Here is a 144,179-nt window from a genome sequence, read left to right on the forward strand (position 1 = left end):
AAATAATTAAAGGGGGTCATATGATGATACTCCATTTTCAAAATATGAGTACTGTTTTGTATGAGCTTGTAATTTTTTTGAACTAATAGAGCATCTTTCACAGATAATATAATTAAAACAGACTATAGGAGCATTGGCAATGTACTTTCAAATACCAATTCTGCAGCGAGATGCTTTATTTGTCAAGTTACACTAAAAGAAATGAATTTTAAAAAAGTTGCTGAAAAATCGCCTGATCCTAATCATTATCTTTTTGGACTATCTACCCTGCACTGCTGGATACGATTTCTTCAATGCCTCCTCCATATATCGTATAGAATTCCAATAATCCATATGATAGTTTTGTTTGAAAATAACAACAAGGTGAATTTAAAAACCGTCTGGGTCTCATTGTAGATAGAGTTAAATAAGGGTATGGAACGACTAATGATGGGAATACCGCTAGGCGGTTTTTCAGCAATAGTGAAGTCAGTTCAGATATAACAAATGTTGACATTACAATTTAATACAAAAATTTTATATTATTTTAAGGATTTTATCGTGTGGCAAAAAAGTTATTTTTGAAAATTTCGGCGTTTTACTTGAGGAAACCTTTAACATATGACTTTATATATTAAAGTCATGCATTAAACTGATCAAATTAGTATACAAATCTCTGGTGGAATCATTGCTGCGGTACGGCCTTAGTAGTATGGAAGGGTACATACAAAAGTAATTTACAGCCATTACGGGTAATACAAAACTCCATATTAAAGATTATTTTTAGGAAAGATAGGCGATATCCAACTAAATCATTGTATAACGCGACATCTGCAGCCTAGACTGTTTATACATACATTATATTTGTACCTATATATATAAAAAAGAAACACTAAAAAAATTGGTAAACCATCATCATCATCAAACAAGAGCAAATGTTAATAGACACTTAATTATGCCAGCAAATAAAAAAACTATAAATTTAAAATTTGCAAATTATTTAGCACCAAAATTTTGCAACTTAATACGAAATAAAATTAAAACTATAAATAGAATTAACATTTTTAATGAGAGGTGTAAGGACATTATTGGAAATAATTATGAAACTTTTTCTAAACTTATGTCATAGGGTAGAAAAATAGGATTTCATTTCACACTTGTAAATAAATAGGAAAATGAATGAATATATGATACATTTACATTTTTAGGAAATAGTATATAAGTAATATTTCAGTGCACATATGATTTTTAAATAAAAAATTTGATTTGATATATAGGTCTTTATAGTTGGTACTATTTACGAAGTGTGAGGTAATAATTTTTTTTTATTTACCAATAGGTCTTTTTTCTGAAGAAGCTCTAGAAGCTACACACAAAATAATACGACAAAATAGATTATGTCATACCCGTAAAACAAGTCGTAAAGATACAAATAAAGATCTAATGAATTCTCTACTCCTTCCATCTGATCCATCATTTTCTACAAATATATGATATATACCTGTATGAAAAGTATAAAGTATGCTACACAGTGGTATAGATATATGTGATATCAGAGTCATTTTATCACATATTTAAAGTATAGTAATTAAAGACTATAGATATGTAAATCCCTTGTTAATTTTTTAAATGCCTAAAATTTCTCACATTTCTAAACAGAATCGTATATTGTGTACGTATATGTGCGCCTATAATTTTCTTAGCAATCTTATCAATCTTCTTAGATAAAGTAAGCATCCACAACATACCAGTAAGAAATTGTTTCCAAAAATCATTGTTTTCCACAGTAATTACCATGTACATTTACTGTAGGGTAAATAAATCGATTGTACAATATTTATGTATTTTATTTCATTTAAGGTATTTAATTTAAAGGCATTATTTTTTAGGTTCAATAATTTGGGCTTAGTTTAATATTTTAACTTGTAATAAATAAAATATCTTAGACTTAAGAATACATGAACAACCTAACAGGCTCATTACTTTGTCAAGTAAACCTATTTTGTAATTAGGTATTATATGTCAAATTTGACATCGAATGACTTTTTCGTTATACTCTGGAGACCCTACAAGAACTTTTAAGGCACTTTTACGTGAAAAAAGAGATAGAAGGAGGAGATTACTTTAACAGCGTTTTTTGTACTGAACATTTGAATGCCATTGAGAACGTCAGAATGATTATAAACTTTTTCGAATGTTTAAACCGCCCGCCTCATCGTTCACCCCATCATTCCCAACCCCCCGCTAATCCATCAGATAATTCTAAAACCGAAGTTGAGGATCAAACAATATAACCACATTGGATATCTCTCGCACGAGTGGTCATTCAAAAATCATCCCCCTAAACAAAACGCTCCGTGGGTGGTATACGTTTGTAATTGTTTCGTCTTTTAATGGTTTTTAATATCGCTTAGATTTTTTCCTCATATCCGGTTTGATTCTATCCAATTGATCGTATCTTAAGGAAAATATACAGGGTAATCGCTTTTCGCGTTCATAACTTTTTAATATAAAACAGGTAATTTGGGGCAAACATTCGACGTTTCGTTCTTGATATGTCAGTATTTTTATTGATATGTCAGTATTTTTGCCATAAGTGTGTTTCGCTTCAACAATTTTTTTTATAAGAACAATTTAGGTTCCATCAATTTGTATAAGATGATGCATTGAGTTAAAGGTGGACATATGGAGAGAATAGTGGATTAAAGAGGGATGTGATTAAAGCACTTTTAACGTAAAATGTGAAATAGCTCATAAAATAAACGGTTAATATAGAAGTATTAATATGTTTACCAAGTCCTTATTTAAAAAAGTAAACTTGATAATATACGCCTAAAAACGAAACGTCGATTCCTATATTTGATATGGCCATGAAGCGCCCAGAAAAAAAATAAAAACGGAATTATTCGGAACTTTTCACATATCTTGATGCTAAAATTTATACGCACACGTTATATATCTTAGGGTTAAACTACGTAAAACTGACACCCTGTATATGTAATATTATTAGCAAATCCATGTAATTATAATCCCCCGACCCGTAATCTTTTAATTGGTATATTAAAGCCTGCTCAAATGTGTATCGAAAACTGGGGGCAGTTGTTGGCTACGGCCGATCGCTTTTTTCACGCATTTTTATAATACAAGTTTTACCGGAGACGCGAGACGTCGTATTAACGTTAATTAGAAATTCAAAAAAGTGCACCTGCACAACCTCGAAGAGGATAAGTTTTGATTTGATCGATCTCCTGTTATCTGTTGATATTGGTCGCATTTAAGTCAGTTTTTAAGCAATGTCCATCTGTATGTCTAACAACGTAACAAGTATCTCTAGTTTTTGCTGCTAATCGAATTATGATGGACTTAAAGTCTTACGGTAATCCATCATCGGTGGCCTTGAGCGGGTAAAAACCATGTCAATAAGCATGAATATGTTTTGTTGGTTGCTTACGCAACGTTGCACAAAGTATAGGCAACCAGCAATGTACCACCCGTACACAATTTAAATTATCAAGTAATTTTAAGGTTGGGTATTAGAAATTGACTGAAAAAACTCTTTAGTTGCTTATTAGGTCTGCAAGGATGGCAAAAAACCTGGAAAATGTAAATAAACAAGAAAAATACAAATAAATATGACATATATTTACAGTTTAGTGGTCTAGATTTAATCAAGCAATCCATTGTTTTTCGATTTAAGAAAGTCTTGAACGTCTTCAAAATGTTCATACTTTATCTGTAATCCATCGTGTTCTTTAAAAGCAGTAATAATATTATAATTAAAAGACGAAGAAAGTATTAATTTTTTTCGAGAACCTGGCAGTTTGAAAAAATTTTTCCGGTTAAGACCCTGAGCAACCCAACATGTAAGAATTGTTGCATAGATTAATACTTCGTAGATAGGAAACTCCCCAATAGAACACTGAATGTGCGCCCTCTGAATGTCTAAGCATTGTACGAACCAGAATGCATTTGTGACGTGTGAATGAATAGCGGAAAATTTGAAATTTAATTGTGGCGCCAAGTTTAAATTTAACCGTGCGCTTAAAATTAGTGGGAAATATATGGTTTGTTTGGAAATGACAGTAGGCAGATTGAAAAAGTGTTAAAATGGGACTTTTTTTGTCTCAATATTGAAAAGTCCTCCGTTTATTATTCTTTCTATTTGTCTACTATAATTTGTGAAAGATCCATACATTTTCTACTAGATACGTAGGTCTGGGTTTCAGAAATTAAACAAAAATATTCACAAAATGTATTACTATATTATAAAAAGAGTTTATAGCAAAAAATTCCCAAGCTATACAATTGCAAAAATTGAAACACAAAAAAAGTCTTTGAGTGCCTGGAAATTTCTTGAAATTTTTTTTATAAATAAAATAGAAATTCATAAGAATTAATGGGGTACCTGAAAAGGTTGAATAATCCTTCGGAAGAGAAGTAGACACTGCAGGAAAAATAAAAAATAAACTTTAGGTCACTCTAAAGTAAGGAAAATACGACTGTACCTGCCTGGAACAAGTTTAAAAAAAAATCCTTGACTGCCTAGAAATTCCTTGAAAAACTTTGTTTTTTAAATTACTAGAAGTGCTTGCAAAAATTAACGAATTGTCACTGTAGGAACTGCCTCAAAAAGTTAATAAATAACCTAAGCCTTTAAAAAATAGCCTCAACTACCTGGGAGAATTTTAAAAAAGCCTTTGACGGCCTGGAAAGGTATAACAGTTAAACAGTATGTAACCATAAATTTCTTAATTTGTTCTATACATTTAGACCGACAAACAACAAGGTTTTGTTGTAAAAAGCCGGGACTAAGTATTTGTTTATTTTTCTTATATTCTTATGAACATAACAGTTTTCACTATACCACCTAAATTTAAAATATCGAGTTACTTTATTTTATTAAATAATTTAATAAAGGAATCTTGCATTTCCAATGATCTACTTTTCTTTTTCAAAATTATTCAGGGAAAATGCAGGCAGCCTATAAGTTTTGCTCTAAAATGAATACTAACGAGTGGGTTACCACAAGAAAAAATGGTAACAAGATGTTTTAATCTATGTTGAGGCAAGGAAACTTCATAGCTTTCGCATAACATGGACAGTATCCTCGTACAGCGACATTATTATTTCGTAGCTTTCCGTATTAGGTAAAAAAATAAAATCTCACAATATTCATAAGATTTTTAACTGTTAGCAATGGTCACAATGGTTACATGGGCGCTTTGCCACTGGTTAAGTCAAAGATTACTCATCCACACTCAAAGCAGATAAATGTGAAATTAGCCACGCATGGAAAATAGAGAAGCAAGGAGGGCAATAAATTAAGAATTAAGTAAGAATTCGCGGTGTAGCGATACTAGCGCAGCCACTATACAAAAGGATAGCGCAGCCACTATACAATTGATCCACTTTCAGGGCCCTGGCTACTTTTCAAATTCTCTATTAAATCAGGCAACTTCCTTGTCGGTCACGTGTCAATTCTCCCCCTGTCCCCTCCAATTAACCCCAAAAAAAAGGAAACCGAAAAAAACGGTTCTCGATCGATAAATCGACCAGAAATCACCAATAACAAACACGCACGCCCCCCATATAACAACCGAAAGTTCAAAGCCAATGGTGGGCGAGCCGCCGACGATCCTCGCTCGTCTAACACCTGAAAATCGCGGGGGTGGCAACCACGTGCCGCCCCAAATCCGATTGGACATCACCGTGTTAGAAACGCGGTGGTGGGGCGGAATCGTGGGGCGGCGCTAGTCTTACTACGTTTATGAGCAACTGTGCCTTCGGTCGCCCCTAACCATAAACAGTTAGTTACCTTTAGAGTTGTCTAGGAGACGGTTGTGTGTTAGGGAGTTAGCAGAGAAGTTTCAATTCTACTTACGCGAGTTTTCTTTTCGTCTCATTTTGGACTGTTTCAATCACATTGTGATGTGTCTTTAAGGATAATTTTGTGAAAAACGTGGTGCCTGTATTCATTTATCCGTTTTAGGAAGATATGGTAATTCTGTAAGTATTTGACTGTTGAAGTCTTTTGGTGTGTGGTTTTAATTAATCCTGATTAAGAAAGCATTTCCTTCGTACTTGACTGTTGATGTTTTTTTTAATAAGCGGAGCCTCATGCTGCTGCAATAAATTTAATGTAATATTTTTAAGGGTTTTGTACCTGTTATATTACAATATCCTAAAAGCAACTTTTAGTTTTGATTCCAATTTTTTCAACGATTTTGTAGTCATTGCCTGTTAATGTCTTACAATCTAAATGCCTTGTACGTATGTATATTTTTGATAAATATAATTTGGTGCTATTTTATTTTTTTCTAGTAATTTCCGAAATGATTTAGCTTAGAGAGATTAAAATGTTTAACTTATTCGGAGGTTTCAACCGACATTTGCAAAAAAATTAGAAATGTTAACATTTCAATTACCATCAAATCGAATTTAGTTAGAACTAAGGTCTCCTGCAGATGAATTTCTTATAAACCTAATAAAAACGACCCTTAATCAATTATTGGGGATATTTTTATAAACTCTTCTGCGAAAAATTAGGGTCTAAATTTGATTTTTTAAATTACATCAAGTCGAGTTTATATGGGAACGAGTTTTAATACAACCGAATGATTGACTAAAAAACATCGCCAATGAATTGGCCCAGAAAGACATCAGGGAAAATTAGACTTGAACTATGAAAATTAAAAAAATAAATAAATCAAGTTAAATTAGTAGGGAAGTACGGAAGATTTATTGTCATAGAGAAGTTTTTCTAGTTTTAAATCAGTATACGCTGAATATGCGCTCTGCGTTGACGCGTCAAAGTCGGAGTAAGCCATACTAAATAATTTTTTTAAGGTCGTAATTATAAATTTATAAATTCTAAAAAATTGTGGGGTATTTAGAACACTTTAGAGAATTTGTGCGTGTCAGATCCTTTACTTAAAGTTAATTTTTCCACAAAACGGACAACTGTTAATTAACAAAATTTTTCCGAATTTGCTTTTTTATAATAAATTAAAAAATACAATTAGCGGAAAATTATTTTACTTCGTGGAGCCTTCTTATATAGATATTTAACAAGATTACATCATAAAAGTTAAAAAAAATTAAAATTACTTTGTTTATATAATTTTTCAACTTTTAGTCAAACCTCTCATAAAATGATTAAATGACCAACAAACACATTTTACATAGCTTTTGAATTTAATTATATGAAGGAAGGAAGGCAAGTAATAAAAAATAAAATACATATAAATATATAATTCTAGCTGTAAAAAATAAAAAAATTACAAAAGTAACAGAAACAAAAGCAATTGAGGTAAAAAGCAAATCCTAATCCCTTAAACGCCATTGCCAACAGGGTCAACATTTTAATTCAAGATAATTAATCAAAGAAATGCTTTTGTATTTGATGCTGTTTGCAATAAAGTATATTAACAAAACTCATTGCGTTTTAGCTCGAGAGATTCAAATCTCTGTGGGTAAGTATTAAAAAGCGCAAACTTCTGCACCTTTTCAATAAGATCTATATTAAGTTCTACCTGTGGTGCCTATATTACATCAAGCATCGAAATAAAGTCTTACCAAAAAGTTATACAATCCGACCTGTTTAAAATACTTTGTGTTCCTAATTTTAATCTCAAAATTATATAGGCTTTACTTGTTTGCATGAAAGACGTTTACACTTCTAGTTTCTGAACAATTCATCGTGATGACTTAGTAAATTTTTTTGATGAATAGTAAATTTTATTTCCTGTAAATGTCATAACAGAACACTTATTAAAATTGAGCAACATTTTATTTACCTGAAACACTGCATATAATAGGTCCAGCTGTAATAAGTAAGAATCGTTCTGGTGTTCAATTACCTTGAGAATCATCATGGAGACCGCAAGTCAATTGGGATATTTTTTTTTTTAAGTGCGAAAAATTAGCATTTTAAAATTGAAAATCTATAAAACAAATTAAACCAAGACGAATTATATGGAAACAAATTCTTATAAATTAATTTGAAAAAAGTCAATTGGTCAACTTGCGACATCTTTGATGCAATGATGCCAAATGTTTATGTAGAAATGGAAAAAAACCCTTCATAGTATCATAAAAATTAGTCACTTATTTCGACAGGCATAAAACAATACTACTGTTCCTCTTTAATAAAATAGGATAAGATACTTTAAAAAGAAGTCAATACTCAAGGTTAAATAAACGCAGATAACGTATATTAGAGAAAAAAAGCAACAACATTGCAACGCCGCTCTATCGCATTATTGATTCCACCGACACAAGGAATCTTTACCAGTGACGTCGTCAAAAAATATTTACATGATAAATATTTATTAATAATAGATTATGCTTTAAATTATAAACAATATTACTTCATTAGAGGAGGTACCTATCCAATAAAAAGCATGTTTATGGAAATTACATATTTTATAATTATTATAGATTTCTTAATAATAAGTTTTTAATATTCTACGTTTATGATCGACGGTATAATGATGTTATGACAGTATCTGTATTTACTTGTGAAAAAATCGGCTTGAATCGCCTTTTTTCTATGGTATCTATTTAAACTTTTTATTTTTAATCCAAAATCAAATATTATATGCGTTGAACTATAGCTGAGAATTTACTCTTTTTAAAAATGTGTGTAAACTTGACAACAGAGAATCGATGAATGTGTTTATAAACAAAACACCTCCCTTGCCTTTTTGAACTTAAACAAAGTTGTTGTTTACTAATTCTAGTGTTTCGATGTTCGAAACTTAGACATGTTTAATTTTTTTTTGTTCTTGGTGAGAACAAAAAAAATCAAATAGATCTAAAAAATTCACAAAATTAACAATTTAATTTTTTTAAATATTTACATACAATTTAGAAAAAAACTTAAAAAAATAAGCTATAGTCAGACAATTAGACATTCTTTTTTTAAAATTTTAAAAGTATATATTTAATGTATAATTTAAATGAATATGATTTTGTGGTTTCATCTTCTCAATTTAATTTTAATTGATTTCATTATTAATAGGAATTTAATGCATAACTTAAATGTATATTCTGTTTTCTAATTTTATACAGTTTTTAATACAAATTGCTGTTTTTCAATATTTTGATCGTTAAATAATTGTTTGTAAGAAAATAATTAACATTTTGGATTTTTTTTAATATAAGTAATTAAGTAAATTAAATGCACAATTTAAATATATATTATGTCCCTGTTATTAATATTTTATTTAAATACATGCATAACTTAAATGAATATAATTTAAGAAAAAATAAATAGAATAATAATTTATTAATTTCCAAAATTTCCGTGACGTTGTTAAGCCTGTTCTATCGTATGTGTAGTACAGGCTTACCTGGAAGTAGTACAAGTAACTGGAAATGTAATTCTTGGTAATTATATATATAAACTGACTCACGTAAAAAAAGTGTTTTTTTTTGCATACATTAAAATGTATGCAAATATAGTCTCCAATAAAAATTAGGACGCGGAAAGCATTTTTTTTTTATTAAAAACAACAAAAAACATTGAGAATTTTTTTTTCAGTTTTTTGAAGGATTTGATAGGCAGTGTGTGGAGGGAGGGCTGTTAGGTTAAGGGTTAAGGAAAGTTTGGATTAATCCAATCCAACCCCCATAAGGGTAAATTTAATAGGAAATCCTGCAAAAAATCCATTTTTTTATTTAAGTTTTTTGTTGTTTTTAATATATAAAAACTACTTTTTCTACTACCGTGCGTAAAGTGCACACTTTACACACTTCCCAATGTAAAATGGGTGTGTAAAATTTCACTTTTTATGCACTAGTGCCGAAAAATGTATTTGAAGTTTATTTCAGTGCGCAAAAAGTAATTTGACGTTTACTTTATAATTTGTCAAATTACTTTTTTTTAATGTTTTCTTCGGTAGTAGAAAAAATTTTTGTATGTGACACGTGTGTAAAATCCCCTTTTTTTATTCATCAAAAAAGGCTCATTTTACACACATTTGTTATATAAATAATTATTTTGCATCCTAATTTTTACTGAAGACTTCATATTTCATGGTTTTTTAACGTTTGCATAAAAAAACTCTGTTTTTTTAAATTAAACCATTTTTGTAGGTATATATAATTACCGTCAAGCTATAATCTGAACGATCTGTGAAATCAACTTCCAGAGCCCGATTAGAAATTTTACCTGCATTGCAAAATATTAAGTAGGTACGATTAATGGCAAAAAATGTACAAGTAAAGTCGAATATTCGAAGAAATAATACTAGTGACAGTAACAGAAGGTAGAATAAATTATTAAACAGAAAAAAGGCAACTTAATCAAACTCTTAAAAACGTTGGACCTGGCACAATGGGGCTTAATGGTCTAATTAATTTATGGTAATAGGAGTCAACGGTATATTCAAATTCAAAACATTTTATTCATCATATTTGTATAATTACAATCTTGTAGTACAAATAAATAATATAATAAGGATTTGATCAATGATGAACGCGAACAGTACAGCGTTTACCTAAAGCCGATGGCAGTGCCAGCCGTATGTTGCACTGACGCACTTTTTATAGCCTAATTTTGGTTAATATACACTATAAACGTATTTATAAAATTATAACAAAAAAAAACAATAAATTATTAGTTCTACAGCAAGTCAAAGAAGGAAAAAAACAACCAATCCACCAGGGCATCAAGCAATTTGAACAATGTTTCAGTTAGGCACCCATTAACTAAGATTGTTGGACAAGCAACATAGTTTTAATGTATCTTAAGAATTTATTCAGCCCCAAATTCTGAACCTATTTTAGTAATTTATTCCAATAGTAAGATGCGATATATTCGAAAGATTTTTGATTAGAGGCCGATTTATGTTTGGCTACCTTTACTTAGAGTTTGACATATTTCGAGTGTTGTAATTATGACAAAAAGTGTAAATTTTTTTTTTAAATATGTTATGGCTTTTTCTACGGTTTTTATAGAATTATGATTTAAATAAGGGGTAACATGTTCTGTAATTTCTGTATTTTATGAGAGAGATTTAGCGTAACTGAGTTTACGTACACCTGTCTGCCAAACCCACGAATGTGTTCTTCTTTAATTTTTCACGGGAGCCATTTAAAGAGTAATAGGAAATTCATATTTTAATTTATATTGGTTTTTATTGGAAATTTTTGTTAAAAGCTTAGTATACCAATATATAATTTTAACTTCTGATGCTTAAGATATACATTTATGAAAAACATTTTTTTTATCTTAAAAAGCACATTCATGATTTTGGCAGATCAAATATTTTATGAAAAAACTAATTCGCGATCGTGGTATGAAAAAATACTTTATTTTTTGTTTATACAAAAATATACTTAATAAAAAAACAAAGCTTTTTTTACTTATAGTCATCAAAGTTGGGTTCCGGTAACCAATCTCTCATTTTATTAACAGTCTTTAAACTTCTATAAAAGGGATGATAAATAGCAGGAATGGTTCCGTCTTTGCAAATTTTTTCTAAGTCCGCATATTTGAATTTCGTAATTGGCAAATTACCTTGGTAAGCTTTTCTTAGCAGTAGTTTTTTTTTTCGGTAACGTCTCTTGCTTCTTTTAGCAGCTTCCTCCAAGAAAGAGGACTCTTTGAAGCTGGTTTTATAGAAAATCTTTTGAGGCTCTTTTTTCTCATTATGAAGCCAGCAAATACTTCGCCAAGGAATTTTTAACTTTGTTTTTAAAAGGGAATATGACAGAAAATCCTCAAACATAAAGTTTATTACATTAAAGGGCCTTGGATTTATTCGTGTGTCTCTTATGAGATGTGCTCAACCTTCAGGCACATAACCAGATACAAATTTTATTTTTTTTTAAATTTTAGAATGGATTGAATCGTATTCCATCTCCGAATGCCCTGTCTCAAAAATTTATGATTTAGCGTTTGAAGGGTTTGATGTTTTAATACATGTAAACATAAATATGAACATAACATAGCGTTAAATCGCGAATGTTGAAAATCGAAAGGACCGGAAACGCCACAATCACCAATGAGCCATTTTGTGTATCAAGAAGTAACATGTCTTCACATTAGCGAAAATATGATGTTGTGTTACCGGTTTATTTATTATGCAAGCACATTCGTGATTTTAGCAGATTAAAATAATTTTTATTTTGAATTATTTTGTATGGAAAACGAGAAATCGAAAAAATTTCACATTTGTTGTTTTGGCAGACTTTCATACAAATTGTATTTAATTTTAGATGACAAAAAACGTTTAAGACTTTTCAATCTCATATATGCCAAGTGATTTTTCATTTATTGATAATGTTGTAATATCGCGTTAATTGTTCCTTGGTTTTTATATTAGTTTTTGTGTGGTATCGTGGTTTGTTAATCAGTAATATGGAACATTTAAAAAATAAGGCTTTGAAGGCCAGACTCGTGAGGTTATTGCAAATGTAATAAGAATTGGTGATAAAGAAAGTGCCAATAATGCTTTTAAGCTACCCTTAAAAAATAAAACAAAATAAGCATCTATGTATTGTGGAGTAGGACGAAAAGAAGACCAACATCGACGTGAGTTTGACCCTACAGAGCCTTTATCGACTCCAGGAAAAAACACGTGAAAGATTATCAGTACTGGAAAATATTGACGATGCTAATTTTGGCGTAATAAGAAGAATTATTGATACATTTTATACAGAATGTAAAGTAATACCAACTTTAGGAAAGATGCTGGCGAAAATTAAGGAGGAAATTGAATTTCTATATGAAAAAGACTCGCTGCGAAGATTATTAAAAAAATGATGTCAAAACCGGAGCAAAATTTTAATGCAATATTCGGAATAACAAAAAACATTAGTTGGAGTGGTCGCTACATTTTAGTATATGCCGGAAACGAAAATGGATTTGTTGAGGGTGCCTCTCTAATTTTTAAAGCTCACTTTCTATTGGGGATTATGAACGAAATGAATAGAAGAAAAACTGTTGCCAAATATTCCAGAACAGACTGTTGTTATTATGGACAACGCCCCCTATCCTATCATTTGTATTAGCAAGTAGTGTCCACAAAATCCACGACAAAAAGTGTAATAGTAAATTGGCTCAAAGACAACAAAATTAATTTTGACGAATCAAAAAGAAAATTTGAGCTTTACAATTTATTATGTGCACATAAGGCTAATACGACCATTAAAAATTATAAAATAGACCACTTAGTGAAAGAACATGGACATATTCTACTAAGAACACCACCCCACATGTGCGAATTTGTTCAATTTTTTTATTTTATTATGAAAATAATTTGCTTTAAATCGTTTTAAGAAAAAAATGAAATGTGTTAAGAAGATGGAATTTTCTGAGTCCATTAATATCATCAATCGCTTTTATTGTTGGTTGTAAAAATAAAAAACCAGATAAGTAGAAAATAAAAAGGTAAAATATCGAATATTTTTTTAATTGACAGTGTGCGCCACTGAAAATTCCTCGAGACCAAGTTCGAATTGTGTTTTTTACAGTATTTATGGCCTTCTTCCCCCTTTCGTCGCGGTTACAGTTAACGCAGATGAATAGTATAGTATTAGTATCTAGGGCTAAATCTTTATCTTTGAGTACACTATATAAGACAATTTGAGACTATAATAGTGGCATAATTACTCATTAATTTTGTGTTGTTGGCTTGATGGGACGCTGCTGATGCACCCCTAAACTAAAACAAACCAAAGCAAGAAAATCCTACCGTAACAAAATCGCGTGGGCGAGACCGCGATCCGACGTTCAAGATTACCCTAGAATTAACCGAAGTTTAACCCGAGGGAGCGAGTGTTATTTATGTCGGTTTGACTACGCGAACGGTTTTCATTAACTTTATAACCCTTACCTTTGAATTGAATACCGAAATTCCATTCTTGTATAAAGTGAAAGAAAAAATACTGTAATAAGAGGTAACGGTAAAGCTGCGTTATTCATAAAGCAAAAGAGAGAGCGATTGAAGAAGAGGCGAGGTGCTCCCCCCCGAGGGCCCCGTCGACCTTAAACAATTATTGTAATTCATTAAAGTTGTCGCGGTCCAGGTTGTAATTATCTCCAGCTGATTAATTGTCAGTTAAAGATAACGATCGGACTCGGATGAGAGATAAGTTTGGCGTGGTTCAGGGACATCGGGGCAGGGTTGCGTAAATAATCATCGCGTACCTCCCTAGAATTGTTTAACAAAAAAATAACGCGAATAAAACTTATACTGCATACACCGTGTCTCATTTTAATTGTTTTTACAGGGTAACTCACTTAACATTAAAGAGTTGTAACTTGTGCCAGTTTTTTATCATTTTTTTTTATATCCACCCTCTTTTGTGCTATTGCTCCTCTCTCACACTTTTCCTAGACTTCCTTGTACAATAAACTCCTAAATGGTATTTGTCAGGGTAGCAATTTAATTTGAGGGGCTTGAGGCGACAAGGTACATTTTACTGAAAATCCAGATTTCTTGAAAAAAAGTCACAAGCCATTTTTAAAGTAATTTATTAAAATCCAAATTATTTTCTTGTCTATGCTGAATATATTGGATATTTTCACTCCACAACAAAGCGTTCAGACAATTTGTCTAAAAGTCATTTTTGTTCAAATAAGTATTATAGCAAACAGAGATTACTATGTAACTGATAGTGACCTTAAATGACTACCTGAATCTAAAATAACGATAACCAAACAAAATTGTGTCTTAAAAAATCTCAAAAAGAATTTTTTGGGTGTCCAATAACCAATTTGTATAAAAACAGTAAAATTTAACTTAGGAGAAGCAGTTACCAGTTTAACAGTTACATCCAGTTATTGGAGAGAAACTTGTAAAAATAAAGAATTATAATTAATCAATAACAATTTATTACTTTAATAACCCTTTAATTATACTTGGATTAAATGAAATTTGAATGGAGGGATGGGTAATAACAGGGAGGAAAAAGGAGAGTAAAGGTATGGGAAGTGAGGGTTAGAAAATGGGTACAAGGGAACCAATGGAAGGAGGGAGACTTACTATAGACTATAGAGACAGCTCAGGGGATCTTCTCAAAGGGAAGCCGACTAGCACTAACCACTTTGGTAGAGTGGCGTGGATTCAACAAGAGATCAATAAAATATAAGCGCCACCTGTTTTATCCCAGATGGATAAGAAAATCCCGATGACCAAGAAAACAGGAAATTACTAAAAGCACTATACCTATAAACCTGAAAGAAAATCTTACAAGGAAGAACAGAGAGTTTTAAGTGAATCTATACTAAAAGAAAAATTAATAATCAAACTTATTATTTTAAAAACAAGTTATGTTCCCTTCCTAAATATAGTGTTTATATCAAGACTAAAATCTTATATTATGTTGTTTGGGGCTAAAAGTTCGCGTGAGTACTTTCGAAATAGGCCTATTTATCCAGTTTACAAGATCTATACGGTCGATTTCAATAAAATAACTAATATGCACCTAGTTATTATGAAACTATTCAAAACAATGATGTGGTAGTAAAATCTAATAATGAGAGTGTACTACAGTAAAGCTAATGAATGTTGATGGGACTTTGGTTTACTGGTTAGGTTGTTTTACTGATTGCATGGTTCACTATACGTCACAAACATTGATCAAACCGGGCTCCAAAAGGGCTGCATGATTGCGATGGGGGACCTGGGTGGATCGGTTTAACAGTGAATGTCAATGTAGATGTTGTGGACGTTATTGGAGTAGATGAGTGGAGATTTCTACTTCTTATAATAGTGGATAAAGACCATACCGGGGGATAAAAAAAAAGCCTGAAAGTGGAAGAATACCCAGATTGAGGAATCGCAAATAGAGTAAGTAGATATAAGCATTGATGGTTAAACTTAACGGTATGCGTGAGTCTACTTATATAAAATTACATGTGTAATATGTAGATTATCATAAACCAAGATGCCAAAAGAAAATATTAGGACTTACCAATGGAATTGGCCTTTTCTCGGGAACACAAAACTGGGCACTTAAACAAAGAACCTTGAAAAAGTTGGGATTTAACTACACCACTTATAATCCTGCACTATTGCAGTATGGCCGCATTTAGTATCCACAAACGAAAATACCCAAACGATGAGTTTTCAACTTTTCATTGGAGTAAAATCGGCAAAAATACCAAGAAACAACCTTCTTCAAACGCTTGTTCTTCAAGATTCCTAGAGGTCAAAGATTTTCGCGCCAGAAATGGTTTAAGTAGGGGTATAGGAGAATGAGCTGGGATCTTATTGGCTAGGATATGACTTCTTAATGGTATGATTAATAATTTGAGTTTCATCATAAGGGTTGAAAATTATTGATATCAAAAATAGAATTAATACTGAAATGATAACTGTTTATTTTATTAATTTTAGCACCAGAATAACTTAGAAATTGCCTCTTAAAGTTCTATAATCGAGCTATGCTTTCGCTACCATTTTAGATTCATTTTATTTTCTTATTCTTTATGTATCTGACGAAAATAAACTGTAACAAACTTGTTGCCATCTAAAAAGATTTAAATATTGGATTGTCCTTCCCGATCACCTGATTTGCACCCTATGGAGAATTTTTGGCCAATTTTGGAAAACCAAAAAACATTGGCCCAGTAAGAAATTCTTTTGAAAAATAACCGTTAAAGTACCATTCAAAAAGATTGATTTGATAAAAACTATACAAAGCTTTCCATGCTGTGTATAAGTAATTAAAAATAAAGAATATTACAAATTATAATTAATTTTCTGTAACCTGAGAGTAAATTATTAAATAAATATTTTTTTCTTTTAAGGCAATTATTTTATGCAATAAAAACATTTTTCATCGACACTACCCTTACACCCCCCACCCACCCCAAAAAACTTATCAGTAAAAAATTCTTCTGCAAAATCCCTGTTTTTAAACATGATCCGTATGGACCAGAGAAATTCTTGTTTTATTTTATACATTAGATTTTTTTCATACTATAAATGTTAATGTAATTTTGACTGAACGTTTAAAATTTTAATTGGTAGATAAGCTTCTTAAAATAAGCCTATAGAAACATTTTGACACCCTGCATGTTACAAATTTAAAAAAACTAGACTAGTTTAAAGTCTTTCTTGAAAAAATGACTAAAATCCATTCATAGAAAGTCAAGATAATAGAATTCTTATTCCAGGAGTGCCTATAAGAAACAAAATAATTTGTCTTTTATTTCCAAGCAACACGTCATATAATATTATCGTTAAATATAGATTTATTTAATGATTTTTAGTGAATTTTTGGTTATGGTATATGATTTACATATCTAGTTTTTAAACTCGATTACTACACATCAAATATTTGATTAAATTCTTCTAAAAAATCACTGCTATTTTTATACTAATAAATTTTTGTTCATCAAGTCTTTATACCAGAAAAGAAATTGAACAAACATTATTAGCAGAAGCCATTAGTATTGAAGTTATAATTGAAGTAAATAAAGTTGACCTGTCAATGGTGCAAGTATCAACAACTAACATATAAAAAGAGAACATTTCTTTACGTAGGAGTTAAATACGAAATGTTTGATTATGACAAAAAAATGTTAGAAATCCTCGAAAGTTATATGTTTATGTAACTGTTTTTACATCGGTTAGTGCAGGAAGTTAGAACTCATATATAGTTTATAGTTATTACATTTATAACTTTAATTAAAATTTATTTCAGAACAATTTATAATAACCCAAAGAATTCTACTGTTCAGGCAAAACTAGAGTGTTGGCAATAAGGGATGAAAACCATCCATACATTCTGAGTATGGTAAAAGTCTGAGAGAGAAAGGTTTAGATTGAAAATCTATGTGTCCAATAAAATTTATAGAAAGTTTAAAGAAAGTTGATAAAAAAATTGAGACAAAATTGAAGAAAGAGAACTATTTCAGTTACTGGTAAAGGTAGTGAAATAAGCGTAGATGAAAGTATTTAAAAAATATCATAATATATGTAATGATTTTTTTCGTTCTTAGTATTGTATACTTAGACTTTAATTTTTTTTAAATATTTGGCTATTTTTTCATTATTTTTACAAGAAATTTAAAACATATTATAAATAATTAGTATAATTACTAATATCATCGAATTAAATTCCTATTTATTCGAATATATTCTTTTTGTTCTCTTTTGATAAGAAAATTATTTAATATTTTTATGACACTCCGATATACAAGTCCATTAAGAATGAAATAAGTCTATATAGATGTTGTCAATTTTACAGTGTTTTTTACAAAAGAAGTAACTCTGCTAAAAGATTTCTATGTTAGCACTTCTAGGACACAATAAATAATACAGGAATAAAATATATAGGATTATTCACTTGAAATAAGAAAGCGAATGTCTTGTCATCTACTTAGTACCTGGCACCATCAGAGCTACTTTCAAAATATTTTAGACAAGTTCTTATCATATTAGTAAACGGTCAAATTTTCATGATTTTGATACTAATCCATCATTTTGAATAGAACAAAAATACATACACGTACCAACCTAAATATGAAACCGTGATATCCTATTAACAAGGGAAACGTGTCTAAATTCTATTACAGTTTCATCGACAAAATGCTCCTTATCTATTATAGATTCATTATATATATATATTATAGCAACACTGTGCTTTCTATAGGTAGGATATTTTGGAGTCTATACAACATTGCCGATCTGCGTTTGTGCTCCCTATGAAACGTATATATAAGAACACAGATTGTAAAGATAAATAACTTTCCAGTGACTTCTGGGGTTCCTCAGGGTGCCCCTTTTTTATTTAACCTTTTTATTAATAATGTTGTTCATTTTTTTGATTATTGTAATGTGTTACTTTTTTCTGATGATGTTAAGATTTTTAAGACAGTAACTTGGCACATCATGAACTTTGTTCTGATCTTCACAAATTTGAATTATGGTGCAAGAACAATAGAATGGTCCTAAATGCTAAAAAATGCAAATATATTGAATTTCCCAGGAGTTTTAGTACACCATTCCATCAGTACCATCTAATGGGTTCACTTATTGAGAAGGTATCAGAGATACGTGATCTTGGGGTGCTTTTTGATTGCAGACTAACTTTTTCAAAAAATATTGAAAACTTGTGTAATAAGGCTTACAAAATGTTGGGTTTTATTAAGAGGCACACTCATGATTTCAGCAGTATTGATTCCATCAAACAAGCGATAAGATACAATGATGCGATCAATTCATAAGATAAATTGCTTACAAGCTTAATATTCCTTGTATTGATATTAATTACAATGAAATGTATAGATTGCTGAACATTCAAAAGTTAACGTAACTCGACGTAAATACTGCAATATTGTCACAACATACAAGATTCTTAACAATGTATTACAGTCTCCTGTATTACATTCTTGAGTCAGCTGTGTCAGCTTAATTTAAATATTCCTCCTACTACAGTGCTCAGACAGACAAGATTATTCTACCTTGAACAACATCGTACACTGTATGGTGAAAACTGTGCAATGGATAGAATGATGATTAACTCGAATAGTGTCAGTATAGATTTGTTTTAATGTTCTCTGAGTTCACTTCAACGATTTTTAAAATCTGCTTCGGTGCAATATAATTTTATATCTTGACTTTGCTTAAAGTGTGTCTTCTTTTCTATTGTAGTTACTCTGTTTTAAACTATTGTTGTCCTTATATTTTATTAAATATTTTTTATACTTACTATATTAATTTTGTAAATTGGTTAATTACGGTAATATACTGAATTGAATTGAAAACATATAATGTCTAAAAAAAATTATGTGTTTTATATATTTTGTGATATCCCAGTTACAAAATTTGGACACCTGGGAATTTTTCTTCTTTTTTAGAGCTAGATTTATAAGTGTATTTTATTCCTTGTTACTATTGCCATCCTTTCTGCTCGTAATTACATTTATACGCTATGTAAAATGCGTTTGTTGTAAATAAATAAATAAAATAAATTATATTAAAAAATATATATAAATTGTTTACAGGCATACGCCCTCCCTTTCGCCTGGCATGTCTTGCCGGGCCTCGTACAACAGTGGCGGAGGCCACGGGGATTGGGACATTAACGACAGTGCCGTACCGAGGATACACGACTTCGATCCGTTTTCCGAATGGGCGGACGGACATTGTCGCCTTGTTTATAGGTAAGCAAGGTTATTTGTTTAATTTTTTTAAAACGAAGACTTTATTATAAAATATATTACTCTGAGTGACTTTATAGTTATAAGGATTATGTTTATAAAATTATTTTATTACACTCTTTAAAATATTATTGATAAAGTATTTATAAAATTAATTGTTTAAAAAGGTATATATAATTTTTTGAAGACTAACCTCTAAATTTCAACAACAAGAAACAACAAGAAAAACATGGTATCTATAATTTTTTTACAAAAACCAGAATACCGAGAAACCGATCACATACAAAAAATAGAAAAACAAAAATTTTCAATTTACAAACATTAATAATATAAGATATGGAACAGATGTACATAATGTTAATATCCGTAGATTAAACCTTCTAACAATATTTGTTCGTGGAACTGAAACATTTAAAGAATCATTTGCCCATGTCATATACATAAATATAAGTTTTGGATTTCTCCTTGTCAGTCTCTAGTTGTAAAAAAAGAATTAAAGATATGTTGCTTCTAAACACCTGAAGTATATCTTGCTGAATTATCTGTCTTTTTTAAAGTTTAAATTCTCTCTTCTCTTTTCTGCTCTTCCCTGTGTTCGACCATTCTTACTATACCATTATATGATTATAAATCCATTTTTTAGTTTAACCCTGCTCTTATTATAAGATTTTATAAAAATATTCGTAGTTACCACAATAATTTTTCTCACACTTTCTCAGCTCTGGCAGCTGCTTCATCCGAAGCAAGCTGATGCAGCCTTTTATTTTATTATAGATTTTAAGGTGAAATGTATAAGTATTGTAATATTTTTATATAAAATAAAGAAACCGTTTATTATTATTCTTATTATTATTATTAATTATTCAACCCTCCGGTATATTTAAAAATGAAATTAAATGTTCGTTTGAAGGGCCGACAACGAGGAAGCGAAGAGACACTCTTCGGGTTGGGCGATGCGTAACACGAACAACCATAACGTCCACATATTGAAGAAGAGCTGCTTGGGGGTGCTGGTGTGCTCGTTGAGGTGCACCCTACCTAATGGGGAAAAGGTGCATCTCAGGCCTGCGATCTGTGATAAAGCCAGGAAAAAGCAACAGGGTGAGTTAGAAGAGGATTTGTTTAAAACTTTAAGGGTTTTCAGAAGCTATTATTAGCCAGGTAAACGTGGTATAAGCAGTAAAAAACTTGAATCTTTTTTGATCTATACGACGTTGTTCGCCATGGCAGTCTTATTCATACTGGTTGACGAACTTGTCACTTATTTTTTACTCACAAAAATAGCCTCCTGTTTAATTAACCTATAAGTATTATTAGTACCTACCTACCAACAAAACATAGTAGGTCAGTCCCAAGATCTCATTAAAACGATTTTTAGGAATGAAGTCTAATTTTTTTTATTAATAAAAAATAAATAAATTGTAATAGATTCACGTTAAATTATGTTTCAAAGAAATACTGCTATTTGCACAGGGTCTTTCCCCATATATTAACCCCCTCTACAGGGGTTAGGTGAAAATTCCGAAAAGAAAAAATTATACAAACATTTTGAACTTTTACTTAGAATTTTTGAATCCGATGTCAATTTTTTTTTCTCTTTTAGAAATGTCAAATTTTGGGAGTTTAGTTTTTTTGATTGAACATCCTGTATAAAACTTCATAGTTAAAAAAAGAGGAATCTTCTGATTTCAAAGATATTTGGTTTGCCTAATTTTAATTAAACCGTTTTGGAAATATCGGGCTCCAAATTTTAAAAAAATAATAAATATTGAAAATCTTGGTAGACGGTGCATTGTTATTGTTTGATATTTACTAGGAAACACATAATTTTATTATAAACTATATTAACCAAAATCATAGACAATTTATAATTAATACGATACAAAAAATTGAACAAGAGTATATAAATTGTATCTAATAATGGTCATATAGAGCAATCATAATTATTGGGATTTAATTTAAAATTAAACAACTATTAAAACAATTTATTTTTGTCAAAAAAAACACTAAATATCGCTTAATAAATAATAAATGTTATCGGCAATAATTTCTTATGAATTATTTGTTTTCTAATAAACATCAAATACTAACGATGGACAGCCTACCAAGATCTTCAATATGTAATTTTTTTAAAGTTTGGAGCCCGATATTTCCAGAACGGTTTAATTAAAAGTGGTTAAACTATATACAATACTTGAAATCAGAAAATTCGGCTCTTTTAAACTATGAGGTGATATATATAGAGTGTTCCATAAGAAAAAACTAACCACCTGTCCAAATTTCACATTTCTAAAAGAAAAAAAATTTGACATCGGATTCGAAAATTTAAAGTTTTGTACAATTTGTACAATTTTTTTAAATTTTTACCTAACCTTTGTAGAGGGAGGGTCAATCTATGGGGAAAGACCCTGTGCATACCAAGATAACACCAAACATTTCAAAACATGCCATTTTGGTACCATTTATGTCGGAATGTTTTCGACATAAATGGCACATTGCATCGATAGTTCTAAAGAATCATATTACTATAGTTGAATGATTTGTTCATTATTTTTCAGAAACATTTGTAGGTTTTTAAAATATCGTTATAATAGTTTAAGGCTCCTTCATAATAATTCAATATAATTTTCAAAAAATTATAATAGAATATTGTATTACCTTGAATAAGAAATTACTTACACCATCTTGTTTCAGTAATTAATATAAAAAATGTTTTATAACCAAAATAAATTTAAAATAGAAGTACATAAATTACGTACAAAATTTCTTGTGTATATCGATTTCGTATTTCTGTATATCGGTTAATTAATTACCGAATTATTAATTATTTTCTATTTACTTTTTAATTGATTACAAACCAAAACATCCCAAATTTAAATTGGTAGCAGTAAAAACCATCAAATGTCAACAGCTTTGTTTACTAAAAAGGGTTTACTAAAAACCCCTGCGTTGCAAATTTGCGAGATATTTTTGTCTTTATAAAATTCCTTCAAATAAAAAAATACAACTAAACTGTAAATTAAAGAAGTTTTAGTTTCGCTTGTCTGTTCTGTACATTGCAGTTCAGTACCTTTTAAGCCTATAAAATAATTGAATCCTCATAAAAGGAAAAACCAATAATAACTCAAAAAGATATAGGTATAAAGGCTAAACTGAAAAATCAAGGTGTTAAATAATCACAACACCAGTTAGATAATATTAACAGGATTACTGGTGCCAACCCTTTTTACCCTGTCTAAGTCGAGTTATTAATAATTAAGATAATTAGAAAATTTGCTTTCAATTAGGTTGATCAATAATATTCTTTCTTTACCAAATATACCTACTAACAAGTACAATTTTCTTAAATTTTAGGAACTATAAAGATGATACACAAATTCATATAAATACTTCTATTGATATAATTCCCACAGTGACAGAAGGTGTACCATAATATATGTGAATAGCAATCTACAAAAAACAAACATATAAGTGAAAAATGTTGGTTGGTGTTGTCTGTTTTAAATGTCTATTCATGTTATATCATACGGCAACTAACAACTTAATGGTTTTCAAATAAACCACAACACTACTAGCTTTACTTCAGGTATCTGATGACATTTTTAAGGCTTGGGATGCAAACTGCCTTATTTTTTTGGATTTTCGTAAAGCGTTTGATACCATAGAACAGCAACTTCTATATATATTATTTAAATTAAAATGCCGCTCTACGATTCTTTAAACGTCAACTTATTATAATAGAAAACAAACTATGGTATACAATGACTTAAAATCATAATACTTTCATAGATCATAGACTCTTCCTTAATGAAAGCAAAAATCATTAATTTTGTTTGGTATGTTATTTCTTAGGCCCAACAGAGAGTTGCAAGAATTTGGGTCTTTATACCGATTAAGATTCTCGAGTCATATATCATCAGTTATACAGAAAACTTTTGGAAAACTTAGATTATTGTATATGCATGGAGAGGCCTTTGTACTCAACTCATTAGTACTATCCCATTTGAATTACTGTACTATTCTCTATATGCCTTGTTTAACTCAGCATGATCATTTGTCTCTGAAGGAAATTCAGAATGCTTGCCTGAGGTTTAGTTATGGTGTTCGTAAGTTTGATTGGCATTTGGTATCGCCACATCTAAAAGAATCTGGCTAGCTTGCTATAAGAGAAAGATATCAGTTACATATTTTTTTGTTTATTGTTAAACTTTTTTTTTAAAGTCCCTAATAATTAATGTTAAAAGAAGTGACGTAGTCGCTGCCAAAAAACATTTTTGGTACATCTGTGCGAAAATACCCGTCATTGTTAGAATGTTTCTATTGTCGCGAGAGGATGTTTCTTCTGTGTTATTAGGGCACATAAGATCATTTAAACACCCAGACTATGCCGCTCAGACCATAGAAAGTTAATAAAAGAAAGAAAGATGATATTAAATGCACTGTGACCCAAACTTAATTGAGTTTAATAATAACCTATTAAGTGTAGCACACATGATGAAAATAATCGCATAATAATATCACCCTGTAGATTTTATCCCAAATCGCTCAAGTATATACGGATGGACCCAATTTATAACTTATACGTTTCTCTTAAAGGTAAACCATGTCCAAACCGTCAATGTACCGGCCGTTTAGAAATCCTGGCGTGCAGAGGACACTGCGGTTATCCAGTTACTCACTTCTGGAGACACACCGAACATGCGATTTTCTTCCAAGCGAAGGGGATCCACGACCACCCGCGCCCCGAAGCGAAAAGCACCAGCGAAGCCCGACGGTCCCTCGGCAGTGGCAGGAGGGTGCGTGGATTAGCGGTACTCCTCGCCAAAGAATCCTTAGGAAATAAGGTAATTATCAACTAAAAATTATAAAAAAAAAAAAAATCCCCATATCTTCTCCTTTGTTTCCCAGTACGGTATCGCACGAAGCATCTCATCGCTTTCCGCGTTCGATTCGTATCGCCGATTATAATACGCGAACCGTTTTGATATTTCAAAAAGGAAAAATCGCAACTTAATCAGAATTCAGGACTTATCCGATTATTGCATCAATCGTATTGTTAGTTGTTGCCCCGCCTTAAGCCGTATCTTTCTCTCTCCGAGAAATTCCCCGGCTCTGTTATTACTTGAATACATATTGTAATTATCGTGGTCGGAGGTATCTCTTTTACCATTGCGAGGAGTAATGTGATAAATGAACCATCGATGTTTTTTTTTAGTTTATTTAAATATTTTTACTTCCCGAATAAATTGTCATTCAATAATTGCATATTGAAATAAAACCTTCTTCTTTTTTACAGCTAATGTCACTGAGAGAACCAAAACGGTCCTGCAAAGAAGTACTAAAAGCCAGTAACACCCCTCTAGTCACCTCACAAGAAAAAGGTACTATAATTATTAAATATAATATTACATATTACACATATTAGTAGCTCTCTTGAACATGGGCATTTCACTTACCTCTGGAAACAATTCCTCGTCAGTTTATCGCCTAAAAAACCTGATGCTGCCAGTTTTACTGATTTCAGATCTTTTAAGATACAATCAAAGATTTATGTTTTAAGAATTACGTTTTATGAATAAACAAGTGTCTTGTTTTGAAACAACACACAACTCAAATTTACGTTTTTAAGATTTTAAAAAACCGATTTGTTGAATTTTTTGATTTAGGTTTTAGAATTCCACCAACGAGAACATCGTCATTTGACATATGACTTTTTTGGGGCCCTAAAACTCTAATGTCGATAATTAAAAGGTTTAGGTTTATTAAAATGAAGGAGTATAATTATTTTAGATATAATTACTCTGCTTCTTCCCCCCAATTTTCTAATATTTCATGCCATTGAATAATTCAGAATGTATAAATTCAGATCAACTAATATTAATTCAGTTAGTAAGAGAATATCTCTTCTTATATCAGAAAGAGAATCGGGATCTTAAGGATTCTTTAAAAAATATATGCCTGGAAATAAATTGCCAGTTTAATGAATTTACATGGTAATAGTTGTCTGCCTTTACTTCTCTGAGAGTGATTTATTGTTTCACTTACCTATTTGTGTTTTTTTTGTTTAAGTTAGAATATTGCAATAGGTGGGGAAGTCTTCGCCAGTATTTCATAAAAAAAAGGAGATAACAACTGGTGCGGTTATTTTAAAGAGAAAAAGAAATCAATTAATATACTATTCTTTGCATAGCATATTATTGAAATACCATATAATTTTAATTTTTTCGTGTTTTTTTTTGTAGTAAAAAAGTTACTACAAAAAAAAACTACTTTAACTACTTGAAACAAAAGTGACTATTCCAGGCAGTCGAAATTTCTTCCAAGCAATTCCCTGGAAGACATTGATGCCTTCAACTACCTGAAAGTGCCCAAAAATGACTCTTAAAACTTTCAATTATCTGAATGTATCAAAAAATTACTTTCATTACTTCAAAATTGCCTTAAATGCATTGAAAAGTTGCTTTAACTACTTGACACTCAAGTGACTATTCCAGGCAGTTGAAACTTTTTCCAGGCAATTCCCGGGAAAACATTGATGCTTTCAACTACCTGAAAGTGGCGGACAATGACTCTTAAAACTTTCAATTATCTGAATGTATCAAAAAATTACTTCCATTACTTCAAAATTGCCTCAAATGCCTTGAAAAGTTGCTTTAACTACTTGACACTCAAGTGACTATTCCAGGCAGTTGAAACTTTCTCCAGGTAATTCACTGGAAGACATTGATGCTTTAAACTACCTGAAAGTGCCCAAAAATGACTCGTAAAAGTGTCAATTGTCTGGACGTATCAAAAAATTACTTTCATTACTTCAAAATTGCCTTAAATGCCTTGAAAAGTTGCTTTAACTACTTGAAACTCAAGTGATTATTCCAGGCAGTTGAAACATCCTCCAGGTAATTCCCTGGAAGACATTGATGCTTTCAACTGCCTGAAAATTACTCTTAAAAGTGTTAGTTGTCTGGACGTATCAAAAAATTACTTTCATTACGTCAAAATTGCCTTAAATGCCTTGAAGAGTTGCTTTAACTACTTGAAACTCGAGTGACTATTCCAGGCAGTTGAAACTTCCTCCAGGCAATTCCCTGGAACATATTGATGCCTTTAACTACCTGAAAGTGCTGAAAAATGACTCTTAAAAGTTTTAGTTGTCTGGACCTATCAAAAAATTACTTTCATAACTTCAAAATTGCCTCAAATAGTTGCTTTAACTAGTTGATACTCAAGTGACTATTCCAAGCAGTTGAAACTTTTTTCAGGCAATTCCCTGGAAGACATTGATGCTTTCAACTACCTGAAAGTGTCCAAAAATGACTCTTAAAAGTGTCAATTGTCTGGACGTATCAAAAAATGACTTTCATTACTTCAAAATTGCCTCAAATGCCTTGAAAAGTTGCTGTAACTACCTAAAACTCAAGTGACTATTCCAGGCAGTTAAAACTTTTTCAAGGAAATTCCCTGGAAGACACTGATGCTTTCAACTGCCTGAAAGTGCCAGAAAATGACTCTTAAAAGTGTCAATTGTCTGAACGTATCAAAAAATTACTTCCATTACTTCAAAATCGCCTCAAATGCCTTGAAAAGTTGCTTTAACTACTTGACACTCAAGTGACTATTCCGGGCAGTTGAAACTTCCAATTGAGATAAAATATTGTAACTATTGATAAATTATGTATTTTTTAACATTTGTTCTTATATAAAACACCAATATACTAACACATAAATAAATAGTACAAAATAGGAATAAATACAATTAATAGTAGCTCCACCAGGCTTAGGTATTAGTTTGGAGGCCATGTACTCCAGTCAAACCCCAAGAATTCTTTTATGTTATATGGACTTATGTGAAGCAAGATTTTTTTTATTGTGAATTTAAATTTATTAGAGGATAAACTTTTTATTTCATCTGGCAGGCAAATTTCTTTAAATTAAAATGAGTCTATGTTGGGGAATCACAGCTTGATTTCTGTTTCTTTGTATAATGAATATTTATTGATTGGTGAGTAAACATGGTAGCAATATTACGTTTTACACATTGGAGTGCTTATTATATGTATGTTGTAGGGAAGGTTAATATTTGTAAATTTTTAAAGTGTGGTCGACCTGAGTCCGTATATTTAGAACTTGTTAGGATTCTTGTAGCTTTTTTTGTTGTATAAATATGGAATGCCAGTGTATACATTGAGCCCATCCCAAGACACTATACATCATTAGACTCTGGAACATGCCCACGTACGCAGTTCTACCAATGTCTGTTGTTGTGTATAGCATTTATTTTTCTTAGTAAGAAGTTGACACTTGTTATTTAATGATAATATATGCGGTTTAAAAGAGAACTCCTTATCCAATATAATTCCTAAAAATGTTGTTTCGTTTTCATTACTTGATACTTGTTTTTTTAAAGAAAATTGTTCTGTTAAGAGATAAAGAATTTGAGTCAAAACAATTTTTCCACATGGATGCTTTGTTGTGAATTTCGCTTAAAATGGATGCATTTTCCAGACTCTAGACAGAATCGAAAATCTTTGACTTGATGATGAATAAAATTGGTCCAAGTATCGACCCTGATAGTACCGTTTTTGTTGTTGACTGTAATCCATTTGTTTCCGTCAGTTGTTGTCTTTTATAGAGTTATGATTCCAGAAGGTTGTAGGGAGCTCCCCTGACCCCATAAGCCTCGATTTATCAAGTAGTAGTAAGTGTGTCAACTTAAAATATAAAAAGTGACCTATAAAAATGCGTGTACCCTATAATGTACGTATGTAATTATTTTTACAGATTCACCAAAGCAGCATTTCTAACAAAAACATTTTTAATTCCAGGTTACTGTTCTTGCCCGCCATTTGAATGCATTTGCAACTACCAACCCTCTATACCCCAATCAATGCAACAATTTCCCACCTCTCCCCAGTCCTACCAACCCACACCCCACCCTGAAACCAATTACTGGAACCAAGAACCACCGTACGCGCAAGCTTACCCCACCGAAATCACTTCGATGGACACCAACTACGACTTTTCCAGCGACCTATTTCAACCCAACGACATTTTCCAACTGGACCAACCGATTAAACCGGATTACGTGTACATTTCCGGTGCGGCAGAGGTGAGAAGCGAAATTCCACGCTCCCCGCCTACCTTGTTGGATTTGGGCAGCGGTACCATACACAGAGAACCAAAGACTGAAGATTATTGGCCCCAAACCGGAGGGGTCGGTTTTTTAAATGAAGACTCCAGCACTAGTTGTAATAGCAGATTTAATGTGCCCAGCCCGGATGTTCCTAAGATGCTCAATAATAATAACTTTGTCGACCAGAATTTGTTTTCTAATGTGATGCCTCAGAAAGCAACATCGTCGGGTGCCATTTATGATCAGAGCGCCCTTCTTGGGGTCACCGAGTTCAAAACTGAAGCCCCTCAGTTCGATTTAAGCTTAGAAGACAATAAATTGCCCGAGTACTTTACAAACACAGAAAACTTTCATCAGAACTTTCAACATTATCAAGTTAAGCCAGCAGCAAAGTCCAACTTTCAAGAGTATATCGATGTGGCTCAGTACAGTGACTACGCGAATTTTTTGAATGTTTATAATGAGAATAAAGTGGGTCATACCAGTGAACAGTGTAATAATGTATTCAGTGACTTAGATTTTCGAATTGCTGGTAGCTCATTTGCTGATACATTGGTGGATTATAGTGGTGGACATCATAGTTATGATGTACCTACCACCCACTAAAATATTACCAAATTCTGTACTCTCTTATCAGTGAAATGTATAAAAATGTTCCTTCAGTCAAAATAATTTGTCACTTAATGTTTGTTATTTTTTTAAAAGTTACATTTGTGCCTTATGTAATATAAATAAAAAAAAACATTTGTCATGTTTCAAATATTAGCTGCTTATTGTAAATATTGTGTACAGTAAAACATGTGATCTCATAACTATCAGCATTTTATTTACCTCTAAGAGAGTTAACAAATTAAAACCTATTTACTCCTGACTGTTCCTCGTGTAATAACTCTATCAACTTCATGCTCCTTAACAATTCCTCGCAGTCCATCATCTATTCCTCTCCTTTTAGCAACATCTGCTAAAGCTTTAAAAGAATGTGGTTCCCAAATTGCTAAGTCAGCCAAGCATTTCCTATTCAACATAATATCGCAACGGGATAAGGCTTCTCTAAAAGTACCATATTCTATATTGTGTTGATTACAAGCTGCGGTAACTCTTGTATCCCATAACTATAACAAGAATTTCAGTTATAACTTTTATAAGCTTTTAATCAACAGGGTACTTTCAAGACCTAAATATGAAACAAGTCCACACTTACATTGATCATATCGGTTTTTTTGAGATGTCTTCCTTTAGTTACATATACCAAGGCTCTGTGGACAGACCGAACGGCAATACTATAACAGTTACGTCTCCGGCCGACATAGTGCTACAAAGAAAATAGGGAATTTTAAACAAACTTAATGAGATAGAATTTACTTACAGCAGCCAATTTGAGAATCCTACGTTTTCTCCAAATTTCGTCCGGTCCTCGGGCCCTTATGAAATTTATTGCTGTAGTAAAAACCATTTTGTTCACTTAGCTCTAAGCTTGGAGATATATATTTACACTAATTAACAAAATACTATTTTTTCAAAGAAAAGAACAAGGGGGCCTAAGAAAACTAGGTTATGTCATCTATAAATGTCAAAGTATGTGGGTGAAGTTAGCGTCCGATCAATCCAGGAACGCAGCATACCAAATTATAGTCCGCGCTTGCTGTTATTTAATCAGTATAATGCCCATATCTCCTGAAAATTCAAAGGGATTTTAATCATTTTTATGTCCAGATGTTAAAAATGAATATCTAAATCGAACTACTCTCAAATCTGTACAAACTAAGATTTCATTGTGAAAATAAATTAAAAAGTCAAATGTTATAGAAATGAAAAATGCTCTAACACCCAAAGAATTTAAATAAAACTTTTTTATGTAATAAATGATAAATATCTAAACCGATTTTAGATAGTCGCAAATCTTTACAAACAGAATTTTATGAATTATTGAGTTTTATCCAAATTTTATAGGTTTTGGTCACCATAATTCGATTTAGATATTTATTGTTAATATCTGGACAAGAAATTATTAAAATCCCTTGGGAATTTCAGGAGATATGGGCATTATTAAGATTAAATAGGAGCGAGCGCGGACTATAAATTGGTCGCTGGCAACCGACATATGCTGCGTTCTCGATCTGGTTGCTGGATATCGATCGGACGCTAACTTCACCCATATTGTCAAAGTGACAACTTTGACGTTACTAATTAGTTGCTGTTTAAAATTGCCGCCAGAACACAATCTCTATCTCAAACTAAATATTTCCTTCTCTAGTATACAACAATAAATTATTACCAATAAATAATTATTTTCCATTAAATGCGGACATTAAAGCCAATCTTGAACACACAACCCAAATAACAGAAGAAAAATTGCACTTTATTTGACCTTAGCCACTATCTATTCTCTAACTGTTTACAATCCTTTAACCTTATATTTATTAGAGTACTATATTTGTTTTTAGAATACTATATTTTATACTTAATATAAGACACATATTTCAAAGCAGCGTAAACATACATGGTAAGCTTAGACACACTAATTTAAAATTCCATCCTAAATCCCTTTAATTTAGAGCGACATAACTTCACTTAAAAGTCACCCCACAGAGTGACAAAATGGGGATCCGAGGCCTCACAACTTTTATAAACAACCGAGCCCACTTGTACCTCCAAGACTACGAGCTGCACCACACCAATGTCGTTATAGACGGTAACGGGGTGGCCTCCCATTTGTACAAATGGCACTGTCGAAGCAATGATTGTTTTGGGGGTGATTATGATAAGTTTGCCGCTGTTATCCATGGGTTTTTTAACATGCTGGCACAGTGTAGCATCATACCTTATGTTATCTTAGATGGAGGTTATGAGAAGAGAAAACTTAATACTGTTCTCAGTAGAATGAGGAATAAGGTTATAGCAGCCGAAGGACTGAATGCTGTTACTGAAGGGAGTGAATCAGTGTTTCCATTATTTCTTAGAGAGGTTTTTGTGGATATCGTGCTCAGTTTAGGTGTAAAGGTTGCTAGGTGTGATTTTGAAGGAGATATGGAGGTGGCTGGGATTGCCAGGGCTCTGGACTGTCCGGTGATAAGTTATGATTCAGATTTTTATATTTTTGGATGTTTGTACATACCGTTTTCAACTATTGAGCTTGTGGTTAAAAGGGGGAAAGATGCTACAAGAACTGCATATTCTTATCTCCCTTGTAAGATTTACAGGGTAGAAAATTTCTTGCAAGCATTTGGGGGACTGGATAAGAATAATTTGCCACTTTTAGCTGTTTTACTTGGCAATGACTATATAAAAAGAAGTCTTTTTACACCTTTTTTTAGGAATTTAAAAATTCAAAAGTGCAGCGGTGTTGTGAGTGACCAACAAAAAAGGATTAAAAGTGTTATAGTTTGGCTGCAAAATGAAGAGAACATTGAGGAGGCAATTAAGAAGGTCTTAAGTAGATTTAAGGATGGCAGAAGGAAAGTTGTTTTAAGGAAAATCCAAGAGGCAATGAAGTGCTATTATGAGATGAATTGTGAACTTTTAAATTATCTTGGAATTAACAAGGGACCAATTTCATGTGTTGATGTCAATTTTGATAAGTTAGAAGCCGCTGAGTATAATGAGGATGATATCAGTGATACTGGTGCAAGTAATGACGATAGTGAAATTGAAGCAAATAAAGATGTTGAACTAGAAGATGTACTCAATAAAGATACTCCTAATCCAAGCAGTTTTCTATCAGAAATTTTCAAGAAAAACTATAGAAACTGTCAATATCCAGCAAGTTTTATGGATATGGTAACAATGAGTAGATACTACTGTGTACCACAAGTAGAAGTGAGCAGTTTCAAACATTCTCACACAATTTCCCTGGATATTTTAAACATTATTTTTAAAATACTTACCCCTGAATGTGAAAAAAGGTTAAAAATTGTCTACAGAGCTGGAAAGATTAGGGTGCATTTTACTGCCCTAAACAGACCCAATGTTTTTGTGCCTTCCCTAGAACAGATTCAGAAATACAACCAAGAGGAAAGACAGTTGCTTCTATTGGAATTACTTTCCATAGATAAAAAGTTTTTTGAAGTTTTTAATAGTTTTCCGGTAGAATGGCATCTCTTATTAATAAGCCTTAAATATTACATTGAAAAAACTTCTATAGACAAGGCATTAATATACTCTTGTCTCATGTGCTTTATAATTTTACAATACATTGACAAAAAGATCGGTTTTCATAGAGTCTCAAAGACATTTGACAAGAAATTCACTGAAAAGTTGGAAAAAGCTAAAACCAACAACCAGTTTACTAACTTTGAAGCCTTCTCGTTCGACGACTGTTTAGTTTTTATGAATAAAATGATTAGTTCTTTCCAAATGGATGCCAAACTTAAAGGAAACTATAGACTATATGATAAGACTTTGGTCCACTCAACGTCAGAACTTCAAAGTGTCTTATTACATGTGAAATATTTAAATTCCCTCTTAAACAATCCATTTCCAATACTGGAGATTCACCAAATTTTTGATGGGACATTCATTTATAACATGACAATAAATTTGAGGAAAAGGACTGATATCATTGATTATTTAACATTATTCCTCAAAGAATGCCCTTGCATGCTTGAGTGCATAAAAAATGTAATAAGTAAAGTTGAGGACGATTTTGATTGTGGCACCTACCTTGTAGGCAATATAAAGAAACCTAGGAAAAAGAAGAAGAAAAAGTCAGTGACTTTAGAGCATATTGATATGGATAAAGATGAGGATTTGGAAGCAGACATTGATGGTCTGGTTGATCCTAATAATCCCTATTCAATTTTGGCTGTTTTATAGGAACAAAGGGATTCAGGCTTATGTCATAAAAAAAGAATGTGTTATTTTTAAAAATCTTGTTCCATTATATTACATTGTTAACCTTAATACATACAATTTTGGTATTGTTTTTACTATCCTGTTTACACCTTACTGCTTCCTTGATTCCCCTTCTTTGTGCTTAAAATAATTGACACAATTTATATTGCTCCCTTACAAAATAATTTCATTTTTTATACTCCTGGATAACTCCTTATTAGGAAGGACAATAGAATTCAATAAAATAGTTTCAGATGGAACACTTACAGAACATCCTAGAATAGTTATAGAAGGATTTAATCTGCCATCAGTGTTAAACAGTCTTGGATTTTCCATTTTGGCAAAAGGCTTATTAGGATCTGGGTCACAAGGGGTTCCTTCCACCCGAGCCCATTTTCCCACCCTGGAATTTCTTCCAATTATGCTATGGATTATCAGGCTTCTCTCTTCAATCACAGCTGTGTCAAGGATGATACTTTCTCTTATTCTTACCCCTGCACCAATTTGGGCCCCAGCTCCAATAGAAACATTTGGACCAATGACTGCTGTAGGATGGATTACTGCTGTTGGGTCAATATGTACATCTGGTATAATTGTGCATGTTTCAGTCATTTTTCCTGTTGCTAATCGTTCCGGATGTTTCTCCCTGTAAAGTTCCAAGTAGTGTCTATTTGCATAAATGGCGGAACTAGCAGTTTTCAATTGGGACCACCACTTTGAGGTTTGTAAGGCAAACATTTTACCACTGCCTGCCAAGGGTGTTAAAATGTCTTGTTCCAGTTGTAAATAGCCTGTGTCCTTATTAGGATTACCATTGCCATTTTTATAATATTCTTCTTGTTTTGAATTAAAGGCTTCTCCAATAATATTAAAAATTTTTAAAGAGAATACATAGATCCCACAATTTATAAGAGTTGATACATAAGAACTTGGTTTTTCTACATAATGGGTGATTTCATTTGTGTTCTTATCTGTCACCATACAACCAAAGTTAAGCGACTGTGGTCTCGTTGCCTCAGTAGACATCACTGCAACTAAACATTCCGCAGACCTTTCATCAAAGAAATCATATAATTCCCTTAAGGGAAAGTCAGCGCAAACATCCCCGTTAAGCACAAAAAAAGCCTTCGGGCTACCGGACCTGATTTGGTCTCGGAAGTGGTATAAGCCCCCTGCAGTTCCCAAAGCAGTAAACTCTTGCAAATATTTTATTGTGACATTGTACTGTAACTGCATATCATTCACAAACTGCTGCAGTTGGCTTACCGGATAGGAACCAATGATTAAAATCTCCTTTAATTCCTTGATAGAAGAACAGGCCTCGATATGATGCTGGATCACCGGTAAGCCGGCAACGGGGAATAGAGGTTTTGGGATGTCCAAAGACAACGGGCGGAACCTTGTGCCTTTTAGGGGGCCCCCTATAAGAATTACGGATTTTAACATTAAGACGGTACGATATGGGGTACGTGTAGGGACGAATTCTAACGCTTATGTGGCAAAAGCAAGTTATCACTGATAAAAATATTGATAACACAACAAAAAAAATTGACAGATGTAAACAAATCATCCGTAACCTCAATGTCTTCTTCTTCATCTGCAAGGGAATTGGCGGAACCTCAATGTCTTCTTCCTGTTGGGCCGAAGGAGATTTACTGTTAGTAGAGCTGCGCTAAAAAATCGATATTTTTTATTTGCGAACGGCTAATACATTGTGGGACACCAGCCTATTTAATTAAATATTAATTATCTAATATAAGCAAATAAATACTAGACTACGAACTATTATAATCAGGGAGTGTCTAATAACCATCCTGAATATAGCAAAATATCACTATCATACACGTGCAGACAGCATATCATACCGCGGTGCTGCTGTTTATAATTAAGTAGGTAGTGGCAACGTCGCGGATCCTCATGCTGTTTACACGCTTCCCTATATATACTACACAACTAATTTAAGGACAATATTTATTGAATTACAGAATATTTACTTTAATAAATAAAGTAAAGTAAATGTATTTAATGAACAAATATAGAAGTTACAATAAATATAAAATAATTAGTTTTTAAGCCTGACAACTATGGCAACATTGTGGTACGCGATGCTGTCTACACGGCAGCCGTAATATTCATTATTTATACAAGAATGTTGATGGGATTGTTGAAATGATAAGAATTGTTTATTGAGCAAGAAATCTATTTACATTTATTTATTTTTATTTGCCCACCGCTTCATATAAACATAATGGACGTGTTTCCAGGTATAAATAAACTATAAAACTATTTGCAGGATTCAATATTTTTAGTTTAATATTACTGTGCCCCCCAAGACGCCCCTTTAGTTGAGTCTACACAATGGGTACGTTTTTTCTTTATTTTTCAATAGTTTTAACATAAATTTGCTTTATTTTGCAACTTATTAAAAATGCCACTTCAGAGGAGTCAATGACCACCTCATATGGTAGTTTTGCTATATACAGAATTCAAATACTCATAGTGCCTATTCATTTGTGCAACTCTACCATCTGTTAAGTAGCAAGTTTTAAGCCACTTGTAACATAGATTTAATCAATGAATGCTTTGAGTATTTTAAAAACTCTAGTAGTAATACACCTTCCAGATAAAATTTGTGGAATTTAAGACCTACAAAAAAAAGCTTTACTATATTATCTTAAGACAGTCCCAAAATATTTTTATTACAGAAACAAACCTATCAATGAAAAAGGGGCCAGGACTCTATGAGTTCTTAGTTGAAGCAGAACTGCAGCATTATTTCAATAGCTTTAAGTAAGTCCTAGTATCCGCACTTTGTGATAAAATGACCATTATGTTTAATATTTCCTTATTTTGCAGAAACACCTTGAAAATCAACCACCCCTCTCAGCTCAAATTTACAACAGAAAGTGACCTAATGGATATTGGAATGTCAAAACCGGAAATGAGAAGACTGAGGAAGTATTATGAAAAACATTTTCCACATAACTATTTGTCTAAATTTAAGAAACTTTTGAGTCATAGGAAACAGGAAAATACTGGTAATTAAACCCCATTATAGGTATTCACTAAAACTCATAATTATTTTCTAGTTTCAGAGGCAAATCTTTTATTAAACACCGACACTCTTCCCATAACAAAAACCCCAAAAGTGTCAAGTAAACATATAATACCTGCGGCAAGTATAACAATAAACAAGGAACTCGGTATGGGAGAGTTTGGGGTGGTACAGCAAGGAGTCTGGTGTAATGAAGGCGAAAGGATACAAGTGGCAATCAAATGTCTCTCGAGAGACCGCATGCAAAGTAATATGGTGGAATTTTTAAAAGAAGCATCTATAATGCACAACATTGACCACCCTAATATTGTCAGGTTCTTTGGGGTAGTTTTGCCCAATATTGAAGGCAGTTTAATGTTGGTTACTGAACTAGCACCATTAAGGTAGGAACCTGTAAATTATTGTGAACATATAATCCTAATGTTTTACTAATTCATTTTTAAGGTCTTTATTGGAATGCTTAAAAGAACCTTCATTGAGGTCAAGTTTTCCTGTGTTGACTTTGTGCGATTTCGCTTATCAAATATGTGACGGAATGCAATATTTGGAGGCAAATAGACTGATTCATAGGTAAGTGGGAATCTTGAAATATTATTTGTTTAATGAATGTTGTAATTTTTTGCCAGCTGATTAAATAAAAAAAGTATATATAGTACATCAGCAACTGCAGGAAGAACAATTTTATTTTTAGTGTTTTGTAAATTTGGATATCATATTAAAATTTAACATACATGTTTTTAAATAATAATAAATAGTATATTTATTTATGAACTTGGCATTTACAGAAATTCTGAAGCTAACCATTGCAATTTTAAACTGAAATTGTTGAATCAACATTGAATTCTGCTTAGGGGGTTGATTGATTTGCATGGTGTTGAAGGTCTACACTAATAAAGCATTACTGTTACACTATAAAAAGCTTTTGTCATCAGCAAAAAACATTGAGTTTCCTTGGTTTATATTGTGGGTGTACAAGCAAAACCGTATAAGTCCATAAAAGTGAATTGTGAGAAAAATGGCAAAAAAGATTTTAATTTGCCTGTAAAAGTTGTTTTTGAATATGTGATATTTTAAAGCTGTAAACATGATTTGTTAGCTTTTTTTTAATGATAATTTATCAGTAAAACACCTATATCATCTAAGTTTTTTTTTTATTTTACGTTTTTTACATACAGGTTGGACTTACATTTTTTTTCTGATAAATTTATTTATTTTGTTGGACATAAGTGATTAATGGTAAATCATCGTCATCATCACTACTGTCTGATTCGACCAAGTGTTCTGGTGTTTCTTCAACATTTGTGGATGTTGGCAAAGAATTGTACCATCCATGGAATTCGGCCGGTATTATATTGTTATGTCACAGTTTTAGAAGATCCTCTTTCTTCTTTTCAGTGATTGGCAGTTGCTTGCTGTATAATGGTTTTTAAGACCTTCGGAAAAGTTGGGGTTTTCCCCCTTCCAAAAACATTAATATACTTATAAGGGTCAGAATGCATGTACTTAAATTCAATTATGCCTGGCTTGTCTTTTGAGTAACATAATGATTTGATTAGTAAACAATTGACTGTGTTTCCTTTTGTATCTTTACTCTTATTTCGAAGTATTTTTACAGACAAAGCCTTTAGATCATAGAAGTCATTAAATTTTAGTTCTTGGACATTATATGGTTGACTTTTTTTGTTTTTATTTCTGTTTGATCTGGCGAGTCTAAAAATATTAAGCCAATCTTGAATTGTGTAAACTGGTACATATTTCTTTGCATGTTCAATTGAGCTATGCATGGAGTCCACCTCCAGGTAGGAATGCCCACTTTCCATAAAATTATGTTGAATAACTTGAAGGTGCGTAACCTGCACTAAATAAAGCAGTAAAGCTACAACATGTTGGTTGCGGTTCTGTCCTCCACATTTATCGGACCAGAGTGACACCCGATTTACATGCAGAGGCAGGTGTGTTAAGTATTCAAACAAACAAGTGCCTATTTCTGAACTTCCTCGTTTTCTGTTAATCTCAGTCCAGCAATAACGGTTGGCATCATTAGGAGGGGCCGAGTTATAAATAGTAAGGTTGAAAACACATAGTTTTCTTGAGTAGTACATGGGGCTTACGTCGGAGCAGGGTATTTGAAGGACTGACTGCAAATCAAAAGTTGCTGAAATAAATGTCGGGTCGTTAAGAGCGCATATTTTGTCCTTTTCTTTGGCAGAGTAGCAATCCCTTTTACGACTTTCATGTCTTTCAAATTTTTCAATATCGGTCTGACTCTCATCACCTGTCTTATTTCACAAGTTTGACAAAGGTCTTTTTTAGGGTGAAAAAAGGATAAATTAAATTTGGAACCAAAATACCTTTTATACGTTATGAACGATACAGCTTCTTTTTTTTCTGTTTTACATTTTTCCTCATAAAGGTTGTACATCTTAGCTATTGATAATTTGCTGTCCAAGTATTCCTTTTTAGTTGACTTTCGGGAATAATGGGATGGTACGGTCGGAAAACTTTGAATGTGCCTTTCTACATCGGCAAGAAGTTCTGGCCTGGTTTTGTTCTTGGGTATCGATTTGCCACGTCTGTCTTCACCGACATAGACGCCAGAAGAGCCTTTATAACAAAATGCATTTTTTACAACATCAGCACTTATATTAAGAGTTTTCAAAAAAAAGCCTGACAAACTCTTAGTTTGTTTTTATCTTTTGTAAAATAGTACTGTTTAGAATTACTTCTAGGAGCCTTATTTCCATTTCTCTGTCTTCTTCTCTCTGGAGAAGAGCTTGTGACATTTGCAAGAATAAAATCTTTTTGTCGTGTAAAATTATTCATTCTCCAATACATTAAACACAAAGTTGGCCTTTCCTCTTCTAAAAATTTTTTCTGACATTTAAAACGACACTTTTCACAGTTAATGGCTTGAGGTTTCTTGGCTGGCCGCTGTTTGTTGTTAGTCACATAATCAAGTCCCTCGCTTCTTCTTTTTTTCGCCACAGCTCTTTTCCACTTTTTAGGTTGACTTTCTTTCCATCTTTTAAGCTGTGTGTCATTTCCAAGCTCTACAAAAAAATAGAAGTAAGGCAATTAAGGCATTTTCTAATTTTTCTGTGACAACTAAAAATCTTACCGTCATTTGAATCATCTGTTTCATTAAAGTCTGGATCTAGGATCGAGTCATCACTATCTTCAATTAAGGCTAAATCGTCTTCATTGAAGGAATGCTGAGACACGTGATCAACAGACGGTTCTGATACATTTAAATTTCCCACCTCAGACCCTCTTTCAATTTCTATATTTTTATCTAAAATTTAGAAAAAAACTTAAGTCCCTTAAGCTACTAGTACCACAAACAGAAAAAAAACTGAAGTCCCTGCACAGTTTAAAACTAGCGAATAAAAATGAAACAGATAATAATTTGCTGTAACTGTAAAATGCATTTATCTCTAAATATCCAAAATTTAAGAAGTTTTATCTACTTACCTTTCGGTGTAGCATCGCGCTGTTCCCCAACCCTTTCATAAAACCTGGACACGTTAGAGCCTATTATTCTATTATAACTAATAGAGTTTTCATCACTACTATTTCTCTGGTTTAGTGTATTATTATTACACGCCATAAACACAAGTTTTTTCCCTCTGGAAGACATACTGACCAACCGCCACAAACAATAAAATAATGTAAACTGCCGGCAAATAAAATAACACAAGTACGCGTAAATATTTACTTAAATGGACTTACAGGTTTTTTCCTGCTTAAACTTGTCTTATGTTCCTAATAAAAATCGCTTAAGTGCACATAACTGATTTTTTTTGTTCAAAATTAAAATATTTTGGACTTATATATGAACCTCTTAAAAATAAAATAAAATAAAATAATCTTTATTGTATGCAACAAATAAATTACATCTATTCTATACATACAAAGGTGGAAAGTACCACTAGGCGTGTTTTAATGACCACACAATAAATAATAAAAGGACATAGTACAATTTTCATAAAAATTAAAATTTGAACAAAAATTATTCAGATGAGAACCATATCAGATTCAAAGTTACACCCATATTAAAATATCAGCAGTCTCTAAAAATTTGTTTAATTTAGACTTAAAAGAGGCCATGCCTAAATCTTTAATTTTTGCAGGTAGGCCATTGTAAATACAGGCAGAAGTATATATGAAAGAGCTTTTCAGAAATTCAGTCTCATGCTGGGGGATTGCCAGTGTGGTTTTATAGCGAATACTTACATTATGTGTATCTCCCCTTTGAATAAGGAATTCTCACCAAAAATCTTCTTTGGGCCATATTAAGACTATAGACCTGCTTTATATGCTCACTCACATGAACCCTCCGAGGCAAATTTCTAGTAAATCTTACACAGCAATTTTGAATTTTCTGGATTTTATATTTATTTTGTTAAAAAAGGACCATAAACAATATTTAAGTATCCAGCAATACTAAGTACTAAACTCTCTGTAAGGATTTTTTTGTTCAGCAGGAAAATATCCTTAAATTCATATAATGACTTTAATTTATAATATGACTGTTGACAGATCTTGTTTACATGTGCATTAAATGACATTCAATTATCCATACAAAGGCCCAGGTTTTTTACTTGATCTAATTTATTTGGTGCTCCAGTATTCAAGGTACTTTCATTTCTTGAGAACAGGATTGCCTGTGTTTTACCAGAATTTATAAAAAGTGAGTTTTTGTCAGCCCAATCAGAGATCCTCTGTTGTAAGTTAGCATTAATTAAGCATAACTGTATATTTTAAAACAGCACTTTATATCTCAATTTTCAAATCATTAACGATAATCAATAATCAATTCATTATTGTCAGTCTGTATATTGTAGAGACCTTGCTGCAAGAAACATCTTAGTGTTCTCCAAAAACAAAGTAAAAATCTCAGATTTTGGTCTAAGTCGTGCCTTAGGACAGGGAAAAGACTACTATCAGACTAACTTTAACGTCAATTTAAAATTGCCTATAGGTAATATATAAACACACATAAAACCCGCTTAACAAAAAAAAAAAAAACTAATGATTTTAAGCCTGGTGTGCACCAGAATGCATCAGTTACTTAAGATTCACCACTGCCAGTGACGTATGGGCTTTCGGGGTGACCCTATGGGAAATGTTTTCTTACGGATTTCAACCGTGGGCAGCCCTAACAGGTAAACTGTACCTCTAGACCAAGGAGTCTTTATGTAGACTTTAGTTCCAGTCTCCTTGCACTTGATTAAAAACCAATTTAAATAACGTAATCTAAAACCAGGCCAGCAGATTTTGGAAGCGATAGACGAGCCGAATTTCCAAAGGTTAGAGCAGCCCGACTGTTGTCCCCTGGAACATTACAATTTAATGTTGGATTGTTGGAGACACGAGCCCGCCCAAAGACCGCGTTTCTCCGATATCGGGCCGATATTGGCCGAAAGTAGGCCGGAACAAGTGCAGGCGAAAGTAACGACGAACGAGGGACCGCACATGTTAAGTTTTAGGGTCGGAGACGTGATCGCTGTTTTAGATAAAAAGTAAGTCAATTCTAAACAAATGTACTTATCATTAAAATACAAACATTAACAATTTACAATAAATAATCGTAGCAAAGAAAAAAAATTGTAAATTAACTGAAAAAATGTCTTCTATCTATCTATCTTGTCTGACAAATCTGTAACCTGGTACCCTAAAGATATTAACGTCATCATTCGATGTTAACCATATCTCTGATAGCCCTATCTTAGTCATAATCAAGAATATTTAAATGTGGTGCTGCTAATGAAATGATCAATTACAGGAGTGTGTGCGTACAGTCTGCCATTCCAAAACTTCTGGACAGTCTTATTTATGACCAAATTAATTTTTATTGCAAAGAACTTCTGTTAAGTGAACAGCATTCCTTCAGTTGTGGCAAGTCTGCTATTACAAACTTGTTGTTGTATCAGGGTGCTCTGTTTTCAGATCAGTGGCGGCTCGTGGGAATTATTAATGGGTGGGCAGATGAAAATTTTTTGTTTTTGCCAAAGATTTATATTCAGGTGATCAATTCAGATCAAGACATGGTTCTGTTGCAAGATGATCTGAATAGATTGTGTGAATAGTTTGGCTTTAAATGTGAGTAAATGCACTTACATTAGTTTCTACAAAAGAAACAAACAGGTAATTTTCTCCTATACTATTGATAATGTTAACCTTAGGTACACTGAAGTATTAAAAGTATCTTTTTGATGAACAATTAAATTTTAATACCCACGTGAATATTATTATAACTAAAGCAATCTAAGGTCCTTGGTTTTGTCCTGCGCAAAAAGACCTGTCGGTTAAAACTTGCAAAGGGTTGTACATATCACTTGTTGTCTCTTTATTGGAGTATGGATCAATAATTTGGTCTCCTCTTTACATGAATAATTGTATGGCACTGGAGAGAGTTCAAAATAAATTTTTACGTTCTTTCTACATTTTTAAGTTCGTAATGACCATTGATATGATGAAGCAATGAACTAGTAGCGAAGTTTACTTAAGAGACGCACTGAGAATGATTTAATGTTTATTTATAAACTTTTGATTGGCCTTGTGATTTGTCCCGAGCTATTTATTAAAATTTCATTTAATATTCCACACCGTAATCTGAGGGTAAATCGATTGTTTTCTTTGCCTCATCATCGTACCAACTATGCTATGCACTCGCCTGTCAAAAGAACCTTGAGGCTAGTAAACTCTACTGGAATTGAAGTTTTGAGAATTTCCTTATTGCATTTTACGAGTCTTATTAAGAGTTTGTAGGATTTTGTTTTTTTGAAATAATTTTGCTCCATGATTACTAATTTGAAGTACATTTGATCATTGTCATTGATAATAATATACTTTGTTTTTTCTTAGCGAATTTTACATTGTTAATAGTTCAGATTTCGAGAGACTATTATTACTACTTTTAAAACAGTTTCATTATCCTTGGTATTAAGATTACGTCGGATAATTATTGTTAATTAGTAATTAGTGGTTAGATAGTCAAGCTTTAATTTCTTTTTCGGAAATATTTATATTTTTTGTAATGAGGTTGATCCTGTGTATTGATTAAATAAATAAATAAAGAATATAATGAATGAATTCTTCAAAATTGGTGCTCATCCAGTGGATGTAAGAGTAAACCCTCATATATTTTTGAATAATTAATTTATTTAAAACTTATCTCACCATCATGCACGTCCATCTATATCAATCTATCATCTACAGGCAAAAATATAACTTTACATATAAGGCCAAAATTTAGTACACAACAAAATTAAGGTATATTTCATAACAAAGTTTTTAAGACCCATTTCATAGACATTTAATGCTATTTTTAAATCTTGAATGCAAATGTAATAATAGCTTTTTCCTATTTTAATTGCCTGGTAAAATTGTCAAGTATATTATACTGTTTTCCAGGCAGCTATTGACATTCATGTGTGTCTATGCAATTAGTCTAATAATTTTCTTCTTCCAGGCAATTTGAATTAATAGTGATTTTTCCTCTTTCAACTGCCTGGAAGAACTGGCTAAGGCAACTCTTATGTATCAGTGGGTCAACCCAATTAAATAACCTACAAACAAACCAAAATTCATATTGAAAGAACTCGTCCATTATCTCAAAGAGACTTACGTAACTAGAGAAAAAAAATGAAAACTCCAAGTCTCAAATTCATATCCCAATATTTTAAGGCAAAAACTATAATGCAGATGCTGCCAAAGTAATATAAAATGCCGGAATATACCTTATTGTCAGAATATAGTAAGAGCACATATTCAATATCATTTTTTTAGCAACCAATATACATTATATATCTTTACTTTTAGTAAACCTTTTAAATGTATATAATTTCAACCTTTTAAAAGTCCATCAGTAAAACATGCAAAACTAAAAATTACTGATACACCCTAGGTTTGATCACCGTCTATAGATTACAACAAGTCAGACCACTTCCTATACCGCCCGTGTTAAAGCAAAATTGACCTTGAATCCCGCTGTTTGCTGCGTACGAGCGTTTACCAGGGTTTATCGTAAATATCGATGAAAGCAAATTCTGAGGAGCGCTGATTATTTTTATACGAGGAGTATTCATAAGAAGTATTTTAAGTCATAAAATAAGAACTTTTTTTATAGGACTGGAATAGAATGTGTTTATATGACAGTGTTTCTTAATTATTAACGTTTTTACACATTTTTTATATTAGCTTTACTTCTTTGCCTTTATGTAGCAATGTTTGCATGTATCTAAGAATTCTATTTAAACTATAACTTCTACTTGTCAGATTGTTTTCAAATTTTGTAGGTGCTTGGCTTTCGATAACAAGGACAGTTTTTAAAATGTTTTTGAGTTTCCCTTTTCTAAAATTGGTGTATCTAGAATTTTTGATCAGTTCAATGAATTTGAACTTTTAAATAAATTGGAAGCGTTTAATATGGCGGATTCAAAATGGCTGCTTTTTAAGTCAAATATAATATATAAAAAGTGAATTTGAAAAAAAACCTTACTTGTTGAATTGTTTAAATTTGCTACATTTTTAGGAGTCTTATCAAAAAATACAAGTTTTTACTTAATATTTGTTGAAATTTTAGAGATGAATATTCAAAAAATTAATCTAAAGTTAAAATAAATAAACAATTAAAAAACACACTAAAAAATATAAAATAATTTTAATACGGTATGTACAGTACAGTAGTTTTGTAAATTATATACTTTGTATTCATTTGTGGATACAGTAAATATATATAAAATATGTTAAAATATCAAAATTTACCGGGTCTTAAACGCCGACATTGGTGGCCGACAAAAAGAAGTGGGGTGTGTTGGTTTGGGATAATAGGTTGTAAAATGGGCTAAAACTATTCCAGTAACATTAGGGGGAGAAAATAAATAATAAACTATTAAAATAGGAAAAGGGTAAAACCAAGGGTAAAAAAGAGGATAAAAAAAAGATTGTAATGCTTTTATGTAAAACACAAAATACAGAACAAAATATTTAACATATAGGGATGAAATACATACTACTTTATTATTGGGTAATTATATTTACGTAAGTAGTATGTAACCAAATTATTGTCTAAAACGCTACAAGCAAAAACTCTCTCGCGAAACGGATGCACACAAGTTAACGTACTTGCGAAAACTAAACCTGGGTTCTACCCAGCCGATGCATGGCGAGGTGAGGAACGGGGGGTGGGGCAACCGATTTTAAGGCCGCTCGAGTGGTCTGACTTGTTGTAATCGATAGACGGTGGTTTGGTATCCCACTATTAGAGAATTAAAAACAAACTTATGGTACATTTTTAAACTCACTTAGATCACTCTATCTATAGTGTCAATGGTAAATAATCTGAATATAACTTACTGCCTTGCCAGGACTCACAATCCTTTATGGAAAGGGTCGACGGCGAGCGGAAAAACCGGCCTGTTTGACCCCATTAATGTGGTCGCCTACTTGGGCGCAGACCTGCCGAGCTCTTCGTTTCTACGAGGCGGAATGGACAGCACCCGCTCATCGGCTCGTAGGAAACTTCGGAGCGAAATGATTAGCGCACCCCAAGGCGATTTTAAACATACCGGACACGTTGGTTTGGACGGTGCCTATTTTGGGGATCTTAGTTTTTTGGGCGGATCTAAAGGCAATGTAAGTGACTTAACAGGAAAAATAAGATGTGAACTTTTTCATTAATTTATTAATGATATATCAAGTTGTTCACCTGAGGACTGTCTTGCACTTCAGGATCACCTCAATAAACTGACACTTTGATTAACGTCTCCAAATGCAAACTCATCAAATTTTCTAAGGCTAAACAATCATGTAACTTTATTTCTATAATCTAAAGATTACTTCTTCAAAGTGTGTTTGCAACAGATAAGAGACTTGGGACTGCTATTTGATTCCAACTTAGACTTATGAATTAGATTATTAATAGATCTCTAAAGTTGCTAGAAATCATTAAAGGTAGTACCAGAAATTTTAACTACAGTACCTCCATTAAAACACTGTGATTTGTCTTTGTCAGAGTTCACTTGGAGTATGTCTCCTCTGTCTAAAGCCTAAATTATATATTTAATATCCACACACTGGAAAAAGTTGAGCGTAAATTTTACAGATACATTCACTACTGGTTTTACAATGATCAAGAATTTCATTATGAGACTGCCTGTTCAATATTTGATCTTGAAACCTTATTAGCTAGAAGAAAGCAGAAAGATTTAAAAAATGTCTATATTTATATTAATCCATTTAACCATAGATTGTCCATATCTCACTTTACATGTACCATCTCGCAATACACGGTTCATCCAACTTTCTTTCAACTTTTAAAGCTTTTTCTAGGAGCTTTATCTGACCTTTATTTTTAACCTAAGTTAATTGTCAACGAATCTTAAATCCTTTTCTTATTTTTCGTTATTTAATTTTGATTTATGGTGTACTTGAGCTTGTATTAAGTTGACACGTTAATACATAATAAATTTTTCTCGTTTAGTATAATAGCGTTCCAACTCAAGTAGTGGCCCCCTATAGGCCTCATAAGGATCTCGAGGCTGCGCCCCTTTTGGAAGGTGATTGTGTGCCGGCACCTGCTCCACTACAAAACCACGAATACCACGAGATTAGTGACGAGGAGGCTAATAATAGTCCTCATTTGGATTTAGGTAAGAATTATTGTAATTAAGAGAACTTAGAGATGCCACTGGAGTTATTCTTGCCTTGTGTTTAGTTATAACAGTGATACTGTTTTGAGGCTTTTTCTGGTTGAAAGAATTTTATTTAATTAAATTAATTGCGAAATAAAAAAGGCCAAAAAAGAATATATATCTTCATAAATAAATAAAAGTAAAGATAATAGTAAGATCCTATGGAAAAAAGAGTCTATGTTTCTGTTTTTGACCGATCAGCAAGAAGTTGAAAAAACAATACAGCAACTAAAAAATAATAAACCAGGGCATGACAATCTTCAATCAGAGACTTTGAAAAAAGTTTCCAAATATATATTTTACAGCCTTATGTCTAATAACAAATTTATGCTTTAGTACACGTGTTTTTCCGGATGTTCTAAAAATGGACACTGTTATACCACTTCATAAATCGGGGTGGTTGGATGATGTAAATAATTTTAGACCAGTTTCCCAATGTATCCAAGATAATTGAAACGGTTTTGAACAAAACCCTTGACACGGTTAACCACTCAATACTTTTAAAAAAATTAAGAAGTTGCGGCATTCGGGGCGTAGCCAATAAAGTTATTTGGCAGGTAGGAAATAAGTGGTAAAAGTTAACAACACTTATAGCGAAATGAGATATATCAAATGTGGAATATCCCAAGGCATTGTAATGGGACCACTTTTATTTATTATATATATAAATAGTCTTTTTTCTATAAGAACTGTGGGAAGAAGTTTCGCTGACGACACAGTTGTTATCTACACAGGAGAGACCTGCCAAGCCCTAAAACAAACAGCTGAAAATGATTTTCAATTAATTAAAAGCAAACTAACATTAAATGGGCAAAAAACAAAATATATTAGTTTTACTTCTTACACCAGAAATCTTTCCCGAATAGGTGCTTTAGAAATAAATCAATCGTTGTCAATTCCTGCATCACCGTCCATAAAATATTTAGGTATTATTGCAGACCAACATCTTAAATGAAAAGTACAATTAAAGCAGTTGACCAATAAAATTAGAGGTTTAGTTTCAACTTTTAAATATTTAAAACAATATCTAAGTATCAAGAACCTTACCATAATATACTATTCGTTGGTTCAATCTCATTTGACATATGGATTGATCGGGTGGGGTGGTATCCGGGATGCATATTCCTAAATAACCGTCAATCCGTCCATTCGGGTACAGCCGAAGCGAGACTGCTAAATAACAGACTATTCGTCCGGACCTGCTGCTCATACGTCGGTTATACAAACAACTTACAGGAATAAAATGGTTTTTAACTTTTGCTATAGGTTTAAGTTTATTTAAGGTTTATTAGCAGTTTTTTAAACAAATAATATAATCACTAAAATACATTCTTCTGCTCAGCACATGAAATACACATACAGTATTGGACAAAATTAGAGAGATTCGACTACTTACGTCTTTTATGTAAGATAAAAACGATTAAATTCCTCTTTTTGTGCTGAAGGATGTTATGTTTTGAAGTAGTTTAAAAAGGCACTAAAATAAATTTAAAATAAAAAAACATTTCTCAAGATTTATTAGGAAAAATAAAAAAATGCAAAAAATTCTGTGCGACAAAATTAGAGAGACTTATCCTTAAAGTACATTTGTACCCTATACTAATGAAACTAACCTAATACTTTGTCCAGTACCCTTTATTCTGGATAACTTTTTCACCATAATCTATTCGGCATCGATCCAAGGAGATTCGAAATTACAGCCGGATCCATTGATTTCCAGGCATTCTCGATTTCTTCAAATAATTGAGCACGATTCCCGATGTTTTTAGTGCGAATCTTTTTCTCTATAATCTCCCAAAGATTTTCAATTGGGTTCAAGTCCGGCGATTGCGGTGGCCATTTTAAAACTTGAATTTTGTTAGCCAAAAACCATTCCTTCACAAGTTTGGCCGTATGTTTGGGGTCGTTATCGTGTTGGAACGTGAATCTTAGCGGCATTTCCCATTCGGCGTAAGGCAACATTACATCTTCCAGTATAGTCCGATACATAAATCTATCCATAGTGCCCTCAATTTTGTGGATAGGACCCATTCCATAACCCGAAAAACAACCCCAAACCATTAAATTGCCACCTCCGTGCTTCACAGTACCATAAACATATTTTGGATCAAGCCTTTTGTTTGCTGGGCGATGTACGAACTGCGCTCCATCACTTCCAAAAATATTATATTTAGACTCGTCACTAAACAAAACCTTATTCCAGTCCTTAGCTGTCCAGTAACGGTGACGTGTTGCAAATAACATTCTAGCAGCTACATTTTTTTTTTTTGATAGATGGGGTTTTTTTGCTGGTCTCCTTCCAGGAAGCCCCGCCTCCACTAATCGCCGCCGCACAGGCCTGGATGAAACCCCAGGCGCCTCCAATTCAGCCAAAATCTGTGTTGAAGATAGACGCGGATTATTCTGACTTAGTCGTTTAATTCTCCTGTCCAGCAGTACTGAGGTTTTTCTCTTGCGGCTCCCTCTTTTAAGGTTTGTCACTCTTCCACGGAGCTGATAATTTTTTATTGTTCTGGAAACCATTTGTTTACTGACGTTGAATTGCTCTTTTATTAATTTTTGTGAGCGACCTGAGTTATAGGCTTCTATAATTTTTTCTCTTAGGTCTATGGAATAATGTTTACCACGAGGCATTGCTAATGATATTCTCAAACTAATAAACAGAAATTAAACGAATCGCGACTTCAGCGAAACTAAATACAAAATGAGTCTCTTTAATTCTGTCGCAGTAATTTTTTATCAATGTTAAAAACATTCTTTAAATAAATGTAAACATGAGCTACAAAAATGAATTGTTGATAATAGAATTCTTGTCAACTCCGGTATACACTGCTTAACAAATATTAATATTATTTCAAGTACAAAAAATTGGAGTTGGCAAATAGAGAAGTCTCTCTAATTTTGTCCGATACTGTAGGTAACACTAATTTTGAAGTAGGAAAGTGTTTTTGTAGAATTTTTCTTTCATTCAGATCATTATCGGTCATTATTACTAATGGCTCCAATTTAACAGTAATAATACTAATTAATGCTTCCACAGCTGCCCCAAAAATATTTGATTTTTGAGTGTTGCTAATAATAGTTGCCAAAATAATAGACCTTGTGATCTTGAGTATCCCAGTTTGCAGTGGCATCTACAAATATTACTTCGGACGCCTGTGATATTTTTTTATCTCTTTGCATTAGTTTTGTACTTATAACGACACCATATTGACTTTTGACTTGTACTATTTTAAAAATAACCCCTTTTTCTGAGGCCAAAATTTCTTCCAGTGTTTGCAACATGTTAGGCCCAATACGTTTTCCATAAAGTTCTTTAAATTTTTTCCTATATATTGGACAGATCTTTTTTTGTTGGAAACTCTGTGCTCAAATATTACCTCGTTATATTTAGAATTCAGTTCTGACACTTCTTCCATATAATAAGTATGATATGCTGATGAAGCAGAGTAGCCTTTTAACAAACTAATAATTTTTTGTTTTACCCCTACGCCTAAAGGTCGTTCTCTAAGAGCTTCTACTACATTGTGTCTATGATTGTGTTGTCCGTTAAAACTGTGCATGGATAATCTTTATCAACCGGTATTTTAGCCTTGGACTTCTCAAAGAAACGATGCATTGTAATTATTAACCTAGCTGGACAACTTAAATTTCTGAATTTCTTCTTTTTTACATTTTCCTGATTTTGAATATCTTGTAGAAAAGTGGCAATAGTAGTGTCTTTTAAAAATATTTCTACACCTAGCGGTACATTTAGATGCTTTATTTATGCTCCATGTTATTTTGCTTAAATCTTCAAATTCTTAAATCCATTTCTGAAATTAAAATATTATATAAGAATATTTAATAGGAATCACTTGACTTCAACTGAAATAATTTTTACATTCTTATTTTAGTTTTTAAAAATTTATGCCACAATCAAAATTAATAATTTACATAAACTAGCAAGTTTATTAGGTGTTTTTTTCATATACCATTATAAAATAGAGCTTACCTTACGTAATTCGAATAATAAAGTGGGTATCATAATATTATCTTCCTTAAACTATACAGGATGTTACAAATTCGGGTATATGCATGGGGATCTTGCAAACTGTAAGAGATGCAAGGTAGATTAAATTAGGGCAGTTAACTTTATCACAGATATATTTTGAGTGCATGTTATGTTTCGATTTAAATACAAATACATGAACATTATACGCGATTTTTTGCTTAACTGACAACACATTTTATATGTATGCCTAAAATACGTTTTATTATTCTAAACATTTGTTGTTGTGAACAGAGCTATATGAAACAAAAAAAACAAAAGTAGGTGAGAGCAAACAACAAAAAATATATGAAATATACATACAAATAACAATTAAAATGAAATAAAACAAAGTGCTGTTAAAACCTAAAGCTAAAAAAACAGACAATCAAACTTATAATAGTAGGAACTAAATACATTAAAAGGTATCAATTTTAAAATAGGATCTTACAACAAGCAATTTCCTGACTTCCTTTTTAAATCTATAAGCTTAACGACAAATCCTGAATCAAACTGCCACCATATTTCTTGTGTATTAAAGATACTGTTTCAAGTATATAGAGACAGGGCAATGTTCAAGTTGTTCGCTACAAAGAGAGCCTTACATGAATCTGTAAGCTTTGGCTTTATTAATGTACCTATTTGTCGTTTTTTTGCGATACAAATAATGTATGCATTAAGCGTTTAAAACAAGAAGCCCAAAGACATTGCCATTAGGGATTCAATTAATGCAAAATATACCTGTTTAGTCATACCTTTATCTAACTCATTGGAGATTATCCTAAATGCAAAGCAGTTAGATGCAAGTTTTCTACCCAGTTGTTTAATATGTTATTGAAATTATAGTTTATTATGTATTTGAACTTAGAACATTGAAAGGCTAGAAGTAGCATGTCGTGGAACTATGGGCGGGTTTGTTTGCTTGCAACATCTCTGATGCAATGATGCCAAATGTTCATAGAGAAATGGCAAAAATCACTTTATAATATCATAAAAATCTTCAGTTGTTTCCGAAGGCTCAAAACAATACTACTGCTCCCCTTTAATAAAATATCAAGCATTTTTTTGAAATAAATTTGATAAGATACTCTATATCGAAGTCAATATACGTTAAATAAATGAAAATAAAGTACGAAGCAACGAGAAAACGGTTATGGCATCGCAACGCCGCTCGATCGCATTGTTGATCCCACCGATACAAGCACTCTCTACCAGTGACGTCGTCAACAAATATTTACCTGATAAATTTTTATTAATTTTTATAGAGTTTGAGTATAAGTAATATTACCATTTACGAGCTATTTATGTGTTTTTTTAACGGACTTCGTTAGAGGAAGGTCCTAATAAAAGGCAGCATTTTTGTCAAAGCATTTTTATGGAAATTAAATATTTTATTAATATAATATTATAGATTGCTTAATAAATCATGTTTTAAGACACAAATTTTTATTATTTTGCATAATTTTATTGTTATTGTTATATTGAACAAAACTCAGTTTTACATCACTTACTTTATATCACATAATATATACTTCTATGGTGCTTACTTTTTCAAAGGGACAGTATTGCTTCAGCGGAAAGACTTAAAACTACAAGAATGTTCAAATTGTGAAGGAGTTGCAGGTTTTTAATAGGTTATAAGATTTTTATTATGAGTATTTAGCCTGTACAATGGTTTTGAGACATTTAACAGTGACCTATATAATACCTAATACCAATTATTATATCATATTAATTTATACTAAAAAACAAAGCTTACCTAAGAATAAAGACTATGTACAATAGATTAGATTAGAAAGTTTATTAGTAGTAATATACAAACAAGTATTTTTACAAGTCAAATAAAATATGTAGTATGTTGGGATTTTTGGAAAATCATGTTATTATTTCTTAAGTATTTTAATAATGACTTGAGAAATCTAATTCAATTTCTTTGGCGCAAATTTGTTTGTTGCAATCTTTGAATTTTAATTTTTTGTTCTTTATTTTTTTTCCATAATTTGGTGACAAGTGATTTAGCTTTTGAAACGGTGGAATCATCAGTGCTTAGGTCCTCAGGATATCATTTTGATTTTACCCTAGAATAATATACATAAAAATATAGTAATACCAAAATTAAAAAAATGTATTATGACAATCCAATTGACCAATAAAATGTATGTTATTATAAAGAATCTTTGTAATATCATACATTTGATTAATTGCATTTAATTAAACAAATATAACACAATAAAATACTGTATCACTTTTAAATAAGATATATAGAATAGGATGATACATGGCATAAAACTAGTAGTCTATTCTGAGTGTATTTTTACCTTTTCCTTGGCTGAGTCAGGGAATGTGTAGCAGTTAAACAAAAACGGCTCGGATGAGAAATAGTAATTGTTGACCTAGACCCCATGGTAACTATTAATCTCAGATGCAGTTATTGTTGATGATGAATGATCAGATCTGTAATTATACAAAATTTGGTATATCAAGAATATTAATCTATTTTAGTTATCCATACTTGTCTATATTAGCTTCACTGTTTGTACTATATACCATTTTGGAAGCTAAAGAAGTTTTTGCACTCTTCAGGAAAACTACCCCTGCAGCTTTGAAGGGTAAATCACTTGGTAAATTAACTGAATTATCGGCTGCTGTGTTTTTAACTAGTGCATCAGAAATCCTAGTAACAAAATAGTTTTGCACACATACCTAATTTAATAAGTGTTAGGTATAAATAAAGCTTATATGAGTAACACTAATACTTTTTGTGACGATTTTTTTGTACTAGAAAAATATATTTAAAAAAAAATACCTTTGAGGTAGAGCTGATTTTTTTAATAGTCTGCCTACTGATAATATTATCTTCCTTATATAAGAAATCACTTCTAAGGATGTGATCTGAACAAACAAATACCTATGTTCTTTTTAATTGTGTTGATTTCCATTAATGAAATCCATTGTTCCCTTTGGGCATATATTAGGCAATCTATAATAAGTATTTGATATTTAATCAAAAAGCAAAAAAAATTACAGTAATAAATTAATATGTGGTGCCAATTACTATATGTATTATTGTAAGTTGCAATATGGTAAAACAAATAAGAAATTATCGACCAAATTTTAGGGAAAGACAAAATTAACTTTATACATAGATATCTACCTAATGTCTATATTAAAAAAACATAACTATATATAGATAGGTACATTTAAAAATATAAATATTTTGGTATTTTACGCACACTTTCACATTCAAGTTTTTATTAGGTTTATATCTATAAGATCCCCTATTCTACGTTTATGATGATGGTTACCCCATGATGTGATGTTATGAAAGTATGGGTACTTACTTGTGAAAAGATCGGCTGGAATCACCTTTTAATCATGATGCGGCACAAACGACACAAGTTTTTGCCATCCTAGCAATTTAAAAAAACACTAAAATATGGCCTTTTTCCTTTTTAACCCAAAAATGAATGAAAATACCCTAATGCCGAAAATAAACAAAGAGGCCGTTTGACAGATGACACTACGCGTATGGCTCAGGCGCTTAAGCTCCGGTGTTGTCGCTTCAAATTTTTTAGAAGCAGTTTTAGGGATAAGAATGTTAATAATTTTGTTTTTTTTTGCTTAAGGATAATATATTTATTCTTAAAATAGGTTAATTGTAGTATTTATACTTTTTATTTTAAATTTTCCTATAAAATACAACACAAATAAGTTAAATTAACATTATAATGGTTGTTAAAATATAGCTAAAAATTTCCTCCGCTGGAAATTTGCGTCGACTTGACAACAGAGAATCGGCAAATATGTTTGTAAACAAAACACCCCTCTTGCCCCTGTGCACATGTTGGACTCAAACAAAGTTGTTGTTTACTAATTCTAGCCTTTCAATGTTCTAAGTATTTGAATGCCTTCAGGTCTCCAATTCTAATCTCATTTGAGGCGTTTTGGGCGCATGTGCTTTGAATTCCACATTTCTTTTTTTTTTTTTTATTTCACATTTACCTACATTTCTTTTAGGTCCATCCTTGATGGCTGAAATGGAAATGATGTTTAGCAGCTTAGGAACTCAAAGTTTGGATCATGAAGGGTAAGAAAACTTTCTTTTTAATCACAGAACATTATTTTCTCAACTAAGTAAGAATCGTATACTTAAAACCTTTATACTAAAAGCATTTACTTATCGTTGACAGATAATGGAAGTGTTCCTCAGAAATGCTAATATTTTACTTTTGTGATCTGTGATTAAGGACCCTCTTTCTGAAATTCTTATTATTTGAATAGTATATAAGTTAAAATTGTTTAAATCCAAGTAGTCTTCCAAATGTAGTCATTTATTCGAACTTTGAAAGGTTTCTTTACTTTTGTCAATTTATAATTCTATCATAAAACTTGCCACTTATTTCGGAAAATTTTCCAGTTCTAACCGAAGCAACGAGCTCCGCGAAAAACTAAACACAAAACCCAAAAAACAGGCGACCGTCAAACCAATTTCGGCTCACGACAAGAAAACTTTAGACACTGCCATAGCGTTAGCCAATGAAATCACTAGCAGGTACGTGGGTACCAAAAAAAAAACTACGAACAATAAAAACCAAATAATTTAGGTCACTTTCTGCTACCACCCCCACGACCCCGGTTTCTCCCAACAAGAAGAAGAGCTCGTTCAGTTTCAAATTTCCGTCGATGCACGACACGGAAAAACCTCAAGAAGCGCGAAGAAATTTCTCGCAAGAGGCCTTGTCCACTGCAGATTTACAGGTAATAACTTTTTTTCACTTTGGTACACATCATACTAACACGATTTTCTCGCCTCTTTTTTCCCCCTCCCTATGATTTTATGTTTTAATCCTAAATATTAGAAATTCATGAGTTCTCATTCCTCCCTCGAAGATCCCATTTCGACCCTACGGCTCCCGCTATGGGACAAAGCGTCCGCGGAATTTTATTTCGCGAAATCGCGAGAGTTACTGTCACGCCCGTTTCCCTCCTCCGTAAGGAGGATGCCTCACAGTTCATGCAGAAATCTCGTGTCTAATAACCGAGATGAGAAGTACGAAACCTGTTTTTTAAACGGTAACAGGATGACTCCCACCATAGACACCCGATTGCATAGTTTCGACGATAACTATGGCAGATCTGTGGATTATAGTGTAGAAAATGTGGCTCACAACAGAGATCTGACTAAGTCCGAGGGGGTTACTAGGAAAACTTACGCGAATGTGGGCCCCTTTAGGCGAGACACTAGGGAATCTCAAAGTTTCAGGGAAGGAAATCACTCCTATCGCAGACCGTTTCACTTGAACACTTCTCAATATTTTGAGACGTCTTATGTGTATTACAAAAGGGATTCGTTTGATGAACCTTTGATGACCGTAGCAGCCGAAGAGAATCACATATACGAACGCCCGAGGATTTTATCCTTTAGCGATGTACAAGAAAACATTCCGATAAGCAGAAGGAACAGCAAAAGCGTCAAGGAGCGCAACCGCAGACGTCAATCGTACAATCCGCAGGCCTACGAGTCGAGTTCGAGCGACAGCGACTGCATCTCGGTCGGTTCGGTGGATTTCGATTGGCGCAGACGTAGACGCCTGTCGAAATTTTCCAATTCGAACGCGAGCATTCGCTCGGAAATGGTGCAAAAGTCGACGAATCCCTTTTTGAAGCCGCAGTTCAGTTTGAAGCTGATTGGAAGGTCGCCGCCGCCCTCGAGCAGTGCCCTTAGCGGATTGAGTCCCACATCAGTTTCTAGGTGCAAGAAGATGTCCGAAAGCACCTCGAGTGATTCTAGTTTGTAAGAGGATGGTTTTGGTTTAGTCGGTGTTGAAAAGTGACGTCAGTTATCGACGGATCAGGGGGTTTCATCGATTTTGTTTAGTTCGTCGCAGATATCGGGTGTCAATTTGAAAACTTAATATCTTCTGTCAATTTTATTTGTAAGCTGGATTTGGTGGCAAAGTTATCCGAAACTGGTTTGGTGAGTAGTAGACAAAAAAACCACCCGTGATCATTGAAGAAGCTCAAATTTATTTATTTATATACAGGATGTCCCCATTAACGAAATAAATTACAACAAAAATTAATAAAGGCTAGTATGGTTGATCTTAAAAGACGAATTGCAGCATAATGCTAGACAGTTCTTAGTGCAGTTTTCCGACATGTTAGGGAGGAATTCGAAAACAGATTTTATTATTGTTTATAGGAAAATGAGCAAGAATTTTCAGCAACTTATAAGATGAATTGAATTCAATATCAAATCGAAACTACCAGCCTAGACATATCAGCTTTTTTAATCATTATTTAAGCAATGCTCTTATAATCAGTATTGTCCCACTCAATATTACCGGCATACAAATGCATTAAATTTATAGTTTATGAAAGGCAACTCATGATCTTAAGAGGCTACTCTGGAAATGTCAAATCCTATAAGTTTGAATATTTCAAGTAAAAATTCAACAGTTGCTACATCAATAATCAGTTAATCAATATTGTTCTGGTAAATATTACCAGCATACAAATGCCTCAAATTAATATTTCTCAATAGTGAAATATCCTAGTGATTCAATCAATGCTAAATTAGTCAATATAATTTCATGTAATATACAGGGTGTTTCCTAACTACGGTACGAAACTATACAGGGTGAATTGATAGGTCGTTTTATGAAAAAAAGTTCCTATGAACGTATGTCGGGAGTTGCTTTGCTTCTGAGATACAGGGCGATGAAGGTTAAAAAAATTAACGGTATTTTAAAAATACTATAACTATCCTTAAACCGATTTGGTTGAAATTTGGTGCAGTTATTTGAAGTTATAAGACGCTTATTTAGCTGTAACTAGATTGAAATTATTAGGTCCAGTGGCGTGTCAGTGGGCACCACATGCTTATTGTTGAGAAAAAAACAAGGCCAATAGTTAATTGTTTTGCAACTTTTTATTTATTGTTGTATTTAAGCAACTAAAAGTACAACTTTTTCGTATCTTATCTTATTATCTTCATATCTGGCTTTGTTTTCGAGAAAAAAAAATTAAGTATCTTTAACTCATTCTAAAAATTATTCCATGGACGACAACATGAAATAAAAACCAATTAATTCGATAAACAATTTTGACCTTAAAGTAAATGAGCAAAATGCCCACCTTCTGATAAAATACACGACTGCAAACGATTTATCATTGAGTGTCTGACACGCTCAAAAATACCTGAACTATCCCTTATGCCGACATACGTTCATAGGAACTTTTTTTCATAAAACGACCTAACGATTCACCCTGTATAGTTTCGTACCGTAGTTAGGAAACACCCTGTATATACAGGGTGTTTCACTTTTTTGTAGCAGGACTTTAACAGTATTTAGAAAAATTAATTTTAAGGTAGGTTTCTCATATAAATATTGATCGTCAAACTTTTTGTTTCTGAGATACAGGGCGTCAAAGTTTCCCAAAAAAAAAAGTTTTTATTTTTTAATATCCGAACTATCAAAGATATTGAAATCAAAATTGGTATAAATAATTCTAGGATGAAGGGTCATAATCGTAAATAATGTCATGTTTCTACGTTGGCCAGTGGCGGAGATATGACTAATTATAAATGTTAATGTGACTAAAAAAGTAGCACGCCACTGGATTAAGTAGATTAAACGATCATTTCTAAATAGTGCATTTAATTGTAAACAAAAACGCCCTCTTGACATTTTATCGTATCTGACTCCGTTTTCTCCTCAAATTGGGTTGTAAAAATCACTTAAGATTTGAAGATAAATTTATTTCAACCGTCTAATAAATCGCAACATAGAACAATACCACAAATACAAAACAGATTACAAGAACACAAGAAACAATTAACAAATTTAAAGAAGGTATTCGAAATGTGAACCATTTTCTGCAATACATAATTCACATCGACGAATAACCGAACGTGAAATGTTATTTATATTAATTTATTTTAATAATTTAAATAGTGTGCCATGAAATAAAAACAGTGTCATAAAATATAAATGTAATTTATTTATAAATGTATTTCTGTATTTGTAAGAGTCCATCGACAAATTATTGAGAATGGTTTAGGCAATGTACGAGTAAATGAAAATAATGTAAATTTTCGAATAGAGAGAAATAGGCAACAAATTTTGCGTGAGTTCAACAGAGATCCTACAATAAGTATTAGAAGAGTTTCCGCTGGTTTAGGAATTTCAGCTTCCCGTGTTTACCGAGTGTTAAGACGGGATCATAGACGTCCTTATCATTTGCAGCCTGTTCAGGGATTACAACCAGGAGATGAAGAACAAAGAACTGCATTTTGTCGTTGGATTCTTAATGCAGCTAATAATACTCCAGGTTTTTTAAATAACGTGTTGTGGAGCGATGAGTCGTGCTTCACTCGGCGTGGAGTGGTCAATTTCCATAATCAGCACATTTGGGCGCATGAAAATTCACATGGAATTCGACCAAGAAACTTCCAGCATGAATTTAGTGTTAATGTCTGGATTGGTATTTATGACAATCGACTTTTTGGACCATATTTTTTGCCACCACGGGTAAATGCTGCAGCCTTCTTGGAATTTTTAGAACGGGAGCATGAGAATATGTGGGAAGATATTCCTTTAAATTTAAGGAAACGGAGTTGGTTCCAGCTTGACGGTTGTCCTGCGCATTATGGGAGAATTGTGCGAAACTGGTTGGATACCCATTATCCAGAAAGGTGGATGGGTCGTGGAGGGCCAGTAGCGTGGCCTCCACGATCCCCAGACTTAAAACCCTTAGACTTTTCAGTATGGGGATTTTTAAAAGAAAGAGTGTATGCGACACCTGTTCCAACAAGGGATGACCTTATAAATAGAATTAGGATTACTTGTAATGAAATAGTACCATTTTTAAATAACATTTCACGTTCGGTTATTCGTCGATGATTTCGAACACCTTCTTTAAATTTGTTAATTGTTTTTAAGTGATTTTTACAACCCAATTTGAGGAGAAAACGGAGTCAGATACGAAAAACTATCAAGAGGGCATTTTTGTTTACAATTAAATGCACTATTTAGAAATCATCGTTTAATCGACTTAATCCAGTGGCGTACTACTTTTTTAGTCACATTAACATTATTAATTAGTCATATCTCCGCCACTGGCCAACGTAGACAGATGACATTATTTACGATTATGACCCTTCATCCTAGAATTGTTTATACCAATTTTGATTTCAATATCTTTGATAGTTCGGATATTAAAAAATAAAAACTTTTTTTTTTGAGAAACTTTGACGCCCTGTATCTCAGAAACAAAAAGTTTGACGATCAATATTTATATGAGAAACCTACCTTAAAATTAATTTTCTAAATACTGTTAAAGTCCTGCTACAAAAAAGTGAAACACCCTGTATAAAATCCTCATCCATTTTTTTCTTTTTTGTTTGTTTGTTTACAACTTATAAGTAAATCCCAGGTATTTTATTATAGGAATTTCTCCTTCACAAATAAAAAGTTATGTTAAACGTGTTATATTTTTAAGCTGGATTCTCTTCCTATTTTTCAACGATTTTAACGGTGCAACCTATTCTTCTAATCATTTGCACTACGACGAGAGCAAAAGAAGAAGGCTAAAAATATTCATTTAAAGGGTCCCCCATATAAATAAATTGACGTGTCTTTCCGATTTTTCATATTTTTAATCGCAAGAAAGATATTGATCTTTTCAAATTGACACCCTGCATACAGGGAGGCCTCTAAATGGTCCGAAGAAGGTGTAATTTTTGTGAAGCTTTTACAAACAGTATCAATTTTTTTTTCAATTTACTGAAAGACTACTCAATAACGCCAAAACTTTTAAGAACCTTTTTGGTCAGCTTTCCTATGAATGATATAGCTAGTTCTTGAACTTTTCGAGGCTTTACTGTCAATTAAATTAATTTTAATTATTGTTCAACTTCCAAGTGTTCTACCTTACATTTGTTTGGTATGTAAGGGTCACTTTCTATTCAGTTCCTGGATAATCATTTATATATTCAACTATATATTAATCCCTAAAATCTATTTACTCACAAACAAAAATATATTTTAGACATATTATTGCCTTTTATACCTATACCATATTTAACCAAAAAAATTAAGAAAAAAAAAACAATCTTATTCCATCCTTTTTCAAGACATTAAGTAAGTAGGTAATTGTACGGTTAGTAAATCCGCACCCTTTAGTAAATTATTGTAATACAACTATAATATATATAGGTATTTTTAAAAACTGTATTGGAACATTTGATTGCTTCCCTTCCTCCATTTTTTCCCCACCTATCACACTTTTTTTTCTGTTTTCGTTATTTTTTTTTTTTGTTTATTCGTTTTTCCCTCTCTTCTCCAGTCTAAGATCACGCCCGAGGAGCAATTGGCCTATCAAGGGCTGGTAGAGAGTCCCACACCGGAGGTCAGTCAGGTAAGAATCAGTAAATCATATTATATATTTTATATATTATGCAAGAAGAAATTAAAAAACAAAATTGAAGGCTATTTTAGCTCATAACAGATTAATAATTTACAATTATTAAGGCTCTATCAAATGGATTATTGCAGGTGTAATTTGTAGCATGAAAAAGTTCAAAAGATCTTCTCCGTGAAATATTGAAGCTTATTTTACTTTGCACAAAGTCAGGACATTGAAGATTTTTAAATACACACTGTGTTATAGATCCTTGTAACTTATAGTTAAATCAATTTAAAACTATGATTCATAGTAAATTTTCTCCTTATTTTAAAATGTGATGAATAAGATAATTAGATGAAAAAAAATGTGACTATAACGGGGTGATTTAATAAACCATCTATTTAACAAAAGGGTAAATAAATCAAATTAATTGAGACATCACAGAACTTTCATGTACCCACTTCAGAGTGTAACATTTAAATTTTTGATTGATATTACAGTAATCATATCCCCTGACTTTTTTATTAAAACATGTTAATGAGTTTTTCGTTTCCTAAGCTAATGGTAACAAACCCATTAAGGATCTTAAGATCGGGTCAACCGATGATAAGTTCACGCACCAGATCAGCTAGTGTCGCTAGCAGCACTTTGCCCATAAGAATAAACGGCTCCACCAGGAGTTCTGTGCCGGAAAACTTACACGAAAGACCTTCAGGTATATTTTGTCGTAAAATGAAAAAAAAAATATGCTGAAAAAATTTTCAAGGTTTTCCCACTTTACCGAGATCCATAAACATGACGCACACCCTTCCTCGTTCATTGAGCGAGTGTTCCAAGGACGAAAATCCGATTCCGCTCCCACCAAGGGACAGGAATAAAACGTTATTGACCTCTAAGCCGAGACACACCAGGAAACATCCGTTAATTATACCGGCGTCTAATGTGCAAAGGACCTTGGATAAGGTTAACACGGTTTCGCCTCCGAACCAAGTGATCCCCGACCCGTTTCTGAACCATCACCATAATAATATCGAACCGATTTACACGAACAATATGGTGCATTTGACGGACAAAAATCCGGAATCGTTACATTTCGAGGAACAAATCGCTTCGAGTTTAAACGCCCTGGATGACATTCATTCGGACCAAGATGTGGTTGACGGGGCGGACTTTAAGTCCGATGATAACGTACGTTACACAAAGTTATTTATATTGTCATATCATATCTTTGGGACTGAGTAAATTAAGAATATTTTTAAGGTTCATAGTCACCATGTCAGTTGCGAGGACTTACTAAAGTTTGCCAATTCGAAACCCAGCTCCAGGACCAGGGGGAACGATTCCGATGAGGTCCGGATCATGTTAAAAGTTTTAGGGAAAGATGTAAGCGTCTAAACGACATATTAAAAACGATTGTTAAAGTTTCCCCCTTGCCTTTTAGATCCCGACTAAACGTTGCCTAGATGCGTTGGACCAATCCGACTGGGACGTAATGAAGGCGATAAAAATCCTAAAACTGCAAAACGTCGTTAACGTTAGCCTGTTGTCTTGCCAAAACGCCCTGGAAAATTCGATGTGGGACGTTACGAGGGCCGCCCAATGGGTCCTTCAAATGGAGGACGAAGTGGCCCAGGTCTGAGGACCATGGATGGTTAATTTATTAGACGGGAGTGTTTGTGTTAAAGGGTTGACGTTGAAATTACCAAAGCCACATGTCCTTATTAATAAATCTACAGCGGTTGAAGGAAAACGAAAAGCTGAAAAGTGCGAGGTTTCTGTTTGGAAGGTTTAGAGTCAATTTTACGTTGTCTGGCACGTAAATTAAATGATTTACTTATTTTGTTGGGTAAATTAATTTAGAAAATACTAGGCATCTCTCTTAAAATTATAGGAGAGATGGACCAGGCTATTTCTATGAAACGGAACGTTATCGACTATTGTTTTTAGGTTAGGTATTACGCCTTAAAACCCGTTTGATGATTACAGTAGAAAATATTCGGCTTCTTTGTTCAGTGACCAAAATACACCTTGCAAAATTTTTTGGTTGTTTGAAAACAATGACCACTTGTAACTACTAAATCGTGGAGCACATGGTCTAAAAAACTGCGGATGTCGAATGTCGGTGCGTGTACTTTTATCAAATTGGCCGTTGTTGCCACGATATGTAAAATGTCGATAATGATCCATCTCTCCTCGCTTTACCCTAATAACTTTTTTACTTTTCAAGATAATCAAATGAAATTTGATATAGCGATAGAATAGTCATAAGAGCATCTTTTGGCATATTCTGTTATTTTTTCTTACTTCCGGTTTACCAGGAAGTGACGATAAACTTTATAATCACGGAAAAATAATATTTATTGTATCTTGAATCTTTAACACGCCTATTTACAATCTTCAAACCAGTATTTTTTACATTTACTTTATTTTTTTAAATAGGACCTTATTGTTAATGGCTCAAATACTAGTAAACACTAAAATTGCACTTGTCAAGATGTCATGTTTTATGTCAATCGAAAAATGATTGAAAAAGGCGTCAAAACGCAGCTTCCTATTCAAAAAGATTTTTCCACCGATTTCAAAACTAACCATATCAAATTATACGGAAAAAAAAATCTGTATTTCAAAAGTGGTCGTTAATAATAAGATGCTATTTAAAAAAATTAAGTAAATGCCAAAATTACTGGTTTTTGGACATTTTGAACAGGTGTGCAAAAGATTTGAGTCATAAAATACACTTTTTGTAAAATTACTATCGTATTTCCAAAGGGGTTGGAAATAATCAAGTTGCTTGTTACTTATACGACTGACTTTTATTACGTTCAAATCAACCAAATCATACACAGCAACGTTTGCAATAGCAGCTAATAGGTTCAAATAAGTTTATAGTTATATAAATAATCTAAAGGTAAGCATTTTTCATATTGCACCACATCTTCCCCTTTTCGAAAGAATAGAATTTATCTTAAGGATGAATTCTATTCAAAAGAAACAGGCCTGGCCAGGTTTTAGGAAGATGTAATATGTCTAAAGCATCTATAGCTACCAAAAAACTAATAATCCTGTATAAATTTATAAATAACCTTAATGAAAATATAATTAAAAATAATCCATAATAAAATATAACCCTTAATAAAATAGAATGTATATACAATTTAAAACCTATGTGCTAAAACTTATAACTTGGAAGTACATACGTATGCATAAAAATTTAGGTTTATTTATTTGTTTATTGCGCAATATTAAATTTTTCAATCCGATTTTTATGTACAGTGAATTCTCTTCCTTTATCTTTTTTAATAACACAGTTTACGCCTTCCGCTTTAATTACCTCGAAAGGACCTTGAAACCAAGGATCAAGTTTGGTTCTATTTTCATTTTTTAATATAACCAAGTCTCCCAGCTTTACATTGAGATTTTGAGAGTGCACATCATACCTAGCTTTACGGTTTCGTTTGGCTTTCAGCATAAAATCTCTAGCCCTTTGATGTGAAATCTGTAATCTATGCCTAACTTCCTGATAATACGCGTCAATATTATACCAAGGGTCAATTTTGTGTGTAAGTTCGTCGGGAAGATCTCATTGCCTACCAAATACTAGTTCAAAAGGAGTGTAATCGTGGTAAACTCCCGGAGTTGTATTGTAACAGAATGCATAAAATTTAATCCATTTATCCCAATCTGTAAGCGCGTCATTAAAGTAAGATCTAACGTATTCGTTTAGTACACGATGATTTCTTTCGCATCCACCCATACTCTCGTGGTGGTATGCTGTTGAAAATTGCCATTGGTGAAAAATATTTTAGTCTCAGCGCTGAACTTTTTCTTTCCAAATGTTTCCATGATTATTCTAAAATAATATGGCTAAATTATAAATTTTATACTAGGGATCGTAAATAAGTCGGAGTTGTCATTAGTCAAGTGCAAAATTTTAGGGACTGAGTTTTGTCAATGTTGATGCGTGTTTTTGTTATTTTTATCTAGTGGGTGGTGTTTTTTAGCCATAGATCTAGTAGTAACGGTCAAAATTTGGGCAGATTTCGAGTTAATATTCTTTAAATCTTCCACCGATATTCTAGATAGGGCGTCTGCTAAAACATTTTCTTTACCCCTAATGTATTCGATTTCGAAATCGTACTCTTCTAGATCTAGTCGCATTCTTGTTAATTTAGAAGGAAGATTTTTCATGGAAAATAAATAAACTAGAGGCTTATGGTCTGATTTCACTAGGAATTTTTTTCCGTATAGGTACGGTCTAAAGAAGTTTATTCCCCAGTGTATGGCAGCTAGTTCTTTTTCGATTGTCGATTTGTTGATTTCTCCTTTCGTAAATCCTTTAGATGCAAACGCAATTGGTAATTCTTGACCTTGAAAATTTGCGAGATGAGATAAAACTGCACCGCACGCTTCTTTTGATGCATCTGTCGTTAATACAAAAGGTTTATTAAAATCTGGGTACTGAAGAATTTGTGGTTGAATGAGTAATTCTTTTAGTTTTTTGAATGCACTTTGGCAGTCTTCGGTCCATAAAAATTGATATGATCGATATTGATTTATATGATATATAATTGATATGATTGATATAAGTAATTTAAAGCTAAGCATTATTCATATTGCACCATATTTTATTTAAAAATTACAACTTTTAACATATTCATTGCACCCTATTTTAAAATTTAAAAAAATGTTTTTTTTCTACGAGTATAAAACGAAAAGTAGCAAATGCAGCATCACTGTTCACAGAATATATTTATTTATCTTGAACAGTAAAATAGTTATTAACTGTTTTTATAAAGGGAACCCATTTCAAAATTACGTAAATTAAAGGAAGAAGCATTTATGATGTTAAATTAAGATAAATGCATAGCTACTTGTTCGGTTGATTTTAATAATACATGGATTCCTTTGCTAAAGAGAGAGGTAGAACAGGGCATTCTCAAAATTAATTGATAATTTTAAATATATTTTATTCATATATTATCTTCTTTCATTAAATTACATTATGATGACACTCCTTTAATTTTAAAAAGAGTAACCTTTGAATTATTTGTTTTCTTTTAATATAGTGTATCAAACTATCAATTAAGCATCAAATTATAAAAAAAGTATTGTGAATATTCTCGGATTAAAAAAAAATTTACACAAGGTGTAGATGAGAAATTGGAAAAGATATTAAAGATATTGGGTCACAAACACGAAACTGTAAATATAACTACCGAAAAGTTTATTTAAATTAGCTATTTTTATTAAATAAATAGGTTTTTCTCATCGTCAATATTCATAATGAAGTTGGTAGGATATTGAAAAGAAGAAACCAGCTCAGAGATTAATAGATTAAACCTCAGCTCCTGACTATATAAAAAAAACTATTATACCTCAAGTAAATTATTGTATTTAAGACTTATTGAACTCATATTAAATTAAATATAACGAAAGGTTTCGAGAAAAATTTAAGTTCAGATATCTTTTAAATACGTGACTATTTTCTTTTTCCTTTCAATATTTGAGTGTATGATATAGTATTTTCTAAATTGATTTTTACTATAAGTGACGTAATACCCAACCCAACCCAACCCAACCCAACAAAATAAGTAAACCATCATAAATTCGTCACAACAATACAAATTTTACCTAAATTAAATATTAAAATTTGACTAGGGATGTTTAAGGTGGATTTTGTGTGGCGAGGATCGATTTGCTGTTCTAGGATACGGTTAAACTTTATAGTGATTAGAAGTTTAATTTGGAACAACAAATTAGTATGGTCGACTAATTCCTTAGGATTCTACAAAATGTTGACCTTATATATTTTATGAGAAACCCCATTATAGAGTAATTGAGGAGCAACTTTTCAAATCGCATTTTGTCCAAAAAATACTTTTTTGGGTATTGACGAAAAACGATTTTCTTTTAAACCCTGCTATATATTTTTACAACATGGAGTTGTTTTGATAAAAATTAACATAAAAACCCATTAAGTTATCTCAGTTAAATCAATATTTATTAAAAAATCTGGAAAAATCGAAAAAATGTTTGGACATAATGCTGTTTGTTCCAATTTATTCGTTTTACAAAAAACTGGTGTTGGTAGTGAAATTATTCGACTTTAAGGATAAAATGTCAACTAAGTACCAAGAATATGTTTTTTTTTGTTTTTGTTTAATTTTTTCGAAAAATGCAAACTTGCAAAATAATACTAATGTTAATAACATACAAAGTTCACTTGAAAAAAAAATTAAATTTGTTCCTGGTTAGGGTCTTCTTCGAGGCAGTCGCACATGGGATTTTCTTCACCTACATCATCTACAGTATCTGGAATTTCAGCTTCTAGTTCCGTCGTGGTGTTTAAGGCATGATCAAAAAATAAGATCGAAGAAAGCGGGACTTTAAATTCCCAGTCTTGTCCAAAGCAGCTTTCGCACATCAGTTTTCTTTTCTTCTTTGATGTTATTTATCAGTGGTATGTTACAGCGATCCTGCATAAATCCCTTATCAAAGTTTGGCCTCGTTTTGTTATTGCCATTGGGTGCTTCGAAGCGTCGTCAAACATATAGGTGGGCTCAAGTTTTATCTTAATATCAACGTAGCTGTTTATTATAATTTTTTGTAAAAATATTCTTTTCATGTCACTAATTCCATCAATTTTTTTCAGTATTTTTCTGAGATCTTTGTAGTTTTTAAGGAACCAGTCTTCGCCTAAAACCCTGACAATTCCGTATTGTTGGTAAATTTTGATGTAAGCTATGGGGCTCAACACCTCTTCAGTTTTTCGTAAATGTTACACAAATCGACCGAATACCCTGTCAGCAGGTAAATAGGAGTGGCCGCGAACTGGGAAATATATTACTATCTGTTTTATGTTTCTTGGGGACTTTTTATGTAGCCAGTATGTTAAGGCACGGATGACGTGTTGGTTTTTGTTTTGGCCTGCGCAGCCGTCCGCAAAAAGCCTAATTTGCGTTACCGAGTCTTCAATATGTACTTTTTCTAAAAAGTCTGTCAAAGCTGAAGAAATTTCTTGAATACCTCTTGCAGCTTGTGACATAAAAATGTGGGTTTTTAGTTGCAACATCAGTCACACAAAAAGAGGAAAATGAAATTTGTCTGGAATAGAAAGCCTCACCAATACTGACTTTGGGAATTGCTTGTACTTGATGCAAGTCAAACACGTACGTTATGCTCGCTTTTGGGATTTGCTTCATCAAAGTATGGAAAGCTTTAGCTCTCTTTTTGTGAATAACGATGTTTGAAATTAAACCTTCTTTGAGAACACCATTTTCACAAGACTGAATTTCACTTTTAAGTCTAGCGCAATAGCTACAGGTATCGGAAGCGGGAGAGCCAAATCCTAGATTAAACTTTATCTCAAAAATGTTTACGAAAAACGTTTTTTTTCTTTCAACTCATCTTCAACGGTAGTATTATAAAGGTGAAAAAGTCGATTTATGTTCAAAGATTAATGCAAGTAAAGTCGACGGCTTTTATTTCGTGCATAATGACTTTCGCAACCTCGCAAATTTGAAATAAACTCGTACACTTGCTTTCTTTTTGCAGAAAATTTCCGAAGTTTATGATCCCCTCCTCGTTTCTCTACGATCCAGATTCCAGATAAAATTCCGTCAGCAATAATTGTGTTTAGTCTTCGCTGACCGACAACTAGCAAAAAACTTGGAGCATACAGGTAGTCTTTGTTTTTCTGTAGATATCAAGAAATATTTAACTGCAACGCGATGTGGATTGTTTTTTCTCACCTCACCACGAACTCGGCTGCGTTTTGGTTGAGCAACATCCATTAAAAAGGACAGTCTTTTATCTTGCTGCTTTCCGTCTGGTTTATAAAAAACTTTTCTCTTTGCTTTTGCTAGGATGCTTCTTGAAATACTGAGACAGTTAAATTTTCCTTCTCTGTGGAGGCAGGGTGGTTGAAAATTAAGCAACAAAGGGTCAGTGTCTTGATATCTAAGGTAACTGACCCAAATAAGGCCACCTTAAGACGTAATCTTTTTTTCCCATTAACATTATTTACCAACGCCAACAAAAATCACAAAAGCTAAAAGTATTCTGCCACTATTACTTAAATATTAACCACTTATTTGTTTATTTTTTATAAAGTGATGGTTATTGCGTAAAAGGAAAAGGCTTACCATTGGCCTTATTTGGATCACTATGTCCATAATAAGGCCACCATTCAAAATAATTTAAATAATATAGAATTCATTTAGAAAAATATTTTTTATTAAGGGATGATAAACGAACAAAAAAATGATAAACTAACAAAAAATAAAACTTCAACTTTTAAAGTAACTTTAACATTCTAAAAAATAATAATAATTTTAATACATGATGGTAACTCAAAATGGTCTAAGACGAGCAACGAGGACAAACGAACTGCAGCTTTTCTTCTTTGGTTAGACCGACACACGCTTCGTGCACATAGACGGAGCATAAACAGCATTTGCGCATGTCCAATACCTCATCTCTGTCGCAAAGGAAGCAATAAAAAAAAAAAAACAATATAAAAACCATGATTCTTTAGCTTCGTTTTTCTTTTTATCTGATATTTTATTCATTTTCATGTTACCCTTTTTAAAATTTGTTGCAGACAAATTCGTTTTGCCTTTTTTCGAGTTTATGGCAGACAAATTCGTTTTGCCTTTTTTGGGACTTGTTTCAAAACAGATTTGTTCAAAACAAATTTGAACAAATTTGTTTTGAATAAATCCCTGGTAACAAGTTGAGCAGATGAGTTCAATGCGTTGCGTCTAGGCTTATCTGAGGTTTTGATCTCAGGAGTTGGGAGTAAATCCGAGAAACTGGAAGAATTCAGTAAGTCATCCGTAGATGGTTCTGGTGTAGGCTCTCTGTCGGTATTTTCAGGCCAGTGTGAGCATGATGGTTTTGGTTCCATATGTGGATTATTAACTTGCTGATAATTAGCAGGTGTCTTATTTGGTCTAAGATTTTCTCGTTGCTCTTGTTGATTTTCTCCTTGATTTCTCAAAATCGAGAGCGGCAGGACGTCGGAGTCTGACCATTCGGAGTCATCTGTTAGAGGATTATCCTCCTCTGCTTCTGCTCTCTCTTGAGGTTTTTCTGTCAATAGACTAGGTGCAAAGGCCGCCTCTTCAATAGCATCCGGATTGAACGGGTATATCCCTGTTACTCGAAATCCGGACATTAAATTTTGTGGTGACATTGCTTTTGGCCAAATTTTAGTAAGGATGTACCTTTCGTAATTTTTCGATCCGGTTCACGCATCCAGTAATTTAAAACCTCCTCATCCCAAAACTGTTCGAATGAGCGAAAAACGGATTTATCAAGAGGTTGCAATTCATGGGTAGTATTACTTGGAAGACATAACAACGATATTTCAGCAGCATCAGCAACTTCAACAATACCGGCATCTAAATGGGAGGCAGCTCCATCAAACACCAACAAACAACGCCCAGGTGCTTTAAACTTAGAAAAATGTATTACCCATTTGATAAAAATTGCAGTGGTCATGCTTCCTTTAGCTGTCATTTCTATGACGGATCCTGGAGGCATAGAATCAATCCATTCAGGTTTTTGGCGAACTCCTTTAAAAAGTATCATAGGCGGAATAGCTTGGCCTAAGGTATTTCCACACGCAACCACGTTCACATTTTCAGCATGCTCTGGTGCAATTAGATGCACCCTTTTAATCCCTTTCCTTGTGAGGACTTTTTGCTGGTGATGCAGCGTCAAACGGCACCCTTTTTCGTCCATGTTATAAATGCATTGTGGACGATTAATTAAAGAAAAATCTACCAAAGTCTTCCGAAGTTTTTGAAAATAATCTGTTACGATATGTCTATTTAATTTTAGTGCTCTTGCAGGATTTAAAGCTTGTGCTTTTCTTTGAACAACCTCTGGATGTCTTTGATAAAATAAATGCATCAATTTTCTTCCAGCCATCCTCGTAGTTTGAGAAAATCCGTGGTTAGGAGAATGTTCTTCGGCAAAGGAAAATACACTTCTTCGAAGAATCCTTTGAGTGAGTGGCATTCCAACTTCTGCCAACCTAAAAATTCGTTGACACAATTCGCGTTCTTGTTCAGCGTTTAACAAGCTATAACGCCCCAACTTTTTCTTTTTACTTCCAGTTGCAAGATGGTTTCGTAGAGTCCGGCGAGGGATTCTGTATTCTCTCGATGCTTGCAGTACGGGCATGCCATCTTGAATAGCTTGTAAGGCTTGCTGAAGGCTTACTTCAGTCCACAAAGCTCGTTATTGAGGCATTCCTGAAAAAAAACATTACAATTTGGCATCCTGTTTTTTTCGAAAACACTGATCCTAATAAGGCCACTTTTCGATAATGTGTAAAAAACGTATTTTAAAGGAAATAACATAAAAACAAAATGTAAAAAAATTCTAGAAATGTTTTTAATCCATGACAAAAATTATACAACATACCCAGAATCATTACATATCGGAAAAAATATATGTTCCAAATAAGGCCATTATGCCTAATAAGGCCAATTAAACATTTTCCGTATGGCCTTAATAGGAACATCATAATAAATTAATAAACACATGTCTAAAGTATAAACTCAGTAAAATATTTATTCTGTACTTACTCTGTTGCTTTCGTAACTTCTAAAGTTTTCTCGAAAAAATAGTACTCGTTGCTTGCACACGTAGAACGTAAATAAAAGCATCAACATGCTAACCTCAAAGTTATAAGGTGACAGGTGGGAAAATGCGGTCGCGCATTTTTCGCCACCTAGCGATGGGCGGGGGAATTTTGCTTTTATTATGAGTTCGCATTACAGTTTTCTTTTGAAATGTTTTGTAGGATGTAAATAAATATTTCAGTATTGGGCACTAGAGAGCACTGGCCTTATTAGGTACATAGCCTTATTTAGGACAGGTACCTTATAAAAAATAAGTATAGGTGTGAATATTCTTTATTGTAACAAACGAGCAATACTTACCTCTTCTCATAATCCATTTCCCGTTTTGTCTTTTGTCGTTGCTTTTTCCTTGACCCTTCATTATAGTTACCCACAATAACACTGTTATCGAGGTTTTCCATTATAACGCACTTTAGCACCTACACTTTCTAGTTCCTAAATATTTTATTTAAAGAATGTAACGGGACAATATACACCTGTTCCACTGCAGAAACTTACTGAATTGCAGGTTATACCAAACAAATCTAACACAACACTAGCTTTATACAGATATGATCATTCTAACTTCGCCTATAGGAATTATATATCGCGGTAGGTCTGGCAACGTTGTGACAACATACTCGAAGCAGCGGACCCCGCCGAAGCCCGAAACCGAAACCTTTCAGTAATTCAGTATTCTTAGGGCGTTCAAGCGGGGATGCACTGTTCTGTGGCAAATTAAAAAAAAAAATTGTTTCGTTTGAGTCTTTGCTGCTGCCTCTCCCAGCAAAAAATAAACTAAAAACCGACTGCAATAATGCTGTAAACATAAATTAACTATATATTGGACAGGAAATAAAAAAATTAATTCAAAATAAAGCAAAAAATTAAGTTAATTTGATAATATTAAATAAAAATTAAAATTATCTTATGTCAGGGTCAAAAACGCCACCCTGTTTAGCAGTGCAATACGTCAACCGATCATAAAACGACCTTCTCGTGTTCGACAACATTTCAATGGAGATACTATTAAATGCTTGCCTAATTTTAACACAAAGCTCTTCTAAATTAGTTAGTAGCCCGTTCATTTTCGTGCCTATAAATTTGTTCTTTTAGATATCCCCAAAGAAAAAAATCATTGGGGGCTAAATCGTGGCTTCTGGCGGGCCATTTAATAGTACCGTTTTCACTGATTGTTCGATCAGGGAAAGATGTTTTGAGAAATTGACGTACCACTAATGCGTTGTGAGCGGGACAACCATCCTGTTGAAACCAAACTTGTTCTAAATTGATATTGAGCCCTCGAATAGCAGGAAGAACTTCATCCCTCAAAAGATTAAGGTATTTGTTGGCATTAAGGTTTCCATCGATAAAAAAAGGGCCCATAATTGAATCACCTAAAATGCCAGCCCATACATTAACCTTTTGAGGGTATTGTGTATGTGTTGGTATGCTTATGTGCTTATTTTCTTTCGAATAACCCACTGTAATGGACGGATTAAGTTTACCACAAATAGAGAAAGAGGACTCATCTGAAAACAAAATAACTGCTAATAAACATTTCGTCCCGATTTGCCCTTTCCAATACTTCATGGCAAAATTCCATCCGTCTCTCATTGTCCTGTGGGAAAATTTCTTGGGTTTTTTGCAACTTATAGCACTTGTACTTATTTCTTTTTAAAATTCTTTTAACGCTTAAAGGCTCAATACCCGTTTCTTTGGCAATGGTTGTACTGGTTGTATTGCAAGGAAAGTTCATTTCAGCAACAGCACAAACATTAACCTCTCGAAGCTCCCTTTCTTCGCCTAACGGTCTAACAACAGGTGGTTGCTCATTTGCGTAGCATTTCCTGCAATTTTGCAAGCACCCAAAGATCTCAAACCTATGGATAATTGCAAAAATTGTGCTGCGTTCGGGAATGGGCCGATTTTTGAACGTGAATGCATCATCGACATAACTGCCGGCATAATAAATACCACTTAATAATTTGCTTTTTTCCTCAAGAGAACACATTTTAACAAGAAAATAGCGAGAGGTTTTAAATTTAATCTTTGCTGATTAAATGATTGGTGCAGTGTGATGGGGATAAGAATTATTATTAGAAGATATCAATGTTGCCAAACGTATTAATTTGTAGCGTATTGGAAACGGCATGTATTGTGCCCTCTGTCTGTCTCATGCGGACTCCATATGTCCTCTCTCGCTTACGCTCATAGGCTATTTCCTATAGGCGAGGTTTGAATGATTATATCTGTATATCAGCTGTTTTGTTCGAGACAGCGCCTTATAGTGGCGAAAGAACATAATGCGTTTTGATTCGACTAAATCTGTGGACAAAATGCATTTTGATGTGAACCCTATACTTTGCACGTCGATTACACAGTGTCCAATTTGGACAAAATGCGTTTTGAATAGTTGCTCCTCAATTGATTTTCACTTACTTTTTTTCCATTAATAACTAAATTCGATCTCAATCATGTGGTTTAACAGAAAGCAAAGGTAATTAAATTTAAAAATCAAAATGGTTCTTCTTATTCCACAGTTAACCCTAAAAATCCATTTTTTTAAATCACCAATATAATCGATCCTTTAACCCGCAGTTCATCGTGACATCCCTAAAAGTCATTTGTCATATTTAAATGCATAAAATTGCCTTCAAAATACACCGTTACGACCGCAAAAATTCACCCAAAAATCCGAAATATTTACTACATAATATTATGCTCTCTACAAGCCCGAATATACGTAACTTAAGTTAAAATTACATATCAATAGATGTGCCTAGATTAAGAACAAATCTGAAACTTTTTCACTTAGTAAATAATAATACTGCTCTGTAGATCTCATACGAAAAAAACAATATTTTAGATACTCACTTATTATACACCCTGAATACTTATGCTCCCCGGTTGTGGCCATTAACGTTTAAATAACGTTACTTTAATTAAGCTTTAAATTGCATTGTACGTTATATAATAATTCCTCATTGTTTATTTATTACTGCCGCAAATGTAAACTTTAGTTATATGAACATTAAAGGGGGCTTTTGCCCAAAAAAAAAAACCAAATGCTTTTAAATATTTTTATATATTACACTCACAATCTAACATCGATTTAAATTGTATTATATTTAACGTGAAAGGCAAATTTTATTGCATATAGGTAAGTAGTTATAGTATTGTTCCATAGTTGCAATAAGTCACACCTAAGGATATATGAAAAGAACTTTTTTTAGTCCTTAAATCTACATAATATATATATATTTTTTTAAAAAGTGTACGTGTATAATAACAAATTATTTTCTTTTGCATAATATAAAAATATTTCAATATTGACCTTACAGGAAATAAACTAAAAGTACTTATCAGTATATGACTAGTTGCTTTACAAAAAAAAAATGCTTATTTAACTTAAATCTATTTTAAAAATAGAACTCCAAAGCCAAATTGTGATAAGTATATTGTGGACCCTAAAAGTACATCCCTGGTGATCCTGCATAATAAAATATTAAAAAAAAAAAACATTATCAGATCATTAATTAATGAGTTAATTCCGATTGAGGCACGTGGATCGTTGCATATGTAAAAAACTTAATAATAATATATAATATACATCGTAATCAACAATACTTGGTAACAATCATAAGAGTTTCTTCTTTATAAATTAACACAATATAATGTTTACTTACTTGAGCTAAGTATTCCTGCTTCTCAGAAACTCAATATACAAGATCAAACTTAATAAATTCAGTGCAAATTAATAAATAAACCTCTGTGATAAATTTAAGGGTATGCCGATGGGGTGGTGACCGTGGTGGTAGTTTGTTTGTTAATTACCCTCTCGCCTTGGGCCAATTGGCCAGACTTGACCGCTTTGAATTTGAAAAAGGCGTCGATTCCGTAAACCACCATCGCACAAAATCCAAAGAACTAAAAAGGAGACACGTTGTATTAAAACTTTCTCAGCTGAAGAAATATATAATACATTTTTAATATTTAATGGTGAATGGGCACGTTCGGTTAGCCAACCGTGGTCAATACACACGTAAAGTCGAAATTATACCCATTTGTAGTTACGTCATCCAGGTGAGAAAAAACGTATGGCGTAGATATTTTTGCCAATCAATATTAGGTTAGAAACTTTACCATCGACTTCAGAAATTAACAAATGATTTATTTTAGCAGCATCTAATTATATTTTTATATTCGTGTATATACTTTCATACCCAAAAAATTTTAAAAAATCTTGTAGTATTTATTGTATTATTAACAATTAACAAATATTATTTTATTTTATTTTTTTTAATTACACCACTCCACAGAAAAAATTCCAATTATTGAGTGGGGGAAAAAAATACAATATTATACAAATTACAATCCAAAACTAGAGAAAAAAAAGAATACATTATTAATAGCAATAGTTTCCTACAATATTATACAATACTTGAATAAAAAATAATTTTGTTTATTTCTACTATCTAGGAAAAGCGTACTCTTTTAATTTCGGACAAACTGCAGTTGAATATGTCACATTGATCCTGAACAAAATTAAAAGTGCCACATGCTCTACGCATTGGAGAATATTTACAAATATTCGTTCTAGGTCTAGATAGGTAAAATGTGTCAGAATTTCTAGATGATATGAGGGGCACATGAAGATTTACATGTCGTAATAAGTCTGGCGAATCAATTTTATTATTAAGAAGTTTAAATAAAAATTTCAGATCAGCAGATTTTCGCCTCTCCTCAAGACTACTAAAGGAGTACCTTTCTAGTAGACGTTGATGTGAAAAACCAATTTCTGGGTACACTCCGTCACATTTATATGAAAGGAACTTTAAGAATTTACGCTGAACATTTTCTAGTTCATGTATATGATTCACATAAGAAAAATACAAAATTTTAAGACTAAAGTTATTATTAAAGCTATGTGCGTTCCTAATGACAAAACCCAGCATTCTGTAGCTCCGATTAACAATGTCCTGAATGTGTGGCTGAAAGGAAAGAGTGCTGTCGAATGTCACCCCCAAATCCTTGAACTCCGTTGATCTCGGGACAGTCTCACTGTCCATAGTATAGTCATACATAATCAGATTTTTCTTCAAAGAGTAAGAAACAACTTTACACTTGGCAGCATTAAGAGGAAGATTGTTATTTTTGCACCATGCATTGAGGAGATTAATATTATTTTGCAATTCCATACAATCTAAGATACTATTGATGCCATAATACAATTTTGTATCATCCGCATATAATAAACTATTTACAGTGAGCTGTTCCGATATACTATTAATAAATGTGTTGAAGAAGAGCGGCCACAATATGGAGCCCTGTGGAACTCCAGACGTTGCAACTATCTGAGCCGAACTACGGCCATAACATTCCACGTGCTGAAGACGACCCGTAAGATAAGAGCTAAAAAAGTGTATTAGGTGAGAAGAAAAACCGTAGTTTTGGTCAAGATCATTTAGAAGAATACCATGATCCAGACGGTCAAAAGCCTTCGAGAAGTCTGTATAAATAACGCCAACCTGTGACCTGGCATTTATTGACTCAGATATATGTTCTGTAAGACAAACTAAGTTTGTGGTGGTAGATCTACCTTTCATAAATCCATGTTGACGATGATCTATAAGACCCCTCATTGAAGGAAATAAGACCGAATGAAGAACACGTTCAAAACATTTAGAAAAGTTGTTGATTATTGTAATTGGCCGACAGTTCTCGATGAGATTTTTATCATTTTTTTTGTGTACTGGAATTATCTTTGATGACTTCCAGAGGTTCGGGAAACATTCTTGTTTTAGGGCCAGATTAAAGAGAACTGTTAACGGTTTAGCAAAAATACAAGCACAATCATATAAGAGAAAAGCTGGTATTTTATCAGGGCCAACTATTGATTTTGGCTTGATAGTCTTTAAGGCCAGTAAAACATCATTTTCAGTGAAATCAGACAAAATTATGGACTGTACATAAGGCTTTTGAGTTATATCAACATTATTTTGCGGCGATTCACCAGTAGTGTAAGAACTCTGGAAGTAATCGGCAAATGCATTGGTAATACCCTGAGGGCTACTTAACAGCTCTCTTCTCTGGTCAAACATAGATTGTGGTAACAAGCTATTTTCTTTTGAGTTCTGAATTAACTTCCAAAAATTATGAGGTTTTAATTTTAACTCATCTTCAAGCCCTCTACAATATTGCTTATAAGACAGATCAATATCTCTTTTAATCTTAGAACGTAATTCTTTAAATCTGGCTAAATCTTGAAGATGACCAAAACGTTTAAATTTTTTCCACTTGTTATGTTTTTCTTTTAGGGATTTCATTATCTCTGCGGTAAACCATGGCGGACAGGTTTGTGTTCGTTTTACAGTTTTTGGAACAAGCTCATTAAGACAGGAATAAATTTTTTGATAAAAAAGCTCCAGGGCATTATTGACATACCCAGCGACTCCCAAATCACTCCAATCAATTCCGAGGAAGCTATCATATAAAACTCTAAGATCAGCTCTCTTAAAATTATAGAAAATATTGTCTACTTTACAAGTATTACATTTCTTGCTCTTGACGTCATTAATTCTGACGAGTAAAGATGGATGAACTGCTTCCTCCTCCACCAAAGAATCAGAGCAATTATTTATGATTAATTATTATAATTAATCATAAATAATGGGACATAAACAACAAGTCCGAAATGGAATTGCACTTCAAATTGAGAATGTGATAGAGCGAGCCGCAGATGCAACAAAATTGAGCACAACAACGATCGCAAATATAAAGAAGAATGGGATAAAATCAGATCAGGATTACGCTGCTCATATATTTTCCAAGCAAAAGACCGCAAAAACCAAATCTACAACATATTTGAAAAGTAGAATTCGGCACGAGCAGTAGACGTAACAAAACAGAAAAATTTTAATACTGACAATTTAATTTACTTGTTCATGCAAAAAAATGCTGCTTGAAGGAATATGTTAACACGTTAAAATAAAAATACCATTCCAAAAAATAAAACATACAAACTCAAAAAAAACACGTCATATTGCATTACCAAGTTAATGAAATTGCAACGATATGATTGAATACTTAAACGACGAAATTTGCTAGAACAAAAAAAGCTTAATCAATCTCGTCAGTATTGTCAGAATTAGAACTGAAATCAGAGATATTATCTTCGTCATCGTCGTCTTCGTCAGTCGTAATCACAAGTGGCAGAATGTTATAGGCATCACACACTTGTATTGCCTCCTAAGCCTTTTCAATTACCTTTTCTGTATGAAAAACATATTTTTGCCAATGATCTATAGAAATTTCGTTTATTACCCTTTCCCATGTAGTGAGAACTTCTGAAGGTGACCCCTTAAAATTGGAAATATATTGATCATATTTTCGTTTACATTCCGACCATACCATTTCAATTGCAAATGATATGGTGGCAGTCGCAAAATTTTGTGTCCTAAAGGTTTAACATATTCATCAAGGAAGTACTTTTTTTCACTAGGGCAGTTTCTGCGTGCAATACTCCATATTTTATCTTTCATGGCTTTTTCTGGAAAGCCAATATTCTTTTTCTTCAACCATTCGGTCAGTCTCTGCTTTGTCCAAGATTTTCTCGGGATTTCTTCTAATAAACCAGAATGGTAACTTGCATTGTCCATGATTATAAATGACTTTGGGGGAAGATTTGGAACCAGCTGAGTTTTAAACCAGTTTTCGAAGTTTTTCATGTTCATATTGTCATGATAATCTCCCGTCTTTAATCCACTCTTGAATATTAAATTTGCACCCGTTATGAAGCCATCTTTGGTTCCGGCATGGACCACGATTTAACGAAGACCTTAAAAATAAAAGATAATTCAATTCTCTTCTTTTAGAAATCATTCTTCCAGAACATAAATTTAATATAATTAATCAGTAATGTTCCATGCACATACGAGTAGTGTATGGAGTTAAATTCCCTCATATTGTCTTAGAGAGAAATTATATGAAACAGATGAAATTATGAAGTTAGAGGGCCCTTACAATGGCAATAGTTTTTATTCAACAAAAATCTAAAAAGATAACCAGATAATTTTTAACTTCACTGTTTTTCCTTGAATCCGTGTTCTTGGTATCATCTTGCCAGCTACTACGAAATGATCCCTTGCTAAAAATCCGCGTCTCGTCAATGAAAACTGGAGTAAAACCTTCCGGACGTACATTTCTATTTTTGATATACTCCCTTAAAAAATTGATTCTTTTATGAACAATATTTGGCAAGTCCATCAAATATTTTCTGTTATTTGATTTTTTCCACTTAAAGCCTATACTATTGATCCATCTTCTTAAGGAGTCAATGGAAAACTCAAAATATGCAATTTCTTCCCTGAACTTTTCTCTTATTGTTGCCAATATTACATATCGTCCTTCCAATGCCAAAACCGCGAATGTGCAAATTTGTAGTTTTAAGAAAACCTCTATTTAATATTGGAATGAGCACTAAAAATACACCCTTTAGAATGCTGATGTATAATCAGAATTGGTCACTGTTCGTTGCAAATTAAATTTATATTGATTTTATTTATTTTCTTTAAGAGAGCACATTCATTGTTTTGGCATATAGGCGAAAAATTGAAAATTTGCGCATTCGTGGTTTTGGCATTGAGGGGACGATATTCTTTTCTGGCGTACATAGAATAAATTGTGTCCCGAATTCTATGTTTCAAATATATTGTAATTTTGGTTTTGCTGTCTTTTGCTTGGAAGATATACGGGCTGCGTAATCCTGATCTGATTTTATCCCATTCTTCTTTATATTTGCGATCGTTGTTGTGCTCAATTTTGTTGCATCTGCGGCTCGCTCTATCACATTCTCAATTTGAAGTGCAATTCCGTTTCGGACCAGTTAAAAAAGAAACCAATATATTTAAAATCATCAGCTGCAATTGTTCATTATACCTATTATATCTTTTTTTAGGCTTTGGGTATGTACCGTTTTCAACTGTCAGTACAGGATTGTACTGTGCTGATTTTACTGTAATTTGTCGTTCCGATTTTATACAGCGTGCTGTTTTGCTCTAAAAAAGAAACAGTTTTCAGCACTGTTTTCACAACCACAACATAACCTATAAAACCTAACCTATAAAACTTTCGAACAAAGATATTTCCTGTGAGAAAGTAAAATACACATGTACTTTTGTGCCTTTTACTTTCTGCAGTGCAGTATGTGCACAATTACGAGTTTTCTAAAAAATTTAAAGGGCTAAAGAGCGCAAATTTGTGGTCTTAGGAAAAATTGTGTATACCTACACTATCGGACAAAAGTAGAGAAACTTCTAAAAATTCTTTGATTTACGGAAACCATGTATTTAAATTAAATATTTACTACAAATATTGTAGTTCTCAACAACTGCGTTTTTTTACCGCATTTTACATGCCTCTTATCAGTTGTTTATTTACAATAAAAGAATTCAAATATTTTCGGATGGACATAAGTAGAGAAACCTAAATATCAATCGTTCAAATTTAGTATTTAGTTCGCTTTACGTGAGTTCTGTTGATAGTTTTGCATAGTTTTTTTAATCAACATGCCTCGCGGAAGATATTTGTCTGAAGACCTTCGTAGAAAAATAGTTGATGCACACAAGAGTGGTATACGACAAGTGGACATTAGTAAAACGCTTAATTTGCATAAGTCCGTTGTTAGCAAGACAATTTCTAATTTTAAAACACGAAATTCAACAAAAAGCATTAAAAAAAGTGGCCGCCCAAGAAAAACAACCAAACACATGGAAATGATGATAAAAAGAATTGCCCAGTCTGATCCTCACAAATCAGCAAATAAAATTTTAAGTGAATTACCTGGTGTTAATGTTAGTTCTAAGACCATACAAAGACGCCTGAGGGAAGGAGGATTATTTAGTAGAAGAGCCGCTAAAAAGCCGTTTATTAGCAAGAAGAATCAGAAGGCCCGACTCAACTTTGCACAAAAATATTTGCATTGGACAACCAACGACTGGAAAAAAGTTCTTTTTACTGATGAAAGTAAGTTCAATTTGTTTGGGTCCGATGGAATCTCATGGGTACATCGACCACAAGGCAAAAGATTCGATCCAAGATATACACAGCCTACGGTAAAGAATGGTGGTGGCTCCTGCATGGTATGGGGTTGCTTCTCTGGGTTCGGTACAGGACCATTACACATCATTGAGGGTATCATGGATCGATTTGTGTATTTAGACATCCTACAAAATGTAATGCTACCCTTTGCTGAGGATAATTTACCTTTGACTTGGATATTCCTACAAGATAACGACCCCAAACATAAATCAAAGGTTGTCAAAGATTGGTTTTTATCGGAAAATATTAGGGTTATGGACTTTCCTGCGCAAAGTCCCGATCTTAACCCGATTGAAAACCTCTGGGAGGAACTAGACCGGCGTGTAAGGCAACATCAGATCAGTAATAAAAATGATCTTATAAAAGTTTTACAAGATTCCTGGAATTCTATTGGAGAGGAAACCATTATGAAACTGTTGGAATCCATGCCAAATCGATGCCGCGAGGTGATTGCCAATAAGGGATACTCTACTTACTATTAATTTTTCTAAGATAGAAATAAGAAATAACTTGTACTTTTGGAATAAAATTTAGTTTCTCTACTTTTGTCTCATAAATATTTTGTTTAATTAAATTAAATCTTAGGATTTTCTTCTACAATTTATTTTACTTTATACAAATTAAGTCTTAACAATTATTGTTGATTTTTATTATGTGTAGAACTGCATTAGTTTTGAAGTATTCAAATAAAACGCAAATTTAAAAAGTTTCTCTACTTTTGTCCGATAGTGTACATTACTTTTCACTTTCTTCACTAGTAATGTAATATGCTATATTATCTTTTGAATTTGTACCTAGGTACCTGAAATGCATCCTAAATTCCTCTTCGGAATATAGGTTTATCACGTTTTCCAAATAATTTGGAACGCGAATACGGGCCTGTCCTTAAGCCTGTAATTGGGCAATATAAAAGTCTTCTTGGTCCAGTTCATCTTCCTCATCATCAGTTAATAATAAAACGGAAACGGTATTTGCCACTATCATGGCTGCTACATTGGGGCTGCTGCATACTGCTTGGGGTTCAGAGCCATAGCTTTTATTTTGAACATTTTATGTTTTGAACTTGGAAAATAATTCCCACAACGTAAACAAGAAGATTCAAGAAATCGACATCAACAACACTTCTGACAGTTTTGACATTCCCCCACTATTTTACTGTACCTACAGTAGGTTTTATCCCCAGTCAATCCAGTAAAGATTAATGACGTCACTGACGCATTTATGACGTCATTCAGTACTGAATCAGTAAACTGAAATAAATATCGGAACGACGTCCAGTAAATTCAGTACTGACAGTTGATAACAGTACATACCCATTATCTAACACTTTTCGAAATAACTTTCAAGAACAAGTTGACAAACCAATATTTTTGATTGACAGTGACGGATATTTCACATAGCCTAGTATATAAAAGATGAATAATCATCAGACACCAATTTTTTTCAAAAGTTTGTTGTCGCCGCTGTTTGGAATATGCTAAACAAAGATAAACAAAAATGTCGTCATTACAAATGGGTATAATTTCGACTTTACAATTAAATACATGGTTAATGAACGGAATGCGATATTTGCCGGACGATTCTAATGAGCTTGATATAAGATATTCAGTTAAAAATTGACTTCATTGCAATAGAAAAACGTTTAAATTATTCATTCACCCTCAGAAAGTTTGGAATATTCTGAACTGAACAAAATGGTCAATACTCACCCCTGCAGCAATATAAGCTTCTACTTGATAAGTAACTGCCAAACAAGCTGCTATTAAGTAGAGGAACACCCATAGAGCGCAATATCCAAATTCAAACCTAAAATATAGATCTTAGGTATAAAAATTAACAATTTCCATTCATATCTTACTTGAGCCAAGGTATTTTATAAAATCTCTCAACGATATGGAACAAATAGAACGCGAGCAGGATTCCGGTGATCCAAAACCCAGTCATAGACACAAAATTGAACCATGATCCTCTGGAATGATAAGAAAATGTTCCGCTGGCTTCTATACATATGAACCCAAGCAAGTTCAGAGCCTGTAAGCGGACAAGAGTTAATTAACTAAAATATTTTTAAATAAATTACTTACGATTTGTGCGATTTTAAGATATCCCGGTATTGTTTTAATGTACGCAGAGTCAAACCTGATGGTTGTATCGACGGTGGTGCTTGAAGATTTTACCGTTGTGGTGTGCTGACTTGGAAAGCCTGCATCTGCCATTTTGTCTGGCTGGATCTATTATTATCTAGAGCAAAAGATTAAAGCTCTTTCAATTACCATGAATCAGCCTCAATATGCTGAAGTTTAATTTAAAATTGCTGAGTAATCATCTTAAATTTCCTTTCAGTTTCACATGGATAAATTAAGGTAATTTAATATGCTGCAAAAATCCATTGATGATATCATTACTTATTATTGAATCTATACTACAACCTACAGAAAAACCATAAAACTGTAAGGTATTAAAAATATAATAAGCCTGGGCTTCTAAATGTGTAAGATACCATGACCTAACAAGCATGTGTGTGTATATGACGCAACACATACAAGCCATACCTGAAATAGGCAGTGACATCATATAGCTGATAAACAACAAATATATTTAATTTCAATTCAAGGGGATTTTTATTAAATGTGGTGTATCATACACAAAATCAAATGTAAACTGGTTCTATTTACATGTCTAATAAATATTTGGTTACTCAACCATATCTAATCATTATCATTAGTTTAATATTGATATATAAAGTTTTTTGGTTGAGTATATATTTATGAGACTCAATGCTTGAAGTTGGAGGTTTTCAATGGGTTAGTTTGGAAAGTACTGAATTTAACTTTTTTTGCATTTGCATTGGGGATATCCTGTGAGAATGTTGCGGTTAAATATTACTAGGATATGCTGAAATATTTAATACAAATTCTGGTGTATATAAATTATTCCTTAGATAAAGGATATTCCTAAAAATTGAAGTGTCTGATCCAATAAGAAATCCTGTAATGTCTTTATGTTATTGAGCTTTGTGTGTAATTTATATGTTTAAAAAAATTAGAGAGAAATGTGGCCTAAAATCGGGATATTTATACAGTGCGAACGTAAAGGTTGGAATAAATTCATTTAAAATTCAGGGGTATGTTCAAAAAAAAAAACGCTCGGACATGTCGATTTTTATTTTTAACTGCGGGTTTTCTTACTATAATTTTATGTATACAGGGTGGCCCAAAAATAAGTTACAGTCATCAACGTAATTTTTTTAAATGTAAACACCTATTTTTTATTTTAGATTTAGGTTCTACATCAAATTCTAAGTACATTTCATGTACCATGTCCTATACCTAAACTCGACCGTTGACGATTGAACACAATAAAAGGCTATTTTTGGAAGAGTTATTTATATCAAGCAACCTATCAGTTATTGTTTGAGTGAATTTAGTTTGATTTAGATGCCTAAGCAAAGTTTTGCTTGTGTTAAGTTTATCAAAAGATAAAATTAAAATTTCAAAAAATGGTAAGTCTTAGTGAGCGAGAGCGAATAGAGATTTTGATGATGATTGGTTATGGAAACAGGATGCGCACTCAGATGGAAGTCTGTGAAATTTATCATGCCAAGTATCCTGATAGGCCACGTATATCTCAAAGTACTGTCAGTAAAATAGAACAGAAATATCGGGATTTGGGTCATGTCAGGGATAATTATACGAAAGGTCGGTCAAGTATATCAGAAGAGAAGCAACTAAATGTTTTGCTGGCAGTTGAAGAAGATTGCCATAAAACGACTCGCAATATTGCGTTAGACAATTAGATATCCCAGACATCCGTCGTTAAGTATTTAGGTATAAATAAATGGCACCCTTACAAAGTTCAATTGGTTCATGAACTAAATGAAGATGACCCAGATAGGCGTTTAGAATTTTGTGAGAGACTTATGGACTTGTGCCATGCTAATCCACAATTTTCAAAAAAAATTGTATTTTCTGATGAGGCAACGTTTTGTCTTCATGGTAGTGTAAACCGGCAAAACTGCCGATATTGGGCTACTGAAAATCTGCACTGGATGATGGAGTGCCACAGCCAAGTCCCTCAAAAAGTAAATGTTTGGGCGGGGGTGATTGAAAACAGGGTTATTTTTCTTTTTCTTTGAAAGATACTTGAATGGTGAGAGGTATTTAGAGTTTTTAGAAAATGACTTGGTTCCATGCCTTGCCACTTTATACCCCGATCCAGAAGACCCGGATATATTAGATAATTCCTTATGGTATCAGCAAGATGGAGCTCCAGCCCATTACACTCGTCCCGTGCGCCAGTACCTGGATACCGTTTTCCCTGGACGTTGGATTGGTCGGAGGGGTGCAATTGAATGACCGGTCAGATCGCCGGATCTGACTCCTTTCGATTTTTTTTTGTGGGGGTATCTTAAGTCCAAAGTTTATGTTAATCAGCCAAACAACATTGAAGACTTAAAAAATAGAATAACAGAAGAAATAAGATTGATAGAACCTTCTGTTATTGATAATGTTTTACAAGAATTTCAGCATCGACTGGGATATTGCCAAGAGGTTTGTGGCAGCCATTTTCAACACTTAATAAATTAATTAAAATATTTTTATGTATTCTTGCTTGATATTAATAACTCTTCCAAAAATAGCCTTTTATTGTGTTCAATCGTCAACGGTCGAGTTTAGGTATAGGACATGGTACATGAAATGTACTTAGAATTTGATGTAGAACCTAAATCTAAAATAAGAAATAGGTGTTTACATTTAAAAAAATTACGTTGATGACCGTAACTTATTTTTGGGCCACCCTGTATACATAAAATTATAGTAAGAAAACCTGCAGTTAAAAATAAAAATCGACATGTCCGAGCGTTTTTTTTTTTGAACATACCCCTGAATTTTAAATGAATTTATTCCAACCTTTACGTTCGCACTGTATAATACTTTGAATATTTTAGAAATGAGGCAAAAGTTGAATCCTGTAAATGTTTTTTACATAAGAATATTGTAAAGTGATGCAGTTGTTTTATACCCTACATAAATCACAGTGAGAAATACAAACAAAAAGTAACAAATGATATTTTTGTAAGTAGGTCAACCTAAATCCTTATGAAAATTATATTCCTAAGAACATTAGTTTCGCAATATACCTATTAATTATACAATAAATACACGACCCAGACTACTAATTACCATAATCACCCATATTATTAAAATATGCATTGGAATTATAGAGAAAGTGAAGTAGTGGCTGGTGTGGGTTGATACAACTTATGAGACCTAGGATATAACATCTGCATCAAACTATTAATAGAAATTAAAGGCCCTGGCGCCAAATTACTGCAAAAGCATACAAATTATTGATTTATTTTGTTGGTGACCTGTGTTGGGGGCCCCCCACTAGGGGGTTAAGAAACCTCTCTATTATGGATTATTGCAATTGGATAGAACATATATAACTTATGCACTTACCAGTAGTAAACTATCAGACCCGTATAACGTTTATTTTTAGCGATTTTACGAGAAATTAGTGGACATTACCGTGTATATTTTGGAGGCGTACGCGAAAACATCCGATTTAACGATTGAAACCTGAAACTGAATAAACCAATCGGTCGGTGTTCACTTGGTAGGATTTCACTGGTTATCACGTAAAACCAACTAGCTACATCTCTGTTTAGTTTATTGAAGTGGAAATTCGGAAAAGAGAGAGAGAGAAATGTGAATGGATTATTTTTTGATGACCTTCGACGGCATTCCCGCAGTTTATTTATTATTTTCCTGAATGAAATAAAAAAATTAATAGTTGTGGGAAATGTAAACAGCAACAACACTGGAATTAAAAATTCTCTTATTGGTGGGGTCTACACGCAGTAGAGATGTGGCTTAGGAGCGATATTTCTAAATATATTGTCATTTGGATTATAAAGAATATTTAATACAAGTAGTTAGAGCTTTGTCAAAAAAGCAATGTAGCGGTGCTTAAGCAATTTAAGACCCAACGATTTCGCAAAAAAAAATTTAAAAACTTCTTACTAAACTACGTCATTTTCAAAATATTGCTATGCGAAAACTCTCCAATATGTCAATTTTGCACGAGGATATACAGCAGTGTTGCCATACTGAACAAAAGTCCATAAAGTTTAGGTAAAAGTCGGCAGTTATTAACAAAGTTGATGCTTAGGAATAAATTTCGGTTTTCACTTGGAATTTATTCTAACTTCAATTGAAATTACGTCAATCAATAATGGGCATAATTTCAATTTATTGGTCGCATTCGCCTACAGGTCATGTAACAAAATGTAAGATGATGACACAAGTTACTATAAAGTCCTTGAGTGAAAAAATCGACATGAAAATAAAACTTTAAACAAAGGAAAAGAACTGGCCTGACACGTTTATGTAATAAAATAATAAAATAAGCTAACAAAATGGCTTCACAACCTGGCAACGCTGTAGTAATTAGTTTGATTTTCCGGAATAGGTTGTGTCAAATGTCAATAATTTGACAGTTATTTATAAACGTCAACGTTGTAAATTAAAGGAGGCCATTTGGTAATCAACTTTTAAAAAGTGTTGTATTTTTAATCGTTATATTTTTTTAATTTAAGTAAAAATATTTTAGATCAATAAAAAGTGATTAGTCCGCGCTAATACGCTAATATACTTTTAATATTTGTGTCCATAAGTAAATAGAAGCATAGGAAAATGGTGGTGCATATACAATATAAATTTTCGTTTTTTTTTTGTTAAGAAATGGCTAATCCAAATTTTTTTTTGTTTTAATTTAATAGATTTAAATCAATTAAAGTTTCCTAAACATTAAAAAAAAAATCTAAAAATCGTTGGGTCTTAAATTGTTTAATCACCCATTGTAGCTTAGCTGTTAGTAAACACTAGAAATATAAAATAAAAATACAAACACTAAAAATATAAAAACTATAAATAATTTATGGGAGCAAAAGCCACACTTAAAAGCCACAATTAAAAAGAAGAAGAAGAGTATCTTCTTTGATTTTGACGTATAGCTGATACCCATTGACGTCTTCCATAACCTCACAAAAAAAATTTTTTTGTTTTCTTTTTGCACCATTTCATGTTTTTCTTTTTTCACACGTTAATAGATAAAATGACGAAACATTTCGATCGTTTGACATACGACAATAAACTAATTTTAGCCCCCATGGTGCGAGTGGGCACCCTACCAATGAGGCTCTTGGCCCTACGCTATGGGGCCGACATCGTTTACACCGAAGAACTTATAGACTGGAAGTTTCTTAAATCTGTGCGAATAGTCAACGGTAAAAAACCAATTTTCACTCAAAAACCAACCTGTTTGCGAAATCCATTTTAGAAGCTCTTGGTACAATTGATTATATTGATAAGTCGGATGGCACAGTGGTCTTTCGGACCTGTAATGAAGAAAAAGATAGGGTGGTTGTACAAATGGGCACCTGTGACCCTCAGAGGGCTTTAAAAGTTGCTAAAATGATGTTAGTAGGACAGAACAAGTCATTTATTGGATTCATAAATATTTTGAACTGTGAACATCAATTAATATTACTTATTTTTTTAGAGAAAATGATATAGCTGGTATAGATATAAATATGGGTTGTCCGAAAGAGTTCTCCCTTAAGGGAGGAATGGGTGCTGCTTTACTAACTCAACCTGAAAAAGCCAAGGCAATTCTCACAACTTTAGTACAAAATGTAAATATTCCCATTACATGTAAAATTAGAGTTTTTGAAAATGCTGAAAGAACCATTAGTTTGGTAAAAGAGTTGGCTTCCACTGGAATTTCTGCAATAGCAGTTCATGGAAGGACAAAACAAGAGAGGCCACAACATTTAAACAGGAATAGCACAATTAAAGCCGTTGCTCAAGAAGTGGATATACCTGTGATAGCTAAGTAAATGCCAATTTATATAATTTTTGCAAAATATGACTTATAATGTGTGTGTTTTTTTTTAGTGGGGGTTCAAGAGAAATCGATAGATACAATGACATTTTGGCCTTTAAAAAGTCTTGTGGAGCCAGCAGTGTAATGGTAGCAAGAGCAGCTGAAAGCAACTGCTCAATATTTTGCAAAAGTGGAGTCAAGGACTTGGAAGTAGTCATAAAAGACTATTTGAAATTGGCCATAGAATATGATAACTCCCCAAGCAATACCAAGTACTGTGTTCAAAATATGCTGAAGGAATTACAAGAGACCCCTAGGGGAAAAAAGTTCTTAGAATGTCAAACTTTGGAGCAAATTTGGTAATAACTCTGTTACAATTTTTATATACAACAAACATTAAAAATATTGGGGTTTCAGTTCAATATGGGGCTTAGGCGAATTCTGCAGAAAAAAGCAGTTGGAGTTTCAGTCCAAGGGCATGTTGGGTCGAAGAGAGGTCACACCGGATATGTTCACTGACAGGCCAAATAAGAAAATTAAAATGCAGGATGATGATCATGATGTTTTTCAGCTGAAATGTGCATTTATTAGGGTGAATTTTGCCAAAGACATCGACTTGCCCAAGAGCAAATTAATAACATATTGTGGGAGGAACAAAATTAAAGTGCCAACATATCAAATTATTCATGAAAATAAACTTTTTAGGGCAGTGGCCACCCTTGAAGGGAGAAAATACAGTTCAACTTATTGGTAAAAATATTAGAAAGTTGATTAATTTGGTTAATAAATAATTTGTTTCAGGGAGAAAAATAAGAGATTCGCTGAACAGGGAGCAGCCTTAGCGTGTTGTGTAGGATTAGGATTGATTGATAAGCAGAGTTTAATAGATGATGGGAGTATTTTAGAATAAAGTTGTTACTTGTTTTAAATTATGTTTTTTTTTTCATTCCTCCAAATGCGAGACATTGATATGCACACTAAAGAATTGGGCATCATAGAATAATATTATAGGGGTTAACTAGAATGACTACACTAGCTGTTTAGTGGATCCTAGTTGCAAGTTTTTATCAGATTTTTTTATTCAGCCAGTAGGATATGTAAAAATAATAACACATTGTAATACATAAGGCTTCAAGTCTCAGTCTGAAAAACATGTTAGTTTTTAGTTTGACACATTTATAAAATATCCAACCAAAATTTAAAAAAAAGAACATTTTAAAATGTCCTTTCATTGGAAAAGGATTTAATGCATTATTTATTTACCTTTATGACTATATAAATAATTTGTACCCAAAGGTTTTGTCATGTTGTCCAACATTTGGTCTTAAAATAAATCTGAAAGTCCTACACAAATTAAACATTTCATAGACATTTAATTTAAGGTTTTTTTTACAGTGTTCTAAATTAAATAAAATATATAGTTTTATTTTGATTATTTTACTTTATCTTAAAAAAAAACAAGGTATCTCTGGTTTATTTATTTCGTTTATGCTTGGAACTTTTTTCCTGCAAGGATTTTGCATATTATAGGGCTGTTTTCATTTATAGGTTTTAAATTTGCCTTTTAAAAAAGTATTTATTTGCCTAACGTAATTAAAAGACACTGTACGGGGCCCACGTAATCTATCGGGCCGTGGCGCACGTTTTGCTCTGCATCGGTAGACGTCCGAAGTTAGCGTGAATTATTTTATGGGCGATTTGAACTTTTCTGCTTTAGAATAAAATAAACGTATTTATAACTTAACTTAATAATAATAACTCGAATATTAATGACTTTTCATGTGGTGTACTGATATAATATATTTTATATTTCATAATAACACAAACAAGTACATTTTTAACAAAGAAAAAAAAAACACACAACACTTAAATATAAATTCTGATTTTGTAACCATTATAACAAAAAATAAAATAAAACATTCTTTTTCATAAGATAAATAAAAATATAATTCTAAGATATATCACACGCATTTTTGGTAACTAAAAAATACTACCTATTCTAAAAAACTGCTATAAAATGTATTTTAAAAGTGTATTTTAAGTTAATTAGGCAGTAAGTAAAATTTAATTTTACTTACTGCCTAATTTTTTAAGCTTTCGTTCAACATTTTTATTATGCTCTTGTTCTCTGAGATCATTATTTAGCTTTTTTGAATAATTATTTAAAAGTACATCTGCAAGGTATGAAATGCAGATTTCTAATAAGTGTTTTTGTTTTATTCCACATTCTTCACATTCGTCTAATATTTCAAAATCTGTTAGCACTAAGTTAATAAGAACTGATTTTTGGCAATTTACTTTTAGGAACTCTGTTTCATACCTTGCTGAAATTAAAACTTGAAAACAGGTATAGCATTTTAGTACGAATTGTATTAAAAAATTCGTAGGATATTTTAATCCCCCGCGATCAGATATTTTTAGATATTCATACCGGCTGTCAAGATTATTTGTATCATCAAACGCCATACCTTTTCCAGAACATAGTAAATCTTAAATTATAATGTGTCGCCGTAAAACATTGTTTCTCTGGTCTTATCAACTTACTGCAAGAAGAAATAGATGAAAAGCGAAATGAACAAGCTGTCACAGTGATCGGCATATTATCGTCGATAAAACAACCAGCTTTCGTTGTTCTTTTGCTTGTTTTAGATAATCTTCTTGCCACGCTTAATGTTTTATCTGAAGCACTTCAGTCCAAAAGTGCAACTTTGGGTAGTGCTGCTAAGGTGGTGGAAGGAGTTTTAATAACTTTGGAGTCCATGAGAACAGATTCAACTTATAAAGACATTCATACAGACATTGTATCTTTCGCAAATGAGGCCGATATAAGCTTAAACCCGCCAACATCTAAAAGAAAGAAGCAAATTTCTTCGAAACTTACAACTATGTAACATATTCCACAATAGGAGCTACTGAAGGAGCAGGTAATCCTAATGAAATTGAATACTGGCGAGCTAATGTATCTAATCCTCGATTCTATTATAGGATTCCTTTAGGTCAGATTTTCAAATGAAAGTCTTATTATTGGAAAGGCTGTAGACTGCTTTTTTCAATTAGATTTTTATAACGCTTTGCCATTTATTGATTTTTATTTCGAACAATTTAATATTTCGAAAAAGAGTATTAAAGCAGAAATGACTGTATTAAAAAACGTTATCCTTAATGCTAAAAAAACATTAAATTCCGATAATTTATATATTATTTAGAGTTGCCATTACACTGTCTCTTCAAGCACTTGTGAGCGTTTATTCTCAGTAATGAGATTGATTTTGACATGGTTAAGATTAACCATGTCACAAGAAAGGTTTTCGGCACTCTCAATTTTATTTATTGAGAGGGACATAGATATTAACATGGAGGAAGTTGTAGAAAAATACTCAATCAAGAATCGAAAAATTAGTTTAATTTAGTTCTTAAAATCTAATTTTGTTTAATAAAATATGTATTACATATTATTTATAGAAGTTTGATTTACACGTAATATTCACGCCCTTTTGTCTAAAAAAATCCTCCAACAAATTAGGTGGTCTTCGGCGGCGCGGCGGCTTGACGGCTTCCATGGGAAGTTTCTGTTCATATTTTAATATGTATGTACGACTACAACTTTAACTCATTTTTAGGTGAAAATTCGGGTTCCTCCCAAAAAATTTTTTGCCTCAGGCGGGCTTTTCGTCTTTGGGGCTTCAGCACTTCAGCCCCCCCAAAAGTCACTGTTTAGTTGCGCCACTAAGTATGTATTATGATGTAAATACACTGACTTGGTAATTTTAGGGCTGATTTCAAAAAGATTGGTTAGAACCAAATTCATTTGGTGCAATAATCTGAGCATACTCGACTGCATACATTTTACCCTGGACATTTAACATAAACTACATGTTTGTTTTTCTCTTCATTAGTGAATACAGGAGATGCAATCAAACATGTATTATCTTTTGATTCCTATTCAATTTATGTGGTACCTCTAACTTGATTTGAATTATGTTTTTAATTAATTAACTGTTGACTTCACAATAATTTCAAAATAGAGTTTTTAAAGTTTTTTTTTTAATTTTTATTATATGACATTCTATAATATATTCTATCTTACCTGGAAATAGAAAAATGTTAAATTAAAGTCTTTAAATTAGTCACAAAAACTAAGTAACAATAGTAATCACAAGGTAAGTCCCCGATCGCCAACAGGTAGATCCAGCTCCGCAGCTCCCTCTATAAGATAAACTATTAATTACAGAAATATTTTATCTGTGGTGCCCTCTAGGCTATTTGGCATGGTGGGTTCAACTAAACAAGTCGCCAGGCCCTGACTATGGGTCATAGAAGTTAAAACGGTTTATATACATCGTGTAAACATTGTTAGATATGTCTCACCATCCCTAAGGCCATTTGTCTGATCTTAACCTCAAAGTTTGTTGATTAATCAAATCAAACTATTGAATTTCTGTTTTTCTAAATTATTTAAAGTTCACCGTAAAAAAAATGACTCAAACTTATTCAACAGACTGGGATATCGATAATTACAGAGACGACACGGAACCCGAGGAACACTGGGAGCTGAGGAGGGCATTCATGGAGGCCCACAAGGGAACCTTTTCCGAGGAATATTTAGTGGCTTTGGCTAGAACTTTTGCCAATATTGAATTTATGGGCTGCAGGTACTTTACCATAAACGCGCAATGCAAATGCAAATAAATGTGTTTTTAGCTATCCGGCTCCCGTAATGATCAAAATTGCAGAACTATCTAAAGATGTTGCCAAAGACTACCGGGATTCTCAAAAAGACAAATTAAAAAGGACGTTTGTTACTGCATCAAGCGCTGCGGAAAACAAGATAAGTAAGTGTGTGAAAGTGTATTGATAAAGCAGTTTAAGACTTTTCTTTTAAGGGTCAAATAAATTATTCTTATTATTTTAGAGAAACGTAATACTGATCCAGGAAGTTACACATCAGAGAAAAAGACCAAAAAATGACTTACCCGATAACTACTCTTATACTACTTAATTTAAATTCTCTCCAATTAATCCATTCCATCTTACATAGGAAAAGAATAACAAATCAAATATAATAATCAAGCATATAATATAAATGTCTTCAAATTAACTTATAATTTTAACTAAACTCATAAATAAATATTAAATATTTAACAGTAAACATAACCTTTTATTAAAGTTCCCTGTGACAACTGCAACACAGTAGTTATTTAGTAGAATTACTTTGCAGTGCTTCAATAGACACAGACAATTGCTCCAACCTCTGGATCAATTGGCTCATAGTATTTTGAGAATTTTTTAAGCTCTCATCAGTCAAAGAGGGTATAGTTGCCGCTCCACCCAAATCGAAATGCAACTTTGCCAATTTCTCTTGTTGCTCCCGAATGTTGGTCATTTGTTCCATAGTGCAGCCTCCACCAAAAGCCCTCAGTTTTCCCGAATGAAAATCGGCCAGGAGCCCTAATAGGGCCCTCTCCATGTGTCTCACGTCCGGCACTTGGGAGAGAAAAGAATGGTGGTGTGTATCTGGTTTAGGGGGGTCTAAATGCATGCAAGAAAAAACGAAAAAATGGGAACTAAATAAAAAAAAAACAAACAAATCAAATAATAGCAACAAAAGATTGGTGGTGTTGTAACAATTTATGTGTGATAAGCAGAAAAAAAAATTTAAACGTTTAAATATTGTGCATACCCAAGTAACATTTTCTCAAGCAGTTGGTTTTTAAAGTTGCCTTTTAGCCGCACCAAGGTTCCGCAATAGTCATTGGCTTGCTTGATGGAACTATTTAGGTTAAATTTTGTGCTAATAGGAACTAGGAACCTTAGGTAAATTAAAAATCTAATTAGTTCTAGTCAAGTGTCAACAATAACGTTGTTATGGCCATAAACGAGGGCTTGATGGTTTTGAGATAATAAGCTTTTGGAGATTGGTTATATTTCAGCATTAATTTGGCAATCAAAATTCCAATATAGAACGATTTTAGCATTAAAATTGCCTATTCAGAACTATTTGGCAACACCATTTTTTAACACCTAAAGGACTTGCTAAAAGTCATATGGATAATAAGATAACTTTATGGGATAAGGTTTACCCACTAGTCACAATAAAATACAGTTTGCGGATAGTCGCGACTATTAAATCCTACGTCATTTATTCTTAGAATACAGGGTAATGCCTTGGTTATTCCAAGTACCTTAGAGTCCAATGTCCTCAATTCCTTCTACTGTGATATTGCTAGTAACCTTGCAGCCAATCTCTCACAAAAAATAGATCCCAGGAGCTATCTCAGCAATGTGGTAGTAGCCGAATCTTACTTTTTTGACCTCACAAGTGTAGAAGAGCTTAAACAGTTAATGGTTAATATTAAGAATAAGAGTTCATCAGGTTGGGATGGGCTTTCTCTTAAAATATTTTCTGCTTTACCTCTTGTTGCTTTGCAAGTCTTGGCCGAGTCAATTAACTTTTCATTTATGTCTGGAACTTTCCCAGAGTGCTTTAAAAGAGCAATGATTGTTCCTCTTTACAAGGGTGGCGATCGCGACTAGGTCCTAACTTTAGACCTATAGCGTTATTGCCTACTTTAGCCAAGATATTGGAACGGCTCCTTAAGGTGAGGATGGTTTTTATTTTTAAATAGGTTTGGCCTACTGAGTCTTCAGCAGTTTGGCTTTCGTGAGTCTGTGAGCACAAATGATGCTATCTTTAGCTTTCTAGAGCACCTGTACAACCGACTGAATGTTGGTGAAGTTGCAGCAGCGGTATTCTGTGACTTGTCCAAGGCATTTGACTGCGTGAGTCACAGAGTGCTGCTGATGAAACTGGAACTCTATGGTTTCAGAGGAACTGCCCTTGAGTGGTTTCGTTCCTACTTATCAAATCGTGCCCAGGCTGTCAAATTTAATGGTGGTATCTCTAAGGAACTTAATATAAATGTGGGTGTTCCGCAACGATCAGTACTTGGTCCTTTACTTTTTCTCATTTATGTGAACGATCTGCCACAACTGCAGGTAACTGGCAAATTTACATTGTTTGCCGATGATACCACCATACCTTTAAAAATAAAAGACTGGTGTGATGCAAATTTTTTGACATTTAATGTTTCCAAAACAAATATTCTTAATTTTAAATGTAATACAAATAATATATGTTTGAATAATGAAGCCATCAGCATGCCACCGTTCAGTAAGTTTTTGGGTCTTTCCATAGACAAATTCCTTAAATTTGAAGACCATATTGTGAATGTATGTAGAAAAGTCTCATCAGGCTGCTACGCCCTAAGGGTTATTGCCACCAGTCTTAATTTCTCCATCGCCAGATCTGCATACTTCGCGATTATCGAGTCGCACCTTCGATATGGAAATTTGCTTTTGGGGTTCATGTTCAAATTCACTTTTTAGTTCAGTGTTTGTACTCCAGAAACGGGCCATTAGATATCTATGTAGGGCCAAGCCTCGTGACTCATGTCGCCCGCTTTTTGTAAGTCATAATATTTTAACCCTGTGTTGTATCTTTATTTTGGAAACAGTTTGCTTAGTTTTTAGAAAATATAAACAGGAACTCCACTTAGGAAGCCACTATAATACGCGACAAAATTATTTGTTGAGGCTACCCATTCCTCATTTTGAACCTGTCCGTAGCTCTATCATATATGGAGGTAGAAAGCTGTTTAATAAACTTCCACTAGAAATAAGACAACTAAAAACTGAAAAAAGCCTACGTACAAGGACGAAAATATTTCTTGCTAGTAAAGCGTACTATACTTTAAGTGAATTGTTTAGTGATTAGCATTTAAGTATTTTTCAAAGTTTTATATAATTTTATTTTATTTTAAATTAGTTTATCGTTTTTATTCATTTAATGTACAGTCTATTGGCTTTGTCTACAACTTCTATGTTTATATTGACAATAAAGCATTTTTGAGTTTGAGGGATGTCTTGGCACAAAATTGTAAGAAGTGATAATTTTAAAAGAAAAGTGAAGCGAAATTTCCAACGAATTACAACTGGTCAGGTAAATATGACAAATAAAATATTGACAATATAAATAATGCCAATAGATCCTACTAAATGCCTAAAAGCCATTTATTGAAATTCGCCCAGACTTTGCCAGCTAATTGGTTATTAAAAGTGGCCTAAAAGTCCTGGAAGATGCTAGTTAGCCCTGTTTTAGCTTTTTTTATAACCCACTGGCATTTTTTTAAGCCTTTTGTCCTACGACATAGCTTTTGATACTTAAGGTATTATAGCAGCTTAAAAGTATACCCTGCTAGGCATCCATTTTGAAGAAAAAATGTAATTCTTCCATTTTTATAAGCTATTCAAATACAGGCAAAAATAATATAATATGTAAACAATTTATATAATATATAAAGACACTGGAGCATTTAACTACATATTATCACTAAAGCATCTTAGAAATAAAAATATATTAATTTTTTATTGGCACTGAATAATGTTTAATTTGTAAGATATCAAAGGCGCGCGTGTTTTACGGTTAAATTACACCCAACTTTTTCAAGAAACTGGTGTGCGCAATGAAAATCGGTCATCTATTCCAGTATAATATATTTTTTTCTAAAATAAAGTCATACTTACTGAAAATGTCGCCATTGCTTTTTATTTTGGCGTTGTCTTATTTTTACTCTGGCTATATCATATTTAAAACTAAAAGGTCAGATTTTTACACTTTGGTGTCTCTGATATTTAAAACTAAATGGCAAAATTTTAATACTTCAATATGTATCTGAAATGGCAAAAGCTGGCGAACAGGCCAAACTATATACTAGCGTCTAGCCTGTATCGGGAGCCTTGATCCCGAACACGGCAACCGTATGACGCCGGTAAAGTGTAAACCATAGATAAACAGTTTATAGGGGTTTATAGGGGTAAACATAACCACAATAATTTGATATTTGAAGTTCTTTTGAACTTTTAGTTATTTCGTAGTAGGACTTGCTTGTGTTTTGTGTGTAAGACTTTAAATCTATTCGTTTGACTATTTATTAATTTGATTTGTAATAATTATAAAGTGATTTTAAAAAAATTACTCATCAGTGCGGGAAATGTTTGAAACAAACATGAAACATTTACATTTAAAATTTGTAATTTATAGTTTTCAAATCTATAACCAATGGGTGATCATAACTAATTTTATGTGTAATAACACTAATAATTAGGTAAATATATTTTTTCTTCCAGATTTTCATGAAGATTCTCCAGAAGAAGATCAGCTGTATTGTTGAATGTTATGAAAACGAGGAATGTGATGCAATTATTACACAACTTGCTAAAAAACAAAAAACAGGTTCTTCGATTGAGGAGCGACAGCAAAGCCTCTTAGTGCAATTTCAAGAAACGTTACATTCTGGTAACTCACACAAGAAGTTAGATGCCATTGAAAAAGTTTTAAATTCCCTTCCTCCAACTTTAGCTGCAATAGAGAATATTAATATAAATAAAAATAGTTTTTCATCTTCTAATAAAAATAATGTTCATAATGGAAAAATTGGACCTCAAAGAAGATTTGGGTCCACAAAAAAGAAATCAAAAAAATCTGTTTTATCCCTCAGGAAACCTTCTCAACAGGAATCGAATACCATAGTTATTCAAATACTTAACCATAAATAATAAGTACTCAATTTGTATTTTAGTTGTTTAGTTATGTCGTAACTAGATATTATTTTTTTACTAATTTTTAATATTTAAATTATTTTTTTTTTGTAAAAAAATATATGAGCAGCTTTTTTTAACATAATATTTATAATTTTCTTCACGTTTCTGTGGAAATAATTATTTAGAATTAGGCTCTTCAAGTCATATTCTAATTGTAAAAAACATGTATTTACAGAGTGTCTCATTTAAAAGTATAAACATTTACATATAGGCTTATATACATTTTCATCAAAACCTCATTTTATTGGAGTTCAACCAAACTTTGGATTTGGGGATTTTTAATTAAGGATTTCCTTCTTTTCAATAAAAAAAACCTACTATTATTTTTCGTTGTTCTTCACCCAATTTAGCATCGAAGATGCAATCGAACTGGTTTTCAATATTTAAATAGACCTCGGTGACCTCTATCTTTTGAGACCGTCGGTTTGATTTAAATCAGTCAAAAAGCAAAATAATGATTACGCTGTTACACTATTAAATGAGACACGCTGTATGTAGATAGGTGAAAGTATATGTGAACAAATGAATATATTTAATTTATTTTTACATTTAGTTATCTTTTATTTCTGCAATATCCCTTAACAAATTACAATAGAATGCCCAATAAACCAAAACAAAATCAATGTAATGGGGATTAAAAATATATAATATAGGGGTATCAAAAGTTAATAAATTATACAAAGTTTAATTTATATAAAACTATAAACACTCTTTATAGTTTTATATAAAGTAAAAGCCCTTTTTTTCCTGATTTCAAAAATTTATAATATGCTGACATTTTGGTAAAATATTTATACCTAAAATTTAAGAAGAATATTCTAAATAGTTTAATAAAATCTCCGTTGCTATAATTAATTCAGACGTCACTATGGTTAAAAATTACAGTTAAGCAATTTATTTATTGACCATTATTAATCATAGCAACTGAGATTTTATTAACTGTTTTTTTTTTTTAATTTTAAGTAAATATAAATATTTTACCAATAGCAGATATTTTTAAATCAGGAAAAACGAGGCTTTTAATTTATATAAAAAATATAGGGTGTTACATTTAAAAATACCAAGTTTGTCCATTTTATTACCTTTTCCATGTCCCTGTATTATGTTTTAAAACATTTTCTGGCAATTTAGGACAAATCCCGCAACTTTTGCATTTAAAGTTTTTTTCCACTCTGTACAATAGGGCCACCAGTCGCTCTCTAAATATAAGGAATAATCCTGTAGAACAATCCTGAGGGATTCCTGGAATTCCTAATTTCCTAAATTTTTTTTTTAAATTTTGAAATTTCCTAAGGAATCCTGATTCCTAAGGAACAATCCTGTTTTACCTATTAGTAGCAGTAGCCATTTAAATGTGGCACCATACTATTGTCGGCCACGCAAGTTGAGCCGTTCGGTAGAATTCGGGATCGCTGCTCCCGATACCAGCTAGACCTTAGTAAACTATATAACCACCTAAAAGTCTAAAAGGACTTTGCTAAAGGGTTGTAAACAGGTAGGCGTAAAAGCTTTCAGGTTCTACACAAGTTACTTTTAGGCATCCTCGGGTTCGATAAAGGTTATTTCTATTGACTATATGGGTTCTGTGATATGCGATCTGGTTTCAAATTGGCCAGAGCCTATTGGCAACGACAACCTCTTTAAGGCTGGGTCTTTTTTTACTACAGAAGGTTATGCGGGCTAATAAATAATGTTGTTTGTGAGTAATGGCATAATCAATAATTTTTCTTAAACAGGTTCTAGGAGTTATAACCTTTTTAGAACCTAAATTGTTACTTGGGTATATCAATAAAATTACTTATAAAAACATAACCCTAGAGCACAAGATTTTCTAATTAATAAAGATGAAGAAAAAAATTAATATTAAATTGCTAACAACTACTTGCTACTATCTTAAATTTTTTAAATGTAATGTGAGATAGTAAGTTCAATAGTACAATATGGTATTTCAAATTTTAAAAATCCATGCAGTTTGAAAAAAATTGACCATGTTTCTGATACCTTTGTGTGTATTTCTTGGTCTTGCAGTACTAGGTTTAACAGGTTCTCTAGCCGGCTTTCTTTCATTTATGTAAGCAATTTTTGAGCCTCCTATTGATGGCGCTATGTAGCCCTTACCTAAAGACCTAGTTACCGAACTATGGCTGGTATTACCTGAGGAGGAGAACTATAAAAAAACGATTAGAACAAAGAACCTTTCATAGATTTTCGAGTTGTATTTACTACTTTGGCACTTCGGATCGGAGACATGACCTTGCTTTCTGTGGTATCGGTGGGATCCTCTTGGATTGTGCTGTCGTCATTTTCTGCATCGCTGGACACCAATTGTTGGAGCTCCGAGGTTTCGCCCCTCGATTCCATTGTAAATTTTAAAAAATTAACTAAATTATATTTTTGTTTAACTGTCAAATAATTTGACATTTCAAGGGCTCCGATATCGATATTCGTGTTTATATTTTCTTGTACGTCACTATAAACTGGTAGCAAAGCCCATTTAAGTAAAAAAAAGAAGTCCCAACTGTCAAATCCCAACTTAACCTCCAAAAAAAAACAGTGGCGTCCGTCACAGTGTTGACATGGCATAAAAAATTACAAAAACAAATCGTTCAACTAAAGAAAGAAAAATGGGGATTCAGGGCTTCACCAAGTTCGTAAACGACCGAAGCCATTTGTTTTACGAGAACTACGAGCTACGGGACACGACCCTCATAATAGACGGCCACAGTATCTCCTGCCAATTGTACAACTGGAAACAGTGGCAATTCGATGCCAGATCTTATAATTCTTATGGAGGAGACTACGATAAATACGCTTATATTGTTGAAAATTTCTTTATGATGCTTCTCGAGGTAAGGGTCAAGCCTATTGTGATCTTTGATGGGGGTTTTGAGCAGAGAAAACTACCCACAATCCTAAAGAGGATGCAGGACAAGATTAATATTGCTGACAGGTTAAACCCCAAGTTGGAACTGAGGCAACCCAATAAGGTGGTGTTTCCGTTAGCCCTGCGGGAAACTTTTAAAGATGTACTTCGAAACATGGATATTCCTATGGTTATGTGCGAGTATGAAGGTGATCAAGAAATTGCCAGTTTAGCAAAAGCATTGAACTGTCCTGTTTTAACTTTTGACTCGGACTATTTTATATTTGGAGTGCAATACATCCCATTTCGAACTGTGAATAGTAAAGTGAGTGCCATTGAAAACTGGAGGACAGGAATCTATAAATGCATCACATGCAAAATATACAAAATCGATAAGTTTTTGGATCATTTTAAGGGTTTGCAGAGGGGCACTTTACAACTCCTGCCTGTTTTATTAGGCAACGACTATATCGATTTTAAAATTTTTAGTCACTTTTTGAATAGTATAAGAGCCACAGCAAACAAGGATATGTTAGGCAAGATTGAAGCAGTGTTAGACTGGCTACGGTGTGAAACCCCAGAAAGTGCAATAAAAAAAATATTGGGTAGTTTTAAAAACACCAAAGAACGATTATTTATTTTGAATAAAATTGAGAAAATTGTTACTTCTTACTATTATGTTGAAACTCACTTGTTTAAGTATTTACATGTTGGTAGCCATAAGGAGAAAAATTATGACAAAATTCAATTCAGTGATTTAAGGGAGGAGGTTGAAAATGGTGCTGGGTATATTGAAAATGGTACTTACAGCCCTAAATCAATAACAGAGCAAGTACAAGAAAGTGTTATACATGACAATATTTTAAATGATAATTCAGCAAGTGTCAATATGGAGTCAATAAAAAAAGAGGCAGAGGAGGAACCTGAATTTACACCTAATGAACAATCTGATGCTCTTTTAGAACCAAAAATAGAAGCACCTGATCCTGAATGTGATGAAAATGATGTGGTGATGGACGAGGGATTAATTAAAGTTGATGTACCAGATTGCAGTATTATCAAAGAGGAAAATAAAAGCAAAACACAATCTTTAAATAATGATATATTAATTGTTAAACAGGAAGCACAAGATGAGAGTCTTGATAATACAAAAGAAGAACATAAAAAAGTTTTATGTAATCCCAGTGATAGTGTTACAGCTGAACCACTAAATCTTCAACAAACCAGTTCTAACCAAACAGATAGCCTTAGATCTGACCTCAGTAAAGAGGAGTCTACTAAAAATGGCACCCATGGTATCACATTAGAAAATGGAGAAGTTGAGCCTGAAAATGATTCAGAAGATGCCAAAATGGAAACTCAAGACAATATTGAAGAGGAAGAAAAAGCAACTGAAGAAGAAGATCTCATAGATACATTCAGCTTTGAAGAGACTCATTTGGAAAAAGATAACACCTCAAAAAATCCAGTGTCCAAATTGTTTTTTAAGAACTTTATGAAGTGTTACTACCCGTCATCATTTATGGACATCCTAACTCAGGACGTTTATTATTGTATACCGCAGGTTGAAAACCATGCTGAAGAAGTGTCACATAAGTTTTCCTTTGGTATCTTAAGGGCCATCCATAGGATACTCACAAAGGGCCAAGAGGCAGAGTTTACTATAGTCGGTAGAGGAGAAGGTAGTAATGTCAAATGGTTTAAACAAGAAAAATACCACTTGTCTCTACCTTCCATTGAGGACATAGAGGAGTTAACCTTGCAGGGTAGAAGAGATGTGTTTCTTCAAATATTAGGTATCAATAATAACTTTATAACATTGTTGGAAAATTTCCCTACAGAGTGGCACACTTTTTTGTTATCACTTAAGTTTGCTGCCTCAAAAATCACTTTTGATACACCACTTATCTATTCATTAATTTTAGGTTTCATCATTTTAAATTACATTGATCATAGGATAGGTTTTTATAGGTCTGTTGAGAGGTATAAACAGAAGTACTTCTCTTACATGCAAGCGTTACCCCCCAGTTATGAGAGGGTGGCTTTTAGGGCTGACAAGAACTGTTTCTACTATTTTCCATCTGTCGATTGTATAGTTTTCATGCAGAAAGTTGTTCACATGTTCACACTAAACCCAAAAGAGAACGTGACGAGTTATAATAAGAATGTGGTGCATCAAATTGCTCAAATTCAAAGTGTCTTATTACATGTTAAATACTTAAATGCCTTATTGAAGTTCCCATATACAAACCTGGTGCCTCATCAGATTATTGATAGCACTTTTATTTATAACTTAACAAAAACTTTTAAGGAAAAGTCTTCCGAATTGGAAAATACTTATTTGAATGTGTTTTTTAAAGATTGCCCCAGTATCTTGTCTGCTCTAAAATATGTTTTGAACATGATAAATAAGCAAATTATCTTATAGTATTAGTATATTTATTTTTATTGTTATGGTGGCTTAGCTCTAAACCTACATTATATATGTGAAGATATTTTTTTATTTAAAATTAAGAAGGGTTTAGAACCGTTTAGCTGTATTTTTATACCGAGTGTTATACTTGTCCTTTTCTCCAAAAGCTTTTTCAAATTATTGTATTGTTTTTTCAATATAAATATACTTTTGTGTAGTCGAACTATTATACATTTGAATGATGGTTTATTTAATGTTTTTATCATGTAAAAAGTGCAGTATTTTTGTTAATAAAATAATTGTATATTGAAGATTGCTTTTTTTTTTAGTAAATTGTATCAGGTAGGTAGGTGAAGATATGTTTCACCATGGGAGTAAACGGTTTTCCCGCCATTTTTTAAATTCAAATTACTGCTGCAAGATGTCGCACCATGTACAATTTTCACAACAAATCAATGCCTATTAGGTATCGACTACAACTAACAGTGATGGTGATAATGGATTCACTTTGGGTCAAACTGACAGTTGACATTATTATGACAATTAATTAAGTGTCACTTATGTGCAGTGTTCCTGAAAAAAAATAAAACAATTTTTAAATTTTTGACAAACCTAAAAATAGATTTGCCTTTAAAACCCGGCAAAGCCCTTTAACTGATCACTTGCAATCTAACCTAAAATGTATCACAGTTAAATTCTCCCAAATAAAATAAGGACCAAAATATCCTGGAAGCCTGAAAAGTACAAACTAAATCATCCCAAGCCAAGCACAGTTCTCAGGAAATCACTATGGTTCGATATTCAACCGCTTTATCCCACATATTTTTAGCCGGAATAAGCATTTACTGTTGGAAGAATGTCAACAGAGATTGGCCATTTCCCCAAGTTGCTTTTGGGATTATTGCCTTCCATTCCCTACTCGGAGTCTGGAAATGGGGTAAGAATCTGTAAAGATATACATACAAGTGTTTAAAATTGCCTTAAATTCAGGTAATCCGACCTATGGCCAGAAAATAGACCGACTCTATGGATTAACCACGACCCTACAAGACTTACTAGTACTTCCTTGCATAGTAACCACTTTATGGCTGAAATACAGCTATTCATTGAACTTTGTTATCTCTCATTCAACTCTCACCTTATTACCCTTGGCCCTTTTACTCCAAAGTCACCAAAAATTTGATGTTATTGATGTCTTTCTATTGGGCAATGTGCTCTCGAGTTTTGTGGTCTCTTATTTTAATGACAACCAGTTTGGGGTGAGTGTAACCCTTTCTTATATTCTCAGCTATTTTATTATTAAACGAGACATGATTAATAGTTTACCCATGGATGTTCCTATACAAGATTTATTTAACTATTCAATGTGTTTTTTTTGTTATTTTGCTTTAAAGGCTGTGCAGCAGCCTTTTTATGAGTATTAAGGTCTAAAAGGGTCAGGACTTACGCAGGGATCCGAGAATAATTGACTGATTTCATTACATTTTCTTTATTATTAAATGTTCTCTAAAATGACTTAAGAAGTTATGAAACAACTGAAATGTATGATGACCAATAATTATTAAAAAAAAAAAATTTTTTTTTGGATTATAATGTGGCATATTAATTCAAAGAAATCACCTCATATAGTAGAGGTTAGCTGTTGTTGAAAATTAAAAAAAAAAATCATTATTATATAGACAAATTTTCTCAATGTTAAAAGATAGCTATTAATGTTTAATCTTGATGTGATAAATGTTGAGCTTAACTGATAAATGTTGCATTTGATATTTTTTGGTTAGGGCTATCATTGGCACTTCTTCCACTTATAATCTCGCCCATTTTATTTAACCCTGGAATACTATCGCTAAGTCATGGGCTGCTAATAGTATTGCTATGTAAAATTTATGTATATATTAAAATACTGTTTTTATAGATATATATTGAACATAAAATTTATAAACGTGGACAAAAAAGGTAGAAAACACTAAAAACATTATTGACATATTTCAATTTGAAGCTCTTCACAAATAGGTTTTTTGCATTTGGGATAGTAGGTAACTCTCATACGTCTCTTAGCTAAAGGACAAGTTGAACAATTTTTTCTCTTTGGTTATCCTCTGCAATAGGTTCTATATATTTTTCTTGTTCCAAAACTTTTTCAATTGTTCTCTTTAAGCTTCGATTAATGTTGGGTGTACTTTGCAACCGAAATATTTGTTGTGACTTATGAAGTTTAGTCATATATAAGTTTGTCTACATAATGGTTTTTCCCCCTTGCCAAATAATATTCTGAAAATATATATCAGATGAGTTAATTCATTAACTTCGTTGCCAAATAATATTCTGAAAATATATTACATACGAGTTAATTCATGCCATGTTAATCATGTTATAAAAACAAAAACTCAAAGGTCATCGTCTAGTTTTACGGTTAGCACACATATTTTGGCACATTTAATCAAAGGTATCAACTGACCCTTTAGTTGAGTTGTAAGTTTCTAGAAGAAAGAAAATGTGCTATATTACGTAAGACAACAAAATCTTGTGTACAAGCATCCTAAAAACTAAAAAATTCCAAATTCACTTTAAATTTCAAACAAACATAACTTCTAAAACACTTTACCATAAAATTTACACACATTACCAAAATTAGTCATAAACAGATTGAGAAAAAAAAGCATCTTTTTGATAAATTTCATTAAAAAATAAGTAAAGCTGTCAATAAAACAGAATTTAGAAGAAGTAATTTACATTATTTAACAGGAAACAAAACTAAAACACTAAAATGATGTCAGAGCACAGGTTAAAAGGTATCATTAAAAAAATCGTCAAGGCTATAATATGCCCTGGATAATAAAAGTGATTTTAATTCCTTTTTGAATCTCTTAACTTCTAAAATTTGTCTGATACATAGAGGAACATGGTTGTAAATTTTTTTGCTGAGGTATATAAGTGAGTTCTTCGTGAGGGAGGATGTAGGGATTGGTAAGGGAAAATCGTTAACCTGGCGAGTCATATGACCAGTGTTAGAGGGAGGTTTAGGACATTTATGAATAAGAGTAGCTGTTTCTAAGATAAAAAGAGAAAAAAGAGTTAGGATTTTTTGAGATATAAAGAGAGGTTTACAAGAATCTCTTAACCCAGCAGAACATAGGTATCTAACTGCCTTTTTTTGAATCACAAAAATTATGTTTAATAATCCCTTGTTGCTTAAACCCCAAAAAGGCAAGCCATAACGAAGGTGGGACTCAATAAGAGAAAAGTACACTGAACGTGCAACTACCCCTCCCAGCTCATGCCCCGCCATTCTTACTGCAAAGCATCCAGAGGATAATTTTGATGCAAGATTTAGGATATGATCTTCGAAGCGAAGGCGACCATCAATGGTAATACCAAGGATCTATAGTATCTAGCTTTTTTGAATCAGGTTTAATTTTTTTAATTCTAGTTTCAACTTGTCATTCGTTTTTATTTTCTTTATTATTTGTAGTAGCAGATGGGCTTTATTCTTCCGAATGGTGCCCACTACCGTAAGATACTAATCTACTAATGCCACAGACGTAAACCAATTATCCATGGTACGTTTCTGTAGTTCCATGAATAGGCTTCGTAAGCTGCTCCACAAAAAAAATCAACTATTGGTTTACCATATGTATTTGTTGATTTACCCAGATATGGTGAGGCGTTGATTAAATATTTCGTCACCTCATCACAAAGCATTACAATTTTTAGACCATACTTTAATGGTTATTTGAACTTGAAGTTTATTTGAAATGTACATCCTGAAAGGACATTTTCGTCTAAACCCTACTAATTGTACGTGCCTGGTTTGTAACTATTTCAATTCAAAGCGTCCCTTGCTAGAAAAAGTTTTATCAAAGCAAACTTTTGTTGATAAGTGGTTGTCTTTTAAAGCAGCAGAAAGTATGTATGGACCCAAAAGCGATTTAAGTTCCGCCAGATTTGTTTCAGATACAGTTTCTGATGCCACTTTATAATTTTTATTTTGTCTTATAATTTTCTGATTTGTGTAAAATAAGACTTTTTTTTCAAAGAGAAATCAGGAGCAAAATTAGGTTCGGCTAAGCTATCGTCAGAGTCACTACTCCGGTACAACAGCTCTTCCAGGTTGTTTATCTGTTAAACTTTTCTGAGATATTTTTTGGTAATCTAATACTGCTTATCATTATTACCACGTCAAAATTACGTACTAAATAAAATACGATTATTACCATTGCTACGTAAAAAATACGTGCCGGCTTTTAGAAATTCGGCTACAACCAATACTGTAAATACTCAGATCAAACTAGCACAACTGAGCCCTACTGAGCGCTAAGGTGGGAGAAGGTAATAAAATTGAAGTGACACGCTAAACAGTGCTGTCCGCACGTAAATATTACGTACAATAGCATTCCAGGGTTAATTGTTAATTTCAAATTACTATAAGCCAAGACATAATCCAAATGTGTAATCGGTGTACCTTTTAAAGTGACTAAATATTTATTTATTGAGTCTTCATATCACCTCTTATTTACAGTAACGTCGTCTATTTTTATATATAAGAAATTTTGAAAATATATAATATATGTACTATATTTTATTAAATGTATATTGTTTATTTATTTGTTTTACAAAATATACGAAATATTGATGGAGAGTTTTGTCTTTTATTAAAAAAGGAAGCCCCACTTAGGAGTTAAAGTAATTGAGTTTATTTGTAAATTAGGCATCCTGTATGCTGAAAATAGTGGTTTTTCTAACTTTCATTTTGTATAGTTCTAACAAAAATTTGAATATTGAAAACTAATATCATGGGTTTTTACCAGGGAAATCTACAGTGTCAAATTTGTGTTTTTAGAATTTTGAAGCAGAGAAATTTGGTTTTGGTTCAGAAGCATGTATAGGTCTTTAAGGTCATACCTTTCTGATAAATAAGTGGGGAATAGTTTATCTAAGCCATTTATGTCTACCACAAGGTAGCAACTTGGATCCTCTTCTATTTGCTATATTTATTAACATATACATAATTTGCCTCATGAATGCATGAAATTTTCAACAAGCCTGCTATTTGCAGATGCTGCAATATTCAGTAAAAGTTAATGGTTTGATGATAACATAATGTTTCTAAATATGTACTTCTAAGTGTCATGTCTCAAGCCTCAGAACAAATACAAAATTTCTAACTCTGTAATTGAAACAAAAACCATCTGCAAAGATCTTACTGTACTGTTTCGGTAAAATTTAATGAACATTCCAGAACTCTTGGCTTCTTAATTTGTTACTCAAAATTTTGTGAAGAATGGAAGCCTAAATATACAATTCACTATAGTAACATGTCACTTGCAGTATGCCTCTATTATTATATATGGGCACTACAAACCGAATTCAAAGGTTGATCTGATTGAAAAGGTTCAACAACAATTCTTAAGGTTCCTTTATGTCAGAATGTTTGGTATATATCCATAGATGATTTACTAAGTTTAATGCTGAGTTATGGTTTGGATGATCGTGTGCAGGGCATTACAAGACCGGGCATTCAAGACGGTAGCCTGATCGATAATGTTATTTACAAATATACAGAAAAATCATTCAAACTGCAGTTTCTCGGATCATTATTCGGTCAGCTATTTAAATTTAAAACAGTGAATACCCATCCAAACGTGACCTACACGAAGACGTTTTTTTTACTTCTGAAAACATATCAAATTTTATCAACTTACTACAGAATGAATTATGGGAGGGAGTTCAGAATGCCAAGACAGTTGATTCAAAATATGATGCTTTTTCAAGTACTTTCCAATATTATTTTCATCAAGCATTTCCTCTGTGTTCTTCAAGAGTTAAAAATCATTCACAGCAATAGGTCAATTATTCTGACATAAAAGGGTTCAAAAATTATATTACCGATTTGTATATTTGGGCAAAACGAACTAAATTAGAAGTTGCTTATCAGCATTATAAAAGTGAAAGAAAGAATTACCGCAGGTTTTTATCTAATTATAAGAAGTAAATAAACAACAGCAGGATTACAAACTCAAAAAATAATAATAAAACAGGTCAATCATAAATTCTCAATCAAATAAAAGTAAAAAATCGCAACCAATCAAACTAAAATCAGAATCGGGTGAATTGGTAGTTGATCCGGAAAGGATTCCGGAGGCTTTCTCTCAGCATTTTAAATTAAACCCTGATCCCGGCAACATGGTTCGTGGGCAGATAGTGGATGATGTGCTATGTCCGGACACTTTATACCTGTTTCCTACAAGTGAACAAAAAATCTTCAATATTATTATGCATTTACCCAATAAATATTCATCAGGACTGGACGAAGTATCTGCTTTCTTACTAAAAAAAGTTGCTAGCCTTATTAAAAAGCCATTAAATGTAATAATAAACTGTTGTTTTGAAACAGGCATATTCCCTGGCCAACTTAAAAAGGCAAAAATAGTACCAGTATTTAAAAGGGGAGCCCTCAAGAAATAAAAAACTACAGACCGGTATCACTACTTCCGTCGGTGTCGAAGATCTTTGAGAGATCGATCTACGGTAGGCTTGTTGAGTTCTTATAAGAAAAAAGAGTTTTTTCTGCGAGTCAGCATGGTTTTAGGAAATCAAAATCTACAGAATTAGCAATCTTTAAAACAATAGAATTTATTGCAAATCAAATTGATAAAAACGAACAGGTAGCTGGCCTGTATTTCGATCTTTCAAGGGCCTTTGACACTATTGATCATTAATTCTTTTCCTCTAAAAAATATGGCATTAGAGGTCAGGGTTAACAACTTTTAAAATCTTAATAACAGAGAGCAAATTGTTGGTGTCACAGATAGGGGGAAAACGACATACTCTCTTCCAGCAAAGCTAACACAGGGAGTACCCCAGGGTTCTATTTTGGGCCCTGTGTTATTCCTTTTGTATGTTAATAACTTAAATGCAAATATATTAGCTGATCTAGTTAGTCAGTTCGCTGATGACTCATCGGTGCTGGAAAGCGGTTCCACCCAGAACGTGATCTCAATAAAATGCTCTCAAGCAGCTGAACAAATGAAAAAATGGTGTGAAGAAAAAAACTTAAATTAAATACTGAAAAAACTGACCTGCTTACATTTTCTAAATTCAAAAAAGACACATCACTCTATGTAAAACTTAATGGAAGGTCTATAGAGTGTTTGAGCAGTATTACATTCTTGGGTCTACACTTGGATGGATGTCTTAGTTACGAAAAACACATAAAAACTAAGCAGCCTCTGTGGTCTTATTCGTAGACTCAGGGATCAACTATCAATAGAAACCATTAGGATTTTTTACATTTTAAACATCAGTCAGTGCTGAATTATGGCATCATGTTTTGGGGTAGTGGAAGGGATGCCCAAAATATTTTTAAGGCGCAAAAACGAATAATTCGGTGCATATTTGGACTCGCTCCCAGAACATCATGTGGGGAGTATTTTGATGGTTTCGGTGTACTTACTGCCCCATCACTTGTGATGTTCATTAAGAAGCATCCTCAGTTATTTCCAACAAATCAGGATGGGTACTCACGAGACATGATGACGACCATAACAAGAAACAGAGAAGCTCTTGGAATACCTGCACACAGGTCAGCTTTCTTAGAAAGAAGCCCAACTTATCGAGCAGTAAAGGCATATGTTACCGGCGGGTCTGCGACAGATTCAGAGCCGTAATTTATTTAAACAGAGTGTTAAGCGATTTCTTATTGAAAAAGGTTCTACTCTTTTAAATTCAATAAATAAAAATGTATCTTTATGAATTACAGATTTTTAAGTTTTTGTGTTTATATTTTTATAGTTTTTATCGGGGTATTTGTTGATTTTAACGGATTACTTTATAATTTTATTTATTATGAAAAAAATTGTTTTAGATCTTTTTAACTTAGGTCATAAGATTTTAATTCGAGTCAAAATTTGTTGACGTTGCTTTGTCTTTTTATTAAGGATTTGGACGGCAATAAAGGAATTTATGTTAAGTTCAGCAACTGGATAATACAAGAAATTCGCATTTGATCCTTTTTTCTATTATGCTGTAAATCACATTAAATTTAAGGACTGCTTTCTTTTATATAATATTAAATTTCATGTTTCAAAAATACATCCAAGAAAAAGTAACAATAGACTATTCTGTACTAATAAGGCTGATGGTTCACCTATAAATATGAGGTTATCGTAGAATGTAACCATGTGAAATAGATGTATAGTTTTTTTGTTACTTTGTTTTATTTTGTCTAGGCTTAGGAATACCTAATAAGGCATTCTTTTTTATAATAAGACTTATTTTGTGTTGTAAAGGAGAATAAATAAATAATAATAATCCTTTTTATTAAAGATATATGAGTGTACATTTTGCTACTTTATACATCTACCACAGTAATGGCGAATTTTAACTTATAGTTACTCTTCTGCCTAACTAATAATAATAATAATAAGCCTTTATTTCCAACAGGCAACTTGCCCAATAACAAGAAACAGTTGCAAAACAATGAAAAATATAGTGAAGAATGAAAAGAAAAGAAAAAAAGGAAAGTAAAGTCACAATCTCAAAAGTTATCCAAAAAATTAGAACAAATAACTATTAATATGATATAAAAACCCAATTATAAAAGTTTAACAAGAAAACCACATATTCAACAAAATTAAATTAAATTAACTGCAATATACCTACTAACTATGACTTAAACACATGGGTCTTAATCCCAAGAGTAATGATCCACCAAGATATCGACAATCACATGAACCGGGGAGAAAATTATATTGCACATGTGACAAATCTGATTAAATATAGCACATATTGTATATTATAGTGGCGATTTCAACAGGATGTTAGTATGAGGCCTTGGCAGAAAGAATGTTAGGGAATGTCTAGCATTAAGCCTAGGCACCATGAAACGTACACCAGAAAGAAGTACAGGACTATCAATGAATCCATTCAGTAACCCATGCAGGAATTTTACAGAGAAGATCATTCTTCTGTTATGTATGTAATGGATGTAGACTGAAGCGTTCCAATAGTTGCCGATGTTCAAACCCTCTTACCGGATATATGCCATCCTGCCTGAAGGCCAAAAACTTAGCAAATCTACATTGAACAGATTCAAGGAGACCAACATGATTCTGATAAAGCGGGTTCCATATAATGCAGCCAAACTCCAGTTTTGATCTCATAAAGCAACAGAAAAGCAGTCTTAATGTAGATTCGAAAGTAAAACTCTGAGAACTTCTAATTATGAACCCAAGCCTTCTCAGGGCTGACTTGACTATGTTGTTGAAGTGTGGAACGAATGTAAATTCAGAGTCAAAGGTGATACCAAGATCAGTAATTTGTTCTAATCTACTTAAAATAGTATCATTAATAAAGTAATTAAAATTTAAGGGTGTTTTTGATTTAGAGTAACTGACCACACTACATTTAGCCGCATTCAAGCCTAACCTGTTAACAGTGCAGTATACCTCCAATGTATTTAGACAGTTCTGAAGAAAAAAACTAATAGGTATGAAACTAATGTTTGTACTACTCCATTCTTTAGTATGTTACTAGGAAACATCAATAAAACTGAGAAAAACTAATAAAATTTTCAGAATCTATACAAATCAACAATAACAACAAATTTAAATTAGACATTATGTAGCCCATTCTATTGGGATGAGACAAGTTGGTTTTTCAGTCAGCGGTATACAGAGAACCAATGCTAGATGTTTTGAAATTTTAAGGAATTATTAGATACTAGTTATAAGTAAAACTTCCTTAAACAAGGGAGACCTATAATGATACATAGTGAAAAGATCGCTATATATGTCTTATAATCCGATTGTGTATTGCCTCACGAAAGACAAGTTTCTCTCATAAATAAACTGGTGTTGATGTTCTAATAATCTTCATAATAAATATTAAAGTTCATATTCTCGACCATTTTAACTTATTTATTTTGTTTCAAATATGGTTATATTTCCTCAAGTTGTATCTGAAGTGACAGCATACATTTTGAATGTACTGTAATTTATTCTTCCAAACAGGGAAAGTGTGTATTTTAAAGATGGTTCTTATGAGGAAAAATAAAGCACTTTATTTGGACTAGGAAAGTACCTTTCTTCACATGAGAGCAAAACAAAGGTAAGAACACAAAGTCACGGTCTGAGTTGTAATGTGATCTGTGTAGGTCTAGGCCTGATGATGCTCCGATAGGAGCGAAACACGTGTAGCTTTTAAAAAAATTATATGGATTTGATGAGACCGTGACTTTATGTTCTTACCTTTGTTTTGTTTTCGTTTCTTCTCTTAGAGAAAAATGGATGATACGTTTCTATTCACATGAGAGATCATCAAAATTAAAATGCTCCGACTGGCATAAAATGCTTTCCTTAGAACATTGAAAGGCCTTTCAAATTCCAATTACCTTTTAATAATTTTAATTTGAAGCCTTTCATTTTTATGTAAGTTTTTTATATACTCTCTAAGTCAAAGAAATTGGACTCTGAACATATAGGTAACATTTCTCAAAAAGTAATTAATAGCAATAATTCCTGCTATTTATAAGTGTAGAAATTATATTAAATGTATTAATTATTATTATATAAAAACTATTAATTATGAAATTATTAATAGTTTTTACTGATAAATAGAAACTATTTATCAGTAAAAACTAAATATAGTGCATACAAAAAGACAATGTGAAGACCTCACGATACCAAAAATCGAAGTAATATATAATTTAGAAAAAGTGTAAAGCTAATTCACAAAAAATTATTTAAATTACAAAATTAGAATGTAAATATTTCGATGTCAAATAATAGCCAAAATATTAAGCCAGCAAGGCATACAATAAAATACCTGAATATAGAGTTACAGTTCATTATGTATAATTAAAGTTATAAGTATCTAAAAATATGTTATACTGTAAAATAACATTGTATTAAAGTTAAAATTGTAGAGTGTATTCTCGAGACCAGCACTGTTTAGGAAATTAGTTTCAGTGTTTATAGGCTTTAAAGTTTGAAATAAATTAAGTATGTTTTCAAACAATTTCGAATCGAATAAAGTCTTATTCAGAAGTATAGCCCAAGAAGGTTTTTATAACTCAACAAAAAATATTATAGAAGACCTAGTGGAAATCAGTGAACCATTGACGTTCTTGGTTGATTTCACCTATAGCTGTTTCCTTGAGTGTATATCAACAATGAAACGTTTTGTCATCGATTGACACCACTCAAACTTAAAAAAAAATCAAAAAAAACCTAAAATTCTTGTCGCACTTTTTCGGCCTCAAAATACCAAATTCTCTGTGACTAAACCAAAATGTTGGCCATAATGAAGAAGATCCAACGGAACCCGAAGTTCCCGTTAGTGATGGCTGGGGCGTCGTACACCATGTTAGCTTCAGCAAGTGCCGGGTGTCTTTACTGGTACTTTACTCAGATCGCCAGCAACGATTTTTGGCACTGGATGCTAGTTTCTTATTGTATTATGCTGGCCAACGGTATAACTGGATTCACTGAATTCTGTAAGTAAAACCCCTCTATCAAGGGAAATATACATGTAAAAACATGTTCTTTATAAAAGTTTCAGAGGACTCATTTTGCCCCTTAAGAGACCTTTTAGATCATCTTCAGCTGGTCCTCGTTTTACCATGTTATGCCGCTCAAATGTGGGTAAAAACCGAAATGGGTCCTCCGGAAATTGCTGTCGTACATGCCGGTCTAGGTACATATTCACTAAACGATCATAATAATTACTTATAATTTTTAATTATTAAGGAATCATTGCCGCCCTGATGTACATTCTAGTGGAATGCAGAAGACAGGACCTAACCGATCTGGCCATATTCGCTAACGCGTTCAGCTTATGCTGTATATCCTTATTAAATGTGAACCCATTCGTTACTTTAGCCACAAGTGTTTTAGTATCAGGGTAAACAAATTTTTTAAACTATGATTGCATAAACTTGTACCAATAAAATGTAATTTATAGATATCTAATATACAAGAGGGATGACGAGCAGTGCTGTCTTGCTCCCCAGGACAAATTCAATTTGATAATGGCCACATTCGCTATTATCTCTTTGGTTTCCTTTGATGATGATATCGTGACAACTGTACAAGACACAGTGCATGAAGGTCTAAACGCCATTATAGGAGGCGAATAATGTTTGTGTAATTATTATATTGTCCAGGATTTGTCCAACTAAAATTGGTTTAATTTTTGTTATATAAATTGAGAACATTTCAGTATTTTATTTTATTACTATTCCAATCAACACGAATTAATTTGATCTAACCATATCCCAATAGTCAGTAAACTGATGCTTTTGCTGTGACATTATGATGTAAAAATCCTAATTAAAGAAGCATAATTTAATGAGTAACAAACCGGTAAACTTGATAATATTATTTCAATTTCCTTAAAACAAATAAAAACGCCGGAAAAAATAAAAAATTCGTCATTATTTTGATGTTCTGGAAAAGACTAAAAGAGGCCTTCGATTCAAAAACCAAGAAATATTCTTCGTTTCAGGCAGTTGAAAATAGTAGATATTTTATTTATTCTAGGCAGTTGAAATCAGCTGTTATTCGTGCTACATTTTTCTGTGTTAAACGCACTAATATTGGATTTTCATAGAAGATTCTGCATAACTACATACAAGAATGGAGTTTAACCATCAATAAATAAAGCTAACTGCATACCTGAAACTTGACCTGCCCTACTTTCTTCAACAGACCTGAATTCACCCTATTTGCTTTGGTATTTATGACTCAATGTTTACCAAAAAAACAACTGTAAAACTGAAATATGACTCCCACGTCCCAATAAAATAAATGACTTTATTCTATGAATTAGACCTTCGCTCTTAGACCGCAATAATTCTCAGTAAACCATCTCGATTTGGGATTTTCAGTTTATTGGGTGCGGCGGCCACTTTCTTAAGAATTATGACTAACTAGGTAGCAATTCGCCGTAGCACCATAAAATTATATTTATATCTCTTTTTATTGTGTATTTTCTATAAAGATCAAAAGCTCTCTCAGTTCTTCACGAAGCTGTATAATACAGTCAAACGCTCGCCACCCTATAACAGAAATTCTCTCTGTAATTATTTTCAACCCTCGTGTATTCACTTTTCGGCGGCCATTTTTCCGGGAAGCATCTGTTACCAACCAATAACGCACACGTATTTCAAGAGGGGTATCTATTGTGTTGACGTCTCTCTACTATCATTATTGTAACAAATATCATTTGCATTATAATGAATATAATAGTTTTTATACCGGGCTTTTATTAAGAAATCACCCCCCTAAAAGAGCCCTCGGGTGTAAGTATATTAGAATCAAGAGGATAGAGTCGGAATATTATGAGAAAATGCCAGAGACATCAACAGGCGTCAACATTCGCGCATCTAAGTGTCGATTTAACATTTCGTGCCATAAATGGATTTTGGCGCATATCAGGTTACTGGCATTCAGTGTTGCCAGGTGAAATAAAATGAAATCATGAAAAATGTAACCAAAAATCATGAGTTTTGGAAAAAAAATCATGAGATGGCGTTTTAAGCCTTATTTAAAAAAAAAACATACATTATTTTTATTAAAATATTTTTTTGATGAAATAAAGATACAAGTACCAAAATATCTACTTTTTTATTAACAAATTTAAATAAAAACATAAAATTATATGTTAAAGTCAACAAACGTACATAATCTTAAAGTAAATAACTGAAAAACAAAAATCCGAAATATCCGTTATTTTATTCTGACTCATCGGAATCATAAATTTGTTTATTTAATTTTTTAAGCAAATCTTTTCCTATTGGAAAATTTGAACAAATACGGTTTTCTCTGCCCACTAAACTTTTGGTGTGCAGTATAGCAGCTATCATAGGAGTTTTCAACCGATTTCTCTGTTTTGTTTTGTTAAAATTTATCTGACTAAACACCCTCTCTACGTTAGCACTGGAATGCGGCAAAGTTAATAAATTAAACACAAAATTACTTAAATTGGGAAACCGGGACTCTGTATTTTCCACGCATTTAATCTTAGCAATTTTACCCCAAAAATCGCAAATACCTTTCCAGGTAAAATTAATTTCATAATTTCTAAGTAACAACCATTCATTGTCAATAACTTGCATATCAGCAGGAATTAAATTTTGAAACAACATAGAAACATTACTTATAGACCTGATTTTTCTTGATTTAACTACCTCAGGATCTAGAAATTCTAATTTCTGAAACACAGAGTTTTTAAGTGGAAATCTTGACAATATTTGCTCCACACTCTCAATATAAAAGTCTAGACATCTTAATTTTACCATGTCGAGTCGGTTTTTCTCCAGATCGGCAGAGTTTATGTGGGCAGAAAAGTACATGTCATTTAAATTTAAAAAAAGTCTAGGGTCTTTAAAATCTATATTTTCAATGTTGGCATTTAGATATTCGTCCTTAATATAATAATCTAAAATTGTTTTAACTGTTCTAGCAACCTCTTTATAAATAACGTGAATTTTGGGCGATTCGCTTTGCATTAATTTGTTTAAGCTATTAAAAATAGGTAGTACATGCGATAAAAATGATAAGTATAATTTATTTTCGGGCGTGTTTAGTTTTTCTAAAATAATATTTGCTTGACTGATTTTAAGAGATGCCTGATCTACGAAATACAACCTCAAAGCTTCATATTGATTAAGAAGCCTTTTAACCACGCATTCCAGAGATAACCAACGTGTCTGGCTAGGATGTAAAATCTTCGATATTGAGACATTTGCAAATTCCTGGAATTCCTTATATTCTTCCACTCTCTTCGGACTATTTGAAAAATAGTTATATACCTGTAAAAAATTATATTTTTTAATTAAGTATACATTTATTTTATTAGCGTATAGCTTACTTCTCTCGCAAATTGTTCCACTTCCTCAGGCAACTTGTGGCATGCATATGATGCACACAAATGAAAGCTATGGCATATGCATTTCATTATGAATATACCTGGAATATTTTCTCGCAATCGACTGACCACAGAATTATTAACGCCAACCATGTTGCTCGCTCCATCTGAAGCAAAGCCAATAAAGTTTGACTTATATGGAACACCATTTTCGGTAAGGAAGTTGATTAAAATTTCATAAAGTGCAGCCCCTGTGGTCTCTACTACTGGGATTAACGCCAAAAAGTTGTCTTCAATGTCAAAATTAATGCACATTCTTACAACTAAACATAAATGTTTGGTGCACGAGTTATCAGTAGACTCATCTATGATAATGCTAAATTTATTATCCCTCATTAGGCCAAGTAGCCAAGATTCTTAAGACAAGCCTGTAACTTTTTGTAAAACTCTTGACATCTTTGTTGGTTTACATTTCATTTGTTTGACAATATCTGAATCAGTGCCTACAGCATTGAGATAATCGATGAAATGCTCCATCAAATTCATAGGGAGATTATGTTCGGCTAGAAACCCCGCAGTTCTTATAATTCCTTCTTTCGCTTTTTCTTCAATGCTTATTTTTTTAGAACTTTCTGCAAACATTTGACTTATTTTTACTTGACTTTGCTTGCCCATTGATGCTCTCTGCAAAGCTTTAACATGCTTTTCAGTCTCAGAATGTTTTACTAGTTGGGTTTTCCCTGCAGATACCTTAACATCACATTTACAGTAATCGCACCTTAAATTTAAAAAAAAAAACGTTTACCTCCATTAAAATAAAAGTTTTGTTCGCCTTAAATTATATATATCCGCATTAAAGCAAATTTTAATTAGTTACGATTCAGTAACTCATATTATAATTTAATTCTCGATTTAACATTATTATAAGTGAATTTAGATTTTGTACTCAATAAATCCAAATTGCACTTATTTTTACAGAAAGTACCTTAACTTAAAATATCATAAATACCTACCAGGCAAAGCCTGTCCCCTTTCTGCTGTTCTCGATCCATTGCAAACCCGGTATATTTTTCCATTCCTTTTTAAAATTTTGCTTATAAACCTTTCTTTTCTTGCTAGGTCCTGGAAGAGATATACTCTTGGATGTACTACTACTAGAACTACTAGAATCACTGTCACTCATATTTTTTAATTATTTTCAACTCACAAATAATGCTTTACAATACCAAATACACGAGCAAATGCATAAAACTTCGTGAAAAATATAGCCCGTAGAAATATCCAAGAATCTCGGGGAATCCCCATACTCGTCAGTATTTCCCGTTTATATAAGGCTGTGCGGATATTATTTAAGGCTTAATGATATTTATATGTGTACATTTAGTTGTAGTTTTAGGTTATTTTTATTTTACTTTTATTTTTACGACTAATATTCTGAGTTACGATTTTAAATCTTTGTTTTTTTTTAAATCATGAGATGTAAGTCAAAATCATGAGATCTCATGATAAATCATGAGACCTGGCAACACTGCTGGCATTTTCTCATAATATTCCGACTCTACACGTTTAGGCTGAGGCATCATCATATGTCATGTTATGAAAACTATATTTTTTATGAAATATTTAAATTACGCGCCCTTTATACGTTTTCGCAGCATGCGCAACAGACGAACGATTACATTATAGACAAGAGTCCATTAATAATTGAATCCTTTTAAGGAATTGACTTCTTTTAAAACATTTTAAACGTAGTATAGCCTAAAATTCGTAGTTTATATTAAAATAAAGCGTTCATAGACATGCCCTCAAATATATTAGCATTGACAGTAAGCAGGAAGTTAATTTTTTAGGTTATGGTATTAATTTGTCTGTACTTATTTCCTCCCACTTTTAAACGAATTTAGAGTCCAAAGTTAAAAATGAAATAGAATTTAATTCCTTTTAAGGAACTGACTTCTTTCAATACATTTTAAACTTAACACCGCTTAAAAGTCCCAGTTTATATTAAAATAAAACGTCCAGAGACATGACGCCAATAGACTTGTGTCAAATGTCAAATATATTGACACTGACACTAAGCAGGAACTCAGGAAGTTCATTTTTTAGGTTATGGTATTAATTTGTCTGTACTTATTTCCTCGCACTTTAAAGCGAATTTAGACCCCAAATTAAAAAATTAAATAGAATTAAGTCCTTTTAAGGAACTGACTTCTTTCAATACATTTTAAACTTAACACCGCTTAAAAGTCCCAGTTTATATTAAAATAAAAGGTCCAGAGACATGACGTCACAGACTTGCGTCAAATGTCAGATATAATGACATTGACAGTAAGCAAGAAGTTAATTTTTTAGGTTATGGTATTAAAAAATTAAAGAAATTTTGACATATTCGTATTTTTTAGGTTACCGCGAGGCTGTCAACAATTAAAACAGATTTATTGTTTTTTTTTAATTCAAAAACCTTTAATTCCAAATTGAGTGTAATATGGACAGTTCACAAGCTGCGGATATGTTTACTGAGTCATTACAGGTAACATATAGGTAAAATTAGCCGAAGAAAGCCCATTTGAAATCTATATGTTTCCAGAGAGGCGAAGTAGAATTATTAAAGGAAGCGAAAACTTCGATCCCTTGGCAAGAAATTTATAAGCTAGAAGACGCATTACAGCAATGCCAAATAAGTAATAGGAACTTGGCTTTTACCGTAAAAGAAAAAATATCTCAAGAAAGTTGTTCTATTAGAGCCGAATTTGTAACAGTACGAGGTTAGTAATATTAAAATGCACCATAAGACTGTTTAAATGTCCTTGTTACGTCTCTTTCGTGGATTATAACACCGAAAGCGTTTAGTCAATTAAAATAATTGAAAATTCTTATTTTTTCCGTCAAAAAATAAGTGTTGCCATATAATACAGAGAGTAAATTAAGGCGTTGCTGAAATATCAAGCAGTAATGTCTTCTTTTAAACATAAATCAAATACGACAACAGCTGCTTACTTAAAACTTTTAGACGAATATGAAAGATTAATATCACAAGTGGAAAAGAGACGAAAAACGCTAGAAGACCTAAAAGAAAAGACCCTCGAAGAAAATGCCAGAAGAGATCGACAAGCCCGACACAAACTAAACCAAATAGCCGAAACAGAAATAATAAAAATGAACGAAATTAAAAAGAAAATCGAAAAAAGAAAATGGGAACACGACAAGAAAAGTAAGTCGCCTATTGATTGCCTACTTTTCCAGTTAAAGTGAATCGTTTCAGTGGAAGAACTAAGCCAAGCTTTAGAATTGACCCAGGCAGCCATAGATCTGGAACGCGACGAAGTCGAAACGTCCCTACGTAAAGAACTTGTGGATATTAACATGCAAATATGGCGACAAATGAATCGAAATTTCGATCTACAAGCCACCATCGATGGCTTAAAAACAAAAAAACAGGTAACCACCCTAAAATTACAATAAAAACTATTTCATTATATGTTTGGTTTTTCTAGCTTCTGTCTCAAGTTCAACCTCAGCCACCAACTGATTCTGACGTATTAAACTTTTTCCAACTTGATACTTTGGATGATATATTTGAACAACCTAAGGACGAGTGGTCGTATGGAAAATCGAATCACGGAACTCTTAAACTTACATCATCAGCATACAGGCAACAAAACCACTCTCAAGTTGAGAAGAGGATGCCAGTTCAGCAAAAAGATGCATCAGGCGCAAAAATAAGGGAAATGATAAGTGGCCATCAAAATACCAATTTGAAAATTAGGCAAGAGTTGCAAAAAACATCGGGAGATAACAGCCAAAAATATTTATCAATATCAAATAAGCAACAGGTCGGAACACCTTCGAAGCCAGTAGAATTGGAAACATCCCAACGAAAGAGAGCGATGAATCAGTCTTCAGGCAATCATAATGAACTTAATTTAGTAAATTATCCAATTAGTTCAGAAACTAGAGGAGCAGAATTTCGATATCAAGAAATTAATTCGATCGCAGGAAGTAATGTTGTTCAAGGAAGAAAGATTGAGCCAAATAGAGCAGTACACCCCAAGAAATCTTCATCGGGCCTCAATACTATTTCAATAGCTTCTCCTTCCACGGGCTCCACTGAAAATACAAATAAAAGCATAAAGAAATCAACATCTAGTGAAAGCCAAGAGAAACTTGATATTTTACGAACGAAATATTCAATCTCCACTTCTAAATCTCCCAGTGAAGAGCGACAGAAGCTACAGGCCTCGCAAACAAAATGCCCATATCCCACTTTCGAACGGCAACCTCCGGCATCATTTCTGACACCTCATGTAAGACGACCCCCCGTAGAATATACTGGAAGTTCATTGAGAAAATTTAAGCAAATATGGACAAAAGGTAAAGCGCCCGCTAAGAATATGGAAGAAAGTCGGCGTAAACCAGTGTTACCAACCGTGAGTCGGTACGAACCAGTGATCCAAACCATTGAAGTTAGAAGGGTAAAGGAGGAAAACGTCAAAGAGAAGGAGCCTAAGAAGTCGAAGAGGCGTAAATTGTTCGATCCTAGTGATTTGAGTTACTTGGATCGGGTCGATATGAATTTGGACAGTTCGTTCGACTTAACTGGAAAATAATAGTTTGTTGTTATTGTATATTGGTTTTATAATAATTAATGTCTTAGGTAAGAAATAAAGTTATTATTAAATTATATGTGGGTGATATTTGTTGAAAACCAAACGGCCAGAGTGAGAGATGGTTCAAGAAGAAATAACGTCAAACTGAAAAGGATGGCGCGACAAATATATTCACCGATTCTCTGTTATCATGTTTACACACATTTTCTAAGGAGGAAATTTTCAGCTATATAATAACACATATAATAATGTTAATTTAACTTATTGGTGTCGGATTTTTGATTAAAAATAAAACATAGAAGTAGATCTAGCTTATTTTAAGCCCGAAAATAATTAAAAATTGTTATTCCTAAAACCGCTTCTAAAAAATTTGGAATGGCAACACCGCAAGCAAAAGTTGATGTCATCTTGTCAAACGCCTTTGTGTTTACATTCGGCATTTGTGAAGAGAGAACCGTCATCATAAATGTAGAACAGGAGATTATACAAATAAATCTAAATAAAAGCTTCAAAAAATATATTATAATTATAAAAAATTTAATTTCCGTAAAAGTGCTTAAGAGTTCATAAACGGTCATATTTTTTATAATTAAAAACATAATCTATTATTAATAAATATTTAATATGTATATATTTTTTTGACGACTTCACTGGTAAAGATTCCTTGTGTCGGTGAGTTTAAGCGGCGTTGCGATGTTGCTGCCTTTTTCTCTAATATACGTTATCTGCATTCATTTAACTTTGAATACTGACTTCTTTATAGAACATCTTATCATATTTTATTAAAAACTGCTTCATACTTTATGAAAAAGGAACAGAAGTATTGTTTTGTGCCTGTCAAAATAAGTGACAAATGTTTATGATGTTAAAATTTTTTTTGCCATTTCTTCATAAGCATTTGGCATCATTGCAAACTGCCCATAGTTTCACGGCAATGCGAATTCGAGTCTTTCATTGTTTCAAGAGAAGGAAAGATATTGACCAAAGGACGTGTTGAAGAAATTAATGAAGGCTGTAGGAAAATTGAATTTTCTTATTATAATGGTGTCAGTAAAATTACCCAAAAGAGCAGAAACTTCAACTGCCTGTAAGAAAACTTTAATTTTCCTCAATTATTAGCAAATGATAATCAGCCCTAATGGAATAAAATTGGAGATGACTTCAAATGCCTGGAATAAAAATTAAAATTATTTGCACACACCTGAAGTATATTGACAAAGACTTCAAAATTGTATATCTTATTTGGTATACTTATTTTCTTCTTATATTTTTTTAGTTCTGTTTTTTCTTTATTACATTTTTCTTGTTTTGTTAATCTTGTACGTTATAGGGTAGTAAAGTAACACCGCCTTTCTCTTTGAGTAAGGTGGCACCGGTTTTTATAATCGTGATTCGATCCTTTTTGTCTCAAATACACATACTGTTTGCTAAACGTAATAAGAATAATTGTATTTTTTATTTAGGCAAATAAAATATTTTGAATTTAAATTTAACGATAATAATATTCGGAGAAACAAATCCCATAGGGAAAACACATTTCAATAATTAGCAAATGATAATCAGCCCTCTGGAGGACAGACAATTTCGTTTTTTAATAATTAGATAATTTTTGAGAAATGCGGATACAGATTACATAAACCTTTAACTGCTTGGATGATAATAACTGGCGGAGTTTCCCAATCGAAGTTAAGTTAGATGTAAAAAAAAGAGTGTATGACAGTTTCTAGAGAAGCAAAAAATCATTTAAATATCTGTCTTTAAAAAAGTATGTCTTCTACGTGATGGAAGTTAGCAACTGAAAGAGAAACGAAAACTTTTACAGTCGCCCAGATAAGTTCTGCACGCAATATATGTTTTTCCAACTATCCATTACTTAAGGATTAATTATGGAATTATGGATTATTGTTTGTAAAATAATAAATAATTTAAAAAATCACAGTAACTGTTAAAAAATTTGTTACACCTTCAAAGTTGGTGTATAAATCACCCCAAATATTTTAAAAAATCATAGAAATTAGTAACCATTTTGTTACTCTTTTGTGTCTCTAAGATATATGGTGTATTTTATAATATTCCATTTATAAACCAAGTTTGAAGGTGTAACAAAATTATTACGAATTACTACGATTTTTTAAGATATTTCGGGGTGCCATACACTCCTTGATCCCCTAAAAAAACGTGTGTCTCTAAAATATAATTATGGTGTATTTTATTATCTTTTATTTATTCACCAAGTTTGAAGGTGTAACATTTTTTTTAATAATTACTGTGATTTTATAAATTATTTATTATTTTACAAACATTTATCTTTTATGCTGCAAAAAAATTAGAGCTACACCCCTTTTCTTTATACTTATGTAATTATAGTTTTTCTCTTAACTTTATTTTTAAATATTAAGGAAAAAGTCCATTTTGAAAGAAGTCAATATAATATTGCCATAAACAATAACAAATGATAGGTACTTTGCAAGAACACTTGCCGAAATGCATTGCCACTCATATATTTAACCATAGGTCAACATAAAATGCAATATAAAGGGGTGGACAAGAAAAGAGTGCTGGGCTAGCTTATCTCGCGGAGAGTGGTCGTGCAAGTTCTTTAAAACAAAGGAAGTAAATAAAATAAAGCTCAGGGGCGCCAGTGACCAAATTACCCTTAAAACACCCCTATAGAATTTAAGGACCACACAATACTTACTATAAAAACTACTGCATAAAATAAAGACCCAAGTATATTTACGAATTATAAGTCTTGTAAAAGCTCTGCCTCTGGAAATTAGGGTCAAATAAAAGCTTTAAAATTTATTTTCAAATGACAGGTAAATTTAATTCAAATTTAGGTTGTTAATTACATATATAACTTTAATTGGGGGAAGAACCGTAAGGTTATGAAAACATCAACACTACAAAAAAACGAGCTATTATACCATGGTATGACTTAATAAAGCTTGAAAAAAAATACAATGAAGATAAACCCACCCACACATTTGGTTTACACTTCAGCCGATATAAAAAAATAAAAAAAACTGTGTTATCACACCTTTTGTGTCGATAAGTAATATTTTAAACACTACTTTTGAATAAAATAAATACTTGCAAAAATTACACTTTGGACACGGTAAGTAAAAATAGGTAAGTTTTCAATTTAGCCTTAATTTAAATTACAAAAAAAATAAATATTAATCAATTTGTTTTCAGCATTTTAGGCTGCACCAAATTTACAAAAAACGACTTATCTGGGAGCCTGGGACACCACAACAGACTCAAGGAATCGAGGACACCATCAAACAACTGGACATATCTGGAGCTTCATTATACCAAACTAACATTCATTCTGGAAACTGGATAATAGAACTGCTTTGGGTCTTTCTTTTCACCCTATCCTTCAACCCTAAAATACCCCAGTACCCATGTAACTTTTGTCATAAATTTAAGAATAGATATTTAATTTAAATTTAGAGTACTTATTTAATTTGTTGTAATAAAATTTTAGAAGTAAGCTATTATGTAATAAAATTATTCTTTAGTGTCAATAAAATGTACAGTTAATATCAAACTTCAAGACGAATAAAGAACTTATTTTTAATATTTTTGGCTTATTATTTATGGCTTAATATTAATGAAATTAGTACGAAACTCTTACAAAATGGTGGAATTTTGTGGCTTTTATATACTTTTTTTTTACACTTCAGAATTCAGCAATGAGAAAGCAACAGAATTGATAAAATTGTTCTAGCTTTCGAGTCCTCCAATATAAATTGATCTATTTAAGCTAAAAAGAAATTAAAACCTATTATAGTCACCCAAAAACCCAATTAAGCTGGAATAAAGTATCAGAAACTTACCGAAAGACTTTCTATGCTACTATAAGACCAAAACCATTCATCCTGACCAAAGTCAGCAAATGAATTTCAAAAGAACTCCTACGAGATATAATTCATTTAATTTGCTAATTTTGTACCTATTAATCCACAAAGGAACGCAAAAATTACTAAAGCGTTAAATTGCCACAAAATAGCGATTTTAGTCTGTACTAGTTGCACAGAAGTGGATCTTGGCAGAAAAATGACCGAATATTATTTATACAGGATGGCTGTGAATTAAATAGTAACATACAGTTCGATAATGTTTAATTGTTTGATTAAATAGTTAAGAAACCTTGTTTTTAAAGAATTAGATTAATATATAAAATGGTTTAAACAAAAATCAACCGCTACCACATTACTTCTGAAATTAGAGAATTAGCGTTTTATTTTAGTGGAATAAAGACTGTCCCTATTAACTTTACAATATTCAATTTTATTTTAGAAATTTAAAATCAGATTTAATCCTTAAATATGGAAAAAATATATTGCATGCAGAACTTATCTAAATAATATGTAAAAATGTGATTTCTGATTCTGTTGCTAACTTCCACTAACGCACCATATCTTCTTGAGGGATTTTCGGAACCTGCGTCACATAAACGCTAATAACTTTGCTTCTATAGCGATTTTTTTTTCTGGTTTTCACCGTTGAGGCTACGTGATGGTGTAGATTTTTTTTAGCCAAAAAACTGCTTTTTTCGCGAAAATAGGATCTTTGACCGCTTTTCAAGAAAAACCCTTTATAAGTGGGATTTTTCTGTGAAAGAAATTTGAACTTATTCCGCGGTCCTCGCAGACTTAACCGCTTGTGGAGCCTAAACGGCAATGTTCCCGATAATGCGGAAAAAACAGCGCTTTTCTACGTAAATGTAGCTTTCTTTGTTATTAAAACAAATTTTTTCAAAAAGAAACTCCTTCCGAGATAAACGAGCTCAAACTAAAAATTTTTTTTTTCGAAAAAAAAGTGAATTTTTCGAGAAACAATTTTTTTTCTACTACTAAAAATTTTTTTTAATTTTTTTTGTTTACATTGTTTGAAAGCTTAATCCTTTACGATTAAACAGATGTCTTACTCATGGCGCTAGGTATGATACAGGGTGAGCTGTGTTAACAAATATGAACCCCTTTTTGAGCCCTATTTTTGACCAATTTTTTCTATTTTTCTTAATAACTCTTTATTGGCGGCATCTAGAGATTTCAAATTTTCAGCGTATTAAGAACTTTTTAAAACTTATTTTTGGACATAGTTTACAACCTTCTACGTAGAGCAGTTTTTCTCTACACCTTTTTTTAACTTTGTCGCTTAATACTGGCATACCTATAACACCTACAAAAACCATTTTTTTTTCTGAAACAATCGGACACTATCTGGCTATAATCCACTAAAAACCGTTTCTCATCAAATATCACCGTTTTTCCGCAAGACGCTGTTATTTAAAAAAAAACCCAAAAAAAGCCGGTACAATCAACCAATCATACCTTGGAGACACACGCGGATCCAGCTCACCCAACCCATGTACAAATTTAATCATAAGGTAAAAACTTTCTTTTATACCCTAAAACATCGTCTGAAAATGGTGGATTTTGACGTCTACGCGCGATTTTAATGCCAACTTTTACGGCGGTTTTGACAACATGGAGTCAACGTGGATGAATCGGCTCGGACTTGCTTCCTAATTTCATTGATAAAATGCTTAAAATAGCTCAGAACTTCCTGAAATTGGTATGGAATTATTAAAGACACTCTCAAGAGTCATCCAGTGCTTACTTTCGGCGCTCAATATCGGTGCCGGTTTTCCAGCTGCCCACATATCATGCGATATCCACTGTATATACCTATAAAGTCCAAAAAGTGCAAAAAATATCGTGTATGTTCTATGTATATATATTACACATTGAGATTAACTTAAATTTTTTATGTTCACTTATAAATAATATATGTATATATTTTGTCCATAACATTACCGTCGCTGCTTACTGTCAATTGTCTGACTATTTTCATTTTTTGACTTGTGTAGGTACTTTCTGCAGTTTGTGTATTGCGCACTTTTCGGTGGAAACTCTGGCTTTAACTATGTCTTTCAAAAAGATAAGCAAATTAAAAAATGGCCATTTTGACGTGTAAGAGGCGCCTGGATCTCCCGATTGAGGTTTTGGGATTTTTCCTAACTCCACTGCAAACGGGTCCTGCAAATATTTCCATTTTTTTCGTTTGTTTTTATATTTGTTTAATAAATTATAGATATAAGTAAAATTGAAATTTTCCTTAAATATTGGCTATATATAAAACCTACCATTTCAGCTGCTATTTATTTCATTCCACAAACTTTGGGATCCATTTCTATTGCTGTGAGACTTTAGCCGTTTATTTCATATAGTCTTGCAAAAACAGCAGACATCAGATTTTCTGCATCCATTATCACAATTAGCTAAAAAAATAATATGAACTGAAAATGCACGCTCGGTTCCGAAAAAAAGCGACCAAGAATTAAAAATTCATTTCGGTAAAAGAGTCCTCGCCGATTGACGCTTGCAACAAGTTCCGACCGGCTTTGTCTATGTGCGGGAACATTTAAAAGCGCACTTTTTGCCGTTTATAAGCGCAGACTGCCAGTAAGCAGGAAACCTGCTTTCTTTATGTGTGTACCTTAAGACTCAGTTTTCTGGTCCTAAACTGGTTGAAACTTAATCCAAATTTAAAGCGACTTTTTTTTTTTGTAAATTGTGCCTCGCCAAGAAAGTTTCACTTCTTAGACACCGACCGAGAGAGGCTCGTTTACGGCATTTATTTATCTAAGAATCTAATCCGGCCTGTAATTACCAACAAAAGCGATCCCATAAAACACATTACAAAAAAAAAAAAGAACTTTAAGTCCCTTTTGAAGTCCCCTCAATAAAAGCAGATGCATCGAAACAATCAGATTTAACTCGGCATATCCGATAAGCTCATGAAATTTCATAGGATCACTCCCCTTTTGGCGAAAGAGTGGCGTTGCTCCGGTAACGAATATTCTTTAGGGGGGCCCCACAATCCCACCGGATTGGTCCGGCGGTTGATTAAAAAGCCCCGCCTAGTTAAATACGGAAAAAGAACAGGGAGTGGACCAGTGCACCAAGTGTGTGCCTTCAGATTTTCACTAGAGAGTGAGGTGAGTTCAGTTCAGCTCGCAGTTCAATTTCGGAACGTCGTACGTGCACGCTGTTGTAGTAGTAAATAAAGGTCGAGTTCGAGGACGCGTTTAACTATTTTTTCTCTTTTTCGATATTATTGAACTGTTTTTTTTTTTAATTGAAAAAGTGCCGAAGATGGATCACACGGTTTTGGGCATGATGCATCATAATCCCTTCGAGAATATCGGGATGTACGAGCAGCCGAAGCCGCGGTTTATCTTTAAGATGCCCCGGGTGGTACCAGATCAGAAGGCCAAGTTTGAGTCCGATGAGCTGTTTAGGCGGTTAAGTAGAGAAAGTGAGGTAAGTGTGGCCTTTTTTAAAGAAGGATACAATTAATATAAGTGTTCAGTCAATGGGCTACAAGAAGAGCCACGCGAAATAATAGAATTTGCACTTTTAAGTTATTGAGCAAAAAGAAACATGCCCAAGGAACACACGCTGGTTACATAACCGTTTATTTTTGGTTTACTTCAACTATAAATATTGGACATGTCCGCGTGATATATGTTGAGAAATTTAATGATATGTTCATATTTTATTTTGCGTGTTGTTTTAGTGACCCAGTCCAATTTTTTTAAATTTTAAGGGTTTAGTTGGATAAATGGTCAAGCTTTTCAAATTTTTTCCTTTAATTGCCAACGTTTCGTTCTATTTCGTCCTTCTTCAGGGCTCTGCAAAAAAATATATATAAAAAAAATACATATCGACAAATTAAAACGGTATGTTATACAATGGTCAAAAAAATAATTATCAACAATTAAAATACACTAAAAATACATTAGAAACAAATTAAATAAGTATATTAAAACTAAGCTCTTACACTATTCAATGACTAGGTACTTAAATTGTTTAAATACATTTTCAAAACACAGAGAGAAAAAACTAACAAAAAAAATTCCAAGAGTTATAGTTAAAATTAAAAAATTATATATACAGTGTGGTGACTTTAACTGGAATATATTCAGTTAAAACTAATCAAATTTTATCTCGCAAAATTCCTGAGACCCGTCGATTTTTGTTTATTTTTTTTCACATTTCAATATAGTTTTTGTATTTTTTCACCCGCACAGGGAGTGTCCAAATTAACCCAAACTTTTTTTTTTCAAATGGAAAGCCACTTTTTTTAAACTCTCATTGAAAAGAGCCCTTTTTCCTGATTAAATTGCCCTATTTGCTTTTGTGATTATCTAAAGAAGCAATAGGAAAAAAAACCATTAAATTATTAAAAGTCTCGAAATATTTTGTGTTGGTAAATTTTTGGCGTGGTTGTTTTTTTTATTGGTATCGAGACATTTCCTGACATTGTTGTAGTGTCACTGTTAAAGTGAATTTCAACCAGTTGTTAAATAAGTTAACTTATATTGAAAAAATGCCTTATTTATCCGAATCCCACAAGATTGAAATCTTAATAATGATTGGTTATGGGGACAGAAGTCGTATTCAGCTAGAGGTTGTCCACTTATTCAGGCAGAAATATCCAGATTTGCCATCTATTAACCTAGGTACGGTTAGTAAAATCGAAAGCAGATTTCGAGAAGTTGGACACGTGAGGGATGTTTCAAGATAAAGGTTTTTTAAAATCGATGAAAACACCCAATTAAATGTATTGTTAGCGATGGAAGAAAATCCGGTAACTGCAGCCAGAAGAGTAGCTCGCGAAAACTCTATTCATCATAAATCTGTGCTAAACATTTTAAAAGGTGCAAACAAACGACCTTATAAAATGCAATCCGTTCAAGAGTTATTGTTAGACAATCTAGATCGCAGAGTTCAGTTCTGTGAATTAATGATGACGAAAATCGCATATCTTCGGAGTGGATCTTTTTTTCTGATGAGGCTACATTCACCCTAAATGGCCATGTTAATAAGCAGAACTGTCGCAACTGGTCTGACGAGAACCCACACTGATGGGTAAGGGAAACTAATACATAATATCCCCAGAAAACTAATGTTTGGGCAGGCAAGTTATAGGGCCCATATTCTTCAATGATACTTTAACTGGGGAAAGATATCTAGAATTTCTTGAACATGAACTATAGTTCCAGTCTTACGGGCCTTATATCCGAGTCAGTTCGATCCAGATTTGTATAATGAAAGAATCTGGATGCAACAAGAAGGTGCTCCCCCACATTATGCCCGTAATGTACGCCAGTATTTAGATGACAATTTTCCAAACAGATGGATTGGTAGAAGGGGTGCAATCGAGTGGCCGGCACGTTCTCCCGATCTCACCCCACTCGATTTTTTTCTGTGGGGACATTTGAAAAGTCAAATTTATATGAACAAACCAGGAAACCTAGACGAACTCAAAGAACGTATTAGGCAAGAAATCCGACAAATATCTCCAAAAGTGTTAGAAAATGTCAGAAACGAATTTTATTATCGTCTTGGGCTTTGCCAACAAGTAAATGGTGCTCATTTTGAGCATCTTATACATTAAACGCAACTCTTAATAATTTAATGGATTTTTTTTTGTATTTCTCCTTTAGATAATCACAAAAGTAAATAGAGCATTTTAATCAAGAAAAAGGGCTTTTTTCAATGAGAGTTTAAAAAAGTGGCTTTCCGTTTGAAAAAAAAAAAGTTGGGGTTAATTTGGACTCCCCCTGTAGATGAAAAAATACAAAAACTATCTTGAAATATAAAAAAAAATAAACAAAAATCGACGGGTCTCAGAAATTTTGAGAGATAAATTTTGATTAGTTTTAACTGAATTTATTCTAGTTAAAGTCACCACACTGTATTATACTTACCACAGAAACATTAAAGCTCTTTTAATTGTGACAAAAAGAACAAAGCGGTTTCATTTTATATTTTATTCACGGTTAACAAGAAGGCGTATTACATATCAGTAATGGTATATCTAAAGATGTTAATAAAATGCGTTTAATGGATTGAGATTTTTTTAACAAATAACATACTATACTAATGTAGATATTTTTTTAGAATTTGTGTTTTATGCATCAGGGAGCATCATTCCTCGACGTACAAAGTATAAAAAATAAAATAAATTTTATTTCTTAAATCCTTGTTTAGTTTTGAGCAAACTTAATTTTTTTCAATTTGTATATATTTTTTGATATAATTATTGTTTCATAAACGTTGATGCATTTCCTATTTTTTTCTAGAATTCTTTGAGTATGATATTCCATTACTAAGTATGTAAATCCCTTGTCAGCTGTTTTAAATGCCGAAATTTTCTCCTTTGTGTAAACAGAATCGCATATGATAAACGTATATTCTACAGTTTAATAAATATACCTTGACCATAAAGTACCTAATAAAAAATTGTCTAGAACCAAAAAAACTAATTTTTTTTCAAAACTTTATGACTTATGTTAAAAAACTGAATTTCCATTTAATTGCGATAAAAAATGGCATAACTACTGCAATTTTCTTAGCGATACGTCTCGCTTTGCAGAAATAAAATAGGGTTTTTCCACGTTTTACTCGAAAACCTTAAGGTTATGTGAGAAAAATATATAGATACAAAAATTATAGATTTTTTTATCGCCTATATTAAAAAAAAAACATTTTTTTCTCAGAAAATTATTTTCTTCAAAAAAACCATTTTTTATTAACCCTACCCTTACCCCCGCCCACCCATCCCACACAACTTACTAGTAAGAAATTGTTTTCAAAAATCATTGTTTTTCAAAATAATACACATGCACAACAGCTAGTTTTGTCATTAATATCTAATCTAATAACTCAGTTTTTTTATTTAAATTTGATATAATTATATATATGTATATTAATAAATATTTAATAATAAAAACAGCGTTATTACATTGGATAATATGGGCGAAAAACAGTGATTTTTCAGAAGAATTTAATCATAGATTGTTAAACTGTACATCTATATAACACGTCTGCATAAATTCACATTTGTAGAGCTTTTGTATTTTCCTCCTTTAGATTTTCCCCCAATAAATGATAAAATTAGGTTTTCATTGAGACGAGATTTCTCGTCTCGAAGGCGATTTCTCGTCTCGTCTCGCCTCGATCATCGAGACGCGATTTTAACAATTAAGAGATTTTCATTACAAAATTTTTTGTACTGATTCTCTTAAAAGTCTGAATTTGTACTATACGTCGGGGAACCAAACTCGTATTGTTACTGGTGTATTATAACTCAATATGCCCTTCATCAGAGTTATGCAGATTTTTTCAATCTGTTTCAGGTTACGGTCTAATACATCTACTTTTAAAGGATTTAATCAACTAAAATTTGAAGATCTCATAATAGAATTGGCCATAAAAAAATATCTTTCATTCAGATTTTTTGAAGATGAAACATGTACAGCTCTGTTCTCGTTTTTAAATAAGGAGGCAAAGTTACCAAAACGAAATGCTTTACGGACAAAAATTTATAATAAATATTGTTCCATGCAAGAACAGAAAAAAAATTATTTTAGAGTCAATAACTGTTTTAAATTACCAACGTGTCATTTTACGGCATCACAGCTCATTTTATTGATCGATACTGGAAATTAAAGTGTTGTTTTGGACAGCATGCGGGTATCGAAATAGCCAACATATTTAACAGTGTAATTAACAAATACGAGATTAAACAAAGGATTCAAGGTATAACTACAGATAGTGCAGCATCAAATTTTACATTTACTCAGTATTTATCTAACATGATTGAAAATGTTGACAGTAGAGACAATCATTTCGTTTGCTTTAGTCACGTTTTAAATCTAGCAGTACAAGATCTACTTAAAATTATAAAAGCTGACAGTAGCGTGACAGACGCAAAAGACCTTGATATTTTTTCTATTGATGATGAAGACGAGATTTACGAAAAACTTGCCGATACTGAAATTGTTGATGTAAATAATAAATCGGCAGTAGATAATATTAGAACGCTAGCTCTTAAAATTAAAAGATCGAACCAGATTAAGCTTAAATTTATTAACTGTTGCAAGTCTGCCGATTTAACGATGTTGATGAACCTCTAAATATTTTATGTGAAAATAATGATGACTTAAAGGATTATCTTATTTCGTCTCAAGATTGGGAGCTATATAGTAAGCAGAATTTTTAATTATTTAAAAGTTTTTAAAACATTATCCGTTTCATTTCAAGGCAAAAAATACTGCACATTACCTATGGTCGTCTTAGGAGTTATTATGCTTCTAGATAAATTTGAAACCTGGGCTTTTGGACTGGATAATTGTCCAAATAGAAATACAACCAACGAAAAAGTTATAGAAGCTCTTCAAGCAGCAAGGGATAAAATCGTCAAACACTATTCAAAAACCAATTGGATACATATATTGTGTTGCATTAATATTGGATCCACGACATAAGTCTGAGACATTTAACTTTACGAACTGGGGAAAAAACTTAAAACAAGAAGCCATAACTAAATTTGAAAACTTGTATAAAGAAATGTATTACGTTAGTTCTAATATTGATATTCCTTTAGCATCTCAACCTTTCACCGTGATATTGATGACAATACCGATGACCTTAATCTGCAAAGTTTGTTTGAAAAAAGCAATGGCGACAGAGAGAACTGTAGAAAAGAAATTGATGAATATTGTTTATCTAAGAGAGCTGAAGGCAATTAAGATATTTTAGAGTGGTGGAGAAAGAACGAAGCGATTTATCCAAATTTATCGAAAATGGCTCGTGATTTTTTAGGTATACAAGCCACTTCAGTTCCTGCAGAAAGACTGTTCTCAAGGGCAACACTGACAATTAGAAAAGAACGAAGCCGATTGACTGGAGACATAAGCAATAATTTTGTTATCTATACTTTTCGTATTTCTATTAATCTTTATTTTATGTTTTGTTCATTTTTAAATGTTTAAAATTCATGTTTTAGTTTAGAAGTTTTTTTCCTTTAAAAATATAAAATTATTTGAGTTCTTACCTTTGTTATGTTTCTTTTGCTTTGTTAATTTTCTTATATTTAAAATGAATTAAATTTATTTCCCAACATAGTTTTTCATTTTCATTCTTCTAACCTTTAGAGGCTGTTGAGTTATTGCAACATCTACAGTCTTTCGAGATCGAGAAATCTCGAAAAAATTTCTCGATCTCGTCTCAAAAAAACAACCTCAGTCTCATCTCGATCTCATTTCGAAATCGAGAACGAGACGAGAAATCTGGAATTTCGAGAATCTCGTGAAACCCTAGATAAAATCGTATATATGAGTGTATAAAAATATATTGAAAATGTTTTTCCATAGATTTTGTTCGCCAAGAAAATTAGTTATTTATATTTTAACATTAATTATATTTGAGTCTAACTATTCGTAATTAAATAAGCATATAAATATATATATATATATATATATTTTGTTAGTCTCTCAAGTATTAAGCAAATCTATAAATATTTAATGCTTCTAGCGGAAAGTTTTTCTAAAGAACACAGCATATATGTATCCTAGTTTTTACTGTAGCAAGCAATTCTTTCCAGTTTCACTAATTTTATCTGTTAAAATGTTGCAAACAGTTAAGGTATGTTAGGTATGTACATCCTTTCATACAATTTTAAAAATGAACGCTCGACTCCATAGTTCAGTTTTATAAAATATTCAGCAAAGAATGTTTATAGATCTTATCGGACTATTTAAAAATAAGTATTAAATATATTTTACATGTCCCTGGCCAGTGCAATTTTTTATTTTAATAAAGACAGTGTAGTGCTGCCTCTGGCCCGGCATAAATTCTATTTATGCTATTTTAAATCGGTTAATAATGAATGAACCATTTAAAAAGATATAGTAAATACCAACTGTACTTCCTATTGAGATTTTATATCATTAGTCTTCATTACATTGTATTTGAAAATTATTTGTATTTATATAAAAAAATCGTTTGGTGGTTTGGTTATTTCTTATAATTCTCCTTATCATATGGTCGCGTCATATCCTTTTTTTTTATTGGAATCTTGCCTTGACACCTCTATACACGACAAAAGAGATAGAGAAAGATGAAAGAAATGCAGGAAAAAATTAGGTTGTAAATTGTAAATGAAACCGGATCTCTTGAAGTTCCTTTCTATACAATTCTATCTCTATCCATCTATGTTCCATTTAAAAATTTGTACTAAAACGTATTTACTAAAAAAAAGAACCACCGGGATAAATCAAATTTGTATTGTGGTAATCTTAAAGGCAATTTAGGTAAAATTAAAGAGTGATTATTTTTCTGTATCTCTGTACGCGAAACGTTAAGAAAAAGAGCTATTTTAACTTTCTCGATGTGTTCCAAAGTTGAAAGGAGACATGAAAGTATAATCTTTTTCTTAATGACTCGTACTACCTACACAAAAATATTACTGGGGATGAAATGATCCTGAGACAGCAATTCATAATTCACAGGATGAAAAACTAACCTAGACTGCCTGAAAAAAGATTAAAATTTCATTTATTTCAAGTAAAAAAATAAATAAATCTAAGGAGTTTGAAAAATGGAAAGATTGACCTCAAGTGCCTGGAAGAAACTCAAAATTTCATCGACTTTTTGGAATAAGAACGAAATGGCTCTCAAGAGCTTAAAGCGAGGAAAAACTGAACTCAGCTGCCTGGAAAAAGACTAAAATTCCATCAACTCCTTGGAATTAAAACAAAATTACTCTCAGGAGCTTGAAACATGGAAGAAGCTCCAAACTTTGTAGACTTTTTGGAATAACAATAAAATAGCCAGCAGTGGTGTATAGGTATCATTTTTAATCAAGAATATTTAATTAAAAATCACGTACTGACACCACATCAGATAAAAATTAAAAAAAAATCTCTCACATAAAAAAATGCCCGTTTATTACTCCTAAGACCAAATTTTATCAAGTATCTGAAGTCATAAATTATTTTTCTTAAAATTTAACACTCGAATGTTTTTAACGAAAATTAAGGCTTATTGTGAACACAGAATGCGGTGTAAAAGTTTAGACACTGCAAGTCGGGACACCCTGTATAAAGACAGTTATTTTACATTAATTTTCTTGGTCCTACGAGCCGGACTGGTACTGCTTACGTGTTTATTGTTGTACGTTGTCACAAATATTGAATTGAATGTGAATAAAATATATAGGATGTAAGTCTAAACTCATCAAAAGTCCAATTTTGTCAAAAACTGGATTGAAAAAAACACGACTCGAAGGCAAAAAAAGAAGCCAGAATTGTCTGTAAATTATGTTTCATTCATTCAAATCTAAATAAGGATGTGCCTCTTGAAATTAGACGCACCATGGCTTAAATTTTAAGAAATACATGTGACATATACTTAGTAGAGAAAAAATTACATAAACATGACTAACCATACATCCGGGTCACTCATGTTCTTAGAAGTTTTTAGAATTTAATAAATATTAGTTCTCAGAAAATTGATGATGCTATTATATCAGCTTGATGGTAATGAAATCTAAATTAAGAAGTTCGAAACCGTCCATAATTATTTTAATGTATGGGGTAGTGCAATAAAATCGAAATTCCAGGCAGTTAAGATTTTTTGTACAGTCTTTGTAGTTTAGTCAAAGAAAGAGTTCGAGTGTCTGAAAGAAAGAGGTAATTTTATTCAGATCAGTTCAATCCATGTAATTTTCAATTCTTATGCCCTATATATCGATCAGATTAGAATTCCGAAAGGTTTGTTCTTGCATAAATTGCGGAATGATTAAGGTATGGTTTTATTCTAGGCAGTTGTGAAGAACAACAGTAAAGCGTCACTAGTTTTCTAATAAAAATGTGGGCACTGCTGAAAAATTTAAAAAAAAGTATAGTCGATTTGGTTAAATAGGATTTAGATCTTCTGAGGTTTCAACACGTCCAGAATCATATTTTAGGGTTGCAACGGATATGACTGTCTTACAACTGTCTGGTAAAAAAAAGGCATTAGTATAACCTCAGGAATGTTGATGCTTTCATAAATTTAACTTTTAAAAGTATTTTTTCGTCCATATGTTGTCCAATTATTTGGGGAGAAATCTGTGTTTCTTGTGATTTTTAATTAAATATTTAACTTAAAATTGGAATTTTCCGTTTTAGGTTAAATACACGGGCCACAGAGACCGCCCCACCGAAGAACGCGTCACGAGATTCCTAAAAGCGTGCCAAGAAGGTCACACGGAAATCGCATTTTCCGCCACCGGTACCAACCTCCATTTGGTCTTTAATCCCCCCAACTCTGCCTACATGTCCGAGAGCCAGTGCGATTACGAAAAAGACCAACAAAAGGTAAATTGAACATTTCGAGTTTGAGAAACACGTTTTTTTCATTGTGCACTAAGGAAAATAGGATCTTTATTGTAACGTCCTTTTAAACAAACAAAGTCAAAGTCAGAATATGCTTCTTTATCTAAATAATAAATTCTCATTGACAAAGTTTTTTTAGTTAAAAGCTCCTATCTATCGGGTTGTGTCCAAAGGGTTAATTTTGGTGGTCATTGCTCTGAAGAATTACAGACTAGTACAGGGGTTCACCAAGGTTCTGTACTGGGGCCGTAATTGTTTGATTGACCTTCCTTTGCTCCCCATAAAGGGTAGGGTTACTATGTTTGCATTTGGCATGAAAAACACATTTACCAACTAAAAATGTTTCTGGATACTGACTTGCTTGTGATTAGGGAATGTTGCAATGCAAATCGACTTTGTTTTAGTACGTCAAAAACAAATATGTTAAATTTCAAATGTTCAATGAATTCTGTCACTATCAATAAGGAGCCGATTTCAACTCCATAGTGTTGCAAGTTTTTGGTATTGACAATTGATTGCAGACTCAAATTCCAGGCACACACATGTAATTAAAGTGTGTGGTATAGGGTGTCATCACGTGGCTAGAATAATTTCTAAGAAGTTAGATTTTTACATTGCAAAAAATGCTTATCATGCTCTTGTAGAGATTTGTTTCTGAGGATCATGTGCCCACTATCTCTTTAATTATTAATTACAGTATTTGTTCTGCAAAAAAGCGCAATTAGAGCCGTTTGGGGAGTGAGATGTCATGTATCTTGTCGGCATCTTTTTGGGCAACATAGAGTCTTGAAAATATAACTATAGTCTTTAAAAAGCACAAGCAGGAAATTGTAGGAGGCAGTTGTTTTGAAACTCGTCTTACATACACCCTTCGGTTGCTCATTCTACATTCAGAGCAAGTGAGAAGTTAAATTTATTTACATGGGTAAAAAAATGTTCAATCACTTTCCTATTCGAATAAGAAAACTCTTATATTAGATTTAAAAAGCAGTTAAAAGTATTGTTAGTTACTGAGGCATGTTATACATTCCTGATATCTTCTGATATCTACTAGCTCTGTTTGGGACAATAAAGCTACTTTTTGAATTCGAGAACTTCCAAAATTACATATAAACAAAAGAAATCTTTAAATGCAGACGAACTATATGTTACTATAGTCATCTCAAGATAAAAGTTTGCATAACATAAAAAGTTTATTAATGTAAGGGTTTAAAAATATAAATTTTACACATACGCAAAGCATCTTACTCTTTACATGCTTTTTGAAATTTTTGACAATATGTTAAATGGAATTTTAATCTCGAAATATTACCAAGACACTGCAAAATTAATCCCCTAAATCCATGAATTTCGAGTTTTTGCAACATGCGAAAGGCTTTTTCAACGTCACAGAATATTACCGCTGCAATCTCTCCATATCGTTAATTTTCAGATAGAGCTTTTCCAATTTAATAATATAAAAAATAGCGTAATCAGTCGTATTCTTAGATGATTGAAAACCAAACTGGGAATCAAACATTACTAGATTCCAGAAATTTCTACTATTCTGTTTTTAAGCAATTTCAATGGAATTACAATGGCATTTTTTAGAAATTCTGTTTGATAGTGATGATAATGCTGAAATAGGGAGATTTTGACACTTTTTATTGGAAATACGATGCCAACCAAAAGAATTTTTGTTTTTTATTTCCACGGTCTTTTTGATACGTATATGTCTGATTTAAATTCTGCCAAACGTATACATCAAGGTGTGTGGGATAGCCATCATGCAGAAACCAATAATTTAGAAGGATATTTAAAGGTTTGCAGCAGTTGTGGTAATATATGTTTTGTAAAAAAATTAAATATTCATTAGCGATCAGGCAGATTAACGGACCCTAATAAAATATTACTTATTACTTCTATCCAAACATCGATAGTTTTACTCCTATCTAAAAATAGAGTGCAATGTATATCTTCTGCTAGGGAACCTCTCAGCATGCCTGTCTTAAGCTGGTTTAGCATTAAACTGCGATTCGCCATAAGCTCAATGCAAATTAAGCTTATGGCGAATAAAAAATAACGTTTATTTCAATAAAATGCGATGGCGTACTAGCGATAAAGCCCTTACGGACGTCACTGGTAAAAATTATTTTTTTTCTCGTACGTTAAAAAATGCCCCCTAATGCATAAAACACATCTGCAATTTAAATGCTTTTTAAGACTCCTTATATTTAAGTGTATTATACTAGGATAGAAAAATGTGAAATTTTTGAATGTCATGTTCTGATCCTGATGTTGCTCCTCGAATAAATTGACGCTGTTCCACCACGAGATCAGTTTTTACAGTTCATCTATGCGTATCTGTTTTATTAAAACCTAAGAAAAGGTTTGAATTAAATTATTATACAGGTTTTTTTTTTTTTTAAGGTTAAAACACAAAATCTACAACATCACAGTTTCTATGATGCTAGATATGATAGATGCAGAACTTGCATAAGAGCTTGTGGTGAATACTTTGAAAATTTATTGTACCCCAGGATCAATAAAAATTAAATTATTTGATTATTTTTGTAGCTTTTGTTTTTTAGGCATTAAAAACAAGATCTGATTTTTAATGCAAATGTAAGTTTTACCAAAAAAAATAATAGTAAACTAA

At 32.5% G+C, this 144,179-nt stretch overlaps 15 protein-coding genes and 1 long non-coding RNA gene across 20 annotated transcripts in view; 11 read left to right on the top strand and 5 right to left on the bottom strand.

Moving 5' to 3' along the window:
• Positions 1-5,810: 5,810 nt before the first annotated feature.
• LOC126743695 (uncharacterized) lies at positions 5,811-30,040 on the top strand. Its single transcript, XM_050450907.1, has 6 exons — positions 5,811-5,985; positions 19,949-20,107; positions 21,015-21,205; positions 24,701-24,948; positions 25,401-25,485; positions 28,927-30,040. The coding sequence occupies exons 1-6, from the start codon at positions 5,975-5,977 to the stop codon at positions 29,838-29,840; spliced, it is 1,608 nt and encodes a 535-aa protein (XP_050306864.1). The 5' UTR covers positions 5,811-5,974; the 3' UTR covers positions 29,841-30,040.
• Positions 30,039-30,811, bottom strand: LOC126743697 (39S ribosomal protein L20, mitochondrial). The gene is made up of 3 exons (XM_050450908.1): positions 30,601-30,811; positions 30,436-30,546; positions 30,039-30,346 (listed from the first exon to the last, which is right to left on the bottom strand). The coding sequence occupies exons 1-3, from the start codon at positions 30,685-30,687 to the stop codon at positions 30,092-30,094; spliced, it is 453 nt and encodes a 150-aa protein (XP_050306865.1). The 5' UTR covers positions 30,688-30,811; the 3' UTR covers positions 30,039-30,091.
• Positions 30,812-31,438: 627 nt separating this feature from the next.
• LOC126744256 (protein asteroid-like) lies at positions 31,439-34,142 on the top strand. Its single transcript, XM_050451629.1, has 2 exons — positions 31,439-31,737; positions 31,790-34,142. Exon 2 carries the CDS (start codon positions 31,833-31,835, stop codon positions 34,044-34,046), a length of 2,214 nt encoding a protein of 737 aa, XP_050307586.1. The 5' UTR covers positions 31,439-31,737; positions 31,790-31,832; the 3' UTR covers positions 34,047-34,142.
• Positions 34,088-35,647, bottom strand: LOC126744257 (mannose-1-phosphate guanyltransferase alpha-A). Its single transcript, XM_050451630.1, has one exon. The coding sequence runs from the start codon at positions 35,508-35,510 to the stop codon at positions 34,239-34,241; it is 1,272 nt and encodes a 423-aa protein (XP_050307587.1). The 5' UTR covers positions 35,511-35,647; the 3' UTR covers positions 34,088-34,238.
• Positions 35,648-36,190: 543 nt separating this feature from the next.
• Positions 36,191-64,094, top strand: LOC126744255 (activated Cdc42 kinase-like). The gene is given in 17 exon segments (XM_050451627.1): positions 36,191-36,426; positions 36,770-36,854; positions 36,921-37,102; positions 37,154-37,502; positions 37,564-37,689; positions 41,964-42,100; positions 42,162-42,284; positions 42,386-42,641; positions 46,491-46,758; positions 47,606-47,774; positions 55,864-55,933; positions 56,264-56,398; positions 56,451-56,604; positions 62,197-62,268; positions 62,815-63,444; positions 63,517-63,639; positions 63,698-64,094. Coding segments are annotated over 17 exon segments (3,081 nt in total). The 5' UTR covers positions 36,191-36,422; the 3' UTR covers positions 63,896-64,094.
• Positions 64,095-75,959: 11,865 nt separating this feature from the next.
• Positions 75,960-88,736, bottom strand: LOC126744258 (CKLF-like MARVEL transmembrane domain-containing protein 4). 2 transcript variants are annotated; one of them, XR_007663092.1, is made up of 6 exons: positions 88,454-88,736; positions 85,076-85,232; positions 84,850-85,022; positions 84,701-84,797; positions 76,580-76,820; positions 75,960-76,383 (listed from the first exon to the last, which is right to left on the bottom strand). XR_007663092.1 is itself a non-coding variant. In XM_050451631.1 (5 exons), the coding sequence occupies exons 2-5, from the start codon at positions 85,205-85,207 to the stop codon at positions 76,674-76,676; spliced, it is 549 nt and encodes a 182-aa protein (XP_050307588.1). In that variant the 5' UTR covers positions 85,208-85,232; positions 88,454-88,735; the 3' UTR covers positions 75,960-76,673. The 2 variants fall into 2 exon arrangements, 1 of the variants encoding a protein (XP_050307588.1); XM_050451631.1 differs by having other exon boundaries at positions 75,960-76,820; positions 88,454-88,735.
• Positions 88,737-90,025: 1,289 nt separating this feature from the next.
• Positions 90,026-91,810, top strand: LOC126743729 (tRNA-dihydrouridine(20) synthase [NAD(P)+]-like). 2 transcript variants are annotated; one of them, XM_050450946.1, is made up of 7 exons: positions 90,026-90,282; positions 90,336-90,474; positions 90,558-90,890; positions 90,953-91,240; positions 91,299-91,525; positions 91,587-91,631; positions 91,683-91,810. In XM_050450946.1, the coding sequence occupies exons 1-7, from the start codon at positions 90,078-90,080 to the stop codon at positions 91,721-91,723; spliced, it is 1,278 nt and encodes a 425-aa protein (XP_050306903.1). In that variant the 5' UTR covers positions 90,026-90,077; the 3' UTR covers positions 91,724-91,810. The 2 variants fall into 2 exon arrangements, with proteins under 2 accessions (XP_050306903.1, XP_050306902.1); XM_050450945.1 differs by having other exon boundaries at positions 90,027-90,282; positions 91,299-91,631.
• Positions 91,811-95,189: 3,379 nt separating this feature from the next.
• LOC126743665 (partner of xrn-2 protein 1-like) lies at positions 95,190-96,035 on the top strand. The gene is made up of 3 exons (XM_050450869.1): positions 95,190-95,533; positions 95,583-95,713; positions 95,794-96,035. The coding sequence occupies exons 1-3, from the start codon at positions 95,358-95,360 to the stop codon at positions 95,847-95,849; spliced, it is 363 nt and encodes a 120-aa protein (XP_050306826.1). The 5' UTR covers positions 95,190-95,357; the 3' UTR covers positions 95,850-96,035.
• LOC126743662 (coiled-coil domain-containing protein 28A) lies at positions 95,940-102,957 on the bottom strand. Of its 3 annotated transcripts, none has more exons than XM_050450867.1 (3): positions 102,765-102,957; positions 102,543-102,708; positions 95,940-96,365 (listed from the first exon to the last, which is right to left on the bottom strand). In XM_050450867.1, the coding sequence occupies exons 1-3, from the start codon at positions 102,900-102,902 to the stop codon at positions 96,076-96,078; spliced, it is 594 nt and encodes a 197-aa protein (XP_050306824.1). In that variant the 5' UTR covers positions 102,903-102,957; the 3' UTR covers positions 95,940-96,075. The 3 variants fall into 3 exon arrangements, with proteins under 3 accessions (XP_050306824.1, XP_050306823.1, XP_050306822.1); XM_050450866.1 differs by having other exon boundaries at positions 95,940-96,410; positions 102,768-102,955; XM_050450865.1 differs by having other exon boundaries at positions 95,940-96,410; positions 102,765-102,954.
• On the top strand, positions 99,570-101,087 carry LOC126743666 (uncharacterized). Its single transcript, XR_007662950.1, has 2 exons — positions 99,570-100,003; positions 100,068-101,087. It is a non-coding gene; the product is annotated as an uncharacterized LOC126743666 (long non-coding RNA).
• A 122-nt stretch (positions 102,958-103,079) lies between the features above and the next one.
• LOC126743661 (protein asteroid-like) lies at positions 103,080-106,128 on the top strand. Its single transcript, XM_050450864.1, has one exon. It carries the CDS (start codon positions 103,166-103,168, stop codon positions 105,830-105,832), a length of 2,667 nt encoding a protein of 888 aa, XP_050306821.1. The 5' UTR covers positions 103,080-103,165; the 3' UTR covers positions 105,833-106,128.
• Positions 106,129-106,340: 212 nt separating this feature from the next.
• On the top strand, positions 106,341-110,456 carry LOC126743663 (uncharacterized). Its single transcript, XM_050450868.1, has 2 exons — positions 106,341-106,754; positions 106,808-110,456. Exons 1-2 carry the CDS (start codon positions 106,607-106,609, stop codon positions 107,239-107,241), a joined length of 582 nt encoding a protein of 193 aa, XP_050306825.1. The 5' UTR covers positions 106,341-106,606; the 3' UTR covers positions 107,242-110,456.
• A 6,529-nt stretch (positions 110,457-116,985) lies between these two features.
• On the top strand, positions 116,986-118,038 carry LOC126743795 (uncharacterized). The gene is made up of 4 exons (XM_050451018.1): positions 116,986-117,311; positions 117,371-117,511; positions 117,565-117,718; positions 117,779-118,038. Exons 1-4 carry the CDS (start codon positions 117,107-117,109, stop codon positions 117,951-117,953), a joined length of 675 nt encoding a protein of 224 aa, XP_050306975.1. The 5' UTR covers positions 116,986-117,106; the 3' UTR covers positions 117,954-118,038.
• Positions 118,039-119,743: 1,705 nt separating this feature from the next.
• On the bottom strand, positions 119,744-121,098 carry LOC126744159 (uncharacterized). The gene is made up of 3 exons (XM_050451518.1): positions 120,689-121,098; positions 119,852-120,629; positions 119,744-119,754 (listed from the first exon to the last, which is right to left on the bottom strand). Exons 1-3 carry the CDS (start codon positions 121,079-121,081, stop codon positions 119,744-119,746), a joined length of 1,182 nt encoding a protein of 393 aa, XP_050307475.1. The 5' UTR covers positions 121,082-121,098.
• Positions 121,099-123,059: 1,961 nt separating this feature from the next.
• Positions 123,060-125,368, top strand: LOC126743739 (uncharacterized). Its single transcript, XM_050450953.1, has 5 exons — positions 123,060-123,215; positions 123,273-123,450; positions 123,696-123,896; positions 123,948-124,123; positions 124,180-125,368. Exons 1-5 carry the CDS (start codon positions 123,171-123,173, stop codon positions 125,290-125,292), a joined length of 1,713 nt encoding a protein of 570 aa, XP_050306910.1. The 5' UTR covers positions 123,060-123,170; the 3' UTR covers positions 125,293-125,368.
• Positions 125,369-132,278: 6,910 nt separating this feature from the next.
• The window catches only part of LOC126743974 (protein big brother-like), an 80,267-nt gene continuing 68,366 nt past the window's right edge, over positions 132,279-144,179 (top strand). The window contains exons 1-2 of the mRNA XM_050451269.1: positions 132,279-132,632; positions 141,335-141,523. Of these exons, the coding sequence (XP_050307226.1) occupies positions 132,465-132,632; positions 141,335-141,523 (357 nt within the window). The 5' untranslated portion in view covers positions 132,279-132,464. The remainder of the gene's footprint in view (positions 132,633-141,334; positions 141,524-144,179) is intronic.

This window comes from Anthonomus grandis, chromosome 13, assembly GCF_022605725.1.
Source record: "Anthonomus grandis grandis chromosome 13, icAntGran1.3, whole genome shotgun sequence".
Taxonomy (NCBI): Eukaryota; Metazoa; Arthropoda; class Insecta; order Coleoptera; family Curculionidae; genus Anthonomus; species Anthonomus grandis.

Excerpts from the sequence above, each read along its gene's own strand:
- LOC126743695 (XM_050450907.1), top strand. Across the intron at positions 20,108-21,014 it reads CATTGTCGCCTTGTTTATAG|GGCCGACAACGAGGAAGCGA; the intron begins GTAAGCAAGGTT and ends GTTCGTTTGAAG. Across the intron at positions 21,206-24,700 it reads AGCCAGGAAAAAGCAACAGG|GTAAACCATGTCCAAACCGT; the intron begins GTGAGTTAGAAG and ends TTTCTCTTAAAG.
- LOC126743697 (XM_050450908.1), bottom strand. The coding sequence starts at position 30,687 with ATGGTTTTTACTACAGCAATAAATTTCATAAGGGCCCGAGGACCGGAC. Across the intron at positions 30,547-30,600 it reads GGATTCTCAAATTGGCTGCT|CACTATGTCGGCCGGAGACG; the intron begins GTAAGTAAATTC and ends TTTTCTTTGTAG. Across the intron at positions 30,347-30,435 it reads AAAAAACCGATATGATCAAT|TTATGGGATACAAGAGTTAC; the intron begins GTAAGTGTGGAC and ends TTCTTGTTATAG.
- LOC126744256 (XM_050451629.1), top strand. The coding sequence starts at position 31,833 with ATGGGGATCCGAGGCCTCACAACTTTTATAAACAACCGAGCCCACTTG.
- LOC126744257 (XM_050451630.1), bottom strand. The coding sequence starts at position 35,510 with ATGTTAAAATCCGTAATTCTTATAGGGGGCCCCCTAAAAGGCACAAGG.
- LOC126744258 (XM_050451631.1), bottom strand. The coding sequence starts at position 85,207 with ATGGCAGATGCAGGCTTTCCAAGTCAGCACACCACAACGGTAAAATCT. Across the intron at positions 85,023-85,075 it reads ATCTTAAAATCGCACAAATC|GCTCTGAACTTGCTTGGGTT; the intron begins GTAAGTAATTTA and ends GTCCGCTTACAG. Across the intron at positions 76,821-84,700 it reads AAGCTTATATTGCTGCAGGG|TTCTTTGGATTTTGTGCGAT; the intron begins GTGAGTATTGAC and ends TCTCCTTTTTAG.
- LOC126743729 (XM_050450945.1), top strand. The coding sequence starts at position 90,078 with ATGTTTTTCTTTTTTCACACGTTAATAGATAAAATGACGAAACATTTC. Across the intron at positions 90,891-90,952 it reads GATATACCTGTGATAGCTAA|TGGGGGTTCAAGAGAAATCG; the intron begins GTAAATGCCAAT and ends GTTTTTTTTTAG. Across the intron at positions 91,241-91,298 it reads CAAACTTTGGAGCAAATTTG|TTCAATATGGGGCTTAGGCG; the intron begins GTAATAACTCTG and ends TTGGGGTTTCAG.
- LOC126743665 (XM_050450869.1), top strand. The coding sequence starts at position 95,358 with ATGACTCAAACTTATTCAACAGACTGGGATATCGATAATTACAGAGAC. Across the intron at positions 95,534-95,582 it reads ATTGAATTTATGGGCTGCAG|CTATCCGGCTCCCGTAATGA; the intron begins GTACTTTACCAT and ends ATGTGTTTTTAG. Across the intron at positions 95,714-95,793 it reads CGCTGCGGAAAACAAGATAA|AGAAACGTAATACTGATCCA; the intron begins GTAAGTGTGTGA and ends TTATTATTTTAG.
- LOC126743662 (XM_050450865.1), bottom strand. The coding sequence starts at position 102,902 with ATGGAATCGAGGGGCGAAACCTCGGAGCTCCAACAATTGGTGTCCAGC. Across the intron at positions 102,709-102,764 it reads CGATCCGAAGTGCCAAAGTA|TTCTCCTCCTCAGGTAATAC; the intron begins GTAAATACAACT and ends GTTTTTTTATAG. Across the intron at positions 96,411-102,542 it reads ACCAAGAAATACACACAAAG|ACCCCCCTAAACCAGATACA; the intron begins GTATCAGAAACA and ends GCATGCATTTAG.
- LOC126743661 (XM_050450864.1), top strand. The coding sequence starts at position 103,166 with ATGGGGATTCAGGGCTTCACCAAGTTCGTAAACGACCGAAGCCATTTG.
- LOC126743663 (XM_050450868.1), top strand. The coding sequence starts at position 106,607 with ATGGTTCGATATTCAACCGCTTTATCCCACATATTTTTAGCCGGAATA. Across the intron at positions 106,755-106,807 it reads ACTCGGAGTCTGGAAATGGG|GTAATCCGACCTATGGCCAG; the intron begins GTAAGAATCTGT and ends CCTTAAATTCAG.
- LOC126743795 (XM_050451018.1), top strand. The coding sequence starts at position 117,107 with ATGTTGGCCATAATGAAGAAGATCCAACGGAACCCGAAGTTCCCGTTA. Across the intron at positions 117,312-117,370 it reads AACTGGATTCACTGAATTCT|TTTCAGAGGACTCATTTTGC; the intron begins GTAAGTAAAACC and ends TCTTTATAAAAG. Across the intron at positions 117,512-117,564 it reads TGTCGTACATGCCGGTCTAG|GAATCATTGCCGCCCTGATG; the intron begins GTACATATTCAC and ends TTAATTATTAAG.
- LOC126744159 (XM_050451518.1), bottom strand. The coding sequence starts at position 121,081 with ATGAGGGATAATAAATTTAGCATTATCATAGATGAGTCTACTGATAAC. Across the intron at positions 120,630-120,688 it reads TGGAACAATTTGCGAGAGAA|GTATATAACTATTTTTCAAA; the intron begins GTAAGCTATACG and ends AATTTTTTACAG.
- LOC126743739 (XM_050450953.1), top strand. The coding sequence starts at position 123,171 with ATGGACAGTTCACAAGCTGCGGATATGTTTACTGAGTCATTACAG. Across the intron at positions 123,897-123,947 it reads ATGGGAACACGACAAGAAAA|TGGAAGAACTAAGCCAAGCT; the intron begins GTAAGTCGCCTA and ends GAATCGTTTCAG. Across the intron at positions 124,124-124,179 it reads GCTTAAAAACAAAAAAACAG|CTTCTGTCTCAAGTTCAACC; the intron begins GTAACCACCCTA and ends TGGTTTTTCTAG.